General features: G+C 38.1%; 4 protein-coding genes and 1 long non-coding RNA gene across 28 annotated transcripts in view; 1 reads left to right on the forward strand and 4 right to left on the reverse strand.

Annotated features, from left to right (window-relative positions):
* The window catches only part of top1mt (DNA topoisomerase I mitochondrial), a 23,780-nt gene extending 10,489 nt beyond the window's left edge, over positions 1-13,291 (reverse strand). Inside the window, exons 1-18 of one of the 6 annotated variants that reach the window (XM_017489245.3) lie at positions 13,124-13,291; positions 12,421-12,561; positions 9,975-10,059; positions 9,838-9,890; positions 9,682-9,742; positions 9,501-9,526; positions 9,307-9,375; positions 8,926-8,959; positions 8,758-8,846; positions 6,770-6,824; positions 6,119-6,489; positions 3,037-3,152; positions 2,807-2,928; positions 2,566-2,688; positions 2,266-2,453; positions 1,811-1,955; positions 449-592; positions 110-292 (exon numbers count right to left, since the gene is read on the reverse strand). In XM_017489245.3, the coding sequence (XP_017344734.1) occupies positions 110-292; positions 449-592; positions 1,811-1,955; positions 2,266-2,453; positions 2,566-2,688; positions 2,807-2,928; positions 3,037-3,152; positions 6,119-6,489; positions 6,770-6,824; positions 8,758-8,846; positions 8,926-8,959; positions 9,307-9,375; positions 9,501-9,526; positions 9,682-9,742; positions 9,838-9,890; positions 9,975-10,059; positions 12,421-12,503 (1,947 nt within the window). In that variant the 5' untranslated portion in view covers positions 12,504-12,561; positions 13,124-13,291. Of the gene's footprint in view, positions 1-109; positions 293-448; positions 593-1,810; positions 1,956-2,265; positions 2,454-2,565; positions 2,689-2,806; positions 2,929-3,036; positions 3,153-4,498; positions 4,807-6,118; positions 6,490-6,769; positions 6,825-8,757; positions 8,847-8,925; positions 8,960-9,306; positions 9,376-9,500; positions 9,527-9,681; positions 9,743-9,837; positions 9,891-9,974; positions 10,060-12,420; positions 12,562-12,984 lie in introns of those variants that run through there. The other 5 variants (XM_017489161.3, XM_017489330.3, XM_017489078.3 and 2 more) reach the window with 5 other exon arrangements.
* A 1,712-nt stretch (positions 13,292-15,003) lies between these two features.
* On the reverse strand, positions 15,004-18,034 carry zbtb14 (zinc finger and BTB domain containing 14). 2 transcript variants are annotated; one of them, XM_017480526.3, is made up of 2 exons: positions 17,876-18,034; positions 15,004-16,856 (listed from the first exon to the last, which is right to left on the reverse strand). In XM_017480526.3, exon 2 carries the CDS (start codon positions 16,840-16,842, stop codon positions 15,508-15,510), a length of 1,335 nt encoding a protein of 444 aa, XP_017336015.1. In that variant the 5' UTR covers positions 16,843-16,856; positions 17,876-18,034; the 3' UTR covers positions 15,004-15,507. The 2 variants fall into 2 exon arrangements, with proteins under 2 accessions (XP_017336015.1, XP_017336029.1); XM_017480540.3 differs by lacking the exon at positions 17,876-18,034 and adding an exon at positions 17,362-17,758.
* Positions 18,035-20,136: 2,102 nt separating this feature from the next.
* LOC108263264 (calphotin-like) lies at positions 20,137-24,844 on the reverse strand. Its single transcript, XM_017463902.3, has 7 exons — positions 24,691-24,844; positions 24,221-24,402; positions 23,675-23,868; positions 23,430-23,545; positions 23,050-23,200; positions 22,713-22,803; positions 20,137-22,555 (listed from the first exon to the last, which is right to left on the reverse strand). The coding sequence occupies exons 2-7, from the start codon at positions 24,399-24,401 to the stop codon at positions 21,180-21,182; spliced, it is 2,109 nt and encodes a 702-aa protein (XP_017319391.2). The 5' UTR covers position 24,402; positions 24,691-24,844; the 3' UTR covers positions 20,137-21,179.
* Positions 24,845-29,676: 4,832 nt separating this feature from the next.
* On the reverse strand, positions 29,677-110,725 carry epb41l3a (erythrocyte membrane protein band 4.1-like 3a). 18 transcript variants are annotated; one of them, XM_053683440.1, is made up of 26 exons: positions 110,543-110,725; positions 71,884-72,035; positions 71,119-71,310; positions 67,043-67,147; positions 66,916-66,958; positions 66,163-66,238; positions 65,753-65,971; positions 65,486-65,573; positions 62,150-62,302; positions 61,959-62,056; positions 60,482-60,657; positions 57,756-57,839; positions 53,673-53,890; positions 51,091-51,138; positions 49,421-49,456; positions 48,972-49,037; positions 45,388-45,576; positions 42,208-42,300; positions 41,267-41,929; positions 40,024-40,152; positions 38,841-38,969; positions 36,974-37,105; positions 34,573-34,671; positions 33,304-33,405; positions 32,838-32,953; positions 29,677-30,791 (listed from the first exon to the last, which is right to left on the reverse strand). In XM_053683440.1, the coding sequence occupies exons 2-25, from the start codon at positions 72,022-72,024 to the stop codon at positions 32,843-32,845; spliced, it is 3,390 nt and encodes a 1,129-aa protein (XP_053539415.1). In that variant the 5' UTR covers positions 72,025-72,035; positions 110,543-110,725; the 3' UTR covers positions 29,677-30,791; positions 32,838-32,842. The 18 variants fall into 18 exon arrangements, with proteins under 18 accessions (XP_053539415.1, XP_053539413.1, XP_053539411.1 ...); XM_053683438.1 differs by lacking the exon at positions 110,543-110,725 and adding an exon at positions 109,507-110,534; XM_053683436.1 differs by lacking the exon at positions 110,543-110,725 and adding an exon at positions 93,625-93,855.
* Positions 83,154-84,995, forward strand: LOC124628552 (uncharacterized). The gene is made up of 3 exons (XR_006983127.2): positions 83,154-83,286; positions 83,458-83,656; positions 83,744-84,995. It is a non-coding gene; the product is annotated as an uncharacterized LOC124628552 (long non-coding RNA).
* Positions 110,726-121,896: the final 11,171 nt, after the last annotated feature.

Here is a 121,896-nt window from a genome sequence, read left to right on the forward strand (position 1 = left end):
GTAAAGCATAAACTTGTTAATTCACACATTTACAGTGGAACACTACACACTACAAAGTGTGTAAGCCCTGTAAGCCATTTGCAAAGACAAAGGATGAAGCAGTGCTCACTTGTTTTTCCACAGGCACTTTGTTGTAGTACCGGATGGAGTCCTTGCCCAGGAAGTCAAACTCCACTACGTAGTCCTGACCATCCTGGTGCTTGTGGAGAGTAATGTGCTCTACACGCAGAGAACAGCAGCCCACCGTGTCTGCGGTATCATCATCTTTCTCATTACCAGCCCTCAGAGCTAGCTACACACACAGAATATTCAAGACAATATATGATAATTTGTACGAATGTACAATAGTGTGCATGTGTTTATTATTTTCAACACTACATTACACCTGTAACAGCATTTTTTTGACTGACTCTTTTTTATCATCACGCTCAGCAATGATGAAACCTACCTTGTCGATGAAGTATAAAGCGACTCCTCGTTGTCTTTGTTTCATCTCTCTAGCAGTCCAGGCCTTTCGGTACTCACGTCTGATAGCATCCACTCTCAGTTTCAGCTTACGTGCAGTTTCATACTTCTGCCAGTCCTTCTCACCCTGCACAGGACAGAGAAACACAATACAGGACTAAAAGTTGAACATTAAACATTCAAATCATTACAATTATACCTTTCTTTTGCATTCTTCTGAAGGATAGTCCACAAACATATAAACCAATATTAATACTCGTCCTCTGACTACACGTCACTACACAAACATTTTCTAGCATGCAGGTTTGACAGACATATAAAGTGCTGACTGTCTGTAACGAGTAAACAAACTAACAGAGAATGCTTTTTGTGCAACCAAAGGCGTCTTCACACTTGGTTGGAATCCGTAACTCCAAACCCAGGATCAATAACGCAGCTTTGTTTTCACACAGACAAATTCCTTCAAAACCACAATGTGCAACTGCTCTCGTCAGTTGAATTTTATATGTATAGCGCTTTTAACAACAGACCCTGTCACAAAGCAGTGTTACTGAAATCCAGATGTAGATTTCGCTCCCTATGAACAAAACAGTGCAGCGGTGGCAAGGAAACAACCCCAGAGGAAGAAACTTTGAAAGGAATGAGGCTCGAAAGGGAATCAATCCATCCTCTTCTGGGTGACACCGGATAATGAGATTATAAAATATTGCAGTGGACAGTTGTAGAATAGTTTTAGTAAAGTCAGCCATACAAAGTGCATTGTAAAGGTGTTATAGCAGTTATTACAAAAGGTATTAGAGGTACAAAAAGTTACAACTGTAAATTTAATTTCTGCAAAAATGTTTTGCATATTAGGATATAATAGATTACTGCTCTGAGTTTTCTTTATTATTAACTATATTATTTATTGATCAACAGTTCTAATGTAGTCACTTGGGTTTGAATGCATCCTTCACTCCACATATCGAGACGGCACTCCGTCTCTGCCCTAGACCACAACATGCCTTTCCCACCAAGTATCGTGACAAATTCAACCAACCCTTTTATTCGACACCCAGTCCAGGGAGGTGATTGCTTTTTTCATATGGTACAGTCAACACTTGAGTTCACTTGCAGCAAAAACCCACACGACTACTTCAGAAACAAGATTTCCGGACCACATCTGAGTCTAAAAATAGCTTTCATATTCAGCCAAACATACTGAATTCTTGGTGCAAACGCCTTCGCGGTCCAGAAAAATAGCGCAAGCGTGAAACCACTTGGAAAATAAACACACAGGAAACCATTAGGTAAAGATGAGTGGAGGACAATGAGTAGCTCCTTTAGGCTATGTAGAAGCCTTTACCTTGAGTTTGGAGCTGGGATTGAGCATGATGTACTTAATGTGTCCATGGATGTTCTCCACCCATGATGCCAGCCACGTGACTGTGTTTTCATGCTGCACTCTCTTCCACTGATGGCCTGCAGGTGGCTCTGGGACCTTCGCATCTCTGACCAAGACAAAGATCATCAAGTAAAAAATCCCTCAGTGAAATGTATTTGACAGGATCAACACAGGTGTTTGCTCACGTCTCAGCTATTCACACACTTAAATGACTTGAAGCACCACAATGGGCCATTATTTCATGTTGGTTATATGATTAACCATATGAAGATATGATTAACCATATAGAAGAACTACAAACTGACTGGCACTGTATAACTGTGGCGCAATGTAATATTACCTAAAATTATACATGAAAATAATTAAGTAGCAATCAACCACTTAGCTAATGTCCATCCATTTGAGCTTTTACTTACTGACTGCAGTTAATAATTACATCCTCAGGCTGGACGCGTTTCTTCAGCTTGCCCATTTTGGGGTGTTCCCCTCGACCTCTAAACAGCCCTGGAGGCTCCAGACGAAAATTGCCTATTTTCTCCTTATGTCCATCCAGCAGACAGAATCCATACTCCTCGGTTAGTTTATTAGCTTCCTCCTTTAAAACCTAAGTGACAGGATTACGAAGTTATAAATAACATTTATTCAGATACATGCATAACAGTGCTCTAACAAAATTAACCACCCAATGCACCAGAACTAAAATAACTCAAACACACCTGTTTTTCTTCTTTGGTCATGTTCTTCTTTACTTCTGACTTTTCCACAAAGTATTTATGGATTTTGCTGAAGTCACACTTGGACAGCTTCTTGATTAATTTCCTCTCATCTTCTGTCATTACCTAGAGACAGAGCAGGACATACAAACCTAATGAAGAACAAGCTGTTCCTGACGGCAAAACCAGACAAAGTGAGGCATCGTGGACAGCAGATAAATTGCTGGCATTCACAAGAGCTTACCTCCCTCCAGTCAGTGAAGAAATTATTTTGAAAATTCTCCTTGGTGGTGTACTCATGATCCAGCATCTTGGCATAGAAAGTTGCTACTTCTTCAGCAGCCAGGCTAAGTTGCACAGGTTTTCCTATAATAATAATAATAATAATAATAATAATAATAATAATAATGAAGAATGCAGTCATGCAGCTTTGGACGAAAGTCTGGTATACAGTATGTAGTAGAAAACACTCACCATCATACAAAAATGGCACATTGCTTGGTAAAGGTTCATATTCTGGTGGGAAGAGAGGCCCTTTATGCTCAAGACTTTTCCACTTCTGACCATCGGCGTGCTTCCCTTCCTCCCACCTACAGAACAGTCATGATTAAAATAACTCAAAAACATTCTAAAAGTTATTTTTAAGTTGCTGAGAAAAGGTCAAAAAAATTATAGCAAGCAAATAGCAGTGACAAAACCTGTCTGTGCAGTTCCGAGGTGCAAGAAAAAGAAAGTATGTATAAATTACACAGCGTTACCAGTTGATCAGGTACAGGCATCATATCTTACAGCCACTGGAAATTTTATCACAAACTTACCCTATATCTATATATGCACCGTGTGGGTATACAATTACTGACCGTTATTCCACTATAGGAGCATTAGTGACTAGATATTTTTTATTTGTGTGTTGGAATATTGCCAGCACAGTAGAGACACTAGTATAGTGCGGTACTGCAGCGCACCTTCGGTAAGGGTAAGACTTAAATAATTTTTTTAAAAAATATTTATAGTTTACACCTTTTGGAGTTATTCTCGGCTCAAATGAGTGATCAGAAAACAGGAGGAGAGAGAAAGAGAAAGAAATGCATTGCAAGAAGCTCAAAATGAGGAAGAGAAGAGAAACAGAACATCTTGGACAAAGGTCCTTCATTGTCTTTGCAATATATACAGATACATACTGACATGTAGAAACCTACAGACACGTATATGATCACAAAGTATTTTCATGTAGTCATTTTAATACTGTGTACACTCGGTCAATTCTAGACCTACCTACCCTATTGGGAAACACTTTAAATGTACGTTAAATTTCAATTACAGACAGGTAGGTGTATTAATCATCCTGTAGCCTTCATAATTGGAAGGTTTTTGATTTTAAAACTACTGTTAAGCTGGTGAACTGTTCTCAGCCCTGCAATGAGGTGGTGGAGGTGTTTCAAACTGCCCGGTCTGGTTCTTAGCTATACTGAGAATAGTCACATCTCTTCGGTGTACAGTGGGCCAGACCTGGTAGAAAAGGCCTGACAAAATGGCCAGTGAGAATAGGTACAAGGTAAGTGCACTTAAACTGGCAGCTCAGTGCATGATGTTAAGGCAGCCCTTTAGTGGCATGAAAGGAGTAACAAAGATTTGCACTAATGTTTCCATTAACAATAGCACAAATAAAAGATGAACAAAAAGCACACTGTTGTTTGAGAACCAGTGACACACCATCATATAATAATATATATATATATATATATATATATATATATATATATATATATATATATATATATATATATATATATATATATATATATATTCCCCCCTCCTAGCAATACAATAATGTTAGAGCAGGAATAATGTGGAGCTAACAGAAACAAACAAACAAACAAAAACCCCAACAATAAACAAACAAACAAAAAATCATCCCACTTGAGAATCAGAGCACCTTGTTGAGACACTGTAACCATGGCAACAACTGATCTGTTGGTTCTATGCACCACTGTATGCATCTGGCTAACCGACCTTGGCACGCGCACCCTTGCAGCGGTACGAACATATTTTCTGACGGAGTGACACGCAAACGCAGTTCTATCAAACTTCACAGAAAAGCGAATCAGCAGAGTCAAAGCACCATAACACGTTTTCATTACAATAAGAAAAGAAGAATACAGGGCAGCAACGTGAAGCCTGAAATTAACGCGCTCATGTCACCCAAATACACGCGGGTATGAGTGACTGTGTCACATCTGCTATGGTCCTGCCGGAAACGAGTGATGGTGTTGAGTTCCGCACAAAACAACGAGGGGAAAACACATTTACCCATAAATGTAATTACACAGACCCCCTCAATACCCATTTATTTCACGAACACAGGTTAAATGAGTACAATTTTTTTTTCTATTTATTAGAGCTTTCAAGACCCGGATTTTCCACCAACGGAACACATAAAGTCCGGGATGACATAACTATAACTACAACAATCATTTTGAACATAATGCTTTGATTTACACAGATCAGCCATCACATTAAAACCACCTGTTTAATATTGTGTAGGTGCCACCAAAGCAGCTCTGACCCGTAGAGGTATGGACTCCACAAAACCTCTGAAGGTGTGCTGTGGTATCTGGCACCAAGATGTAGCAGATCCTTTAAGCCCTGTAAGTTGTGAGGTGGGTCTTCAATGGATCGGATTTGTTTGTTCAGCACATCCCACAGATGCTTGATTGGATTGAGATCTGGGGAATTTGGAGGCAAAGTCAACACCTTGAACGCTTTGTCATGTTACTCAAACCATTCCTGAACAATTTTTGCAGTGTGATGGCGCATTATACTGCTGAAAGAGGACATTCCCATTAGGGAATACCGTTGGCATGAAGGGGTGTAGTTGGTCTGTAACAATGCTTAGGTAGGTGGTACGTGTCAAAGTAACCTCCACATGAATACCAGGACCCATGGTTTGGCAGCAAAACATTTCACAGAGCATCACCCAGCTTGCCTTCTCCCCATAGTGCATCCTGGTGCCATCTCATCCCCAGATAAGCACCACACACGCACCTGGGCGCAACAGAGCATGCAAAAAACAAAACAAAAACGTGATTCATCAGACCAAGCCACCTTCTTCCATTGCTCCATGGTCCAGCTCTGATGCTCATGTGCCCAATGTATACACTTTCAGTAGTAGACAGGGGTCAGCATGGGCACTCTGAACGGACTGCAGCTACGCAGCCTCATACCCGGCAAGCTGTGTTCTGACTCCTTTCTACTTTTTCCATCAATTTTTTCTACAGTAGCTCGTCTGTGGGATTGGACCAGACAGGCTAGCCTTCCCTCCCCACGCGCATCAATGAGCCTTGGGTGCCTATGACCCAGTTGCTTTCTTGGACCACTTTTGGTATTAACCACTGCAAACCAGTCATCTAGCCATCAAAATCTGGCCCTTGACAAAGTCGCTCAGATACTATTTTTTCAAACTCCAATAAATTTTTATACACATAAGAAATAAAAATTTATTATATCCTAAAATAATTGCATCATTCTGTATTACTAAAGTAGTTAAAACTCTTACCATTTCCATTTCCCAGCTTCATCATCAGCTTTTTTTGCTTGTCCTTTTTCTTTCTGTTTTTCCTTGTCCTCGTCCTCTTCCCTCTTGGCCTTCTTATTTTTCGTTGGTTCATTATGTTCTGTGCTGCGAGAGCTCCTTTTTTTCTTCTGGCCTTGTGTTTTCTCTTTTGTAATATTGACAGAGCACTCTTTGTCCCTCTTCCTTTCAGCACTGGATTTCTCTTTTCTCACCTCTAGATCATTCTCAACAGACCGGCAAGCTTGTGTGCAGTCAGAGATGGGATCAAAGATTTGATCAACATCTTCAACATCTTCCTCTTTTAAAGCTGGCAGAGATGTGTGGCTATTATCAGTCTGCTTCACTTTTGCCTGCTCAAAACAGTATCATATGAACAGCATCAAGAACGATGAATAATGAAAGTTAACTAATGAAGGTTATATTATAATCTGATGCAATAACTTTATTCAAACTCTTTACCCAACAGCAAGTTAATAAATCATATTAATCACATACAACCTTAATCACATGTATTAAAGCACAGAAAAACTAAAATGTGCAGGGCTCTCAGAAGACAATACCAACTTTTCTCATTCTTATGGAGTTATGGCAGACTTGAAATGATTCTGTGAAATACTTCAATTTTACACTTACTTGAATTTGATCAGATGAACATTTAGTGTTTTTATTTTTCCAATCATTTTCAGATCTGCAAAGCAGGAAAGAGTTTTATTCAGACACACAATACTTACAATTTCACACCATTTAGGATTATTTAGCTATTTAATATTCCTTGTTTCTTCACTGAATGGATGGATTTCCCCTCAGTCCTTCACATGACTGCATCCAATCTGTGATGGATGAAGGCTACACGATATGGCCAAAAGTATGTGGACGCCTGACCGATCACCTCCATATGTGCTTGTTGAACATCCCATTATAGATTTAGTCCCCCTTTGGTGTTATAATAACCTCCACTCTTTTGGGTTGAGGTTAGGGTGCAGGCCACTCAAGTTCTTCCACACCAAACTTGGAAAACAATGCACTCAGGTAGCTCGCTTTGTGCACAAGAGCACTGTCATGTGTCATGCTGGAACAGGTTTGGGCCCCTTAGATCAAGTTAGGCTTGCTGTGATAGTTGGTGTTCGGCAAAACACCGAGTACATCACTTGCCCACTGCGGCACCACCATTTTACTTTTTTACAGTAATAAAAATCATTTAGTTCAGTTAGAGAACACGCTACAATTAAAAACTGAACGTGTCTGCACGATTCCGCATGTGCTGAATGAGCCAGAGTCGCAGCACAGATCACATTTAAGGAGAGTGAGGCGAGCTGACTGACAAGACGATGGCAGAAGATTTGGTTTCAAAAGTTCTATGTTTAATATAAGCGAGTTTGTTATTGTAGTGTTTTGTTGTGGTTTTCATTAAGAAGAATAATGAACCCATCATTCAAGCAATTGCTGCCACTGAATTGCAGGTAATTCGAAAGCGAAAGTGAAATGCGGAGGGCCATTCATAAGTGATTTAAAAGTAAGGGGGAAAAGAGGGGAAAGAGCGAAACGCCCCCCCATCCCCTGGTGATACCAGTATTGACACATTTCGATTAACCGTTGGGAAAATTTCCTCATTGTCAGATCCCTAGTTCAATTGAAGCGAAAGTGTAATGCTACAGCATACATTCCACACAACTGTGTGCTTCCAACTTTGTGGCAACAGCTTGGGCAATTACCATACAGTATATGGGTGTGATGGTCATGTGTTCACAATCTTTTGACCCTATGATGTATCTTCTAGATAAAAGGTATATACAAGTTCACTTACTTTCTAATTCATATAGGTAGTTTTCACACTGTCAAACCCCGGTGCATTTGCGTTCATCTTACGTCATCGCAAACACTCATGGTGAACACAACACGATTCACCATATATTTTATTTTATTATTTTGGTGCATTTTATGCACAGCAGATATTATCTGCAGCAGATATGTGCAACAACCGACCTCTTCTGTATCCCACAGTGTTCCCCTGCCACTCATGGTACACGTGTGTTGTGGAAACTAATGATGTCGTCATCGGCTAACACACATGCACAGGTTACTTTACTTCCTGAACAAGTGCGGACCCGAGTTCGAGTTGCGTTCTCATTCGTGGGAATCGTGGCTCAGTTCCAGCTGAACTGAACTCAGACCAGCTCCTACTGCACGACAGCTTTCAAATGACCAATTTTTCATGCAAACCCTGCTCTGTTTCGGACAAAACTGCCAGTGTGTAAGCCTCCTAAGTGTTCCGGTATTTGTATGCAAATAAAATTACATCAAGTGCAAAGATGTCAGTCCCTCATGTCAACTGGATTCAATGTAATCTACAAGTAACTGCATTTGTGAAACTCTTGAAATACACAATTGTAAATTCAAAGAGGAGCTAAATATCAAGCCCCCCTGCCTCTCTCATGCTGTATTTCTCAAATTTTACAGACCGTTGAGCTGATAACTACATGCACATGTGACATATTAAGGATTATTTAAAAAAGAAAAAAAAAATGGTTCAGGGAAACAAAGTTAAACTTTTTGCATCACTATATGAAACTACCATGAATAATAGTTCACATGAAATGACATCAAAATGTACATTATTGTACCTGCTTCCTGTGAGTATAGGACCCTTGTCATCTGTAGTCTTGTGTCGATGCTTGTGACTGTGGCTGCTTTTATGGCTGAGAGTTCTCGACTAAAAATGAATAATGAACTGTTATTAACAATTATTCTAAGACTATCCAAATCACAACTGTAAGAAAAAAGCAACACACCTTGCAGTTCTTAGTTTTCCCAGATAAAATCGCTCTTAAAAGATAAAAACACAAATCAATAACTAGCATAATATTTAGTCTCGCTAACGAAATGCCAGCAAAACAGTAGTGTTGCATTTGAATTTAATGAGATGTCTAAAAAAAAAGAAATAATTTAACACTGAAGTTACATTATTTTATACATTTAAAGATCCATAACAAAATGAACATCTAATCGACTGCTTTCAATTATATTTCGCTATAAGAATATACTGACAATGCCCATTCTAGCTCAATGTGCATTGTGACATAATTTATCACAATATCCATATTATACTGTCATATTACCAAGCTCCAACCATAACAATATAAATGTTTATGAAAGGTTTTACAGCCACTGACAATTCATTTCCTTCATGTTCCATTTTCACTTGTGGTCGCATTACTTCCAAGTTATTGTTCCCATCCGCTCTATAATACAAGAACAGATCATTCACATTCATGAATTCATATTCGTGTTATGCTATAAATTTTCTAGCATTAGTATTATACAACTATTGGGAATCGTTTAATCAAACAGCTAATAAATAACTTGCCTCTTTCCCAAGTCTTCATAGGACTCCTAACAGAAACAAGCATATTACTTACATAAATCACAGCTCATAGAGAATATTGCAAATGTCCAGTAGAATGGTAACAGTGCCATCACATGGTCAACATTTCACAAAAAAAAACCCAAACCCAAAAATGTAACAAAAACAAAAAGAGAGATCATACCAACTTCATGCCCTCGGCTTCAGATCCACTGTTCCCAGCATCAGACTTCAATTTTTCAGAGCTATGTGAAGCATATATAGTATATATTACGAGGTATAGCTAACAATATGGTTTCATTTATCTGGACAAAAGATATTGAAGACCTTAAAAGCACACCTTGTGATCTTAGATTCCTGCAGAGGTTTGTGTGAAGATCCTGAGTGTGAGTTCTTAAAAAAAAATTATTTTTTTTTTTTACAAAACACCCTTGTACATGTGTGTTAAAAATGTATGACCTTTCATGTCTAGCATACCTTTGCGGACGATCCGTGGGAGTTTCCATTTACTTCAGAACCTTTAAGGTTTTTCTTGGATCCTGATTTCGCCTTCTTCCTAATTCTGGCATGAAAAATGATTCATGACAAATTTGGCAGAGGAAAAGGTCATAATTATGGCTTTTCAATAACATTTTGCAACATATGCTAACCAATGGCTCAAATGCCATATCCAGTTAGGCAAAATTTAAATTATGGTATGATCACGACCCAAGTCTGCTAAAGTGTATGTGGCAAGCCAAAATGAAATTCATTGCCATCATTGTGCAGTGGTACACTATATGGCCAAATGTTTGTGGACACCTGACCATCACACCCATATCTGGTCCTTCTCCAAACTTTTTCCACAAAGTTGAAAACACACAACTGTCTAGAATTCTAGAATGAATTTCCCTTCACTGAAACTAAGGGACCCAAACATGACAGTGCTCCTGTGCACGATGCAAAATCCATGAAGACATGGTTTGCCAAGTTTGGTGTGGAAGAACTCAACAAAGCCCTGACCTCATCCCCACTGAAGACATTGGAATGAACTGGAATGTTGACTAGACATCAGTGCCTGACCTCACTAATGCTCTTATAGCTGAATGAGCACAAATCCCCACAGCCATGCTCCAAAATGTAGTGGAAAGCCTTCCTAGAAGAGAGGAGGTTATATTATAACAGCAAAGGGGGACTACATTTGAAATGGGATGTTCAAAAAGTACATATGGGTGCAAGTGGTTAGGTGCCCACATACTTTTGACAATATAGAGTATGTGGGCCAGGTGGAAGTGGTAAAAGCAGGCTGGCACCTTCTGTAGTTGAACCGACTGCACTGTACAGTTTATGCAACACAATACGGAGTACTTTCTCACATGCTGCTATGTCTTTCTTGTATGCGGTTTGGGATTTGGACATTTTGCATCATTAAATCAATGTATTGAAAGATGTACAAGCAGACATTTAGGGTAATCACCTCTCATACGAATGTGTCTTGATCCCAAACTGAACCTTAGCTGTGTGTAATTATAAATGTGTGGTGTTCATCAATGAATTCTCATAGCTATTCTTTATTCTGACTTTATTCAGAAAATTGCAGGACCTTGGTTAAAAAAAAAACTATTTAGAGAAGCAGCATGTTCATTTAACCAGTTCTTTCAATATGAAGTGCATGACATGACTTCTAAATTCTCCTATTCTAAATACACTCAGCAAACACTTTAATAGGAACACCCGCACGCTGAAACATTCATGCAAATATCTAATAAGCCAATCATGTGTCAGCAGTGCAATGTATACAATCATGTGGATACGGACAGCAGCTTCAGGTAATGTTCACAACAACCATCAGAATGGTTTGAATATTTCTCTAATTGCTGATATCCTGGGATTTTCATGTGCAACAGTCAGAATGGTGCAATAAGGAAAAAAACATCCAGTGAGCAGCAGTTCTGCAGCCTTGCTGATGAGAGAGGTCTACAGAGAATGGTCCAGACTGGTTCATGCTGACAGAACGGCTATAGTGACTCACATAATTACTCTGTACAATTGTGGTGAGCAGAAAAGGATCACAGAATGCACAACACGTTGAACCTTGAGGCGGATGGGCTACAACAGCAGAAGACAACGTCAGGTTCCACGTCTGTCAGCCAAGAACAGAAATCTGAGGCTGCAGTGGGCACAGACAAATCAAAACTGGCCAGTTGAAGACTGGAAAAATGTAACCTGGTCTGATGAATCTTGATTTCTGCTGAGACATACAGATGGTAGGGTCAGAATTTGGCACCAACAGCATGAATCCATGGACCCAACCTGCCTTGTGTCAACAGTCCAGGCTGGAGGAGATGGTGTAATGGTGTGAGGAATGTTTTCTTGGCACACTTTGGGTCTGTTAATACAAATCAATCATCGCTCAATTTACCATCTTCTAATCGCTTCTTCCAGCACCATGTCACAAAGCAAAAGTCATCTCAAACTGGTTTCATGAACATGACAATGAGTTCAGTGGCCTTCACAGTCACCAGAACTGAATCCAGTAGATCACCTTTGCCATGTGGTAGAACGTATCATGAAAGTGCACCTGAAAAATCTGCAGTAATTGCGTGATGAAATCATCTCAACATGGACCAGAACCTCAAAGTAATGTTTCCAAGATCTCGTGGAATCCATGTCATGAAGAACTGAGGCCGTTTTTCAGAGCAAAGCAAAGAGAAGCTGTACCCAGTATTAGTATAGTGTTCCTAATAAAGTGTTCAGTGGGTGTATTTTGTAAAGTTAGTTATGATGTTTGTAAAAGCAGTGTAAAGGGTTTGAATGGCCACTGGGCTACATTTGTCACTCAGACATGGCAACCTTGCCCATAAGTCACTTTGGAAAATCTGCTTCTAAACTTGATAAATGCACACAGTTTGATGGAGACTAAAACTAAAAGGTTTTCCTCTACCTGTGGTCGTCTGTCTCGGCTGGTCTCTTCTTGCTGTGTGAATGGCCTTTGCTGGCTCTCTCACCTTCTTCTTCCACCTTCATGATTCCTCACCGAGTTTGAGAAGTAGGTGACAGTGATAAGACGTTTTCAGTCCTAACTCTAAAATAAATAAATAAATAAATAAATAAATAAATAAATAAATAAAACGAGATGAACCCTTCAGACAAAAACGTAATTTTCACAAGCATGACTGAAGGAAAACTGACAAAGTTTCTAAACATCATGCACTCCTGAGAATGAAGGCTAGCCTAGCTTATATCCTCCGCGGCAGAAGTTAAGGGTTGTCTAATGCTGCACTTTAACGTTAAATTATTGTGAAATAAAAACAAGATTTCCAGGTTGTCTGTAACAAAGACCATAGTGAACCCGTTGCTGTTTTTTTGTGTGTTGTTGTTGTTGTTTTTTAAAAATAATAATAATAATTATATCTTTTTATAATGAGCAGCCGACAAAGCGTGGCCAATGTGCGAAGAAAAAAACCCTGCCACTTCAATTTGTACAGCTTGAGAAAATAACACTTACATCATGTATAATGCACTGAAATATTTCTCTTAAAACCCAATGCAAAAGCGTGAAAAGAGAACAACGGGGTAGCTAAATTGGGTGAATGAAACTCGTATTTTGGGAACGAAGTGATGATGTTAGATCACCTTATTCACACCTGAAATTTTTGAAGTGCTCCTTGTCGCTAATTGCGCATGCGCACTAGCCGACTCGATTCCTAGGGTATCCGTGTGTGTTTAACGCCTCCTGACGTTCACACGACGCAAAACTGCTAATTTATTCATTCTGACATCTCAAAGCGAGGACTTGAGACATGACGAGAACAAGAAATATTTTCAGGAAATACGTGAAATTATCAAATGTGTCCAGGGTTGTTCTGTAAAAAGAAAAACAACCTAATAATAAGCAGTTAGTAGCGACACGTTTTTAAACCACACACATTTAATTTTATATCACAGTGACAGTTTATCATAAGGGCCAACAAAACACGCCTTCTCTTTACTGACAGTTTTGTAAGCTTTTTCTGAGTTTTGTAGTTTTTCTCTGCTCGAGCGAATATTTTCCTTTTAGTCAGCCGTAGGCGGGCTCAGCTGTAGCCTCAAATATCATTGGCTAACTAGTTTTTCCGGAAGTCAGTTCTGATTGGATGCCTGCCACTGTGGCGGACAATTAGCGAAGTTACCTGTTTTTTCATAAGAGGCAGGACTTCCTCCAAGGACTCTCATCATGTGTCATTTATTTATTCATTTGTTGATAGTTTTCGATTGATACCTTTGCGACATACTACATTGTGTAATATATGTAAATAAGGGTATCGTTACCAGTTGTTTATAGACAGAAAGTATTCTACCAGTTTACATTTTTGGGATGTTAATAGTTAACGATCCAGTCAGGTGATATCATCATCATATTAATAATTATGTAGCAAGTAGTAATGTAATGTAGTAAGAGTCTTCATAATTAATTGTGAGCCCCCAGATAATAAATCTTTGGCTTAGTAACAGAGGGTTGTGACTTCAATGACTATGTTTACATGGACATCAGTAATGTAATTATTGACCTTATTCTGAATAAGACAATATTCTGATTAAGGTGTTTACACGAGTTGATTTTAGGATGTTTTACATATTATAGAACACAGATCGATTAACGTCACACGTCATTACATTCCCTCCAGAATTTCACGTATCAACATATAGTTCCTCTTCGTTATGGTACCGTATACAGTTTTGGGTGTGTCATTTTTAATTTTATGAAAGTTTCAAGTGCAGTTAATTATTTGTCATGCTATACGTGCTAATAGACAACTGATTGAAACCGTGGGCTGCATCCGAAACTGCATACTTACATATTATATAGTGTATAGAAATACATGTATTGTACCTACTATATACTGTAGCAGGTAAGTATGTGGTTTAGGACGCAGACGCGCTCTTTTTTGCTGTCAAACGGTTGAGCACTGCCATGTGTGTCCTGTCATAAAATACGGTGAAATCTCCCACATGATGTTAATAGTGTAATTAAAGTATGCACATGTCTATTACACACTTCGATAATGTGACTACAACAGGAATACTCCACGTCTTAATTTGATTTGTGTTTACCTCGAGTATCACTTTAGTCGGATTAAAGTAATCGGAAATCACTGTTTACATGCTGGTTTCTTAATCAGACTATTGTCTTAATTGGATTAATATTGGATTGATGTCCATGTAAACATACTTTCTTGTAAAGAAGGGTAACTCATGCCATAGATATTAATTAAGCCCTGCCAATCCACCTATGTTTGGGAGCTGTGAAAAAAAAAACCCTAGCGCAGATATCAACCCAAAGCTCAGGATTAAACTGGGGACTCCGGATCTACCCACTGCACTGCGCTGCCCGGTTTCACACAAAATTTCATCAGATAAATAAGCTGCAAAGATTGCTTACTAGGAATGACTTACTGTTCAACAGGTTTGGTTGAAATTCTTTACAAGCTATAGATTTTTATGCGCCACACACAAAATATAAAGATGCAACCGATGCACAAAAGTCTGCACTTTTGGAAATGCCTTCTTTTTATTACAGCAAAAATATCAATAAGCTAAATCTTCTTTTCATCTTGTAAGATAGTTGATGGAAAGACTGACCATCAAAGACATGATTTTTCATCAGCATTTTGATAAGTCTGTTTTCTTAGCAAAACTGGCACTGTGCATGTGTACTGTATCAACACGTGTAAGTCAGTACAATTCACTGTCCATTGCACTGCCACAAATACTCAAATACATTTGGTATGAAGTTTACAGTGAGAAAAAAAAAACATCTTGCACCATTTACATCTGGAAGAAAATAATAAAAAAAATTCGTCCAACAGTGTTAATCAACGTATCTTTCTAAAATTAATAAACTATCTGATATTCTAATCGTTCAAAAAAAATGAACTTAAAACAAGACCAAACCAATAAGACTGCATCTGTTTACCATATTGAAATAGGTAAGAAAAGATTGTTCTACAGTGCATCAGTGTGAGTGTATTGAACACACACACACGTTATGTTATGAGCATGCTATGGATTCCAGTTGCTGCTCTGCCTCTGCTGCCATCGCGGCCGCTTGCAGCTGTTCAGTCTCACTCTGCAAGCTGTTCGCAGACAGCTGCTTCCTCTCACTGTGCATGTTGTTCTCATGTCTCTTCAAATCGGACGCTTTAGCAAAAGCCTTGGTGCAGGAGCTACACCTGAAAGGCTTTTCGCCCCGGTGTCGCCGTTCGTGGTCCTTCAGGTGGGACTTGTGTTTAAAAGCTTTCTCGCACATGTGGCAGTTGAAGGGCCGCTCGTTGCTGTGTACCCTCTCGTGTTTCTTCAGATCTGGGGCGCGGATGAAAGACTTGCCACAGTCTTCGCATCTGTAGGGTTTGAAGCCAGTGTGGATTTTTAAATGCTCTTTCAAGTGGGCCTGCGTGGTGAAGGCTTTGGTGCATATCTCGCATATGAACGGTCTCTCGGCAGAATGCAGCTTTTCATGTTTCCTCAGCCGGTTCTCGTCCACAAAGGTCTTCCCGCAAACCTGGCAGGCGAACTGGTCCCTGTGGCCGTACAGAAGGTATTCAAGCTTCATGTCTGCAGTAGCCGTGCTCCATCCAGGAGCTTGCTCATCCTTAACGTCCCCCATGCTGTCAGCAAACGCAAGGGTCTGGGTGTGAGCGGCAAGCTCTTTGGGCTCAGCGTCCAGAGCTTCCACATCCTGATCATAACACGCAACCTTGTGTACTTCCTCCTGGGTTAGTTCTTTCAAAAGTGAAGTTGCCTCCTCCACTCGCAGGGCACTGTTGGGTGATTTGTCTAGATCGTGATTGCCTTGAGGCTCCTCTACAATATCGTCAGATGGAGCGTCGTCTTGGTCGCCAATGACCTGGACATCACTGTCTTGATTTAACTGGGGCTCATCCGGTTGAAGTCCGATTTTCACAAGGTCGTAGGGATATTTGGCGGTTTTATGGTCGTTTTTCTCCTCAGAGGACATGTCGCGTTTCTGAGAGCACAGCTTGTCCAAAAATCGTATTCCGAGTATTTGTCCGGACGACATCATTAAATTGACATCTTTTTTCTTAACAGAAATCTTAGCCGTGTACATGTAGTTCAGCACCTCTTCGAAGATGTCAGAGCGGATGAAGTCGATCTCAATGACCGATGAGCTGTCCACCTCGTGCTTTTTAAAAAGCTTTTTGAAGTAATTGCTGCAAGCTGCTAACACACACCGATGTGCCCTGAACTTCACGTCTTCGACCACCACGGCTATGTCACAGTGTTCGCCTTCTAGTCTCTGCTCGTTCAAAATCTTCAGGAAAATTGTTTTGTGTTCATCGTCCACATATTTCAAAGTTTCTGACATGCTGGAACAGGGTTCTGGAGGGAAGGAAGAAGAGAACACGAGATGTTCAGTGTTCTTGGTTTAAGAAAACTCAAAGTAATTATGCTAGAAATAATTATCGAAGCACTTTATTCACGGCTTATAAATGAGATCAGGATATAAACATGTTTTCATTGATTTGAACAGTTTAATTAAACTAGGCAGGTGGCTATATTCCTGTACAGCACGTTTATACACACAAACATGTTCCTTTCTTGTTTGTTCTTGTTGTTGAAAGGATTCATTATCCAGCACTGTAAGCTGTATTTGAGGAGTGATAAGAGAGATAAGCAAAGTTTACAATCTCATAGCTCCTAAGCCAAATGAGGTTGCTAGCTAGCAAGCTATTGACTTTCCGAGGCCGGAGAAAAAGTAGGTGTGAAATGATGTTTGATTATTACAGGATACCACAAACCACGGCTGTGTTTTCTACTCTTACAAACATGCACTGCGCTAGTTGTGTTTTGTTTGGGCTAAAAATGCTCTCTCGGTATTGTTTACCTGCCGCATTAGCCACCCCTGTTAGCAACCATCTTGTTATGCTAACATCTAAAGGCAGAGGCTATTATGTACGGTTAGCATTTAGCAGGACGGCTAGCTAACCAGCTAGCTTTATAAATTCACCGGCCAGCTAGCTAGCTAGCAGTGTAGCTAACTAGCATGAGCAAACCATTGTTATATCACACGATTCAGCAACTAAAATCCTTGTCAAGCTGAATAAAAATGTTCATTCATTAAATGAAGTCTCGTTATAACCAGGCTACATGGCGGCAGTCTTTATGAACACGGGATGGACTCCCTGTGTGTGCACGAGAGAGAGAGTGTGTGTGTGCGTGTGCGTGTGAGAGTGTGTGTATGAGCGCTAGTAATATGGACGCCGTTCACGACGGACACAAGCACGAGCAGCCATGAACACTCCTGACATGACGAAGCCGAGAGCGCGCAGCATCCTGCTCAAACACTGTGCAATTATTTTAAAAACTGCTCCAATTAGCGAAAAAAGCGCGTTTCTCACCCTCTAGTGGTGTTTTGGTCCCCTGGAGAAGTCTAGGTTGAATGTCAGGCAGCCACTGGTGAATAATGCACTTTGTGTTTTGTTGGCCTGAGGACGAGCACACACACGCGGGAGGACGCGCTTGCGCCAGCTCGGAACTGCAGACAGAGCGAGGGCGTGCGCAGTCGTGCCGCCAAACAGCGCACGTACGCAAACAGCGCACAGGCAGCCTGCGCCGAGCGCAAGCGGCAGCACTGCTTTACGCACACTTGCGTAAGTTAGTGAATCGGAATATTTGGAGCGCGGGTACGGAGCTGCTGGCGGCGCGAAAGTGACTGTCACGAGCGGGAAATGAGAGTGCACGCAGTTCGCGCGCCACTGTAACCCAGAGAGCTTAACTATAATTGGTTAATCAAAAGGTGAATAACAATAACATCAAAGTCTTGTCATTGTTGAACAAGACTTTGATGTTATTGTTATTCACCTTTTTTTGTTTGTTTTGTTGTTTACATTTTAGACGCGTTGTCATTAAAATAATTTTCATGTGCAGATTTTAACCACAAAATGGATATCAGAGGTTTCCTGTATGTTTACGCCTGAGGCTAGCTAAACTACATTTCCTTATACTGAACACTCCTGTAAAAGTAACGTCTTTGATCTATCTTTTGACTTGATTATTTTCATTATTTAGAAGCAGGGCCATTGGAGTGGGGGACTGACCATGACTGACTGACTGACCATTTCCCCCCACTTGGGCCCTGGGTACTGACTACCCAGGGCTCCAGTAGTGGGGTTGGGGGGACGACGACGACGACTGACCACCCAGGGCCCCAGTGGGGGGAGGGGGAACTGACTACCCAGGGCCCCATTAGTGGGGGGAGGACTATCAAGGGCCCCAGTGGGGGGGGGGTTTGATTACCCAGGGCCCCAGTGGGGGGAGGGTGTTATTGACAACCCAGGGCCCCAGTGGGGGGAGGGGGACTGGCTACCCAGGGCCCCAGTCGGGGGCCTCGAACAGCTTGGAATGAAAATTAGTTTTTGTTTGCAATTTTTTCTTCTTCTAAGTAATTATTGTCATAACTACATTTAAATTGGCTGAATAAATCGGTTGAGTGACTGAACTTTGTATCCCGAAAAAATAGTGGAGGCTCTCTGAGACCCCTCTGACCCCTTACAAAAGGTACAAATTTAGGAATTTAGTCAACCCCTGCACTAGGATTCATCTCTAATCGAGCTGAGTGATTGCTACTATAATAGAGTAATGTCTTTCCCCAAGAAAGGGAAATCGCAGTACCAAAAAAAAGAAAAGAAAGAAAACAAATGGAGGGAAAACAACTGCTAACTGTTTTATTTGAAAATAAAAGTGAGCACAACTGACAGTTTAAGAATGGTTTAAGATAATATCGGCAGTTGTTTTAGACTGGCATAAAGTTGGCTTGAGGTTGGACGTTTGATATTCGCAAATTAAGGGACTGTCTCTAAAGTTACTATGACACATATACACATTTCTAACTTCAACAGCATTTGAAGAGAATGATTTACAGTCACAAATTGGGGGGCAAATTGCAATCTCTTCATGGGGCCCAAAATTCTTAGCAGTGACCTGGTCTAGAAGTCCATGCATTTCATCAGGCAAGACAATTTTGAGCAATGATTTTTCCAGATTTCTGTATAACTTGCATCTATAATACGTCCTCCTAAATTGTACTTGTATAAATATCATAACTCAGCAGATTCCTTTATAAACCTTATGAACCTCACTAAATGTGGAAAAGTCCAATTGTATTTTTAAACCGTTTTTCTCAAATTTGTTTTTACAGAGGTACATACAGAACCTAACAGTATGACAAGAAAACCAAGGAGTTGATCACAGACTTCAGGAAATCCAGGAGCCACACATACATTGGGGGAAATAAGTATTGGATGCGTCAACATTTTATTCAGTAAATATATTCCCAAAGAGGCTATTCACATGAAATTTTCACCAGACATCAGTAATAACCGAAGAAATCTGGAAATGTAAAGAATTCACAACATTATAGTCACTGTGAATGTTTAATTGGATTTGTTCAATAAAGACATGGAAGATTATAATTGTTTGTGTGTTGTTCGCTGAAGCACATTGTGTTTGTCTATACTTGTGACTTTTAATGAAGATGCAGCAAACCAACTAATTCCAAAGGGTTCACATACTTTTTATTGCCACTGTAAAGTTTGTACAGTACAGAATATATTATGGAGAGTCCTCATAAACCACAATACCAATATGTGTATGTGTTAGGGCCTGGTAATATTGCTTAAATATTATATTTAGTACTTTTCATTTACAGGCACTAATACAATTGTGTGGAAATAACAGAGTATGCTAAAAATATAGGATTATATACTTTTGATACATGTAACATATTTCTGTCATATTTACTTCACCTTCAATGTTCCTGTGGGTGGGATTTGGGGGCACCAATTCTGATCTTGCATATCCCTCGGCAAATGTGCAGTTGCACCCCTGACTCCTGGTCTTAACTGGAAATACTCCCAGATCATTACAAGAGGTAATGTGCAACACAAGGGATCGCACCAAACCGTATCAATCATTCGATTACACATTGTGTCATGTATACTCGGACAGACAAATAAGACTGTAGCTCGACTACACAGTAGCTCGATTATAACTGCCCATGTAAGTGTAGTTAATGTAATTAACAAAGACATTACATTATGTGCAGTAATGTAATGTTGATTGCTGTCTCACTCGCTCACTCACTCAATTTCTGTCTCACTCACTCACTTTCTCTCTAAATAAAATCCCAAACGCAGTTTGGCTACATAATACAGCCATTTTCCCCTTTTGTTGGTGTTGGAAGGATGGGGACAAAGTGGACTTTAATTTCTTTATTTTGATATAATTTAAGTAAGTCATATCAGTCTCTAACACAAATTATATAGACAGGTATACCTTGACCAAAAATAACCTTATTTCTATAGATTTTACACCAATTTTTACTCTAAAATATACATGACTACAAAAAGTTCTAATGTTATATACATTCCTGATCTAATGTTATGTACATTCAGATTTAAGATAATTTCAGATTTCTGAGATAGCTAGGGTGTTCATGGTCTATTAGAGAACTTATTTTCAGATTTGACAAGACACTATTCGAAGAATATTCCCCCTTTTCTGACGAAGTCTCAGCAATCAGGTCAAATCTCTGTTCTTTATGTAACTCAGCCATTTACAAAATAATCTCTGTGAGTTCTCTGTGACTCTGTGATGTTAATTCGTCTCAGTTAATGCTTAAGATTTTAACACTCTGGAGCTAATTCATTTAGCTGGAATAGTGTCTACAGCTGGGACACTATCTACAGGTGGAATTGTCTCTACAACGGGGACACTTTCCAGAGACGGGAGAGTGTCTGCAGCTGGAAGAGTGTCTACAGCTGGAAGAGTGTCTACAGCTGGGACACTATCTATGGGTGGAACTGTCTCTACAACGGGGACACTTTCCAGAGATGGAAGAGTGTCTGCAGCTGGAAGAGTGTCTACAGCTGGAAGAGTGTCTACAGCTGGGACACTATCTATGGGTGGAACTGTCTCTACAACGGGGACCCTTTCCAGAGACGGAAGAGTGTCTGCAGCTGGAAGAGTGTCTACAGCTGGGACACTATCTACAGGTGGAACTGTCTCTACAACGGGGACCCTTTCCAGAGACGGAAGAGTGTCTGCAGCTGGAAGAGTGTCTACAGCTGGGACACTATCTACAGGTGGAACTGTCTCTACAACTGGGACACTTTCCAGAGACGGAAGAGTGTCTGCAGCTGGAAGAGTGTCTACAGCTGGGACACTATCTACAGGTGGAACTGTCTCTACAACTGGGACACTTTCCAGAGACGGAAGAGTGTCTGCAGCTGGAAGAGTGTCTACAGCTGGGACACTATCTACAGGTGGAACTGTCTCTACAACTGGGACACTTTCCAGAGACGGAAGAGTGTCTGCAGCTGGAAGAATGTCTACAGCTGGGACACTATCTATGGGTGGAACTGTCTCTACAACGGGGACCCTTTCCAGAGACGGAAGAGTGTCTGCAGCTGGAAGAGTGTCTACGGCTGGGACACTATCTACAGGTGGAACTGTCTCTACAACTGGGACACTTTCCAGAGACGGAAGAGTGTCTGCAGCTGGAAGAGTGTCTGCAGCTGGAAGAATGTCTACAACTGGGACACTATCTATGGGTGGAACTGTTTCTACAACGGGGACCCTTTCCAGAGACGGAAGAGTGTCTGCAGCTGGAACAGTGTCTGCAGCTGGAAGAGTGTCTACAGCTGGGACACTATCTATGGGTGGAACTGTCTCTACAACCGGGACACTTTCCAGAGACTGAAGAGTGTCTGCAGCTGGAAGAGTGTCTACAGCTGGGACACTATCTACAGGTGGAACTGTCTCTACAGCTGGGACACTTTCCAGAGACAGAAGAGTGTCTACAGCTGGTACGCTATCTACAGGTGGAACTTTCTCTACAATGGGGACACTTTCCAGAGACGGAAGAGTGTCTGCAGCTGGGGCAGTAAAATCAGGTGTTGGTGTAATGATGGTTATACATTCTTCATTCAAACATGGTGCCTGACTACTTGATGTGATGGTGCCACCAGTCTGCTGATGCACCGGTGCAGGTTGAACCACATCGGGTATATTCTGGACATCTGCATACAGAAAAAAGCATCAAAGACATATAGTTACAGGCTTCATCCTAAAGCATATCCTGCTATGCTAGTACTATTCAGTCACTATGCAGCCGTGGAGAGACTGGAACACACACTGTATAACAAATGTAACACTGATCAGACAGCTGTGACTCACATTGTGACTGGATGGTCTGGGCAGTCCAGAGCAGATCCGGGCGGGGCTCGATCTTCTGGCTAGGGGTGTAAGACACAGCCAGGTTCTGAGCCTATAACACACAGATACACACAGCCGTTAACACACTTTATTTCATCTTGTTTCTCACAGAACATCATCACAGCTAGCAGTTAGCCATATCCAGTTAGCAGTAGCCTCTTGAGGTAACTTGGGGTAGCTAGAAGGGGCTCTCATTCTTTTGCAGGTAGTGACCCCTTTAACTGCATTATTTAAATGCAATATTGAATCATTTTAATGTGTACACCATGGGTTGGTAGATGTTCTGTAAGTTATTAACCTCCATGCTTGCCATCCTCTGCCTGTTCTGATGGGCAGGGTAAGCCTGACATTCATCTTTCTGCTGGGCCACACCCACGTACACCGGCATCCTGCCCCAGCGGCCCGCCTGAGCCTTGCGCTCCTCACGGGACTTAAAGTGCTCAATGAAGCTGTAACACAACAGAGGCACTGCTCTTAGAAACTTTATTGAAACACTGCTGTTAGTCTTTATGCCTACGCCATAAATTATAAGCTGATGTTGAAATAGCCTCATGTGACCAAACAGAACTTTTATATCAACAATATAAGGATTTCAATAAATTAGTAAAGTAAAAAGTAAAAAGAACACTCACATTAGAACCCAGGCTGCTAAAATGTAGTAATTTACACATGGCTTACACTTTACGTTCGTTCAACAGTTTGCCGTTGAGCCTGTTCATCGCAAAATCCGCTGCCTCTGCAGACTCAAAATGGACGTAGCCGTACCCTTTCGACCCGTTCTTATAACCTACAACCTTCAGGAGAAACACGTCATGTCAACACGCAATTTATATTAAACAGAACTAATACAGGGCTTTAGTAAAAATGCATGCTAATCATGCTATACAGATGCTATTCAGATCCAAACAGTTCAAAGCCCAAACCTTGCAAGACAGGACCTTCCCAAAGGCCGAGAAGGTGTCAAAAAGGGCCAAGGTGTCAATCGACTTGTCCAGGTTCTTGATGAACAGGTTTCCAACGGTGGAGTTCCTCAGGGATGAATCCCTCTGAGACCACTGGACGCGCATAGGCCGTCCCATAAGGAGCTCAAAATGAAACATTTCCATTGCTCGCTCAGCTGAGGGAACAAAATGAATTACAGCTCATTCATTTCAATTAAAAAGGCTAGGTAAGGTCATATTCAGAATTATTGGCACCTTTGGTAAAGATGGGTAAGAAAGGTTATGAAAAATGCTTTGGTTAATTAACTTAATTGCAGTTTTAACTGCAGTATTTATTCTAATAACTTGTAAAAATTTATAAAATTTTCAACAAAACCTCACGCCATTATAAGACACATAACTAAAATAGTAAACAGTCAAACAATGCATGAATTAGACATGTAGCCTTAAGTAGGCTATAAACTGGTATAAAATGCAGCAACAGTGTATGGAACAGTGTTCTCCAGTGTTCCGTGTGGTTTGTATTACCGTCGGCCCGCTGCTCAAAGTTGACAAAAGCATAGCCGAGTGAGGAGCGGGTCTTATAGTCCCTGCAGATCCGGATGGAGTGAATGCGGCCTGCAGGGCTGAACGTCCTCGCAAGCAAGGCTTCCGTCACCTTGGGGTGCAGATCACCCACATACAGTGAGGCCATCATTTCGTGGTTCATTCTACCCAAAAAATAAATAATCAAACACTCAGTGATGGAGGAAAGCAATAACACTAAACCTACAGTTTTAAACAGACAATCATTAAGTGTAGTACATGAAAACTACTTTTCTCCTCGGAAATCGAAAAATCTTAAAACATAAAGAACTAAAGGTTCTTACATTTCTCAGTACGATAATAAAATGACAGAAAAACAAATAAAAAAACAGTGTAAAATGTGTTCAGAATATCAATTACTGTTCAAATATAAGAAAAAAGATTAATCGATAAACTATTACAAGGCTACTTACTACAGATGGTAATGTCCAGGAGTACAAGAGAAATACTGATCGCTGCTAAGTGCTGTTAACTGCTGCTAGACACTGTGTTGGTTATCGAAAGTCTGAATAGATTTCTCTTGTATAGGAACAGCTTTTGAGTCGGACTGTGCTGCAGTTTCGTTCACTGTTTCGAATTCTGTATTCTGAGTTCTGTATCCATGGTGCTGGTGAACCTGACCAGGTGAGTCTCAAGGAACATAGTAAATTAAGTTCAAACTCACTCCAAAACATTCATTTAAATTCAAAATAGCTTTAAATTTCTTTATAGAAAAGCTGCATTGAATCCTGTCGGTACACAAAACTGGCCAAGCTACAATTAATCCCAATTAAAATGCTTTCAGTGACTTGCACAATCTGGGGATATAAAGTGTTTTGACAGATATAATAATAATAATGATGATAATAATAATAATAATACATTTTATTTTTAAAAAGCACCTTTCACCACACCCAAGTTCACTTCACAAATACAACATGCAAATACAATCAACAAAACACTAAAACACAATACTACATATCTATCTATCTATCTATCTATCTATCTATCTATCTATCTCTATATATATATATATATATATATATATATATACACACATTATACAATATTTATACATAAAACACTAAAACACACATTATAGTTACGTATTATGTAACTATGTCAGAGAATATGCAAGCCTGAAGAGATGAGTTTTTAAAGAACTTTTGAATCTTGAAATGGGTTCACAGTTATGGATGTGATGGGGAAGTGAAATCCGGAGTAGGGGCAATGTGACTAAAGACTCTTCCACCCATGGTGGTAAAGTTCATGTCTGGTATTGCTAGTAGACCTGCTGAGGAGGATCGCAGGAATCGGGGAGGGGTGTAGTTCCCCAAGAGGTTAGTGAGGTAAGTGGGAGCATGATTATGTAGGTCTTTAAACGTGAGAAGCAGAATTTTGAATGGAATATAATGAAATATAAAGTTTCGAATAAATATTTTCCTGTATTTATTCATTCTGACCTTTTGAATTTGAATTTAGTATTTAATGCACAGTCTAAAGAGGATTAGGCCAGGTTTTCATTTCACTGAAGGTTATATACTGTATATAATTGTGTACGCGACAAATAAAAATCTTGAATCTGGTTATATAGTGTTTATTCATTTGTTATTTAGACAGTTAACAACTGTCCATAGGTCATTTGTGGCCCTGAGGCTAGACTTTGGAGAGGACGCCCCTGTTTTAACTGTAAGTTTATGCCCCCTAATATGCCCCTTTATGTATAGTATGTTTGAGTTCTTTTCATGGTATGTATAACTCAGATCTGTACTTGTTATCTAAATGTAATTATAAAAAACAGAAAATAGTAAGTGTCGAAACATCTGGAACTTTCCTTCACACTGAATACTATGAAAACTGGTTTTAATTTCCCAGATAAAGTGGGATGAAGTATACTGTTGTTTTTTTAAATTAAATTTTTAAAATTTAAGTCTTAACAATTTTTTTTTATCATGGAAACCTTATCATTAATGAACAACGAAAAATTATGTTTAATATATTCGGACGAGGGGGGCAGGGTGAATTAGAGGTTTGCCTCGCACCTCCGGGTGGGTTTTTTTTTTATCCCGCATCTGCCCTGTGTATGTGGAGTTTATATGTTCTCCCCGTGCTTTGGGGGTTTCCTCCCCCAGTCCAAGGACATGCAGTGTTGGCTGATTGTCCATAGTGTATGTGTGTGTGTGTGTGTAGTCAGAATTATCTAACCCAAAAAGAGGAAAATGCCTCTAGTCTCTCCTCTCGCTCTTTCTTTCTGTACACAGAGAACACATGGTTTGTGCTTGGTGCAAAACTTCCAACTGTCTCAGGAAAATATATATTACTGTATTATAGTGTACTGTAAAATCGTGTAGTGTGAAAATCGTCTAGGCTTTAGTCTGTCACAGACACACTCACATGACCAAAATGGATCGAAGAGGGAAGTGTTCTGGGGCACAGAACAGAAAAAGAAAAAGGGAAAATGAAAAACTAAAATGAGGACAGCAATGTCCAAGTGGATAAACAAAGATTTGTGAACTGGGCCAGATTATCCAATGGGCATTATAGGCACGGGTCCAGGGGCCCATGCGCACTTGGGGCTCAAGCGAAGGGAAGAATTTTTTTCTTTTCTTTTCTTTTCTTTTCTTATTTTTACATTGCTGAAAATGGAGTGCGATGTCTGGTTGGGCCACACAAGATTAAAAAATAGGCCCACAACTTAAATTCTACAGTGGCATAGGTCGTAGGGAGTGTAGCTCCTGAAAGTAGCTTTTGAAGTAGCCCCTGAAGAGCCGAGGAGAAAAGGTATACAGTGTGTGTGTGTGTGTGTGTGTGTGTGTGTGTGTGTGTGTGTGTGTGTGTGTGTGTGTGTGTGTGTGTGTGTGAGTGTGAGAGAGAGAGAGAGAGAGAGAGAGAGACAGAGACAGAGACAGAGAGAGTGGACAACCTACAGTACATGGAACATAGTATTATCATCATTATAAAAAAAAGAAAAAAAACTAGTAGCTTCATTTTCCATTTGATATCAGATACTTTCAGGTTTTTAGTCAAGTTGGCCTATGCTGAGGAGAGGAGAGGAGGAGAGTAGAGAAATATTGGGAAAGGAGGAGAGAGACAGACAAAGAGAGGTAGCCCCTGGAGAGCCGAGGAGAAGAGGACCAAAAGAGCATCTGGAGAGAGGAGAGGAGGAGAAAGAAAGACAGATAGAGAGCCCCTGAGAGACAGAGCTGAGGAGGACAGAGACAGACAGGAAAGAAACATTAACAGGTATGTGTATGTGTGTTTGTGTGTGAGTTACACTACACAGGGAAATGTCTTGATATTGTTGCTGCTAGTCCAGGAAAGCATTGTTGCAATCATGTGGTGTAAATCTTGTATGATTGAGGGGTGGGGGTTTGGAGGGTACAAGGTACAAGACTTTGTGCCCAGGGGCCTCTGAATTCTTAATCCGGACCTGATATTACCTGAGAGATCTGAAAAGGTGCCTACCCCGTCAGTTGCTGGTCAACTTCTACTCCTGCACCATTGAAAGCATCATTACTTACTGCTGTACAGTGCGGTATGCTACATTATAAGTCCAAAAGTTTGTGGACACCTGACCATCACATCCATATGTGCTTGTTGAACATCTCATTACTGATGTAGTCCCCCTTTATTGTTATATCGTGATATATTTAATTATCCGAAGCCTCATTTGAAAAATGTTATTTTGGAAAAAGTTCCAATACAAAAAAATACTTTAAATAAAAATATCAGTAGTCAACTGGTAATGAACCCTATTCACGTGTAGTGTATTGCCTTTATTAAGCTGTCAAAGTTGACATAAACCTAATGTTTATTTATTTTAATTTTTACATTAAAAAGACTACGCCAGGTTTTTACCTGAGGTTAAATATGATCCATTTATATCATTGCTGTCCAAGCCATTAAAAAAAGGCTAAAAGAGTTACTGAAATATTACCATTTTTTAAGTTTACTGTTTGAAACATACACTCAGTTGCCAGTTCATTAGCTACACCTATTTTATATCTACACTCATTGGCTCTTATATCAGGTACACCTACCATATGAGGGTGGTTTATATGTATTCAGTTACTGACTGTGGCTCATGAATTGCTGTGCACAATTTCTCAGCCAACCCCTACCCCATATGTGAATGGAAAGAGCTCATCATGAAACTCTGACTGCCCACGTGTTATTTTGGTGGTGAATCATTTTCAGTAGAGCAGTGACACTCATGTGTACAACATATAACACACAGCAGTTAAACATAGTTGTAAAAGTATGTATACATACTGGTTACTTTATTTCACACATGTACTTTTACAACTTAAGTGTGAGCAGTTGGGGATTAACAGTCCTACTCAAGGACATGAGAAGATTTATCTCAACCTTCCAGTTAGTATCCCAGAGCTGTAACTGCTGTGCCACCCCAACCTTACTGCTGTTGACGGCATATGTTTTCTTAGAGGATTAATCTCAACCGAGCGCTGACAATAAAGTGTTTAAAAACTTAAGCAACACCAGTGGACACCACTTCTGGAACAAAACTCACTGAGATTAAGCAACAGAAGACCAAAGTAAATAAATAAATAAAACTTGTGTTCGGGTGTCTGTTTGCAAAGAACATAACTGTGATATCAAATTCATGGACTAAGAGTGAATCAGACACAGAAACACACACAAACTGAAAAGTTCAATTCTTCAAATTTGCTCTTATTCAGTAAGTGGTGTAACTAACTAACAAGCTGGAATATGCGAAAAAAAATTTTTTCACTGTGCTGTAATGTATACGTGACAAATAAAGACTTCTTCTTCTACTATGTTTAACATAATAACACAATAACACACTTTAGTCATTTCTTCAAAAGTTCAATTCTTCAAATTTGATTTTATTCGGTGAGTGGTGTATTGCATTAGTTACTTGAAGAAATAACTAAAGTTGTTTTTGTGTTAAACATAATAGAAGAAGAGGCCTTTAGCAATTATTGTCTTTGCATATCCCAGCTTGTTAGGAAGTTGGGGTCAGACATTTATACAGTGCCCCTTGAGGGGAGAGGGTTAAGGGCCCAACAGTGGCAGCTTGGCGGTGCTGGGGCTTGAACTCCCAACCTTCTGATCAGTAAGCCAGAGCCTTAACCGTTGAGCCAAAGTGAAAAGTGGCTTAGTAGTTAGCATGCTTGCCTCGAACCTCCAGGGTTGGGGGTTCAATTCATACCTCGGCCCTATGTGCTCCCTATGAAACCATTTTAACCCTGTTGGAGCAAATATTACAATATATTGTAAATGTATTTTATGAAAATACATACCTGTCATACAATCACTTCTGACAACACTGTATATTCAGTGAAAAATGTTGTTATAAAGAATGTAATGTTCATACAGTATTTTGGGACAGTAGTCTATTCTTTTGGTAGACAATGAAACCCAATAAATCTCGCAAATACATTTTTAAATATTTTTTTTATTGAGCTTATGTGGTAAACACATTCAACATGGAGTGCAGCATATGGCATCATGATGGTTTAAAAACACACAGGCTAACAACAGCAACAACAGCAACAGCAACAACAACAACAACAAATCTAATAATAATAGTAATAATGAGAAAAAAATGAAGAAAAAGAGGGACCATAAAAAGAAAGAGAAAAAAACATAATGTGTGAAGTTTCTGATTCTCTGTCCAGTTTGTACACTTTAAGGCTCAGTTATGCCACTTAGGACATAGAGATTTATTTTGGGAAAATGACATAAAATTGCAAGATTGGGGCAGAAGTCGCCTTGCAATGACATCACTTTTAGCAAGGACCTGGAGTCAGTGACAAATATGGTCACAGTGCATTCATTCTTTGAAAAAGGTAGACATTTCAGTGAGAAAAATTAAGGAAAAACATAAAAATTGACATATATCTTGTAAAAACAATTTTCTTACTAATATGCATGATCTACAAAGCAACGTGTACATCATTCATGTTCTCAGCCACACATACATTCAGCAGGAACACGTCAAAGGCAGGGTAGGGGTGGCTGGAACAGGACATGGTGACTGGCCTCAATGACACACCTATTGCATGGTTAAATACTGAGTGCTCATACAGATGCAGTCTATTATTATAATTATTATTAGCAATATTTTCTTGTATTGAGAAGTATTCTAATAAATAAAATGTAGATCATAATATCAGTACTATTTTCAAAATTCTTGTCACATACTTACTTTTCCCCTTTCAGAGGGAGTGTGCAAGGGAGACTGAAATTTACACTGTGGTCATTGAGCATTTCCTACATTTGTATATAGTGTTTGTTCTCTTTACAGAAAAGGTGTTGTTCCCTTGTCATGCAGTGTCATTGACCAGTGCTGGACCAGGCTAGCCAGGAGATCTGTAAGCAGGTGTAGCAGGAGAGAGTGAGCATGTGTTTGTTAGAAGGGCGACTCCAGATGAAGTTATATCCACTGATGTATCAATGCTGCTGTTTCCTTAGGCAGCATCTCCAAAATGTCCTTTATTCCACATGGTGTAGGTGAGACTGCTCCAGAAAATATGAAGACACACTAATCCTACAAATATATGGGCAAAAACATAATTTATATATGGGCAAAAGCACAATATTACATTAAAGAAAGACTATCGAGGCATGAAGTAAAATTAGAGCAGCATGAAGTAGGACAGGAGCAATGTCAATGATGAATACACCATTTTATCACTTTATCAACATCAAAGCATGATATACAACAGCATGTGTCTGAGTGTGCGGAAGTTTAAACATGTTGAGAACATAAGCATACAACAATACCGTAGACTGGAAATGCCATGCAAATGTATTGCATTTATTAGTTTCTAAAACATGCTTGCACAATATTTGACAATAAGAAATTGAGCAAGTTAGTCCTATTAATGGTACCAGTTTGTATCGATTAATAATGACATCAAATAACAAAAACAAACAGTAAACATATGAGGCCAAATAAAAAAAATCAGTAAATCCATCAATAGATCTGAAAACACATAAGTACATAAATAAAAAGCAAGCAACACACAAACAAACAAACAAAGCTTTCAATATATCCATTAATGAATCCATCATCATTATTTAAATGTTTGAACAAATTATTCAATAAAGTATCAACATAATTATAGAGCTGCAACAACTAATCGATAAACTCGATAATAATCGATTATGAAGATCGTTGTCAACGAATCTCATTATCGATTAGTTGGTCTGTGCACGGCACAGGGTGCGTTTACTTGCTACGTTACTTCTATTCCGAAAACACGCTTCGGAGAGTACATACTAAAATTGTGTCCCAAATGAAGTACTATACACTTACACTATGTACTACGTACTCTACTGTCTAGTGTATGAAGTTTAGAAAGGTAATATTTTCTCAAAAGGAACTCGTGTTTTTTTTACTAACCGGAAGTATAAGCCGCTTCCTACTCGACGGTGCATGATGTCATACGCACGTATATAAACTTATATATTAGTTCATTTTATAAATACATAGTTATTCATTATTTTTTATGGATTCTGGTGTGACCTCCAGGGTCGGGCGTTCGATTCCCACCGTGGCCCTGTGTGTGTGGAGTTTGCATGTTCTCCCCGTGCTGCGGGGGTTTCCTCTGGGTACTCTGGTTTCTTCCCCCAGTCCAAAGACATGCATGGTAGGCCGATTGGCATGTCCAAAGCGTCCGTAGTGTATGAATGGGTGTGTGAATTTGTATGTGAGTGTGCCCTGCGATGGATTAGCACCCTGTCCAGGGTGTACCCCGCCTTGTGCCCGATGCTCCCTGGGATAGGCTCCAGCCTTCTCCGTGACCCTGAAGGAAGGATAAGTGGTATAGAAGATGGATGGATGGATTCTGGTGTGTGTCTGTGTGTACTGGGTTCTTTTCAGGCTTATATAATTGGACAAACAGTTGTGTAAAGTTTTAGTCTTAAGTTTATATTTGTAACACTCAGCTTGTGAATTTTATTTTAAATAAATGGAAAAATGTCACTGAAAGTTCCCTGCCATCAGATTAATCGGAAAAATAATAGGCCAACTAATCGATTATGAAAATAATCACTAGTTGTAGCCCTACACAATTATCAACTAATTTATTGATGGATTTATTTGAATATCTATTAAAGGATATTTTAAAAGAAATATTATTGATGTATATATATTTACATGTAATGATATTTTTCATTTGGCACTCTCAATCCTCCACATGAACATGGCCATAATTACCTGCAGTATACTGTACTACTACTTATGTCCACCAGAGGCCATCCTACTTCTTGTTTGATAAAAAAGGAATGGCTCTGAGAAGGTTTGCTTCAGCAGCAGCCCCAAAACAACACTTCAATTTTCCTTTCATTGCTTATTGTCAAAGCAACATGAAGCAAAACCAAACAAAACAAATTATATGTTGTTTCAAAATGTCCAGCATGAACATTATGAGGGACACGCAAGATTTGTCTTCAGAGCATCTCTGAATGGGATTTAGATGCAGACAAAATTGACAGGGGTTAGAACGGCAGCTCCTAGGGCATTAGCAAAGCGGTACATTAGTTCGCAGTCGGCCAAGTCAAACAGAGTCGTGATTGGCTCTTCCCTTACCTGCATCATTCCTCGCCATCTTCTGGTGTGATTTCAGTCTCTTTGTGGACCACTACTTTGGTCACTGACATGTCGGGGTGCTGCTCTTTGGCTTCTTTAATGGCCTGAGCCAGGGCCTGGCCCCCAGTGGCACCCCATAACAGCAACACAAAGAGGTGTAGGAATGCAAGTAATAAGAATTATGTCTTTAACAAATGATAAAGTGGAAGTAGTTTATACTGTGTGTTTGTGGAGAACATTAACAGCTGGAGATTGAATTGTAATTTCTCTTACTTTTAAGGAAGAGCATTGTTGAAGGTCACCAAATAATACAGAGAAGTGATGAAGGTATATACTTTCATCACTTCTCGGTTAGATCAGAGGACATAATCCTCAGAATCCTGTCACGTGTTAAAACTGCAGAAGCACTGTATCAACAGTATAGCTAAATCAACTGCTCAGTGTGAATGAATGGTGTGATTCTCACCTCATCGTGGTCAATGTCTGCATCCCCTGAGATGACGATACGTTTCTCAATCCTGGTTTCGGAAACACCCCCCTTTACAGTCTGACAGCAAAACAGATGACACTTAAAAACAATACATTTACAATAAAACAAACACACACATGTACACGTACACATACAAATGAACATACACACACACACATACACACACACACATACACATGTTAACACACATGTACAAATACACGTACACACACACGTACACACCGATAATATTATTAGATGGTCCCACATGGATACCCTATAGGTTTGCACGTCCCAAAACTAGTTTATCACCTGGACACATTTTATTTAGACTTTTCCCCATTTTCTCCCACCCATTAGCCAGCTCTCCTCATCATACGACAGATACCGACTCGGCAGGGTGAAGACTAACATGTTTCCGCTGAGACATGTGAAGCCAACCAACTGCGTTTTTTCAAACAGCTGCTTATGCTTAACACACTTGGAGGCAAACACTATATACACTCTTGTGCATACGTGAAGCTCACAGACACCCACAGTTGGCTAGTGTCGCTGTGTTGCCAGGGGAGAAAGAGTATATTATCCCTCCCATCTGGAAAGCACAACCAATGTTTGCTCCCTTGGCCCCTGGCCATGGTATTGCTGTATATCTTCTGAACTGCTGCTGTAATCATAAAGACTGTCCTGTGTTTAGTCTAGGACTCAAAAGAACTATCATTTACAATATACTCATACTGAACATCCTTTCAACACACTTATTACTGCAGTATACAACTGTAGAAGAGGAATCATTTATAAACCACTATCACGTGTCAGTTAGAAAAGGATTGTTTCTGTTTTGAGGCTGGTTCCACTTAAGTTTTCTTCTTCATGCCATCTCAGGGAGTTTTTCCTCTTCACTGTCACCTCTGGTTTGTTCATTAGGGATCTAGAGCTACATCCAGATTTCTGCAGCTTTGTGACAAGGTTTATTGTTAAAAGCGCTACAGAACGGAAACTGAATTAAACTGGATAATATTTCACCACTGAGATGAGCAAGGATTATTGGTTTCATGCACCATAATACATCAAAAAGACACATCATTTGGAAGGGTGGCATCACTACATGTCCAAATCTAATGATACAGCCAATGTTTTTAAAAAAAAAATACATTCTACTTATTGACTTTATTTTTATTTCCATATGGTACACCTGGTACAATAAATGATTTAATATTAACATTAGAAGGTGGAAGCAGAAAATAAGGCAGAATTAGCAGGCTGTACCTTAGTGATATGTGTAGTGGTGGTTGTACTGGTGGTTTCGGAGGTGATGGTCTGTGCACTCATCAGAATCCCCGGATCTGTGTCACTGTCCTTATCACCCTGTCACCAAGAGAAATGCAGTGGTGTATTAGACTGCATGAGACAGGTGGAGAAAATGCCATTCACACGTTCACATTCCAGGCTATCCCCGCTCCTGACTGTTTCTTCCGCCAGCATTCTGCCTCCCCAATCACCCCAACCTCCTTTGTTTCACCTAACACATGACTGCTGTCTACACAGTCACTGACTGTAGTCTGTCTATTACTGTGCACAATTTGCTACCCATGCAGTTCCCTACAGTTAATAAAAAGAGACCACAGCAGGACCAGATATTAATTGGGTGGTGTATCATTCTCAGCACAGCAGTGGCACTGAAGCTTTAGCAGAATGATAGTGTATGTATGGTGCTGAATAAATGTCTGATGTTTAGCATCCGAGGAGCGCCGTAACAGTGGGGGGTGGGGTTGGTGGGATTTAGGACGATTCTAAGGGCCCTGGTCAGACAGGGGGCCCAGCAGAACCCCATACTTTCCTGTATGATATTTTGGTATTTAAATGGCCTCTTTGCACAAGAATCTATAAAGAAGCACACTATAATGAAAGCCCTCAGACTGTGCCATGTGCATGTGTGTGTCCCCTTAAGACGTTCGCGGGTTATTCAGAAACGCGGAACTTCACAGTTGTGAGTCTTTACATGCATCAGGTAGATGGCAAGAGATGGCGCAGACAAAATCAGGATAGCAAAAAAGGAAAGAAAAACATAGAAAATAGGAGAGAGCAAGACGGGGAAGACAATTAGTCACCCAGTTTTTAAAAAAATAGGGTGATTTGTGTTCCCTATTTTGTGCTAAGATTCTTAAGCTAGCCTGTATCAAGCTGTTATAATTAACATCAAATAGAAATTCTGTCAGTTACTCATCCCGATGAATACAGTATTTCCAAGAACGTATGTTTTTCCACGCAATCGAGCAATAGTAATGAATCATTGAGCTTCAAAAAGGACGGAAAAGCACCAAGCGACAATAAAACTAGTGCAGTGTTGTATATATTCAAGATTTCCGAAGCCTTGCAACAGCTTTCTGTGAGGAAATTTAATGTGATCATATAAATCTGCTTTAATTGTCCTGAGGGAGTTTATGAGAGAAATGTGTTGCAATGATGTCCGAATCGTGAGTGAATCTTTGTTTGAGTTGGTTCATTTCAACGAATTGGAGAATCCAGTTGATAAAAACCAGTCTGAATGATTCATTCACGAATAGAACCGATTTGATTCTCGAGTTCAACTAACTGATTCAATTATCCTGTCACTGTTTTAGCTCATTTCCACATTTCTTTCTGGAGCTGCTCATGTGTGAAACTTATTATCCACTCAATGAATAATAATAATAATAATAATAATAATAATAATAATAATAATAATACAGTTCATTGTTCTTGGAATAAGAAATTACAGGTCGACAGCTTATAAAGACATCCAGACAGAGTTTCTATAGTGTCTGTGTATGGGAAAGAGAGAGAGAGAGAACAATGGTGTTAATTATTTGTACTGTATATATAGTCTGCATATATATTTGTATATACTTATAAATGCATAATTTCAGTGAATTTAATAAACTGTTCAAACTGAGTTCTTTATAGTCTCGTATTGAATATGCAGTAATTGTTATGCTTATTGATAATAATTGTTTTTACACGTGGCAATAAGATAAGATCATTGGGAGGTGGGGGCTTGGGGCCCGGACTACAAATTAGCCAGGGGCCCAGAAACCCTAGCAGCACCCCTGCCAGCAGCATTGTGGGAGTTTTACACACTGTGTACACTTGCTGGCCACTTTATTAAACATGCCTAACCTGTTGGTTCACATTGTAGGTGTACAGTAGGAGACTATAGCTAATTTTCCCAGGTACAGTTTGAGTTGATCAGCTTTGAACTCTTCCTACTTAGTGACAATTTCTGATCACAGGACTGCTGTTGATCGTATATTTTTGATCGGCGGATTATGTTCAGTCCAGCACTGAGACTAGTGTTTAAAAACAGTGTTTATATTAAATTAGTATTCACACATCATCACAGTCACACAGTCCAATCAGGGAAAGAACAAAATCTGATTTCAGCATTAAAGCCAGCACACGGGGCCTTAAACTGGCTTTAATGCTGAAATCAGATTTTGTTCTTTCCCTGATTGGACTGTGTGCTGGCTTTGTTGTTTTTCACTTTTTCCGGTACTATTTTTAAATTGAATATTTTTTTTTACAATCTGTATGCATGGAGAGTCTTTGTAACAGCTTCACTATTCCAGCTTGTGTGCATGCTAAAAGATGCTGTGATGTGTTTTCTTATTTCTGCAGAGTAGCAGTGTACCTGCAGGGCCTCGTATGTTATGGTCTTCATTTCCGTGTGGATCACTGGCATTTCCTCTGCCGCCAGTCTCTCCGTCTCACCTGACAATGCACTGCTAAAGGTTATGACCTCTGTCTGGAGCAGTGACGAAACCTTAAAAAAAAGTGCAGATAATATAGTGTCTGAATGTTCTCGTCTCCTTTCTCTCTCTCTCTCTTACACACACACACACACACACACACACACACACACACACACACACACACTCACGCACATGCACGTGCACGCACACACACACACGCACACACAAAGCTCTCATAGGACGCATCCTATGTCAATTTTAGTTGTGGCATGGATGAAACAAATGGCAATAATGATTTGGTCCTGTTAAAGGCATTACTATGGAAATATGGTAGAACACAGACACCAATACATCAAACCTATTTACCAAAAAAACACTTGTGTAAACATGTTATATTGGGAAAGGTGGTATAGATTCTAGCTACATTAAAAAAACAGGTATGCATTGCACTTGAAGGTCACTCACCTCTTTCAAACCGTTCGTACAATATAGAAAACAGTGTAGTTAAAATTACACCCACACAAGTTATTAGAATAATGTTAGTGTGTATTTCCATTGCTGCTCTTGTTAGAGATGTCATTTCATTTTATGTTCCAGACTAGTATGAATGAAAATACAACTGAAAAGTGATACTACATGAAGTTCACCTCAGTTCTCCAAGACAAATAAAACAAATAATGCTTTAACAAGATGTTATTCGCATTTTTACCACAGTGCTTCAGTATCAGAAGAATAAAATATGACGGAATGTGCAGTTATAGAAATGAATCTAACTTGACGTCACACCACTCTTTTGTTGATTCGTTTTCTATAACAGCATGCTTTCATTCTTTATTTATCAACATATATTAAATATATGTTAATTTAATAATTAATATTTATATATTTTGAGAGACGCTGACCTTGACGTTTTTGACTAACATTTGAGTGCCAGTGATTAAGAAGAAATATTTTCTGTAAGATTTAAAAATGAAGCTGGAACTCAATGTACCATCTCATATATCAGCAGATAAACATTCGAAGGAAATGAGGAAGAGTCTAAGAACAAGTACCAGTTTGTGGGAAGTTGTGAGAGTGTTTGCATCAGTGTGCTCATACACACAGAGCTACTTTTCCAAATCCGAATTTGACAAGTTCATTTTGCAGCCTAGCTCATGTAATGTGTGGCTCATTTCCAAGGTCCTCAATATTGTTCTGCATAAAAATTTGTGTATTAAAAAAAAAAAAAAAAAAAAAAAAATCAATTAGAGACCTCAGTGCAGCTCACTGATGCACACACGGATACCGTGGCACACTGGAATTACTGGCTCAAATGACAATGCATGAACAGTGTTGGGGGATTCAGGGGAGGAACTGAAGCAGAAGCCTGGGTACTGGTTTGTGGATTATAGGGCCAAAGGAGGGGACACCACGAAAATGGAGTTCTACCTCCTCACTGTGACCCTCAGCATCTCCCCTCTGCTCTGACAGGATGATGGGGGGGCAGAGGGCCATATTGGGAGAGTGGTCTCCTGAGGCTGGCTCATCATCATCGGTAGACAGAGAAAAACTCTCATCACCAGACTCGCTGTCACTGGGCGACAGGGGCCGAGTGGTCGGGGCAATGAGGGCATTACTCATACAGGACATGGACATGTTGAATTCAGCAGATGCCACGCTGTCTGAATCACCGCTGGCCTCGTCGGACTCTGTGCCACTGTCTGATGTGGATTGGTCTGAGACATGCACGGAGCTACTAGGCTCATCATAGCTAATTTTAGAGACACTGGGCTCCAACGGTTGATCTGGAGAAATGACTGCCTCTACCTGTGACTTTTCCGATACGGTATACTGCTGTAGATCAACTGCCTGTTCCTGTTCTCTTGGCTGGTCTTTTTCTGGAAGTTTCTGTGTATCTGCTGGCTGTTGAAAAGTCCTCTCAGGACCAGTAGATGTCTACAACAAAACATAAAACAATGGAGATCAGAGATCACAGTTATAAAGAAGCACATGACGCTTTAACAAATAATTACACAATATTAGCTTTAACGAAAATACACAATTCTAGGATCATTTTGGTGCTCAAGAAAATATACTATCATATAACCACAACTCCAAAAAAGTTGGGACGCTGTGTAAAATGTAAATAAAAACAGAATGCAATGATTTGAAAATCTCATAAACCCATATGTTACTTTTCCAGCCTTCTGTTGCCCCCGTCCCAACTTTTCTGAGACGTGTTGCAGCCTTCATATTCAAAATTACCTTTTCTTTTTCCTTACAATGGTACATTTCCTCAGTTTAAACATTTGATATGGTTTCTATGTTCTATCATGAATAACATATGGGGTTATGAGATTTGCAAATCATTGCATTCTGTTTTTATTTACATTTTACACAGTGTCCCAACTTTTTTGGAATTGGGGTTGTACAAAAGTGCTAAGTAATAATTGGACATTTTGGTAAATTATTGCAGACTGAAGAAATTGTATTAAAAAAGTAAACAGTATTATACGAGTAACTGAAATAAACATTTTAAATGTTTATTGATAGAACTCAACAGCTGCGCTTGGAGTTTCTGAACAGGTTTGTATGTTTATTGCTCAAATGTAACAGCTTCAGTAGATTAATATATTACGTTTGAAAAGGCACCAGGATTACATATGGCTAATGCTGTGACTTTGAATACAAAATCCTCTACTGCCTCTGCTGGTACTCCAAGCAATAAATCTGTCAATAGGTAATGGATTGACAAGAGATGGCTTATAGACAAAACATACCAAGGACAAGGGGACACAGTGGTCTATAAAAGCATGCAGTACACTAGGCTGCAATAGCTCTGTGAATATAAAAATACCATATTGAATCATAGCTATGTTTCATATAGCATTGAATATTATAATAATGTAAACAGCCATAGCAATTCTATCCTATTCTTTAGAAAAGACTGCTTGCTATGGTTGTTGTACCAAGATGTAAACATTAGAATGGTGTCTCTAGTGTAGTCCACCTTAAATATGGCCCGAGTTTGCCCAGTAGTTGCTGAGGAGGAGGACCAGGTGTAAGTGCTGCTCTGTTCATGAGCAGACTTTAACAGAGCTGTGAGCTCCGGAGACATCCCATCGATTTGAGGCTTAGGCTGAGCACATAACCACAAAAGCCAGACACACACATACACGCAGGTATGGGGTTAAAATGAACACACAGGCACAAACACGCACACACACATACACACACGCGCACGCGCACACACACACACACACACACACACAACATTTGTCAGAACATAGAGACTGGAAACTTGGGAAACAAGGACATCAGACTGGGATATTGTGCCGAGTGAAGCTCTGAGTCAGTTCGCAAAGTTTAGCATCTTAGTTTGGGTTATTCATAAGAGAGCCAATTAATTCCTTATTTTTCACAGCGTCAACATACAGCAGCAATCTAACTGTCTGCTTCGATAAATTTTAAATGACAGATATCTAGAACACTCAAAGAGGTTCGACGACAAATCAATCATCCTAGATTTTCACTGTAAATTTAAAAAAAAAGAAAAAAAAAAGTGAGCATTAAGTGAGAACTGACATTTCAGAGTTAAGACCTAACACCACTGAACCCCACAGAGACCACTCTAATTGAGATACTGTTGCTTTCCTTTTCGTTCCCGATGAATTTCAGATCACAACAGCCCTAAAAAGAGTGGAGTTACATCAGTTTCCACCGGGATTCAGTACCCTCTTATGAATAGAGCCCTCATCATTCCACATCAAGCAGCATAAACATCAGAGTGAAAATAAAAGGAAAAGAAATCTCTTCAATCTGTGACTGAAGCCAAAGACATTCCATGTGTGACTGGCACCAGGAAGCCTGGTAAAAAAAAAAAAAAAAAAATCAAAAATACAAAAGAGGAAGTGAAATAAAATAAACAAACAAACAAAAAAATAAGCTGCTCATTTGTGTGCAAAATGAAGCGGGTAAAAGCTAGCGTCATAAAGCAGCAGGCTCGGGTTTAGAAGCAGGCGCGACATCAAATTCCACGGTCAGGTATTTGAGTCGGAAAATAAAAAGAAACACAAAAGACAAAGGAACTCAATATACTTTGAGAACATTCACAATAATGTAATAAGACTGCAAAGCGCTGGCTTTTAAGTAATTTGTTCATTTGAATTATTTTGGAAAGCCAGGCCTGGGAAGCTGGAGGGTGCTGTGTGGGGAGCACAGTGCTGGCATTATCAGTGTTGGTGTTATACTACCACTCTGGCGGTTGGAGAAGTTTTGGTTAGATAAGAGCCTGGGCTGGGGCTCACACCCAATTCCACTGACTTCGATGGAGATCTGAGTGGAGATTTAAGCGGGGACCTGAGAGGGGATCTCGGCGTAGGGGAGATTGCCTCCTTCATTGAGGAATCTGTAAGCAGCTTCAGCTCAGCTTTTTTCGCCTTTTCAATTTCCTCACTGGAGCGGATAGCCACCACCATTTTCACAATGCCTGTAGGCTCAGAGGGAGAAGGGGTCCTTGCTTCATTAACTGTGATCACTGGTGCTGTTATGGCTTCTGTGCCTGTCAGGATTGCAGGCTCGTACTTCTCAGTGGAGACTGGTATGATCTTCACAGCTGTGGTGCTAGTTTGATCCGAGAGCTTCTTCTTCTCTACTGTGATAGTCGGGGAAGGAAAGTCGTCGTCTTTGGTGGTTGTCACGATCTTCCCTGTCGTGGTGTCATAGGACTTGCCGAGTGCGTATGTCTTATCACGCACTTCCTCCTGTATGGCTGATGGCTTTTTGAGAGCTACGTCTCCCAAAGCCTCGTCAGCAGTAACAGTGTTAGTAATGCCCGCTACTTTGTAGCTGACTATGTTTTTCTTTTCAGGTACCTTAGGTGGAACCTTGTTTATAATTACCCAACCATCAGACTCCTACATATGAGATACAGAAAGGCATGTTAGGCACCGCTGTGGGAGAAGTGGAAGACACACTTAAAGCCAACATACATGTCAGTAGCTACCAACACATTCTGATAGATCTTTAAAACATCTCTTTAAATGTATTTAATAAAACTGAACTCAGATATTTTGTCTGCTTACAAAGACGAGACACAATAAATCAGACATTAATGCACACTCAGGGCTATTTAGTTGGTCAGGTGAGATTTCAAAGGCATTCAAATGACAAAAAAAAAGGTAAATTCACCCACCACATCATCTTTCATGTCCTCCAGGATGTCCTGTTGGTCTGTACCTCTAGCAACCTCGTCCTCCTCAGCCGCTGCTTCTGGATCCTCTTTGGTCTGCATGAAGTCCAGAAAGAGAGTGATATCAGACGCTCCATAATAAAGGCACATTGTGGAACATGATTCATTGAGATCTACAGTGTAAGAGCAACCTGAGCGTTATTTTAAACTACATACTGTATAACTTTGTCCTTACATGACTATGGTCTGACACAGCAATGGCACAGTCTTTGGTGTATTAGCTTCAGGTATTAATTATACGTAATTATACCATAGCGCTGTTGAATTCTCGATTCTGATAACGTGTTGCTATTCTACTTGAAAATTGGCTCATATTCTACTTGGTCATTTTTTGAAATGTAGTGCCATTATTTTAAATCACTGGAGTTTTTCATTGTCACTAGTGTCATAAGCACAGACCATTACACCAGTGACAGTTCGACCAGCGACAGTTCCACCAAATTTCTATTTGTCTATTTATTTTCCAGGATGGCACACATCATTAATCACACTAGCTTCAATAATTTATTCTATTAAATTCTTGTTGACATGACCATACATTGTTCTGAACTCTGACCCTGACAGAACAAATTTTGGGATTTCAAAACACATATTTTTCAAAATAGCATATAATAGCATTTAATATAAAAAATAAATAAGAAATATTCTTAAATGTCTGCGAAAGCCTCTAAAGCACTACAACTGGCTTGAGAGACAAGGTCTTTTTCCAGCACTCAGCAGTTTCAAAGAAAAATTGAAAAAGTAATAAAGATGATAAACATGATAATAAATAATCAAACCATTTTCATTGCTTAGGAACCTTCAAAGTTATAAAATGATGTCTGTTATGTTGGGCTTCTTGAAAAGTTTTAAACTATGTCATGCCCACTGATTTAAGAGACCAAATTTTTTTCACCTTGTTCTGAGAATCATTCATATAATGTTTATGGAAGATTGCAACATACAGTAGCAGAAGCTGCCACTTTCATGGCTGCATGTCTCTCAGTCATACTGAGAATCTAATTTGTCTACAATCTGGTGATTCTTGCATGCTGTGACAATTGTACTTTTGATAACAAGCGTGATTAATATGTTATTTTATTTTCATACGGTCATGTGAAAAAAATAAGTACACCCCATGGAATTATTATTATTATTATTTTTTTTACATATTTGGAAAGCAAACATTTGATCCTCTTTGAAACAGTGGCTATTAATCAAGTTGATGCACAATATCAAATGACACATAACACTGACATTTTGTGGTAATTTTCACAATTTAAATGAACAAAAAACAAAAACAAATCAGTCACATGGAAAAAGTAAGTACATCCCTACATTTATCACACCCTCAAATCCATAAAATTAGCATAAGGAGTTGCAAGATTGGGTTCCAGTGATTAGAACCTGCTTAGGGAGTGCAGGTGGAACCTGTCTTATTTATACCAGTCTCATATCCAGTGTTCCTTCTGTTATTGAGATGTGTGATGTCATCATGCCAAGATCTAAAGAGTTCTATAAGGTCTGCAGAAAATTTCAAAAGAAAAATTCAGCCCAAGAGCAGACCGTTTCATGCAAAAATAAATCTCCAAGAACCACAAAATTGCATCACAGGATCTGCTAGCAAGTCTTGCATCTGTTGGTGTCAAAGTGCATATGTCAATAATCAGAAATAGATTGCACAAATTTGACCTGCATGAGAGGCGTGCCAGGAAAAAACCTTTGCAAGACTACAGTTTGCCAACGATCATATAGGCAAAGACCAGGCCTTTTGGAATAATGTGCTCTGTACAGAAGAATCAAAGATAGAGTTGTTTAGCCATAGTAACTCTTTGGTGCTGACCAAAGACAGCTTTTCAGGAGAAACACCTCATACCAACTGTGAAGCACGGTGGTGGAAATGTTATGGTTTGGGGTTGCTTCGCTGCCTCAGTGACTGGACAGCTTGCATTCATTGATTCAACTATGAATTCTGCATCATATCAAACAGTGCTTGAATATAATGTGAGGTCATATGTCCGAAAGCTGAAGTTGAACCGAAAGTGGCCCTTTCAAAAGAATAATGATCCTAAGCACACTAGCAAATCCACTAATGAATGGCTCAAAAAGAAGAAATAGAGGGTTTTGGAATGGCCTAGTCAAAGCCCAGATATGAATCCCCAGATATTGAAATGTTGTGGGGGATTTGAAATGGGCAGTACATGTAAGAAAATCCTCAAACATCTTGCACCTGAAAGAATATTGCATGGAAGAGCGGTCAAAAATTCCAGTGAGCCAATGTCAGAGACTGGTGGACAATTATGCAAAACGCCTACAAGAAGTTATTTCTGCTAAAGGGGGCAATACTAGCTTCTGAGACCAAGGGTGTACTTACATTTTCCACAGATGATAATCACAATCTATTGACATTCCTGTTGAATAAATGATTGAAAAATCTAATTTTCCTTGTGGTTTTGTTACAAGTATGTCAACTTTATTAATAGGCACTGTTTCAAAGAGGATCAAATGTTTTGCTTGTCCAACTGTTGGTGTACTTATTTTTTCGGATGACTGTACACCGTTTTTACATCATATTTTTTTTTTACATTTATGCATTAAAAAAAAATAAGCAAACCAAACCAGTAATTCTGCTATGGTGTAAAGAGAACATATCTTGGAATCTTTGTGTAGCTGAAAATTATTCCTCCTCTGAAATGGGTATGTGAAGCTGCTTGAGATTATCTTTACTTCCAATCTCATTGTCTTTATGTGAACCATTTGATGAAACATTATTTACAACCCTGTAGCAAAAATGTATGTCTTCAGGAAAATCAGTAAATCATTCTTCGCATTTATCTAATGCATTCATCCAGATCCAATCTAAAGACCTTTTTTTTTTTTTTTTTTTTTTTTTTAAACAAGCCCCAATCATTTTCCCAGCACCTGTCAGCTGTGGCGGTCACAGCACTAACGTCTCAAGGTTAAGAGCGCTGGGAATAATTCAGCCTTTACTAGGTACATTCAGTAACCTACATATCATCCTCCAAATGTTTCTGAAGAAGGTAATTTGTGTGCGAGACACAGCATCAGAATGGCCTATCACAAAAGGAATATACTACATCTGTCTGAATACTAGCTGAGTGACTGGGTCAGTACTTTGCTTACATCTTCAGGCACGAGGGGTTCAATCATAGGAGCCTCGTCCAGCCGGGGAGAACGCAGTGGGGATGAGGAGAGACGCTTCTCCCACTCTGTTAAACCTGATTTATTAGTGCCTCCCTCCAGGAAAGTTCTCTTCAGCTCACTAATATTGGTCTGGTGTTTGACCAGCTCATCAGGTGTTTTATCCGCCTCCTGAAAAAACAGGAAAATTATTATTATTACAAGGGATAATAATAATAATAATAATAATAATAATAATAATAATAATACTGTAAATGTCAATGCAAAGGTCAAAGATTGGTGTCTGTTTCTTCCTGCACTCAGTACTAGCTCCTTCTCCTAACAATTAAAATACTGAATGTACTGAATGCCATCCATATTTAATATTGCCCTTTTATTTGCAGATTGATCACTAAAAGGGTTAGATTATACTGTACACCATTCCACATTATCTCTGTTACCATGATTATTTGAGAAGAAGAAGAAGAAGAAGAAGAAGAAGAAGTAGGTACTAAGGGAAGAAGACTATAATGAGGAGGAGGAGCTGGTGAAGAAGAAGAATCATAAAAATTACTATAAGAACATTTTAATTGATAAACACAGCACAGAGGAAAGCCAGAGACCTACATATCTATATTAAAGTGTAAAGCTATAAACAAAAGAATACAATATATTGTAGAGAAGCATATGAATAGATTTCTAAAATGAAGAACATTAAAACGGTTTTAGCTACACTGCCAACTGAAAGTTTTTCAATACCTTGCATTATATTTGGTTAGACTTCAAGAAATGGATCAAAGCTAAAAAAATAAATAAAAAAGATTTAAAAAAAAAACATAAGTGGACTCATCAGACCACATGACCCTTTTCCATTGCTCCACAGTCCAATCTTTATGCTGCCTAGCAAACTGAAATCACTTTTATTTGATTAGCCTCACACTGATTAGGCCACACAGATGTTTAGTCCCAATCCTGTAAGTTCTCGTCGCAGTGTGCCTGAGGAAATGCTCTTACTTTCACTAGTAAACATATCCATAAGTTCTACTGTTGGTTTTTTTTATAATGTGACTGCACCAAGAGTTTTAAAGATCTCCGATCACGATCATTCAAGATGTTGAACATTTATTGTCACCACATTTCTTCCTCAAAGTTGACAGTTCACCACTCTCCTTCCAGGTTTTAATAATGTGTTGGACAGTTCTTAACCAAATTCGAGTGATTTCAGCAATCTTCATAGTTGTTTTCTTTGCTTTATGCAGGCCAATAATTTGCCCCTTCTGATACACAGTGACATCTTTTCCACGACCATGGGATACGTCTTTTGACATGGTTGTTTAAGAAATGAGAAGCTACATTCTGCATCAGTTAGGGTTAAAAGAATTGTTGCCAGCTGAAACACATTAATCACTGCAATAATGAACCAATCATAGGCTCTCAAGTATTTGCTTATTTAAATCCAAACAGCAACCTATTTTTTTGGCCAGGCTGTGTAATAACAGGGATTCCCAAACTAGGGGTCGCAATCCCACGGTGGTGTCACCTGATTTACAAAACGGGAAAGAAACTCAGAATCTCCACAATTGTTTCATTCATTTATTTTACAAATTAGTATTGGAAACATTGACGATGGGCTTTGTATGCTAAAATGGTGAAATTTTACTGGGAGTCATATTCAGACAAGTCACATTTAAATGAATAGGGTACGTTATTTTAGTCTTTTTCACTATCTTGACAATAGAGGAGCAATAAAAATCTACTATTGTTACAGTCCATCTATTTCTGATGAACAAACTAATGTTGTGTCTCAAATGGCAATACTTATGTGCTATTATAGACCATTAGTGAGTATGAACACTAACAGGTTTTCCTATTATGATTTAAAAACCTACAGTATCGTGTATCCTTCAAAACTACCGAAAGGTCTGTTTTGCGTACCAGTCTTTTGGGTTTAGTAAATCTCCGTCAATTTCGATGAAGACCGAAATTTCCATTTCCGCCTCCATTATGGAGAACACAAACTGCGACTTGACATGCGCGTGAATTGGATTATAGTGAGGAAGACTTGCGCAGCATCGGCCTCACTCTCACTTCCCAGTGACCACCATGATCCAGTGGCAAGACTGTGTCAAGACAACTGAAGATGGCTCAGTGAGTCATACACTCATTCATGCACTTCAAACACTTTGGAAACGCCAATCTGCCTACCATGCATGTCTTTGGACTGGGGGAGGAAACCGGAGTACCCGGAGGAAACCTCCGCAGCACGGGGAGAACATGCAAGCTCTGCACACACAGGGCCACAGTGGGAATCGAACCCCCAACCCTGGAGGTGTGAGGTGAACGTGCTATCCACTAAGCAACTGTGTGCCCATGACTCTAAATGCACATTATAAATTTTCTGTGACCCCAAGCCTTGACCACCCTACATTCCAGATTTATAATACAGGACTGCTGTAACATTAGATTAGTAAATACTTTTTAGTACAAGGTCAGAGTTTTCGAGCCCATTACAACAATCATGAAAAAAGAACTCATCAGTGTGTTTAACATAACTGTGCATGAAATCGCTAAACACTTTACAGTTTGACCTGGAAACCTGAGAGACAGGGATGCTTTGGCTCTGATGTGCTGTCTAATGAATGCCGCTTTTTAAATCTTACAAATGTACGTAAGATATGCAATGAGTGTGGTAATAATGTGCCATGTGCTACTGCTGCTTCTGCACATGCATGCAAAAGACAGTTAAGTAAGCTTGAGGAATATTCCTTTTATAGTGGCTTATGTTACACAGATGTACGTTACTCGCATAATAAAAAGTTCTAATGTTACAGCAGTCCTATATTATAAATCTGGAATGCAGAGTGGTCAAGGCTTGGGGTCACAGAAAATTTATAATGTGCATTTAGGGTCATTTGCTACAAAAAAGTTTGGGAACCCCTGATATAAAATCTACTGTAAGACAAATCCAGATGTACAGTAACTTATAGTTATATACAAACAGTGCAGCAAACAAGCACTCATTTAAAGTCTCATTACAATCTGATAGTGAACAATGAAGACGTCCTTAAAATACAAAGTATTCAATGGAACACGTGCTTAAATCTTTTTCCTTGTTTAATTGCCAGTGGGTAAACTGTAAAAAAAAAACACCCAAACAAAACACAAAAACAAACAAACAAAACAACTCCATCTGTTCAAAAACTTTGATTGGCAGTGTATGCAATATCCACAAACACAAATAAGCCTCTCTCTACTATTAGTGTGGCTGCTATGTGGTCGCTATATTACAATTGCTATTCTCAGTTGTTAGGGAAGAAAGCAAGCCGAGCTTCCAATTTCATCCTTAATGCTGAACCACAATCACAACACTTGACATTGAAACAGCAAGACACAATCAACACCTTGCAGTGCTTTAAACTAGGCTTGAGACTGCAAATGTTAAGATAATGTCACAGCTATTGCGTGTTTTCTAACTGTTCTGTTGGACAAATTCAACATAAGTCCGAAGCTGCTACATGCTACACACACACTTGAATTTTAGTGTTTTGTTTTCACTCCATGCGCTACATCTCCCATTCCTTACCAACCTCCAGCATCAGTCTACTATGTCTGATAAACACATTTTCTCCTTTAATTCTCCTCTTAAAACTGGGCTGCAGAGTAAAAGAGACATCAATTTATCAACTGAGAGCTTCCTACTGTCACAAATGATGAATTTTGTGAAGCAGCTTCTTTTTATCAACATTCTGGTAATATCATGCTGCTGGAAGCATAGATGTTGCATACACTTCATGTGGATCTCTCATATGTTACATCCCATATTGACACATACATGCAGAGGAACATTTTTTGTTATTTTAGACTAAGCTGTAAACTGAATCAAATGTCGTTTTTTTATTTTTATTTATTTTATTTTTTTTTGAGTTTCTCAAACTGACTATGATATTACAGCTGTAACTATATATCTTTTTGCAATGATATCTTTATTACTGATATCTATTTGCAATGAAACCCATAGTATTCAGAGTCTTCTCACCTGGTTCCTGATTTCAGACTCGTCTTCCTGGTCCGACTGCCAACAAGAGACACAAAATTGGACATTATCATATCAGTGAAACAATAAAAGAGAGATAATGCTGCAAATTTGTCAGTGAAAAAAAAATGATTATGATAAATGGAAAAGGCATACAGAACAAATTGTTCTTAGATGATCCAACAGGTTAAAAAAAATAGTGGCTGACTATATTACTAAACCAGTTATTTTAATATTAATATCTGCTTCCCTGCTAAGTGTAAATCAATGGTTTAAAAGGATCGTTACTGATCATTACTGAAATGTTCAATTAAGTGTATAAATAGATATAGATATATGGATAGATAAGCATGAAGGTTTTTCACTATATTGCTGTAAAACTGGGTGATCTGGAGACAAATTAATAAATATACTTAAAAGGGACCCATTGTGCAAAATTCACTTTTACATGCTGTTTGAACATAAATGTGTGTCGGCAGTGTTTGTACATAACCACCCTATATTGGTAAAAATCCATCCACTGTTATTTTTTAATTTCCCCATAAATCATAAAGAGTGTCTCAAAATGTGACATCAGAACATCACATTAGAACAGGCCCCGCCCACAACTGGTGATGGCCTCTGCCCTATTAGCATAGATCCTCCCCTGAGTGAGCTGTACACAGTCCGCCATGTTCTCCATGCTGGAGCAGCTATAGTGATAAGAAGAATGCTTCAGCTTCGTAAGCACTGTAAGTAGAGCTGCAACAACGAATCGTTAAAATCGATAATAATCGATTATGAAAATCTCATTATCGATTAGTTGGTCTGCACGCGGCACGGGGTGCGTTTACCATGACTTTCTTCAGTTTACTGTTTATCAGTCTTACCTTTTATAAAAAGTAATGCATAAATACTATTATATAATATAAACTTACATATTAGTTTATCTTATATATAAATTTTATGCATTATTGTTATGGATGCAAAAAACGCATTTAATTAAACTATAGTCCTAAATGAATAATGTATATTCTGGTGTGTGTCTGTATGTATTCAGTTCTTTTCAGTCTTATTTAACTGGACAAATAGTTGGACAAAACACAGTGGAGTAGTTTTATTTTTGAAGGAAATGTGCCCCAAAAAATAGCTAAATTCATATATGTTTTTTCGAATCATTTTACACCAGACTGCTTTCTGAACGAGGGTCAGTACAATGCAGGATTTGCTGAAAAGTTGATTCTCAAGCATGGATCAGTACCAACTGTTCATGATCCAGCTTCATATCCAGAAGACATAAGTATTGCATTTTATATGTTGTGAATTTTTGCAAATCACTTTTCCGAATGTGACTGTTAGCAAATTTCATGCCTAATGTGCCTAGAACGAGCTGTAAAGTTTCCCTCTTCTGGAAAGTGGGCGGGGAGCAGCAGCTCATTTGCATTTAAAGAGACAGTGTGTGTTTACTTCCACCCCAAAAGGGGCATTTACAGCATGGTGTAATAAATGATCTACAGGGTTTTTTGAGCTGAACCTCCACAGACATATTCTGGGAACACCTGAGACTTATATTACATCTTGTAAAAAGGGGCATAATAGGTCCCCTTTAATGAAAACAAACAAACAAACAAACAAATAAATAAATGTGCTGATATGTGTGAAATGGTCAGGGTACAGGGAACTATATTACAAACCTCAGTAGCTGTCAATTCACCATCAATAGCAGTGTCTGTAAAATCAGTCTGTCATGTGCAAACAAGCACACATCCATTTGAAAGCATGCAATGAAAGAAATCAATCTATTATTTTATTATTTCTCGTATATTTAATGCTCAAGTTGCACAGTATTATTTCACACACACATACATATATGTATATACACAGTATCTCACAAAAGTGAGTACACCCCTCACATTTTTGTAAATATTTGATTATATCTTTTCATGTGACAACACTGAAGAAATGACACTTTGCTACAATGTAAAGTAGTGAGTGTACAGCTTGTGTAACAGTGTAAATTTGCTGTTCCCTCAAAATAACAACACACAGCCATTAATGTCTAAACCGCCGGCAACAAAAGTGAGTACACCCCTAAGTGAAAATGTCCAAGTTGGGCTCAATTAGCCATTTTCCCTCCCCGGTGTCATGTGACTTGTTAGTGTTACAAGGTCTCAGGTGTGAATGGGGAGCAGGTGTGTTAAATTTGGTGTCATCACTCTCACACTCCCTCATACTGGTCACTGGAAGTTCAGTATGGCACCTCATAGCAAATAACTCTCTGAGGATCTGAAAAAAAGAATTGTTGCTCTACATAAAGATGCCCTAGGCTATAAGAAGACTGCCAAAACCCTGACACTGAGCTGCAGCACGGTGGCCAATTACCATACAGCGGTTTAACATGACAGGTTCCACTCAGAACAGGCCTCGCCATGGTCGACCAAAGAAGTTGAGTGCACATGCTCAGCGTCATATCCAGAGGTTGTCTTTGGGAAATAGACGTATGAGTGCTGCCAGCAATGCTGCAGAGGTTGAAGGGGTGGGGGATCAGCCTGTCAGTGCTCAGACCATATGCCGCACACTGCATCAAATTGGTCTGCATGGCTGTCGTCCCAGAAAGAAGCCTCTTCTAAAGATGATGAACAAGAAAGCCCGCAAACAATTTGCTGAAGACAAGCAGACTAAGGACATGGATTACTGGAACCATGTCCTGTGGTCTGATGAGACCAAGATAAACTTATTTGGTTCAGATGGTGTCAAGCGTGTGTGGTGGCAACCAGGTGAGGAGTACAAAGACAAGTGTGTCTTGCCTACAGTCAAGCATGGTGGTGGGAGTGTCATGGTCTGGGGCTGCATGAGTGCTGCCGGCACTGGGGAGCTACAGTTCATTGAGGGAACCATGAATGCCAACATGTACTGTGACATACTGAAGCAGAGCATGTTCCCCTCCCTTCGGAGACTGGGCTGCAGGGCAGTATTCCAGCATTATAACGACCCCAAACACAACTCTAAGACGACCACTGCCTTGCTAAAGAAGCTGAGGGTGAAGGTGATGGACTGGCCAAGCATGTCTCCAGACCTAAACCCTATTGAGCATCTGTGGGGCATCCTCAAACGGAAGGTGGAGGAACACGAGGTCTCTAACATCCACTAGCTCCGTGATGAGGACTCCAGTGGCAACCTGTGAAGCTCTGGTGAACTCCATGCCCGAGAGGGTTAAGGCAGTGCTGGAAAATAATGGTGGCCACACAAAATATTGACAGTTTGGGGCCAATATGGACATTTTCACTTATGGGTGTACTCACTTTTGTTGCCAGCGGTTTAGACATTAATGGCTGTGTGTTGAGTTATTTTGAGGGTACAGCAAATTTACACTGTTACACAAGCTGTACACTCACTACTTTACATTGTAGCAAAGTATCATTTCTTCAGTGTTGTCACATTAAAAGATATAATCAAATATTTAAAAAAATGTGAGGGTGTACTCACTTTTGTGAGATACTGTACATATACATACATACAAAGAGACCTCCACTAATATTGGCACTCTTGGTAAATATGAGCAAAGAAGGCTTAAAAAACTGTCTTTATTGTTTGACCTTTTTATCTTTTGTTAAAAAAATTCACAAAAATTCTCTGCTCTCATGGATATCAATCAGTAACAACAAGAAATCATGGCACACCAATGATATTTGCAGTTCATCTTCAGTGCATGACTGCAATTATCCCGTGGCCTAGTAGTGAACAGCTGTGTAAATTTTGATCACCAACAGTAATTCATTACTTAGATGAGGTGACTGATAACTCCAAAATCAGTGAAATAATCCTGCAATTAACATCAGGCAGTCTGAAAGCATGTTGTCATTAAATATATCAAACATATGAATTGGCAGCAGACGTCTGGGATTGTTTGGGGATTTGCATCTGGATTTGTTTGTGATGATTTAGGATTCCTCTGGATCTGCTTTTAGCACTATACTTTATGAATTACTGTTGGGACAGAAAAAAGTCTTAATATTAGGATTAGGATTTTCTTCTAAATCGGCTAGTTAGGAGCTAGCCTTTTAACCTTAAGGGTCTTTATAGCCTCAGATACTGAATGGAGAATTCATTACAGATATTAAAACCTACAAAAATAAACCTTGTGTCAATGTTCAATCACTCATGAACTGCAAAGTATATAACATTAATAATAAACAACACACAAATTAGTACTTCATTTTGCAAGTGTTTAGCTGTAGCAAGTTTTTCAGGAAAATGTTAATAAAAGGCATCATACCCTTGTGTCTTGTCGGACAGGAGTTGGTGGACTTGGCTGTGACAGTTCTGTAGCTTTAGTCGTCTCGTCCTCCTCCTCCACAAAAACATTTTCTACCATCACCACTTCCTCCTCCTCCTCCGATCTCTTCTCCTCGGCCTTCTTTTCTGGTGTAATTGTAGTGATGAGGTCACTCATGGCGATGCCCTTTGCAGCACCGTACAAGGCTGTGCCCATCTCTACAACACACACATGCACACACACACACACACACACACACACACACACACACACACACACACACACACACACACACACAGCTTTTCATTCATTGCATAATAATTCAAATATGTATTGTAGTATGCAGTATGCTCAAAGCTTGGATGCTGATGTCATGACATTGCAATCAATAATAGCAAAGCCATCCTGCATTCATTTTCAAACCTACAGGGATTACGAGAACAGCATCAAAGAAACAGCAAAATGAACATACCAGAAACACAAAAATGCAGCCCTCGTTTCCAGATATTAGCCTTGATCCATGACAAGAATCAAAAGCAATATCCAAGTAGCACAATAATGATTCTGTTGTTTATATGTTCACATACAAAGTCACAGTCAAAGCCCAGTAAACTTTTCATTCTGGTATCTATAGAATATTGTTATATTTTATACCATTCTAAAAATCTTTATTTCATTAGGTGTTTTACTGCTTTTGAACCCCTTCTGCCATAACACCATATATTGTCATGTAATTCTGCCAAATCAAATAGTTTACATCTTTATAGATGCAATTCCCTACTGGCATTTTCCAAAGAGCAAATATACAATAAGTGTTCATTAATTGAAATAGTTTTTTTACAATCCCAATTCCGAGAAAGTTGGGCCAGTATGGAAAATGCAAAAAAAACAAACAAACCCCAAAGTGTCATTTGAAAATTAAATTCACCCTGTACTATATTGAAAACACATTATTAACACATTATTTGATGTTTTACTTTGTGAATTTAACTTATTTTTGAAAATATACATTCATTTCAAATCTGATGAATGCAACACACTCCAAAAATAGCTGGGACAGTCGACTGGTTACCACTGTGTAACATCACCTTTTCTTTTAATAACACTTATTAAGCATTTGGGCGCTGAAGACACTAGTTGGTTAAGCAAGCGGAATTTTCTCCTATTCATCCATTATGCATTTCTTCAGTTGCTGTACATGGCCTTCGTTGCCTTATTTTGCGCTTCATAATGTGCCACACATTCTCAATCGGAGACAGGTCAGGACTGCAGGCAGCTAGCACCCGCACTCTCTGCTTACACAACCATGCGCTTGAAATCCAGGCAGAATATGGTTTGGTGTTGTCCTGCTCTGGTGGCAGCATATGTTGCTCTAAAATGTGTACATATCTTTCTGCATTAATGATGCCCTCAAAGATGTGCAAATTACCCAGGCCATGGGCACTGACACACTCCCATACCATGACAGACACTGGCCTTTGGACCTGACGCTGATAACAGCTTGGGTGGTCCTTTTCCTCTTTGGAAAGGGATGACGGCTGTTTAGTCCAAAAACTACTTGAAATGTTGACTCGTCGGACCACTAAACATGATTCCACTGTGTTACTGTCCATCTCAGATGAGACCGAGCCCAGAGAAGTTGATGGCGCTTCTGGTTGATGTATGGCTTCTGGTTTGCATAGTAAAGCCTTAACTTGCACCTGTGGATGCATCGGCGAATGGTGTTGATTGACACAAAGGTTTACCATAGTATTCCTGAGCCCATGTCAGGATATCCATTACAGACGAATGAAGGTTTTTAATACAGTGATGTCTGAGGGATCGGAGATCACACGCGTTCAGAAGTGGTTTTCAGCCTTGACCTTTATGCACAGAGATTTCACTGGATTGACAAATCCTACTGCTTTGTCTTTGAGGAATGTTGTTCTCAAAGTCTTGGATTACTCGCTGACCCATCTGTTGGCAGAGTGCCGAGCCTCGACCTGTCCTTGCTCTTGAAGGACTAGACCTTTTTTGAAAGCTCCTTATATACTATGATTAAACGATTGCCTCACCTGTTTCACATAACCTTCTTATTTCAACTTGTCACATCGCTATTAGTACTAAATTCCCGTTTCAACTTTTTTTTTGGAACGTGTTGCATGCATCAATTTCAAAATAAACTTTATATTCAAAAAACTATGCAGTTGATTAGGTAAAACATCAAATACCTTGTCTTTATGTTTTATGTTTAAATACAAGTCAAAGTACATTTACAAATCACTCCTCTTTGTTTTTATTATCATTTTCCCTACTGTCCCAACTTTTTTGGAATAGGGGTTGTAATAAACTACCATTGAGTTAATACTTCTAGACTTCAGGTTTCTCTGTTTTCAACTCACCCTAGTTTAGGATGTTCACGTTAATTACAATAGACATACAGGGCAGTTTATTTCAGTTTACTGAAATTTTGTCATTTGTAAAACAATGTTCAAAATAATTTCTCTGGCTGTAATGATTTAAAAACAACCATTACTTCTGTAGCTCTTTGCTTCTTCCCTAAATCATTATATTTATAGACTAATTTTAAACATTCTTTCCTTGAGGTAATTCATCTGTATTGCTACTGCTTTTGTTTTTATTGTGGGTTATGTGCATAACTACATTAACTGTATGAGGTGGAGGTTTGCATGTATAGAGAATGTTTAATAAAAGGTGAAGAAAACAGGCTGGTTAAATACAATATATTGTAGCAGCTACTCATTAGTGTTTCTCAATGCTTACTTCTGTAGTAGATAGCTATGGCAAAACAGAATTGTACAAGGGATGTTAGCCACCTCATTTAAGCTTTTACATGACAACTGGAACTTCCTGTGGTTATGTCACAAGCCACACAGTACCATACTACAAATAGTGTACATATGATAGCTATTTCAGCATATTAGTTTCAGGACATTAGCTTTAAAACACTAGCAGTTTTTGAAAAATTACTTAAAAGTTACATTAGGATGAAACCCATGCCTAAGGATTAATTTACTTTGAAAACCCTTATTGCAGAGTTATTATTGCAAACTATGGGGCAAAAGAACTGCAGTGAGTGACCTGCCAGCCATTACAGAAATTGCCTGGGAGCTTCACATTTTAATGTGAGAGTATGCAAGAACAAAGTATCACTAAATAATATGCCAAAAGATCAGTCTACTTTTTCATAATAAAAACAGCGGATGAGCTAATCAACAAATAAATATTAAATGAGGCGGTCCTGTCTCCTTCCCCCATCTCACTTCAGTATAGTTTCGGCCAGTGGTCTCATCTCCACTGAGTTTCCTGTTTGAAAGATGCACCGACGGAGTGCCCTCGCTTTCTGTCACAGTAAACGGAGAATGTTTTGAGTTCATTAATGTGAAACAAAACCTATCAAATCTACCACTTAGCTAACAGCAGACACATATAGTTAACATCAGTTAAATATATGTATTCAGGATATGCCAAATATGGTCTCAAAAAACCTGAAAGTGGGCCTCATGAGAAAAAAGTAACAAATATGAAAAGTTGAATATGTCTGCTTTATCATATAAAAACATAAGTAAACAATCCAATCAGGCTGAGCCAGCAAGCTGGATCACAAATTACACAAATGAAATAATGTGGTGGTGTACACAATAGCATCTTGACATTCTCATGCTTCGTCTATAAATATCATACACTATGTATGTTTTAAAAAAAAAAAAAAAAGTAACTCTTCTGACTAGAAATTTGATTTATCCTAAATTTCTGTATGACCCAATAGCTCAATGTCCTCAATTTACCTGGGGAATGTTCTGAGATTTAGTCAACGAGATTACTTAAAGAAATTAGCAGTCAGTGGTATGAGCCATGCTGACAAATATTCCCAGAAGACAAAATATTAGAAATCTAAGAAGGGGAGACTGTAGCTAGCAGTGAGCTTGCACATGCTAGGCTAGCAGCTTAAACAGTCAAAAGCATGCAAAGCTGGCCAGAGGATTGCAGCAGACAGATAATGAGTAGTCCATCGCACCTATAACCGTCCAAACTAGCAAGCTTTTATGGTCTAGGCTGGGGATTGGAGATGCACGTATCTACCTGCTGGTTTAGTGCCATTCATAGTGATAAGTGGTTTAGATCCTGGGACTACAGTCGCTGTGATTTCGGGGATGCTCCGCTGAGCTGAGGAGAAAGTCAACACCACAAGAAAACTTGCTGACTGGTCAACTGGAAAGACACCATATGTGTCAACAATCTGAGGCACATCTTTTCTACATAGGAATATTTAACGTATTTATTAGTATCTCTAAATGTGCCTGATGTACAGTCTGTAGCGCTTCTAGACTTATAATAAAGAAATTTCATAGGCACCATTGCTCCAAGCAACCACTTTTTTTTTAACTGTTACTCGTACCATGTCACAAGGCTGCTGAATGCGCTCGGAGGAAAGCACTGACTGCCCTCTTCGATATACATTTACTCATAAACACCCACGATTAACTAGTCAGGAGAAGGTAACGTCATCCATCCCATCCAGAGAGCACTCCTGGCTATGGAAGGCTGTGGCAGTTTGTGATCACAAGTTTGAAGTCTGACAAAAACTGCCACAGCCTTCCATAGCCAGGAGTGCTCTCTGGGTGGGATGGATGATGTTACTTTTTCATGCGATCCTGAAAATCTTTTCTGTTGCACCACTTGGAAGCAATCAATGCATAATATTGCACTAGATGCTAGCTGCTTTGTTTGAGGCTGTTGTTTATAATTTATGAGCCTGAAATTCGCTTCATAAAGCTCTGCTCTGTTTTTTTCCTAAAAGGCGTACATGTTAAACCACTAGCTGCATGTGTTCATTTTGTGATGGCAAACTGAGGAGAATGCACTGCAGAGGACACAAGACTGTTAAATGAAGTTAATTCAGTGTTGATCTAAAAATCTGTATGATGCAGCAATAAGCAATTAGCATAGGTATTGTAGTTAAACAAAGCCCTAAAAAAGGCAGGCATCGAGTAGGCAAAAAAAAACAACAAAAAAAAACAACCCTCCTATATCTACAGTATATATATCTATTTTTATTTTGTTTAAACATAAACATATTTGCCAAGACATTGCATGAAAAGTTATACCTAACCAGCAACTACTAGCTATTATTAGAGGTGCTAGTGCAATTTGCTTTGTTAATGTCTCTCTTGCATGTTAAACTTATACCTTTTACATTACATTCATGCTAATCAAGATCAACACAGAAGTTGATTTGGTCTTTATCAGTTCTCACTTACATATATGCATTGTTTATATTCATTATATATGAGCCAGGATATCATCCATATTTTTTAACAGAGTGAGTTCTTAAACCAAGTTATTAATATTATATTTCTTTGTTTGATATTGAAGCATTTTTCCTAGCTGAATGGTCAATATATTGGGAGTGATACGCAGTTGCACAGGAAAGGAAGTTTAGCCACAGCCCTCTCATTTAGAAAGTCTCATTACAGAGGACTTAGATAATGGGAACTCACACAGGTAAAGTAGGCTTACACTGTTCAAATTAATAGTTTCATTTCTGTATCATTTCATATGTGAATTACTGTCCACATCAAGGGAATGTTTCTTCATTAAATCTAGCAGAATAACAACATTAGTAGTCAAAACCACAGTGTTCAAAACAAGAGTCAAAATCAAAAGTCTGCCAGCTTCCATGAGCTCTCAGGGAGCAATAAAACTGTAATTTATTCCATTAATTAGAAACAAGGAGGAAAGAGAAAAAGTGTAAGTGTGCATTTGGAAGTAGAAATTATCAAAACAATGCTAAGAAGAAAATCCCTGGCCTGTCTTTCTGTCTTGCTCTCAGCAATGTGTTTCAGGAAAAGAAGTACAAAATAATGCTGGAGTTCATCAGAGGAGCCGCACCAGCACAGCAACAAGCGCTTCTCAGCAGAGATACTACAAAGCAACTTGGAAGACATTAATGGAGGTCTGGAACCAGCTGATAAAAACAGTGGGTAGAGAGGGAGTGAAGGCCATGCTGGATGAAAAAGGCAATGTGAACACAAAGGATAACAAACTCCAGTGAGGCTGACTGACATGCTGCCATTAGCAGAGGCACAAAAACATGTTGGCATCATTGTGAGGAACAGCCTGAGCTCATAAAGTGTGCGAGCTCCTGGCCAAGATACGATTTAGAGAAAAACACCACTGTTAAACAGATTATGGTAATTGAGTGTATAAATGCCAATAAAGCAAATTGTTTCTATTGGTACATCTGAAGATATTACAGTTACAATTTTATTACAATTACATCAGTCAGTTACTTTTCTCACGACAGTGCCCTATAGTAACTGAATACAGTGACTGGAACGGGTGGCAGGCGGTGCTCAAAGACTGCCTTATTAGAAGGGATAATGTTATAATAATGTCACTGAATAGTATATCAGCTTTGTCCTCATTAAACTTGACTAAAGGTAGAACTGATTAAAAGTCTGTTCTTCAAATCAGATACAACATTTATTTGCACTTTAATTAATTTTGCAGTTTGGGCTTGCTGAATAATTTATCTATAAAAGATCAATTTAAATAATGATCCATTTAGGCTCAGGTTTTCAGTGCATTTTAAAAATCAATGCCATAATGAGAAACAGCAACTTTTGTACAGTTCTGCTAATCACTTTATAACGACTTATATGCTAGTGAATTATAGTCCTTATGTAAATGTAGAGATTTCATTTGCATAACATCACAATTTAATATGCATATTAAATGAATATAGCTGTAGCAATTAAACAATCAACCACAGGTTACAGACATATTGAATGAAAGACTGAACCAACCTCCATCTAGACTGCGAGACATGATGTAGCGTTTGCTGGTGGAGCGCTCAAAGAAGGGAGCTGGGCGAACTATTTGTGAACTAGCCCGTCTCGTTTGGACTTGGGTTCGGCCACTGTAGCGGAACTTGGAACCAAGAGTCAGGAACTTCTTGGGTGGGGTTTCAGGAGATAACAACCTGATAAATAATGTTCATATGCTTTGGTTACATACTGGTATAAAGTGCCCATAAGTTAGTGCAATGCTTCTGGATTCTCATATTACCGAATAGATGCCTAAATGTGACTTCTTTACCAAAGTCAGGAAGCCTTTATCAACTGCACCTAAAATCCATAAATTCTCTCTCTCTCTCTCTCTTATATATATATATATATATATGCTTCTTTCTTGTTTAGGCTTTAATACCTGCTAAAAAAAAAAAAAAAGAAGCATGGGAGTTTAAGCATCAAGGCTAATGCAAATGACATTTAATAGTGACACCCTTTAAAAATGAATTATTTAATAATTTTTCCCTTAAATGATAGGTTGTCTCTGACAATATTGTATCTGTGAAAAAGAACAAAATTTAGTTTTTTTTAAAAGAAATAACAGACTGCTTTTCTGGCAACGATTTTTCCACATCAATAAAAAGCTGTGTGTGATTTTACCCACAGATAAAAACTATTGCTCAAAACTGTAAGTTACTTTCCTTTATAGCACATCACTAATTGGATTAATTTTCTGACATTATGGCTTGTAGTGCTGTAATAGTGCTGACTGCAAGGCAAATCACAAATTTATATTAATGTTCCTTTTCTAATACGTTATGGTTTCTTCAGTAACAGCTAATTCACAGGGACTTGTATGGTGGCTGTGCCACTTAACTAAGTCTAATAACAAATGGATTAAAATACATGTTATTTATCTTATAATTGTTGATATGGTGAAGCTTTTTGTAGACATCAATTAACATTTATGAAGGAGTCTCCAGTGTCCGCACTGGGTAACAGTTAGAGGTAAGGCAGGAAAGTCTAAGGCCAGAGGACTTAAGAGTTTTACGCTTCCTCTGTAACATGACAAACTGCATTTTATTAATTTCAGGAGAATGACTGTTTATAGCTTCTATAATTTAAGTGATACCAGTAACGTTCAACAAAACATTCCACGAAAAGAAGTAAGTATAAACTGATGTGACATATAGACTCTTTAAAAACATTTTTTACTCTTTGGCAAAATGCTATGGTATAAGAGGAATAAAAACTTCAGGAAATGTTATTATAGGAAAATGATCATTTTAAGGGTGGTACTGTCATTCAAAATCACACTACCCACTCACTGATTATTTTCCTATAGCAGCGTGCCCTGCAATTTTTATTCTTTATGTAACACCTATATCTAAATCATGTAAATCTAAGAACTAACTAAAAGTTAGTCATAATCATTGCAAAATTACTAGAACTACTCAAGTTTTAATGCATCTCCCACTTTCATAATTCTCACCTGAAAAAGGTGTGGTGCTCCACGCAAACCTTCCAGAGTCTCTTAGCTGCTCTATGGTTGGGGAGTTTAAAGCCAATCGTGCTTTCGAACTGCTCAAACTAGACATTAATAACATATACAAAACACATTTTATATATCTGTCAGCATGTTGCATTAAAAGGGCCATCCAAGTACTGAAACGCCGAATTCACCTCTCCAGGTCGGATTTTGATGTAGAAGTTATTCCTCTTGTACGAGATCTTGAGGACTTTGGGCCAAGCAAACCTGTTGATGCGCAGTCGGTCTCGGTAGATGAGGAGGCCAGATGAACACACTCCTAGCATTATCTCCACCCCCTCTGAATCCTGAGGAATGTTTAGGTAGATAAATTTGGGACAGTGCCTCATAAACAAAGAGACAACAATCACAGGACAAACAGCTGAAGTTTTCTGAGTGGCTCCAAAGTAATATGTCAAATTTTATTTAAAAAAAACAAAACAAAACTTTCAGCAGAGAACTGCTGGTAGCCATAAAATCTCTGGCAATATATCCAGCCTGTCAGAAAAGTTTTTTTTTTTTTTTTTTTAACCAATGGTGGATCAAAATGTAAAATGACTTGGAAACAGTGTTGCACTGCAGTAACGTCACGTTGAGTGTACAGATGCGGAACCAATGTTGAGCAGCACATGAGGTAAGACCCCTGAGAGAGAAGAAAATGCACTAGACATTCAGCAGGCAATGTGGAGCCTAATCTGGCTCTTTTTTTGGGCTGTGTAAATGTCATTGGTCAGCCCCACATGTCCTTATGCTTCAATTGTGTGCTGTACTAGCACAGAATATGATTCTCTGACAGGTCCGTTTCAAATGATCGCACACAAATGAATGCAATTGTGTTTCTCATCCGTGTGATGGGTGGGCTACTGAAATTTTTTCGGGCATTCAGAACATGACATCAGAAAAATAAAAAGCCTTTCAAAGATGGGCACGCATTTCACAGATGACAGATGCTGAACAAAACATTGGTGCTATCTACTCAATGCAACATCTACTGTAAACAATCACAGCTGTTGAGGCTTTGAACCCATTAATTATTAGGAATATTGAAACCACTAGGCAGACACACAAAAAAAATAAATATTAGAACAATCTTTCAGGAAGTTTTCTGGGGAAGATAATGGATGTCATAAATACAAGTGGGTGTTTGACACATCTTGATGTGACTAAAGCTATTTGTTAACGTGGTGTTTATTCATAATAATGGAGCCCTTTTAAAATGTTTCCCATCTAATGAATGGTTTAAAGAGCTGATGGAAATGATAGCTTATATATTATTATCCTGGGACTGAACAATGTGTTTCTACAGTAACATGTGAAACATGTGGCACTATGAGGAGATCTTTCTCTGGGGAATGTAACCTCCGCATACAGGCATTCTGAGAATAGGCAGTGAGCCACAATAGCGCACGTATTGTGGCCAAATCAGCTGCAGCTCAGACAATGGGAATCTTCACTCCATGGTCATGCACGAAGACTAGGGTCAGACGGAAGAAGCATACACACACATATACATGGACACACAGATGCATGAATGCAGCCTTACCTCTCCTTTAGCTGGAGACAAGCACTCAAAGAAGCTTCCTACCAACTAGGCCATTGAGTAAGAAAAGGAAAAAAGAAGAGGGCTGATCTGACCAAATTTAGGGACATTTTCCATGCTCATCATTGCTTGGTCTCTTCTTATTTCAGATGAGACCGCTCCAATGACCATTTATGAAAATCACTGAGGTTAGCAGTGTTATGAATGTTGATCAAGATTTTTTTCAACTGTCTGGCCACTTGTTTTGAAATGAGCCTGTAATGAAACAATGATTTAATGCTTCAATTCTCTATAATATGTAAACGAAACAGATGGGTTATTTTTTTTTATAAGCAAATGTGATTAAATATATTGATAAAAGTAATATGCAGTATGAAAGATGACGCAATGTGCTTCAAACTGACAGACTATATTTAAAGCCACTCACTATGAAATTAGTTTGAGAGATTGAGAATGTTTACATCATAATTGCCTACTCAGCCCGAAGGGGAGCGTTATTATAACAAACTGCACACCTAAACTACCTTTTTCTTTCCAATAGGAATTACATTAGTTTTAATGACTGCTGTCTACTGAAAGTTGTATTGCTTGACCATTCTGAAGTATTAGAAAAGTAGATAAAACGGTAGGTTACTTGATGTTGTCTACAAATCTACTTTGGAAAAGGCTACGGAGGTAAATGTATTACCTTCTGTCTCCATAGTATAACATTGGCTTAAGGCATGGAGCATTTATACATAATTTCATGATTTTCTGTTAACTCTTTGACCCTGTCATGTACTAAAAACACCTCAGCTTTGCTCCTTAACCAGCAGCAGAGAGCAAATGAATTTGTTATATACTGTATGTTTGCTTTATTGTGCTTTTATTGTGCTAGAGGTGCTCACTTTTAACACTGTACTACTGCACTTTGGATATAAAATGCATCAAAAACACACATAAAACAAAAGAGCAACACTTAACATAAAAATTATGGCACTTAAAAGTGGATGTAGTTTAAGAAACATAAATGGTTAACAGTGTGATGGGGAAACATATACATTTTGCAGGCATTAATAAACGATATATAATTTACGAGACATGAAGTGTTAAGAGAGTTTTTCCTTGCCACTGGCTTGCTTATTAGATTTTAAATTCGTAAATTTCAAATCTATATCCTGAATTTAGATACTTATGTAAAGCTGTTTGAGAGAATTGTTAAAAGTGCGACACAAATAAAACTGAATTGAAACTGAGCTAAATGTGTGCAGCCTGGGAAAACTCTTCACATGGTGAAATTTTCTACTGCATATCGTTCAGAAAACTCCTACAGGCTGCATGTACTGTATCTTAACTAGAAGTTCTATCATTTCAAAATCTGGGAGGAGAAAAGGAGCAAGCAGAACTCAGAGTACAACCCAAGTGCACCACAGACATTTTCACATTCTTATCCGACTACTGTACACACTGAATTAATTAGGCTTATATCCAGTTCACAATAGCAAGTAGCTATCCGACAAAAAGCCTGACATTCACCGTGTGAGGAAAGCACGGCTTCATTATCTTTAGGCAGACTTACTGTTTTTACCACTGTGTTAGTAAAACTGACTCCTTAGCCAAGATAACCTTTGCCAGAAGACCACCTAAAACATTTCCATATCATTCTGGTGAAGTATATTTTATACATTCTTAAAGTTGAGAATTCAACATTTTTGCCTATTTGTTGCCACAGTGACATTCAACACGTTTTCCCAAGCCACCACATGTATAAACAGAAATTAGGATGATCTCAAGGTGATCTTTTTCTGTGCCCTGATATATTCCCAAATGTACTGCTGGAAAAAAAAAAGAAATGCAGAATTTCTTTGAAACAACATGGAAAAAGAGGAGTGAATGCTGCAAGCTACGAAATGACTCCTGCTTTCTTATGGTGGTGTAACAATGCAAAAAGATTACTTTACGAGTACTTTACCTTGGCATGATGGAGGTCCACTCCATACATAGACAGCTTTTTGACATTCTCTAGGAAGTGCATTTCAGCTTCAGCTGGCATCATCCCTCTGATGGAAGATGGACAATGTTACATCATTTCCCAAATGCCATACCGACTGGATTATCGCCATGAAATTTCTTAAAGCTGAAACTAAAATGCTAAACATTTAGTTAAGATAAATCACACATAATTATATATATATTCAATTATATCAATATATCTTTGAAGAGAGTATGTGAAGCGCACTTGTAGGTCTTGTGGAGCTCCATGACCTTCTCTTCGAGTTCCTTGGTTTGGTTTGGAGCAAAGCGGAAATCGCTGACGTACTCGGTGCTGTACTCATCTGGATCGTAATCTCCCAGTTCTGACTGGACTGTATATGAACCGAGCACTGTATGCGTGGCAAAGGAGCAGGGAAGACGGCCAGACACTACATCATCTCTCAACTGCAGACATAGGTAATACCTGTGATAAACAAACAGACAGCAATAAAGAGGCGTACTTCACTGGGTACAGATGCATTTAATGGAACTGTCCAACGAAATAAACAGTACCACTCAAAATGTTCACGATGGATTACAATAGATAGTTCTCTGAATAATTTTGTATGTCAGTTTGAGTGTTTAAGCGATTACAATGCAATGAATTGCTCTGACCTTGTGATGTCCTCAGAGAGCTGAGCAGGGTCTGGAGGATAAAATTTCACATTGAAGGAAAAATTCCAGGCAACTCCTAAAAGAAAAATAACAGAAAATATACAACCCAGAACAACATGAAGGCTAAGACTGCCTCAATGACACTTTCAAAGCTGAATGATATTATGAATCATTTCATTTGCCTGGCCTTTGTTAAACCAGATAGGGCAATTGAAAGGAAGAGATTAAGATTTAAAAGAATATTTTAATATGAATCTATAATAGTGTATATAATAGTATAATAGTGAATAAATGTAGTCAAGCAGTGCCACAAACATAGTTACTAGATATTTAGTAACTATGGCGTGTTCTTGTGCCTTGTGTTATTTTCTACTTATTTTCTAAGGTTTCTATATTTTTCCTGTAAATTTGGATTACAAACAACTATTTAAATGAACTGCTCCATTCAGGCTGATCATAAATCTATTAATTATGTAATAAGCTCCCTAGTTTGTTTACAACAAGCTGATTGACATGTATGTGTATAATTTCTGACTAGACTGTCAAAAGCATATCAAGACTCAAGATTACATGTGGTCTAGCTTTCGCCTGATGCTTATTAAAGATGTGCAGTCCCTCAAAATCACTTGTAAATACTCAAAAGTCATTAGTTGATAATTTATAAATCTCAGCTATAGGTGACAAATATATTTTCGATGAGAAACCCGACTCAATATAATGTATGCTGTTTATCTAAACATTATAAGCACTCACCCCTGATTTGCTTCTTCATGTCTTTGGCTGGGTCCAACCAGTTCTGTGAACATAACAACTCTCAGAACATTCTGTTTGTTTAAGGGAGTTATTCGTTTTCCAATCTTAAAATAAAGCGAACGCCTACCTTTTGATTTTCTACATCACGGAATGTGATACCAAAGTAGTCCTTCTCCAGAAGGTTAAGATGCTCACAGACTTTGTCAAAAAGCACTTGGCCTTTGTCTCTTTTCTGTGGACAGAGGAATCCTGTGTCAGCTCCATCCTCATACGATCCCATTACATTATGCACAAGTCACAATACATGCATGAACTGGTTTTGACTAGGGAGATGCTGACACAATGCAGATAACAACACAGTAACTTCGCCATCAACAAATGTTGAATCACTAATTGTTTTAGGCCACACTAAAGCACACAGACTTCAGTTAAACACATCATCATCATGCTCTTTGAGTTGGATGGCTTCATCTCTCAGCCAGCGGTCGGCTGGAAGCCTTCACTACATCGTTGCTAGCTGTCGTATGATAGGGAAGACCTAACTGGTAGGTGGGACTTGACCAAGACTAAAATTAGAGAGAAAACTGGGGAAAGTCCAAAAAAATAATCCCCCGGCCCCCCATCATCGTCGTCCATACCATGTCCATTGTGTATATAACATATAGTGTCCAACTCTGAGAGATTAATACATTTTGCATGTTCACAGAATTCAAAATCAAGCTGTGCCAATACCAAATTCTCACATTATATGATAAGATAATACTATATTAATCCCCAGATAGAGAAATTTACTGTATAATTTGCAGAAATTATACTGTTTTCTGCAGATACCACAATTATCAAGGTGCGCCAGTAGAATAAATGAATGTAATCCAATAACCTTCATGTAAAAACACAACCGACCCTGAGAAACTCTATAGTTACTAAGCCCAAAAAGTCTACAAATAAGATCTCGAGCACTATGGAGTATGTTATTTGGTGTAAACATGACGCAAGCGCTAAATACACTGCTCAAAGAAACAGAGACATGTAATTATCAACTGAGATTTATCACAAAGGTCCTTGTGTGGAAAGTATCTGCAGACGTATATAAAGATTACATATTTGCAGAATAATACATATTTGTTTTTATGAAGCAATACCTTAAACTGGATTGAATACATCGTCACAATACAATTTCATTACAGTACAATGATAAAGTCTTCTTTTCATCATATTTCACTTAATTGGATTTGACACTGCCTTGGCTTATTTAGGCATTACATTCCAGTTTCACACTGACCACTCTCTCTAAAGCTGTAGTTAGTGGGAGAGCCAGTTTCCAGCCTTTTTGTGTCATGTGAGGCCCAATGCGTTACTATCTGGCACAGGGGAAAGCATTTCAGTGAAAGTACTCCTCACCCCCAGAGACAGTCTGATGCACATAAAGGGCAGTAAATGGGGGACAGGCTGCTACTCTTCTCCCTTATGCTGCTCCTTTTATCCTTGCTTTCCAGCCAACATAATAATGGCATCAGTTGCTCAGTGTGTGCTAAAAGGCCAGCAGCCACAAATAAGCCCTAGTATAAACTGTTATTGCTCATAGCCATTAGCACCTAGTAAAAATGGCACATAATAAGCAGTGGGATTCCAAACCCCAGAATTATTAAAGCGTTGTGTTGTTCATATTTTTTTATTTCACACATGCTAAAGGTTTCTACATGTCTGTACAAGTTATGTTATGACAAGGTCTTGAACCCAAGTCAAATAAACTCTGATCAAATTTACCATCAAAAGCTCTTGGGTAGGGTTGAAAAAGGTCAATTTTTTCATCAATATTGATATCAGAGCTCTGAATATAACCCGATACTGAAATACAGAAAGTAAGAAATGCAAGCTTCTGTTGCCAGGTTAAGTTAAACAACAGATTTGTGTCATGTATCCATGTGCATGATCTCTGCACCATGTCTGTCAATGTCTGGGGCATTCGTGGTATAAAACAAGTAAGTGGACTGAATTAAAAAATATGTCAAATCTAAACTGATACCAAAGTAGTTATATAGACAGATATCAGCCACAGTACTGATAGTCAGTAGCGGACTGATGCATCTCCACTCTTTCATATGATAATACATTGGTAAGCAAGTACTCAGCAAGTACATAAAACCCACTGATTCATCCTGATTCCCTGAGTCAAGGGATCAAAGTGGATTTGTGAGACTAATCCACATTTTTGTGAGATTTGTGAGAAATCTAATCTTTTACCTTGTGTTTACAACTTATTTTCACTTATATATATATATATATATATATATATATATATATATATATATACACACACACACACACGTAGAATATATATTGATATGAGTAGAGATACCATCATTTTAGCTTCACAGTTCTGTCGTTACAATGAACTAACACCACATGTAGCTTTTTTCTGCTGTAACAATACTCATTTCTTCAAGTGTTTTGATGTTCATCACGAGAGCTGTAGAGCACTTCCTGTGCTGCGTACTGCAGGCACTTGGAACAAACACCTCATTAAGATACAAGCTAATGGGTTCACGACTGTGTGTAATGGCAGATGAGTCTAGAAAAAAATAGAACACGGGCAGAGAAAGAGAGGGAGGATAATACAGAGAGGAGAGGGATGAGAAAGACAAGAGTCGTATGAAAAATTCATGATTCCATGGAAAGGACAGGCTCTCTTGTGCATCCGCAATGCTTCTGTTTCTAAATCACCAGACCCTTTCAAATAATGTTTTACAAAATGTAAATACATACACAAGCGCTGACTTAAAAATCTTAAATGGGTGCTATTTCTTAAAGCTTGATCTGTCACACCCAGTGTCCATGAGTCAGGAGATTTGTAGCCTTCTGATATTTTAGATAAATAGTAAAGAACCACTGAGGCAAAGCAGCAAATTTTTTATTTCTTATTTTGTAACTTGACTAATCATTACTGTTGCTAGAGTAGGTTATATAATCACCAAACACAGACACAGACAGACACACACAGTTCATTAATTCAGATTCAGAGCAAGATTTATTTTTGCACTGACCGGAATATAAGGCAAATTTATTTGCGCATGCACCAGAAGGTGCATTTTGGTTTTTCATTAAAAACCAAAGAAATGAATCTTTTGATATTGATTAACACAATTAGACAGCTGCTTGATTATAGTTCATTTCTCTCTTGCCAGTCGTGGCTCACATGAGCAAACTGTTGGTGTATGCGCAAATAAATTTTGCACAGAAGTTAATTTGGTAGAAATTAACACAAATTGTTCTCTGAAATGCTTTTGTAATGTAATGTTACCTGCATAAGGGAGAGTGATCTTTTGTTTAGTTATTTAATTAAAACAAATGCAAACACTGAAGATGTTTTTAACCTCTAAAATAAGCCCTAAATGAAAGTATTTTAGATCGTATTGCTTTTCTCTTGACTTTGTTTACATATGTGATCCAAAACTAATCAGATTACATTACTTTCATATTGCGATACTTGGATTACATTTTTTATGAAGTCATTTGTAACTGTAATGGAATAAATTTTTACAGTAACCCTCCCTAATTATAGTTATATTTTATGAAAGTGATGCTTTATTGTATGTCTGGGTTTTAAAAAAAAATTTTTTTTGCTTGGTAGGTTTCGGCATAATTTGTTATCCGAACACTTGTTTATATGGATTCAATGACTGCACACACCAGCACTTTGTGGTTCATACAGGATCTCACATAAGATCTCAGCTGTCTAAGAGTGACACCGGCATAAAAATGCTTTGCAGCAGATGGCAGGCCATAAAAGCTATGAATGCCTTGTTTCCTTGTGCAAGTAAATTGTAGATTGACTCAAAAACCCTACAAAAGTGACAAAAGTGATGCCTTAGGTCAGGGGTGTCCAATCGTATCCGGAAAGGGCCGGTGTGAGTGCAGGTTTTCATTCCAACCAAGCTGAAACCACAACTGATTCTACTGAAAGCCAAGATCAACTGATTTGAACAGGTGGAATGGGGTGTATCGTGCTTGGTTGGAATGAAAATCTGCACCCACAACTGGCACTTTGCGGATAAGATTGGACACCCCTGCCTTAGGTCAACGGGACAAATAGTGAATGTAAGAACAGGATTAAACATAAGGTTAGCTTACTTTGAATCATAAAATCATAATGACTAGTTCTTATGAAAGGAAAAAGGCTTATAATTGGGAAACTTCACTCACTTCCACCACACAGGTGTAGTCCGAGCCATCCAGAAGTGTGACTTTGCACTGCATGTTTTTGGGCTTCTTTGTCACCTTGATGGGAGACCTGGAGAGCTTGCTGGAAGTGGACTTGTAGGGGGTGGACTCGTCTTCAGTCGATTGCTGATCGGTTTTCCCCTGTGCAACACCCCCTGCCTCTCTCGCGCCGTTCTGCTCAGCAGGGAACAGATAAAGAAAATGGTTCAGTCTCCTAAACCTCATGAACACATATAGACTAAATAGACTTTAGACTGGTACTGGTAAGGGGTCACAGGCATTTCTCTACTTCAATAACAGTATTTGTACGTGTGTGTCTGGAGATGCTGAAGTTCTCAACCAAGGGCTGACATTAAATAAGCTAATTTCATATTGCTTCTTATTTTATCAACCTAACTGTTTAATGAAACTGGCAGTAATTAGGTTTGGGTGTGCACGAGTTAATAGAAGAGCTAAATTAAAAAATGTATGAAATACGTATGTTTGTTAGATTCCAAGCATTAAAATTTAGGTTTGTAATAGTGAACATGGGCTTTCCTAAGGTTCTTATTTCCCTCCCTCAAATCTAATTCCAAACTGATGTACATGTGAAATAGTCCAGAACATTTTAGAACATGTACATTACTAACATACCTGAGTTTCCCAATTTACCCCTCAGTCTCCAAAGGATTAAAGTTATCAATTAAGAACTACACTGAAAACAATACAAAATACCCTTATGCCTTGGATTTAGAAACCAGATGCTACCTGCTCTTTTTTAACTGGCGTGCTATGGGCAGCTGCAGGTGGAAGCTGGTCGTCGAAGGGTGGGGCTGTGTGGGGCGGCGGCGCACCTGCCCCCTGCTGCTCCGGCTTGCCTTCTAACTCTGAATTTGGCTCTGTCGTCATGGTAATTCACACTGTACCAAGAAAAAAAATAACAATATGATTAACAGACTTATTGTAAATGCAAGTAAATTGTTTGTAGAACATGCTGTACAAGAATGCATAAAAATGAGAACACTAAATGCCAACAGTGCTGCTAAGGCGGTGCAGATCCAGATACTACAACACTCAACATTCAGGATATGTATGATTAGAGTATGTAAGGCCTCTGGAACGGCTTTGAAATTGCAACTGCTTCATGTTCTAAATTTATGGCTGTTACAAACAGCTGCAAATCCGCACAGAACTGACAGACAGTACTAGGGACATTGACACTCTACGTACACAGACTGGCAATACTGACGCAATCAGAGTTACGGCTGGAGACGGGAGCTTTTATAACTAAAATGCCCAAAGCTGATAAACAGCTACTATATTAAATACGGAATGTTGAATGACTGACAGCACATTTTGTAAACAAAAATAATATGCTTCGGGATGGTTTTCGCAACGTACCTAACTGCTCAGTGACAAAAGGTAGTATTTATTGAAAATGATCATAGAGGATAAAGCTGACATATTTCCACAAACGTTAGAGCGTTCTCACATCTTGTGATTGTAAATGAAAATGCTGGCAATAAAATGAAAAACAACTCATGTATAGGTACTAAAAGTTTCAATTAATTGTATTTTCAGTTGGATTGATTTACTTTGCAAGCACAACTATTATTTCCCAGTGGAGTCCCAGCCAGCGCACACAGAATCTAAAATCCCTTCCTACAATGTTATTAAGTAAAGATATGGATTTGAGACATAAGGCAACTCCTTCACAAAACATACAAACAAAATTACTTGAGAACAAGGTCTATAATTCATTTGGTAATGTCATGCTTTGATTTATGCGTTACACACGTTGTCCACTAACTACCAATTACCTTCAGAATCATCACAACAACTTGCTAATCCTTTCAAGGAATTTTAGACAATTATACACACACTTTGTACTTCCTTTTCAATGCATCTCAATGTGGCGCAGTTTTGTGGACAGTGTAGTGTAGCATGAGAGGAAGGATCACTCTGCAAAATGATAGGTGGGTATGTTCCAGCCCTCCGTGCTCTATTTTAAGGGATTAGACTTATGGTGGCTGCTGGGTGTGCGACATACAAACTAACGTAGCCCTAAGTGACCCTACAACACTTTACACTGCAGGAAATATAACAGTATGGCCCAGCGACAGGTGCCAGTTACAAATAAGTGCATTTGAATAAATACTACTGAATAAAATGACCAAGAAAAACCAAACAATAAATGGTCAAAATACCAATCAGGACTCAGGTGGCTAGTTGCTGTAGCCTGGCTGTAAATTCCACACATACCTCCTGAAATATGCACAAAGCTGAAAAAAACAAGAGCGAGCTAAAAATAGTACTCAAGCAGTGAGTAGAATCAAAGGCAGTAGAGAGAGATATTCATGGCATGTGCAAAATCATTTCATAATTTACCGTTACTGTGTGTAGGGTGTTTAACCCCTATTACAATTATTTTGCATTGCTAATTGCAAAGCAGTGAATACGGTGTCAAAAGATTCATGAGTAAAATGGTTTAAAATTGTCTCTTTTTTTGTAAGAAAGCTCCCCTGCCTAATTTTAAGGTCAAAAGTGAAACCTCACATTTATATTGTCCTTAACATGTAACTTCATGTTGAATATGCAGAAAAAGTGCAAAAACCAAAACAAACAAAAATGCAAGCAATTTTCTTTTTAGCAAATCACTCCTACAGGGACTGAACATTACTTCATTATTATAGATTATAAAATAAAGAGCACATTTTAATTGAAAAATAATAATATTAACTGGCACAGACTGTTATTATAAAGGTTATGATATACACTCACCATCCACTTTAATACACTGTATTGCTGCAGGTTGCCTTTGTTTTATCTTAAGATTTTGTTTTAATTTCTGAAACAATTTAGTATGAGATTATACACAAAAACAGAAGCAATCGTGTTTGTACAGTGCTGTGAAAATACTTTTTCACAGAACTGTACATATTTGCTTAAGTGGAAATTCTGCCTTTAATTTAAATACACCAGTACTACTGTCATGTTCCATTAAAATGACACAAAGTATTCTCTTCGGCCATTATACCTGACCCGCCTTGAGTCTTGGAACTCACGGCTATGTTAAATTTCTTTTGGTTAAACTGTCAGAGCTGATCACTGTAACACAATATGTGAAGCTCAAATCACGAAGCCATCAGGGTTGCCATCTTTTACATTTTCATCTTCCATTTCTCTGATGACAGATTTACTGAACCACTGAGATGAGGTCGATAGAAGTGACAGTACTGAGTGAGCACAAACAATGCTCCTATATTTTTTCTCATATTGTATATTTAGTGTACCGTTATCTATGATTGCACAAATGGGCCTAACTGTATGCATAAAAAGAAATCTCAGCTGAATTCTGGGTTTAGCCATATTCATTAAAAACTATGCACATTATAACGTGTGAAGAACTTTCTTTTTAAGCAAATATTTAACATACCAAATGAGTGACAGTTCATTGCAAATGAATGTTATTTTGTAGTCTTTTTCTCTCACATGCTGAGCTCAACTATGTTTTATGTGCACCGTCCATTTTCTATACCGCTTATCATTCAGGGTCAAGGGGAAGCTAGAGCCTATTCCAGGAGGCATCGGGCACAAGGCGGGGTACACCGTGGACAGGGTGCAAATCCATCGATGGACACAATCACATACACATTCACAGACCCATTCATACACTACGGACACTTTGGACATGCAGCCTACCATGCATGTCTTTGTACTGGGGGAGGAAACCCGGAGTACCCATAGGAAACCCCCGCAGCGAACATGCAGGGGAGAACATGCAAACTGCGCACACACATGGCAGCCGTGAGAATCGAAACCCCCAACCCTGGAGGCGTGACGCAAACGTGCTAACCACTAAGCCGCCATGCACCCTGCTCCATTCATGTCATGTTCATACTGTAAATTATCTTCATTCTATTATACATTAATTCAAAGTGTTTGAATTTATATATTATGTATAAATAATATATTAGTATATTGTCTGTAGTGTGTGAGTGTGATTGCACCCTGTCCAGGGTGTCCCCCACGTTGCGCTCTGCACTCGCTTTGATATGCTCCAGGCTTCCCTGTACACTAAGTGGTACAGAAAATGGATGGATGAATGGATGTCTGGTTTAAGTGCTATAGTTTTTAGACTACAGACTGATTAAAAACTATTGGCTGCTGTTCACATGCCCTCTCACCCCTTTTTTCTCTCAGGTGCTTATGAGTGAGATACTGTAGATCTGCTGGGCGATTTCCATTAATCTAATGATAGATTTCCAAGTTTGTGAAAACACAATAAACGGACGCTGATTCTGTTCTGGTCTCATCTGATTTAACAAAAAAAATGCAACATGTCGGGCTGCAACAGAGCTCTGGTAACACTTATGTCACGTAATGGAGGCTGAGACGGAAGCAAGTGCAGGTTAGGGAGTTTAATACAATAGTCTAGTGGAACAGGCAGAAATCAATAAACAAAGTCAGGCAGAGGTCAGGCGATCAGGCAAACAGTCCAAACAAGGCAAGGCAAGGCAAAGACATAAGGTTGTAAATGTGAACAAGGTAAAAACACTGTATCAAGGCTATGACGGCCATGTTTGTAAGCCGCAGTGCACGATGGGAAATGTAGTCATTGGTTTGCTGTGATATGACAACTTATAACAAAACCCTATATACTTAAATAATTCGTACCGTATTTCAGGATTAATTCTCCAAAGCACTCAAGCAATAATATTTACACATATTTAATACAGTATTTCAACAACAAAACTATTAAATATCAATCTATAAGACTGTAAGCCTGAAAATGTTAAAAATGTATATCTGAATGTTTATAGGGGAAAAAAAACCCATACTAACTGTAAATATGGTGCATTCCACAACATTGTTCTGAAAGAAATCTTGTGATTGGTCTATATATATAGGCATACAAAATAACTACATATAGTAACTAAATATGCTTGAAGACCCTTCAGCAGATACACTAGTGCATATCTAAATGGAATATTTTTTGCACTTTCTGAGTTCGGCTTTTATTGTTGCATTGCGCAATTAATTCATTGCAAATCTGTGGAGTTATTTTTGATTGATGGGTGATTAACTATGCAGCCTGGTGTTAAAGCTCTCCGGCAATCCTCATCTAAATCCAGTCTGCTGTCAATAAGCATCTTGTTCTGCTTCAATAATGGCATACTTTTCTTACCTGCATAAGTATGCATAAAACCTGCATAAGTCAGCCCCAGACAATGCACATTCTCACACTTTAGTAACTCTCACTTCACTTCTGTGCCTGTGTGTGCGTGTTTGTGTGTGTGTATATACAGTATCTCACAAAAGTGAGTACACCCCTCACATTTTTGTAAATATTTGATTATATCTTTTCATGTAACAACACTGAAGAAATGACACTTTGCTACAATTTAAAGTAGTGAGTGTACAGCTTGTGTAACAGTGTAAATTTGCTGTCCCCTCAAAATAACTCAACACACTCAACACAAATTGTTCTTAGATGATCCAACAGGTTAGAAAAAATAGTGGCTGATTATATTACTAAACCAATTATTTTAATATTAATATCTGCTTCCCTGCTACGTGTAAATCAATGGTTTAAAAGGATCGTTACTGATCATTACTGAAATGTTCAATTAAGTGTATAAATAGATATAGATATATGGATAGATAAGCATGAAGGTTTTTCACTATATTGCTGTAAAACTGGGTGATCTGGAGACAAATTAATAAATATACTTAAAAGGGACCCATTGTGCAAAATTCACTTTTACATGCTGTTTGAACATAAATGTGTGTCGGCAGTGTTTGTACATAACCACCCTATATTGGTAAAAATCCATCCACTCCTTTTTCATATTCCCCATAAATCATAAAGAGTGTCTCAAAATGTGACATCAGAACGTCACATTAGAACAGGCCCCGCCCACAACTGGTGATGGCCTCTGCCCTATTAGCATAAATCCTCCCCTGAGTGAGCTGTACACAGTCCGCCATGTTCTCCATGCTGGAGCAGCTATAGTGATAAGAAGAATGCTTCAGCTTCGTAAGCACTGTAAGTAGAGCTGCAACAACGAATCGTTAAAATCGATAATAATCGATTATGAAAATCTCATTATCGATTAGTTGGTCTGCGCGCGGCACGGGGTGCGTTTACCATGACTTTCTTCAGTTTACTGTTTATCAGTCTTACCTTTTATAAAAAGTAATGCATAAATACTATTATATAATATAAACTTACATATTAGTTTATCTTATATATAAATTTTATGCATTATTGTTATGGATGCAAAAAACGCATTTAATTAAACTATAGTCCTAAATGAATAATGTATATTCTGGTGTGTGTCTGTATGTATTCAGTTCTTTTCAGTCTTATTTAACTGGACAAATAGTTGGACAAAACACAGTGGAGTAGTTTTATTTTTGAAGGAAATGTGCCCCAAAAAATAGCTAAATTCATATATGTTTGTTTGAATCATTTTACACCAGACTGCTTTCTGAACGAGGGTCAGTACAATGCAGGATTTGCTGAAAAGTTGATTCTCAAGCATGGATCAGTACCAACTGTTCATGATCCAGCTTCATATCCAGAAGACGTAAGTATTGCATTTTATATGTTGTGAATTTTTGCAAATCACTTTTCCGAATGTGACTGTTAGCAAATTTCATGCCTAATGTGCCTAGAACTAGTTGTAAAGTTTCCCTCTTCTGGAAAGTGGGCGGGGAGCAGCAGCTCATTTGCATTTAAAGAGACAGTGTGTGTTTACTTCCACCCCAAAAGGGAATTTACAGCATGGTGTAATAAATGATCTGCAGGGTTTTTTGAGCTGAACCTCCACAGACATATTCTGGGAACACCTGAGACTTATATTACATCTTGTAAAAAGGGGCATAATAGGTCCCCTTTAATGAAAACAAACAAACAAACAAACAAATAAATAAATGTGCTGATATGTGTGAAATGGTCAGGGTACAGGGAACTATATTACAAACCTCAGTAGCTGTCAATTCACCATCAATAGCAGTGTCTGTAAAATCAGTCTGTCATGTGCAAACAAGCACACATCCATTTGAAAGCATGCAATGAAAGAAATCAATCTATTATTTTATTATTTCTCGTATATTTAATGCTCAAGTTGCACAGTATTATTTCACACACACATACATATATGTATACATACAGTATCTCACAAAAGTGAGTACACCCCTCACATTTTTGTAAATATTTGATTATATCTTTTCATGTGACAACACTGAAGAAATGACACTTTGCTACAATGTAAAGTAGTGAGTGTACAGCTTGTGTAACAGTGTAAATTTGCTGTCCCCTCAAAATAACAACACACAGCCATTAATGTCTTAACCGCCGGCAACAAAAGTGAGTAAAAGTACACCCCTAAGTGAAAATGTCCAAGTTGGGCTCAATTAGCCATTTTCCCTCCCCGGTGTCATGTGACTTGTTAGTGTTACAAGGTCTCATCTGTGAATGGGGAGCAGGTGTGTTAAATTTGGTGTCATCGCTCTCACAGTCCCTCATACTGGTCACTGGAAGTTCAGCATGGCACCTCATGTGCCATATGTGTTGGGTGTACTCACTTTTGTGAGATACTGTATATATATATATATATATATATATATATATATATATATATATATATATATATATATATATATATATATGTGTGTGTGTGTGTGTGTGTGTGTGTGTGTGTGTGTGTGTGTGTGTGTGTCCAGTCTAAAGTAGGTCACACACTGTGGCATAGCCAGCAGCAGTGCCATGATAAGCTCCCCACGTCATCACTACTACAGATGTGAATGGGAGCAGCTTAATAGACTTGATTTCCATAGTAACCACACATGGACAGACGTCACTATGCATCAACAAAATTGCTTTCATCCACTCCAGAGGTTTCAGTCCAGAGCACAGCAGTAAAAGTATTGAGGTTCAAAAGGAGAAGTCTAATAGCACAACAGATTTTTGACAATCATAATAGGCTAAGCACTTTTCGAAATGCACATAAAATAGGAAGTGCATGTTCTAGTTAGAAGAAATATTGCATTTAGTGCCTAAACAAACATGACTCTCTCAAGACCTCTAACTCATCCAGTTCCTGTAATGGAAAACTCTGGAAACATCTCAACAGTTTACAACTTCAAGATAACACTGCCAATGGATAAAACAGAAAATTGGGAGAAAACAAAAATCCATAATATAGTAAATAGAATCTTTTTGAGCCAACATTTAAAGGTTATAGAATATTCATTAGCATATAGCTGTGTTCATATAAAACATTAAGACATCTTTTCCTAATCTTTATAAAACTCAAGCAGACGCTGTAATTGATCATTTTTAATTCCATCCATCTTCTGTACCTACACAGGGAGCCTATCTCAGGGGACTCAGGGTACAAGACAGGGGACATTTTGGACAGGATGCAAACCCATTGCATGGCACAATCTCACACACATTTACACACCTATTCACACACTACGGACATTTTAGAGATGCCAATCAGCCTACAATGCATGTCTTTGGACTGCCAGAGGAAACCCCTGAAGGATGGTGAGAACATACAAACTCTGATCATGCGGGACAGAAGCAGGAATCAAACCCACAACCCCAGAGGTGAGAGGTAAATGTGCTAACCACTAAGCCACCATTATTTTCTAATAACTCAATAGCCCGTCATAAATTATTCCTTACTTATTTCTGGAAAATCAAAATTTTCTGTAATTTTGTTTCTTGTTAAATGTGTGTGCTGTGGTGGACAGTAGGTTCCATTATTTCAGTTAACTTGGCAAAGTGATATGGAACTGTAACGTGGTGAAGACCTGACTGGAACTGCTTTAGCTGTGTATTTACTGAAATATAACTGCACACCTCAGAACGTCTGTCAGCCAATCAGAATCGAGAATTTAACAGCGCTGTGGTGTAATATATTGTAATGTAGGTGGACAAAAACAAATGAACTGTTAATCACTAACATTATGCATTGTTAGCTAACTAGCATTAATAACTTAAAGATTCCTGTCACCACGTCATTATTCATTTGAATAATTACTTAATAATTACTGTCAGTTGACAATAGGTCTAAAGCCCCAGGGCTTATTTTGTGATACTACATCAATTTGAGCTCATAGTTATCACTCTGAAATTAGTTATATAAGGAAGTAGTGACAGAATGTTTGTTTTCAATGGAAAAATGTTGTGCTGGTGCTGTGGTAAAAAAAAAGATGACTCAAACAACAATCCCTATCAATTAAATAAATAATTAAATAAATAAATAACACCCAAGGTGAGTTATCCATTAAAAAAAAACAACATTTTTTGTGCATGAGTCTTTAAAAGCCTACCAATGTAGATGTTAAAATCAGAGAGCATCATAGATATACAATTACAATCAAAATTATTCAACCCCCACTGGAAATCAGGTTTATGGTCAAAATGTACAAGACTTTTACCTGTTGGTAAATACAAAATTAGAACTACAGCAATAGCCTGTTGCGTGTAATACAGGTTATCACACATAGTTGAACTTTATGTAATATGCATGAAAGAGATAAACCCAGGAACAGAGAGAGAGCAAAGATCAAATAGAGTGTGTGTGATAGTGAAAGAGAGGTAAAGAAAGAAAGAAGTTGGATCCCAGGAGACTGATGGAGGAAGATTAAAGCACTAGCCTGCTGAAGACAGTCTCTTCATTACATTTTGACACAGCATCAAAGAAAGCAAACAGGAAGCCAACAGCTGTGTTTCCTCTTCCTCGACCAGAATTACTATTTTAATTCCTTGGAGAAGGATAAATATAACCCTGGGTGCCTCCCTGAGTACACAGAGGAGGCACTGGATCCAGAATCAGTAAGAGAATCTTAATGAGAATATTCAGGTGCCAATCCTTATGAAGAGCAGGCTATTTTATTTTATATGACATGACAGGTCATGTTGTTTTTATGTTGATTAAGATGTCATAGTATTACATCAACACATTATGTATGCTTTCATCACCTAGAATGTTATTTCTTCTTCTTCTTTCTGAGGATTCTATCACCTGTCTAGAAATAATAATAGAAATGTCACACAGCACAACACACTTCCCTGATACACACCTTGCAATCTAACTGTCATGCTAGAAAACATGGTTACTGCAGACATGTGACAGATGTTATCTTCAGTGCCTGAATTTAAATCTCATAGGTTGAATTTTAAAGCTTGAATTAATGATCCACAAATGATCCACACCTTATAAGTAGGGCCTCGCTTATCAAGTTGATCAAATACAACATGTATGAGATACAAAATACAGATCAGGTTGCCTACAAATTCATTTCCAATGTCTAAACCAACCTCCTAAATAAAATCAAGGAGGAGCTGGGTTGAACATTTTAACATTTTCTGCACACACATTTTATAATGGCGATGGGGGTGTGGGGAGGGTGTATATCAGGAAAAAGGACCAAATTTAAACGGAGCATGATATGACTGCAGAAAGAACCTATAAATATTGCAACAGGCCAGATACAAACTAAATTTCAATATCTATGTGATCCGTATAAGCAAAATAAAATGCCCGAACCTGTATGGGATGGAGTCATCATTAGCAAACCTTTCCACAGTGCAATTCTGCACCGTGTATGATCATATTTAAAGTTTTATTAAACCAGACTTATTTGATAAGTTGGAATTGAACAATTAATATGTATTATGGCGATTAATAAAGGAATAAGCCTGTTAAATGAAAATCACAGTAAAATTATGCATTCAAATGTGCACACTTGGATGAAACCGAATATGAATTTATGAATGAACAGATAATGTGTTATAAACCTACACAAATACAGATACAAATAGGAGGTACATTATTTTATTTATTTGTTTATTTTTTCTTTATTAGAAAGCTTGCCAGGAAGGCTAGCAGGGCATCTGGTTGGGACTAAAGGTGTGTATCGGAACCGGGATACCACAGGAAACAATAAAAAGATTTTTACTTTCATTTGGGCATGAGCAAACTTGAATCGTAAAGTTTGTACAGCAAAGAGCAAAGAACCTGTGGCACTGTGTGATACAGGGTCACATGGGTTTAAATTAGGTTACTAGTTTGTTTATACTTGGGGAAAAAAAACAACTAAATAAAGTTCATGAGAAAATATTGAGTGCAAAATATAAGACCTGCAAGAGCAATGTTAAAAAACAGTCCTAGCTCAGACAAATTACTATATTTCTACATCTTGGTTATACCCTCAGTGCTTTGCAGTTTTTCCAGAGGGCACAGTGATAGGTTTCATACTTAATAATAATAATAAAAAAAAGTCTTCCAAGCTAGACCACACCCACTTGAATACACAGTATACAGATATTTCGAGCACTAAACAGATGCAGAAACAGACACATTGGATTGCACCCCTATTGCATACAAAAGTATAGCACAGCAAAGTAAACACAGAAAAACAAACACTCTTCATGAACATTCAAACAAAGGCTTTAGTTAATCTTAGAACATGCATTTTTAGTAAAACTTTCAATAATTAAAGGGTGGTGAAGCAGCAAAATCACATCACTTGCTTGTTGACTCAGTGACATAGCCTGGAAAATTTGTTGGGTAGCAGTAACTCAGCTCTCAGCTGTGCTATTCTATGTGTCTCAAACCCAATCTCACAGTTTGAGACAATTTAAAGCTTTGGATTGAAAACTTCACAGCATAACAACAATCCTAATGGGCTGAACTAGTATCTTTACAGCCAGTGCACATTTCAATAACGCAACCACAGCGCAAACTCTGAAGAAAAACAACTCACTGAAATGGCATACATTTGGCAGTGGACCAAGTTCCCCCCATCAGTGATCTATGAGTGGCAATGCTCTGCAGTAAACACTGATGTACAGCAGGATCGCAGCTGCTATGGACTGCAGTTGAGAAGGTCTTGCTGAATGTGCTGTGCTTTCTACCACCCGTGCACAGAGAGCTATAATTAGAATATGTGATCTGATGCCAGTGTATAGGCTTATCATTCTGAGCCAGAACAGCTGGCAAGAGTGAGCAGCGGGGTGCGTGTTACACATTCATTTGTTCACACTCGGGCCATCGGTGTGTGACTGCTATCTCACAGATGAGAGCAGACATACATGCACCAAACTTCTGAAGACCAGTGTTGATGTGAACTTCAATCTCAAAACAGGTTTGAGACAAAAAATTGCAAGTAATGCAATGACTCTACATACCCTACCATATTTGAGCCATGATAGGTGCATGTCCTGGGCTGACATTTTGCAGTGTTCTTTCAATTCTAATCCATTCATGTAGTCTAAGACTGGGAAAACATTGCCTTGTTTATTTCCAATCTTCACAGCTTTGATGAACCTGTGCCCACTGTAACCTCGGATTCCTGTTCTTGGCTGATAGGAGTGGAACCCGATATGATCTTCTGCTGTTGTATCCAATCTGCCACAAAGTTTGTCTTTTTGTGTGTTCTGGGATGCTTCTCTGCTCACTACGATTGTAAAGAGTGGTGACTTGAGTTATAATAGCCATTCTGTCAGCTCAAACAGGTCTGGAGATTCTCTTATGATGTCTCTAATCAATAAAATGTTTCCACCTGCAGATTCAGTGCTCACCGGACGTTTTTTGTGTTTTAGGGCGTTTTCACACCTGGCTCATTTGGAACGTTTGTTTTGGAACCTGCTGCATTTGATCCCTTGGCTTGGTTCATTTAGAGATATATGAACATGCCAATTGTGCTCGGATCAGCATCAAAACAATCGGGCCGAGACCACCTCATTCATTGCAAACGAATTCAGAGAAAGCAATCCGACCCAACGGACCGACGAAACAACCTGTATAGTAATGCATGATGAAAACTGTGAAAGCGTGTTTGCTTCGCTAATGGCTCACAACATGAATCGCAGTTTAACACTGATCAAAGACGAGGTAAAATGCCTCATTTCAGTTTGGTCTGATGAACATGTTTTTGAACAACTTTCTATCCATCTTTATGGATGACTGCTATGAGCAGAACCTTGGAACATAAACAGGTGCACTCTGTCCTATGAGAGGACAGTTTACTCAAATGTGACTAGCACAAACACATTCTGGTACGCTTTGAAATGTTGTCTTGTGGATGCAACATTGTAACAATTTAATTCCCTTTTTCGGAACAAATCACAGATCTACAGGTCTGAAAATGTCCTTAGAGTAAACTCCAGAGACTGCTGTGTGTGAAAATCCCTGGAGATCAGCAGCTTCTGAAATACTCAAACCAGCACATCCGGCATCAAACAACCATGCTACAGTCAAAGTCAGCAAGATCATATTTTTTCTCCATTGTGATGTTTGATGTGGAATTGACCTTGACCTGTACCTTTACACACTGCATTGCTACCACATGATTGGATAATTGCACAAATATGCAGGTGTTCCTAATATAGTGGTCGTGAGTGTGTGTAAACTATAACTGAGAACTATACATTTTGGTGGATATTATTTTTTCCCCAACCACATCAAGTATACATTTTTCTACTTGACACAAGCAGCATGGTTTATAAAATAAAAAATTTCATACTATGTTATGGTCCTAGATGAATGTATTACCTGTCACTGAGCATAAGACTCAGATATATTGCTGGTCTAATATTGATCATATACAGTGGTACTGCATTTACAATAATCTAATTAAGCAGCACAGAGTGAATGCCCCATGTTTCTCCTATATGCAGTTTACATTTGAAGCCTTTATCCAGAACACCACATTGAAGTGCTTTGAAGTCTACATGGAAAACATATACCCATTCTAGTATAAATAGCTCAAGGTCTGTGAATATCACTAAGTCAAAACCCTGTGAATATAAATCTCACCCAGTGTGAATTGTGAACCTGGAAATAAAAGTTATGGTTCCATTTCTGGAAAGATTTATACATCTCTGTCATTTTATACTGGAGTTTAAATATTTAAAATGTATGTGATAAAGAATATAGAATGTTTATCAATGATCAATCGTTGCTAAGTACTCATGCCCAGACATATTACGTATGTGATACCTGTTACTGCCTATAATTTAGGTTAGCGTGGCTAGCACGTTTATGTGTTTGCTTTCATACTCTGAAACTCTTTAATCCTGTATCTGGTGGACTGAGCTTGGGTATGTAAATGGATGTGTCAGAACAGACAGATCCTTAAAGTAATTGTGTTGCTAATTTGAGCACCTCAATGACAAGCCCCAGCCGGCTTGTGACTGTGGTTCTGTACTACCAGTGATGAGGTGATAATTAATGTCAAATCCCAAACTACGATGGTCTGACAGTACATTCTACTTCAGTTACAGTTATAAATGTTTAAATGTTTATAGTAATCTAGCCACACAGGCTTATATTCTACCAATGTATTATTTTCAGATTTGATCAACTTTAGTATGCACTTAGAAATGGATTTTCTTCCCCATTAGCTTTCAATACTCCTTAAGTAAATAATTTATTTATTATTAACAACACATTACAGCCTAAAAGAAGAGACCCCTGGAACATACACCTACATGCTGCCAGTAATATCACATAATTGCTGTTTTGTGTTAATGCTGAGGTTAAATTCCTCCATGTGAACTGCAATTTCTTCTTCACAATCTCATCTTGTAACCTTGCTACCTGCTGTTTTACATGCAAATCTTCAACACACTGCACATATTTTATTTTCAAAAGCAGAAAAATATGTCCACAAACCGAACCCTGCTAATTAATTTTTGAAATAACATTACTTAGTCACCAGGCTGCTTAGCCCCAAAGCTCTTACTTCAACCGTCCCGCAAGCTTAAGCTTTTATTTAGAGAAAAAGCCCAGACCAGACTGAGCTCAGAAATGCTTCAACCAATTACCCACTAAACCATACTGCATCTGGTCCCTCATGTGCCCCTTCAGCTTAGAGGAAATGGAGAACACCTCCCGTGGAGACGAAACAGTCCACTCAAGTGAAGGTTGGAATATCTCTTACTTCAACAGGAGTTAAGGTAAAATACATATAACAGCATGATCTTTTTATCTTAAAGCAAAAAAAAAAAAAAGAAAAGAAAAGATGAACCTCTGTACTTTCTTTATCTGTAACACAATTGAGATTGATTCATTTGGATTTAAATTGTTAACCAATGAATGTATTGCTTTTCATAATTAGGAAGTATTTTTTTTCTTGTACTGTACTGTTATATATTATTCACTATATATATATTATATATATAGTGTATATATATAATATATATAGTGATATATTTTTATATCTATATATTATTCTATATACTATATATTATTCCACTATATATTATTCCGTATTATTTTTTCTAAGCATTAGCGTGAGAAAAAAAATACAACCTGATGTTGTATTAGCATACAGATTAAAAGGATTAGCTGAGAGAATATTTCTGATACAAACTAAAAATAGTACAAAATACATTGACGTTAAATTAAAGTTAAGCTTGCCTTCACGCATGTTTGGCATTTCCAGCTATTCAGTAGAAGTGTTTATAAAACATTCTTGAAAGCAGAATGGTAGGTGGACATTTTATAATAAGAGATCTGAACCAAAACATGTTTGAAACAAAAATACAACAGCTCATAAATAATTGCGTTCTATGTGAATGAACTCAAAGAGTGTTGTTAATTTCAACAGACAGCTAAACTCTTCTTGTCAAGTACTCCAAGGAACAGTAGGATGTGAATGTGAGCCTAGTCAGGTCATGATCTCGAGGCTATTCCTGTCTCATGCCCAGGGAATTCACCCAAGATGGGACACCAGTCCATAATGTGGCACTACACACATACACACAAACACACACACCCACACAGAGAATAGCCAATCTACCTACTACCATGTTTTTAGGAGGAGGTAGGAAACCTGAGAACCTGGAGGAAACCTACATAGACACTAGAAAAACATGCACAGAAACTCCACAGAGACAGTAACCCAAGCTCAGGATCACAGGTAACTTTAAAGTTTAACTATAACTGCTTAATCAAGCTATCCCACAAACCATAAAATGTAAAAGTTTTCTTAACCTGGGAATGTTATGTTAGCTAGAGACAACAATGTAGATATAGATATAAATAAGGAATAAGACCTGACAGACACATGTGCTGTTATATACTGAGTGTCTCTACCCACCCAATCCAAACCCTCCCCCACTCCTCCTCTCCCAAAATTGATTGTTTTCGTATAACAGCTCCCTGTGGAGTTTGGCAAGAGAGAGAGAGAGAGAGGGAGAGAGAGAGAGACTTCCCTAAATGCTTAAATAACTGTCTACTAACACAAAATTTCACCACATCAACAATTGTAGGTTTTACGTTGTTAAGCAACACGTTTTAAAAATCTGTTTATTATTAGTCTTAGATTATATGAACTGTATATCACCGGTTACTATAGAAACAATAACTTATTGGAATGAGTGCATGACTATTAACCTATCGTTCATGTTATAGCCGGAACTACTGTCTGAGCTGTGCTGTTATATGAAAATAACAATAAAACCTACTGACCAATTAGGTTCGAGCATTCAGCTGCACTGTGGTATAACTAATGTTATGAGTGATATATGTTCTTTTCTTAGCACTTAGAGAAAGTGCTCTGTTAAGGATTAAGATAGGAGAAGATGGAAAAGAACAGTTACTAAAACTATTGAAAAATGAACTGGTTCAGATGTAAATGATAATAGGACGCTTCCAGGTTGCTAGAACAACAGCTACCTGGCAAATTCTCAGTAAACTGTGCTAATGTAACAAATATAGTTACAGTTTCACAAGAGCTCCCCGTAAATAAAACCCATCATGATGGGCTGTTATGGGAAAATAATTAACAACGTGGTGGTGTGATGCAGCCGGACACAAAGCAGAGACTCGGTACCATTAGGAGTGGTGTATAAATGTTAAATAAACGTCCCCAAGCTTCACCATATCAATGATTATACATTACATTGTTACATAATAAATGGATTTATTTTGGCCAGTATTAAGCTTTGATTATGTAGAGAATCCACAAGTCCCTGTAAATGAGTTGTTACTATAGAAGCAATAACATTAGAAAGAGCACATTAAAATACACCTGTGATTTATATTACAGCTAGCACTAATGTCATAGATAATTCAACAGCTCTGTGGTTTAATTTACAAATAACTCGTTATTCTTCTTCAGCTTTTTTTCTTATATGTCTTATTTACTTTATAACATATGGATCAAGCTGAAATCTAGGCGTATTTTTTTGTATTGTTGGTGCATTGACATTTATTTTTTATCTATAAGAACATGAGTGAACATGAAGGTAGATTGTATTAACAATTTATGAATATAACCATCTTTAATTCATGTTATTAACATTGCATGGATTCTGACACATAATTATGCACAGTGGCAATTCCACTAAGTGGTTATAAATAAACGACTTCTCTATCTGTTCTTATCACCAGTATCTGCTACATAATGATTTTGTTATTCAGGAATACAAACTGAATTTGTTTACGGCTGCTACTGCTTTATAGACTAGTTTGGGATTATTTTTACTTTTGGGCTGTTACATTCCTCTTTATTACCTGTGCATTTCTCATCTCCTGTGTCAGATTTGGTTCAACAAGAACACGAAAGTGAGGTGTACATAATAGCATCTCTGAAGTTGCTTTTGAATTTGTTTTATTAATGACTAGTATTAATATTAAACGTGAACTGGTCAATCAAAATGCAACTGAAAACTAAAAAAACACGTCTGACTAGCGCTTTTAACAATACCCCTCCTCTAATAATAAATGTAAGTCAGTCTGGGGAAACATGCCAGATGTCAGTGTGGCTGAATTCTGGAAAACACCCAATAATAATAATAATAATAATAATAATCATCATCATCATCATCATCATCATCATCATCATCATCATTTCTGACCAAAATTTTGTTTAACTACAAATTGCATACTTTATATCGATTTCATATCTACTTTAAGAAAAACACAAATATGTTTTACTAAAACTACGGATTAAAAACAACAACAAACAAACAAAATAATTTAGGCTACTTTCTAAGCTTGCCTCAGTTTAATAAATGCAGCAGTAAAAGTAATCATTTTGCCTACAGATGTTTAAACCTTGTTAGCAAAGTGTGCTTGATTTGTTCAAATTGTTGGATAGTTACATGCCAAAGCAAAACAAGCTAAACATAAGCCTAATCAATCAGTGTGTAATCAGATATCAGCTGTCGAAATGTCTGCGAAGCTTCTGCACCATCACATCACCATCAAAACAGAGAAGAGTGTTTACACACTCCATACAGATGGAGACAGACATTTCAAAATGTTTAAAAGACCTAATAAAAATACATTAATAATCAGTAGAACAGAACTCACTGAATTAATCAATGAGTTGTATACTTACAGAATTATTTCATATTATTATGTGATAAGTAACAAATATAAGGCTTGGGTCTAAATACCACAAATAACTTTTAGCTTACATGATGAGACAGGGCCTGGTGGATGTTGCTGGTAAAGTGCCAAACTAAATACTTACTTCTCTTGTAATTTTTTAAAAATCATTTGGCAGTAATGTAATTTTTCCATAAGTAGAAGTAGAAGTATACATAGATTATAGCTATAGTGGTATGTGGGGCGCCTTTTTCACTTTTTGGGTAACCAGGCTTAGAATTAAAGCTTTACCTGTGGTTGAGATATATGTAAAAGGGAAACAGATTTCAGTTTAGGAAAGCCTGTAGCTATATTTAACAACATACAGCAGAAAATGTCAAAATCTGACCATGTGAAGGATTTTCCCAGGCTGCCACACATATATAAATATCATAAAACAAACCTTAAAATGTGCAATGTCTTTACTAAAAAAAAAAACAGGTGCTATGAAGAAAGCTGGAACAAGCTGCATCAGCTGCTAAATGAAAATTTATTTGTAAGGTGTAAGTCCTTAGAGATGCTCAGGTTGAGCTCTCCATTCTAACCATCATCAGCCACTGAACTGATCAAATGAGCGAGATGAGATTCAGGAGAAATTTTCATGTAAGTGAATGTTAATTTTCGGATGTTGCAGCTGATTAAGTTATCCTGTAGGCAGGGCACATATCTGGTGCAGCTGCCTTTCAGAAATGTCAAGGACAGGCTTTATGAAACAACGCGCTTTTATGTTGTGAAGTAAGAGTCTTCTTTAAAAATTAGCACCATTTTTTTTTTGGTATATCAATGTGTACATATGGGTATACTCTTCATGAAAAGTTGAGTGTCTTGCTAGCACTCAGTATGATTGTCCTAATGCATCTGTTCTTTTCTTTTTCCTTTTTTGAACTTTATGTATCAACTGGAACCCAAATATATATGCACTAATTCATGACTAGAGATGTAACACACATCACACATAACAAGCAGGAGCTGTTCTATCTACCACATGGTAATATATGAAGTGTTTGCCTTTTCTAAGGCCTGATGTCATCATACACACATTTCTGAACAATATTATCTAGCCCTTGTTTCATCAGATCTATTCTACACTTGCCATTATATTTAGAACATATTGCTCACACATGGTCTTACTAACGCTTGATGCTAACTAAATATTTGGCCTGTAAAATAGAAGAGTCATATTCAGCACAGTGACAAGGCAGTTTTCCAAGGATATGGTGAAACACAGACATTTAAAGTATAGAAATCTTATTGTGGAGATCTATCTGTCTGTCTGTTTTTCACCAGTTGCCAGTGAGATTTTGATTTTGATCAGCCACAAAGTGTATAGTGCCTTTAATTTGGGTATTTATGAAGGGTTAACTTTGAGCCAAAAATGTCATTTTAATCCTGCTGAATACTAAAAGAATGCTTTTTGTTAGAGTCATCATTCTTGCATACAGAAATTGAATCGTACAGCTGTAGCCCATTTCCTTACACTAAACTGCATCTGAACACCAAATATGTACAATTTGCATTTTATTCTAAAGCATTATAAAATATAACTCTATTGACTTATTTAGGTCTTTAGCTGTATGTTTACATGATTATAACAAGTGATTACATGATTTTAGCAAGTGCATAAAATGTATTAAAGCTGCAGTACAGATCTTTGTTTTGGTTCAAAATGAACAAAAATAAATTTTTGAGCAAGTACATAAAAAATATCAGTGTTCAAAACTGTTTTATTACTTTACCCTGATTCACAACGGTAAGCTTGTAATAATGATTTATAATTTGAGCTGTTGGGTGAGATTTTGCAGGAAATGTTAATGATATCATTCGTCTTTGCTTGGTTACGTCAAGTCCGTAAACAGAAAGAAGAATAACTGGCTAATGGCGGAGTGTTTGTAGATTGTTCTTACAACAGTTGCTTAGAATTGAAACTTGTCATCTAGATGGTCAGAGTGATTAGTGAGACATGTGACATACAGGGGGTGATGGGTAGTGTAGTGACATTTACATTAACATATTCATTTAGCAGACTCTTTTATCTAAAGCGACTTAAAAATAAGTTCTGCGCCCCTTAGGCGCTACAATGACAAAAGGTATACCAGCAAATTATGTTGTGCTCCAAGCAAATTCTGATTACAAACTGTTTTTTTTGGTGTTAAAATGATAAACTTATTAAAATATAAAACAGGCTATTAATAATTAGTTTGTAGAGCTATGCTGGCTACCTAATTAAACACAAAAAATTTTTGTGTTTAATTTTATCTTGTAGGGTTAAACACCTGTCTCTATGAGCATTATATTTTCATGACAGGGATAACAAACATTTTAACAGTTTAAAAGCTTGTAAAACCTATGTCTAGTATTAATAATATCACACCATACTAATGTGATTTTGCTGCCTCTAAGATTATGTGGCATTCCATTGCACTTTTCAAATAGGAAGGTACATGTTCTGATTTTGTGAGTTTGAAATAAAACATTAGTTATTATATATATATATATATATATATATATATATATATATATATATATATATATATATATATATATATATATATATATATATAAAGCTGTGTTTATATGCCAATGGCCAGCCAAAAGTGAAATCAGCTGTCTACTTGTCCAGTGGTTAGATACTGATAATGATACAGAACAATAGTTCCCAGACTGGCATACATTTCACACAGATTTATCATATCATTTAAGCATAGCTCTTAATCTTATGCCTACTGAGAAGATTCAATATAGACACAAGGCAGACTTCAATCTTCAACCGTAGATCAAATATACACCAGTCTATTTGCTTATGACACTATTAAGTTGTAACTGAGCAGCCTAATTACAACTACAGTGAGCATGGAGTAAGAAACACTAGCTCTCCTGCACTCACATGGCTGAATTAGTCTTCACTACAGTTAGGCTAATGCTAATACTGGTGATTGCTCTGAGTCATGCAGTAGGGCGTGTCTTTGTTCACAGCTGACAATATTCAAGGTAAAAAATAACAATAAAACAGACTGATCTTTGCTACCAATATAGTGAATCTGAATGCACTATTCATGGGTATATACACGTACATAAACATACCACATAAAGACATTTAAATAAAAGCACTTATTCTGTATTCAGTCCGAATAAGTCTCCCATGTGATGCCAGCTAACATTTCTTTGAAACAAAATGACCAGATAATACTGTTGACCGGAATGATGATACAGGAAAGAAAATTGTCTGTATAAGGGTACATTTCCACGGCACTGATTACAAACTAGCTGCATTCTCCTAAACGTAAAGGGATTTAAAAAACAAAACAAAACAAAACAAAGTAGTGGAGTATGGACAGGAGGGTAAAGGAAATGGAAAGTGCTGAATGGGCAGTGTTTTTTAGCTCTGTCTTGAACACACCAGCATAAAGAGAAGCAGCTTTAGGCCTTTTGTAAGCCTAATAATCCAGACCTGGCTGTGCTCAGTGGCACTGCAGAGCTCCAGGGTGGCATTACAGCATCTAAAAGACTTACATGGAGAGAGTAGGGGCGGATTTACAGCTAGCATCAGTCGGGGTAACTGAGGGCAGATGTACAGTGTGAGCACAGAGCTGTAAAACCCAACCACACCCGCCGCATTGCAGAAGCAAAGCAGGAAGAAGGCCGGCAACTTAACGCAAGTCATCAGCTGTCCCAGCATCACCCAGCCCCGCACAGGGACGCGCACTACAGCCTGTTTAACTCTCCTGAAGCGCTAACCGCGCATTGTGTCGGCTCACTGTCCATCTACCATGAGACTGAAATCTCCATCAGTGTTGCTGAATACGGACATGCCTAATTTTAACCTTCCCGGTGTGTGCACGTCGCCTCGTCCGGAAATCGAAACGATGCGCTGCTCTGTATGATATGCGCATGTTTACTATTTCCCTGGCTACTGTAACACAATAATCTACTTTACTGTTGGCTTTCCCTACCCAACACACACAAGGTTATCGGTTATACAGCCTATATACTCTGGGCTGGGATGCTAAGCTCTCACTTTGCGCTCAACACGCATTTTTAAAGCGTTTTTTTCCCGCATTTAAAGCCCGCAGTATGAATAAAACAGCGGAATCCTCATATTTACCGGTTATTCAGTGAACGGTGATGTGATGCGGTTTCCCGGTGCTCAGCCTCCTCGTGTCCTCCCTGCTCTCAGCAGCAGCAACTCACCGGACATACACACTCACACACTCACACTCACACACACACACACACACACACACGACAAGGACAGCGCAGCATGCTGGGAAAGGAGAGCCCTTACTGATCCCTTGATTCTTGTCTTTATATTTTTTTGTTTTTGCCCAACTAACTAAACAACTCCACAAACCTAGTCCATTCTTTTATTTTATTTATTTAAAAATAAAAAGGTATTGAATGGGACTATTTGGCAATCATAGGGTTAAACCAATCAGCTGAGTCATCATAACAAGAGACTGATGTGTTCTCTTGTTACCAAAGTATAATTTCAGTGAACTAAAATAGTTCAAAATAAGTTCATTTTAAAAGAAACAAATAATCAAAGCAGTAATCAATTAGGTAATATCCTAAGTGTTTAATGTAATAAAAAATAATGGCCTAATGGACAGCGTACTTTAAGCACACTGAATTTCACCCACTATTTGTTCACATAGAGGTGTGAGGCAATGCAATCTGTATCTGTTCAGTTGTGATGTGTCGTTCATGAAATGAGTCATTCATTTTGAACGAATCTTTAATATGACCTGGGAACAACCAGTTGTCTCAGAGAGTGATTCGTTTATTGTTGAGCGCGCATGCGCTGCAACATCTCCATAGGTTCTGTACTGATAACAGAAACGATTAGTTCACGTCTCGAGTCTTCGGGTTTGAATCGTTCGTTCATCATGTTACAGCCCCACTGCATTCAGCCTATGGGGCGGTCATAGGATGAACAAACGACTCGAACCCGAAGACTTGAGAGGCGAACTAATCGTTTCTGTTTCCGGTACAGAACCTATGAGGATGTTGCAGCGCATGCGTGGTCAAAAATGAACGAATCACTCTCTGAGACAAATTGTTGTTCCCGAGTCATATTAAAGATTCGTTCAAAATGAACAAATCGTTCATGAACGACACATCACTACTCAGGACAGTCTTTTCAGCTTCCTAGATGACAAACATCTGGCAATGTCACTATGTCACAATAGAAAAAAAGAAATGGCTTTGCACCAGACATAAATAGACAAGGCCATGCAAGACTATTACAAGCAGACTCATTTAGTCATCACTGACAGTCACTTTGCAGTCAGTCTAAAAAGACAGTAGTCCAGCAACAAGGGTAGTTTCACTGATATTAGATAAAAGTAACCTGAACTTGATGCATTAATTCTTTCAAATGATCAAGATTACGTACTTTAGAAATGCTACTAAACTGTTATCGTGCGCATTTAAACGTAACTGAAAATGTTATATGCCGCCAACAGAGGCTGCCATTCCACAGTCCCATAAACTATGGCTTAGTCTCAGCTGCAGTAATAAAGCTATGCTGCTTAGTAATTACAAGTGTTGCAGTATTCAGCTGTACACTGCGCCCAGACATCTCTCTGTTCCACTGACATTCTTAATCCTGCACTATTCCGCCTGTTCTCTCTCTCTGTCCCAATAGCTCTCATCCTGTCTATCTTATAAGTCTCTCTCCCCTGCTCTGTTGCTCTCAGAATGTCGCATTTTCTCCTCAATTTCTCTTTCAATAACCCTCAAGTTCCTCGAGCCTTACCTCATTCTCTATTTTTTTCTGTCTCTTTTGTTCACATACTCCTTTCTCACCTTCTCTTTCTCCCCTAATTTCTCCCCTTCTCCTTAACCTGAGTCTCCCCTGTCATCTCTGCATACTCGTTGCTGTGCATGCTGATGAGTGTGCGTCTCTTTAATATTGTGTTAGCTAAGTTATGTCTAATCACACTACTGAAGGAGACTGACTAGGAGCCTTACAGGTGGCAGAACATAACCACTACAAGAAAGGACGAGGAAATAAACAATCAGGACAAGAGGTGTACAGATGTCAATCAGAGCAGTATTCACAAAGAATAATAAGGCTATCCTAGAATCATAAGGTGGTCCTAATTTCATCTGTTCATCCATTGTCCATACCACTTATCCTACACAGGTTGGTGGGGGAGCCTATAGTCTATCACAGGGAACTTGGGGCACAAGGTAGGGGACACCATAGACGAGGTGCTAACCCATTGCATGGCACAATGGCACACATTTACACACACTACGGAAAATTTGGAAATAGCAATCAGCCTACAACACATCTTTGGACTAGGGGAGGAAACCAGAGTACCCAGCTGAAACCCCCAAGCATGGGGAGAACATGCAAACTCTGCACATACAGGGCAGAGGTGAGATTCGAACCCCAGAGGTGAGAGGCAAGCGTGCTAACCACTAACCCCACCATCCCTTCTTCATGTGTTCATATGTTTGATATATTCAATGATATTGAAGTGTAAGTACTGTATAGTCTGCTACATACGGACTGTGCAAATCAAAACTCTAATTAACCATACCTACATTAAGAATGATGAAACTGATGATTTGCTAAAAAAAATATAGCCTATTTGACATGACTCTCAATGCAGGTTTCCTCCAGATTCTTGGGTTTCCTCCCACCTTCCAAAAACATGCCAGTAGTTGGATTGGCTACATTAAGGAGAAACTCTTACTTCCAGAGCCACCTAGGAGATCTCTAGGTGGTAAGATAAGATTCTTTATAAACACAGCCCTAGACCTCTATCAGTTATCCAAGCTTCATTTTGACAGGCTTTTATAGTGTGCTCCATGCTCATTAACACGGGCAACACAATTATATAATAAAATAAAAAGAGGCTGGAGTGACTAAATTAATTTGCTGCTTGGCTGATTTTGACATGCGAGGTAGGTCAATCAAGTCAGTAAGCAGAAACCTAGTTCCAAGTGCTCTTCAGTGAACTCTGAAAACAGAGCAGGTTGCAGCACAAACACGAAGAAGACAGAGTGCAAGTGTGTGAAATGCCTTCGTAGAGCTTGCTACCTGTTACAAAGCTTTAAAGAATGATCTGTAATCTCAATTATTACAGCTATGATTAATTACAAATTTATCTCAAGGTTTGAGGCACAACACCTATAAAGGATTCATCTTTTCATGAAAAACATTTCTGGTAATTTCTGACCTGGAAGACTACACTGTATTACCTATCTGATGTGAGATCATTTGTGTTTGCCATTTTATCAGTCACAATATATGGTCCAAAGTATGTGGACACCTGACCATCACACACATTAGGTCTATTAGGTCTACCATTGTACTGTTATAATAAATTCAACTCTTCTGGGAAGGCCTTCCACTAGGTTTTGGAATATGGGGATTTGTGTCCATTCAACCACAAGAGCATTACATTGGTGTTTATTTTATTTTTTTACATTTATGGCATTTGGTAGACTTGAGAAATGTAATTTGGAAACTCCTTATCCAGAGCATTTATCTCATGTTTATACAACTGAGTAGTTGAGGGATAAGGGACTTGCTCAATGAGTGACAGTTGCAGCTTAGCAGTGCTGGGATTTGAACTCACAACCTTCTGATCAGTAGTCTAATGTCTTAATCACTGAGCTACCACTGCATTACTGATGTCAGGCGCTGATGTTGGATGAGGAGGCCTGGTAAGCAGTTGGCATTCAAGTTCATCCCAAAGGTGTTCAGTGCAGCTGAGGTCAGGGCTTCTTTAAGAATTCTTTAAGATCAGCCTAGTTTTAACAACTTATACTTACAAGACCTACCCATTGGACATTGCGTTTTATCTGGAATTTACCATGAATGCCACTGTGTCTTAAAGCTTTGTCTCTCTTCACGTTTCATCAAAGTTTGTCACTTACACATGCATTTGTGTTATATATCATATGATATACAAGATTTAACATGATTGATCTTGGTTTCATTTTTGTACATCACAAAAACCTACAATTTAAACAGGGGTGTGTAGACTTTATATATCCACTCTAAAAAAGGAAACATAAAACATTTAAACACTGTTGTAGATCATCTTTTCAATCAGTCTGTGTTTAAGCATGAATAGTGTCTAATGAGTCCTGTAACATGTATGATCAGGCTACCAGACCCATTCCAGACAATTAAAAGTCTGAAATCTCCTTTATTTATGTAGGTATTCCTGTAAGCATTGACATTTTGCATGAACATGTTTAATGTTCAAATTTTCCGTTAAAAATCCCATTAGCTTCGCATCTAACACTAAATGTGTCAAACTTATCATTTCTGTTAACAGTGTCTATACTGCAATTATAGAAGAATTTGCTGCTGAGTAGTTTGCTATATTGAATGAAATGTCACAGTTCACTGAGTGGGTGTACTCAGGGGTCAGATGACATGACACTCCAAATTCCAGCTGGCAAACACACATTTAGGGTGTGTGCCTTTTTAAAACCCTCACGCCCAAACAGTAAGTGATAAGGTAAAAAATGTTTAAAAACATTTTGCACCAAATGAACTCCATACCATATTCTTGTCTCGTTTTGTGTGTGTCTTTGTGGATACACAGAGATTAAAATGCTTTAATATCTTATTAGACATTCTCACATAAAATGTTACTGTAGTGAAGCATGGAAAGTAAGTATTGGGGTCAAACTACCATCAGGCAAATTGTTTCTACATTTTAAAACCCCTTTTTTTTTCTCTAGAGGGTCATGTAATGTGTTTGCAGTGGATGGATTTAATGCAAAAAAAAAAGAAAGGAAATATCAGCCTAATATATTGGCCAGCCGATGTACTTGTACTTGCCAACACTACTCATGCATAATGCATAATGATGCATAACATGCATAATGATGGTACCAAGTTGTACGACTGAACGAAGAGTAACATCAAAAACATTTAAAGCACATACAGTGGTGCTTGAAAGTTTGTGAACCCTTTAGAATTTTCTATATATCTGCATAATATGACCTCAAACATCATCAGATTTTCACACAAGTTCTAAAAGTAGATCAATAGAACCCAATTAAACAAATGAGACAAAAATGTTATACTTGGTCATTTATATATTTAGGAAAATGATCCAACTTTACATATCTGTGAGTGGCAAAAGTATGTGAACCTCTAGGATTAGCAGTTAATTTGAAGGTGAAATTAGAGTCAGGTGACTTCAATCAATGAGATGACAATAAGGTGTGAGTGAGTGTTCTGTTTTATTTAAAGAACAGGGATATATCAAAGTCTGATCTTCACAACACATGTTTGTGGAAGTGTATCATGGCATGAACAAAGGAGATTTCTGAGGACCTCAGAAAAAGAGTTGTTGATGTTCATCAGGCTGGAAAAGGTTACAAAACTATCAATAAAGAGTTTGGACTCCACCAAACCATAGTCAGATAGACTGTGTAGAAATGGAGGAAATTTAAGACCATTGTTACCCTCCTCAGGAGTGGTCGACCAACAAAGATCACTCCAAGAGCAAGACGTGTAATAGTCCATGAGGTCACAAAGGAACCCAGGGTAACTTCTAAGAAACTTCTAAGGCCTCTCTCACATTGGCTAATGTTAATGTTCATGAGTCCACCATCAGGAGATCACTGAACAACAATGGTGTGCATGGCAGAGTTGCAAGGAGAAAGCCACTGCTCTCCAAAAAGAACATTGCTGCCCATCTGAAGTTTGTTAAAGATCACATGGACAAGCCAGAAGGCTATTGGAAAATGTTTTGTGGATGGATGAGACCAAAACAGAATTTGTGGTTTAAATGAAGAGCGTTATGTCTGGAGAATGAAAAACACTGCATTCCAGCATAAGAACCTTATCCCATCTGTGAAACATGGTGGTGGTTGTATCATGGATGGGCCTGTTTTGCTGCATCCGAGTTGGGACGGCTTGCCATCATTGATGGTACAATGAATTCTGAATTATTCCAGTCAATTCTACAGGAAAATATCAGGACATCTGTCCATGAACTGAACCTCAGGAGAAAGTGGGTCATGCAGCAAGACAACGACCCTAAGCATGCAAGTCGTTCTACCAAAGAATGTTTAAAGAAGAATAAAGTTAATGTTTTGGAATGGCCAAGTCAAAGTCCTGAGCTTAATCCAATAGAAATGTTGTAGAAGGACCTGAAGCAAGCAGTTCATGTGAGGAAACCCACCAACATACCAGAGTTGAAGCTGTTCTGTACTGAGGAATGGGCTAAAATTCCCCCAAGCTGATGTGCAGGACTGATCAACAGTTACCGGAAACGTTCATCTGCAGTTATTGCTACACAAGGGGGTCACACCAGATATTGAAAGCAAAGGTTCACATACTTTTCCCACTCACAGGAATGAAATATTGGATAATTTTCCTCAATAAATAAGTGACCAAGTATAATATTTTTGTCTCATTTGTTTAACTGGGTTCTCTTCATCCAATTTTTTTACTCTGGACTTGTATGAAAATATGATGATGTTTTAGGTCATATTTATGCAGATGTAGAAAATTCTAAAGATTTTACAAACTTTTAAGCACCACCGTGCATGTCATTAAAGGAATGAACAAATAATCCATGGGCAAACCTTGAGCCTGGCAACCCTAACTCTGGGTCTGTCATGTTTTATTCATGCTACTGTAAATGTTCCATTAACTTTCATGAATGCTAAATTACCTCAGAGGCTCTTTACTGGAATGCATACAAAGCAGATAGAAGGAGACCATCAATATTCTTTTGTGGAAAAAGGTGCTTTCAAGGTTCCAAAAACATTATGTACGTTACTCTGTCACATGATTTTCCAAGAGAACACTGGACCTAGGACTTTAGGAAAGGTTTTGTGTAAGCAATACAGTTTTATGATAAGTCATAACTGTTTCTAGGCTGGAGAGAACTGAAGTTCACTATGACTGTATTCATAGATAGGTTGGATAAAATGTAATTTCTCTTCTTTTTTTTTTTTTTTTACTACTACTGGTTATGACAATGGCCATGCTAATTGATTTTTCAGTAATGATGTCAGTTTGTAGGCTTGGGAGCTGCTCTAGTTTAAGCAGTTCTAGTTTCCTGAGAAAAGGAGCTCTAAATGCTCACCTCTGTAATGTGTATATGCATAAGGTAAAGAGAAAATGAATCTATAGGCCTTGGGTTTACAGATTATCCGTGAAGGTTTGTATCCATCATTCACTGCAGTCAACACACAAACAGTCGTCTGGCTTTAATTAATGTGTCAGGGCTGGTGTAAGGTCTGCATCAGAATTTTTGTGAAAGAATTATATGATTTAATCAACACTTCTAAAATGCTGAGGGAATGTTTCATAGAACAAGAGATTAAGACCAATTATACAGATTGATGAAAATAACCAGTGGTGTCATACTATAGAATTCACTGCAACAAGTGGCTGTTGGACCATTATGTCATTTCATTTTATATTTATTACAGTCCTATTTACTCATTTTTACCAGGTGATTTATGTTTTTATAAGCTTTTTTGTCACCCTTTTGTTTTGCTGCTGCTGTTTGCTACCCAACATAATTCATTCATCTGCAGTAACCACTTGGTCATGGTATTTCTGAAGCCTATCCCGGGAAGACATCATCATCAAACTATTGTATTTTATTGTCATGTTGTATATAATATTTTCGATTCACAATAATAATAATAATAATAATAATAATAATAATAATAATAATAATAATAAAGCCATGAATTTCAAACACTTTCAAAAGGTTTCACAGTTGTGGTTGTATGTGTGGTTGCACATTATATGAATGATAAGGTTTGGAGGTCTTGCCAAATGAGTGCAACTGGCATTTATAGATAACAAACAAGCTTGAATAGTAGCTGAAATAATGCATTATGGATAAAATATTATTCCATATGGAATTTGTCAATATTATCAATTAAACAATAATTTAAAGAGAAGTTTACATTTTTTATAAATCCAATAAAATCTTCTAAAATGATTATTTTCATTCAAGCAGCTGTAAGTAAAACACACAAACAAACACACAAACAAGGAACAACAACACAAGTGAGTATCTTGACATGCCAGACATGCTTATGGTCAGACATGCAAATATATTCTACAGACTTAATAGTCAAGTTAAGTGAGTATGATGGTTTAACAGAACTGATGGTTCACAACAGGCTCTTACTGTACAATCATGTGAAAAAATAAGTACACCCCATGGAAATTGTTGGCTTTTTTGACTTATTTGGACAAGCAAATGTTTGATCATCTTTGAAACAGTGCCTACTAATACAGCTGATATACTTGAACAAAACCACAAGGAAAATCATCTTTTTCAATCATGTATTCAACAGAAATATCAATAGATGTGATATTCTTCTGTAGAAAAAGAAAGTACACCCTTGGCCCCAGAAGCTAGTATTGCCCCCTTTACCAGAAATAGCTTCTTATAGGCATTTTGCATAATTTTCTACTAGTCTCTGACATCAGCCTGCTGGAATTTTTGACCACTCTTCCATGAAATACTAGTTCAGTTGCAAGATGTTTGAGGGTTTTCATGCATGTACATGAATTTGCTGGGACAGCCAGTCCTGGACAAATTGGCAGTCATTTGAAATCTGTGCCACTTGCAGATGATTTTCCTTACAGTGGAATGATGTATTTCAAATAATTTGGGGGTCTTTTTAAATCCCTTGCCAGACTCATTGGCATCCACAACCGTTTGTCTGAAGGCTTTACAGAACTCTTTAGATCTTGTAATGAAGACACCACACACCTCAATAGCAAAGGGAACACCAGACACTAGATGTGAGAGTTTTAAATAAGACAGGTTCCACCTGCACTCCCTAAACAGGTTCAAATCACTAGTATCTTGAACACCTGATTCTAATTTTATGGACTTGAAGGTGTGATTAATTTTGTTAATTTAAATTGTGAAAATTACTACAAAATGTCAGTTTTGTTTCAGCAAAGGCAATTTCACTAAATCAGGGATGTGGGCTGATGCTGGTGATTCATTTCCTGACACTCCTAAGAAAAGCCCAGATGGGCAGCACGAAGACACATGAATTCACAGACAATACTCAAACACACACACACACACACACACACAAAGTACTTAAGTCCAGATAATAAATGAAAACAGAATACCACAGAGAGAAAAGTCTGAGTGATGTGTGTGTATGAGTGAGTGAGAGAGAGAGAGAGAGAGAGAGAAATAAAAATGAGGTGTTATTTTGGGAATATGGTTCTTCCTACAATGTTACTGATGACTGCAGACAGATCGATGTACCTTGGTAGAAATGAGTGAAAACAATCCATGGGTAAAACACAGGACACAGGAAAACAGATGTTACTCACTGTGCTGTCAGAGACTGACGCATAAGCATAACACATTTCTTCTTCATCAGTGTAAATCAAATGCACCATGTAATTTCTATACACCAGCCCACCCTCTATTCACTCAAACAATGAGCTCCTAATTAGAGAGAAGGAAAAGTACTGAAAATGAATGCCCAAGAACTCAAAGCTTACAATGTGTTGCAAAAAGCTTATTCTGACATAAAGCTCATGACTATATATAAATGATCTGATATCAGTGAGTGTTAGAATATCTGTCAGGTACATATACCAAAAGTGAACCAGGAACACCCCACAAGGCCTGACATTTTGGAGATGCTCTGACCCAGTCGTCTAGCCATGACAATTTGGCCCTTGTCAAAGTTGCTCAGATCCTTAGGCTTGCCAATGTTTCGTGCTTTCAAGGCATCAACTTTGAGAACTGACTGTTCACTTGCTGCCTAATATATCCAAGCCCTTGACAAGTCCCACTGCAACAACATAAATCAGTGTTATATATCAATGTGTCCACCTACAGACACTGGAATAACTAATAGTTCAGTGATATGACAAGTTTCAAGAATTAGTGTTCTTAGCTTCCTAAAGGGACTGCTCAGAAATCTCTCTGATTTTTGAAACAGACAGTTCTCAGTTCTGCATAGATCTTTTTAATGGAATGAAGGATGACAATATTTGCATTTATTTCTAATAACTCTGTTACTGCTGAAAACAGGTAACGGGAGACACCTAAACGTCTCTTTATGCTTATGCCTTGCTCTAATAAGAGTAACTCAACACTATTAGTGCGCAGTCTTAGTGGTGATACCATGTGATCAATACCACATGACTTCATGGATGTGATGTCACACAATGAGCAGGACAAACATGATTATTCATCTTTACATTGTAAATACATTTATTACTGAATACTATGACACCAAATGAATACTTATATACATTACTCCCCATTTAATTATTTGAGTAAATATATTAAAATATAGTGAATTGTGTGTGTTTGTATTGGATGTCAAGAAGACAGGAAATAGATCTAACAAGAGAACAAATAGGATTCATTAAAAGTGGAAAAAAACATGGCCTAAAAAGCAGGAGCTTCAAAATTGTGTCCTGGAGGGTTACAACACAGATTTGTGTGTTCCATCTTCTGACAAGCACATTCGGCTTGTCGGACATGCCTTGACACATTCAGACAAGGGGCGGCTGTGGCTCAGGTGGTAGAGCGGGTTGTCCACTAATCGTAGGGTTGGCGGTTCAATCCCACATGACTCCACATGCCAAAATGTCCTTGGGCAAGACACTGAACCCCAATGGCAACTGCTCCCAATGGCAAGTTAGCTCTGCTACCTGTGTATCTGTGTATGAATGGGTGAATGAGACACGGTGTAAAGAGCTTTGGATAAAAGCGCTATATAAGTGCGCAATTTACCATTTACATTCATGAATACATTGGTAATAAGGTGATGAGCTGAATATGGAGTGTTAAATGAGGTAGAATGCTAAACACAGCTGTGATATGGAGAACATTAAAACACTGAGATCAAAAGACAGGTATTAAACATAATTCATACACTCACTGACCACTTTAATAAGAACACCTGCAATTCTCCAATCAGCCAATCATGTGGCAGCAGCTCAATACATAGAATCATGCAGAAACAGGTCAATAGCTTCAGACTCTGTGTAGTCAGTATAAATCAATCAAAAAAAAATATATTATTATTATTTTTTAAATAGTAGTGGTATAACCCCGGTGTCCTGGTGAAATTCCCCCATTGGACCTTCTCTAGCATGGCCCCCTAATAATCTCCATCTCTGAATTGGCTACATCACTCTCCTCTCCACTAATATCTGGTGTGTGGTGGGCGTTCTGGCACACTAAGGCTGCCATTGCATCATCCAGGTGGATGCTACACACTAGTAGTGGTTGAGGAGATATCCACCCATACAATGTAGAGCACTTTGAGTGTCTAGAAAAGCGTTATATAAATCTAATGACTGGAATCTGAGGCTATAGTGGGGAGAGGTTTGTATAAAAGACCTTTTAAAAGATCTTCAACGGTCCAGTTTTCGTACATCAGTGCCTACTGTAGCCTCAGATTACTGTTCTTGGCTAAAATCAGGCACTTGATCAGCAGTTTCTGAAATACTCAAACCAACTCATCTGGCACCAACAGCAAACATGCCACGGTCAAAGTCACCGTGGTCACATTTTCCCCCATTTTCATGTTTGATGTGACCATTAATTGATGCTCCTGACCTGTATCTGCATGATTTTATGCACTGCGCTGCTGCTACATAACTGGGTGATTGGATAATTGCATGAAGTGTGCAAGTGTTCCTAATACAGTGAATGGTGAGTGTACAGTAAAGTATTTGCAAGTTTCAGGAATGAATCTTTGCCCTTTATAACTTAAGTAGAAATAAGATTTTCTACACCTAATACAAGAGTCTGCCAGATTAACAGATTTGGACAAGAAAAAATATTTGGTAACAATAAGGGGTTTGTCAAGTTTCCAGTGAATATTAAATCTACATTTTTAATTTTCTTATTTCTAAGTTTACATTTTTTCCCTAGGTTCTACAACCTCTACGACCACTATGGAGTTCAGAAATCCATAGTGTGTGGATCCATAACAGAAATATTACAGAAAAAAGATCAATATGGCAACAACAAAAAAAAAAACATCTTAGAGGCATAACTGAGATTATCCTACATTTTTTCACATTCCTAATTTTTTCCCCCCACATACGTGTTCAGTAACTTGGGTTACTACCAAGCAGTGAGAATACTCAGTGCCTATAAAAATAAGTTGTCTCTTGCCATGTCTCATACAGCAATCTGTCTCACTGATTCTGTTTGAAGATCAGCAGCAAACATCAGAAAGCTGAGTTTGATTGAAAAATTGATGCTCAAGGTCATGATGCCTCCAGGTAAAGCACAACTGCTCTCTCCATGGGAAAACAATGGCTTCCTGATTACAAGTAAAGGTGCTCCTTAACAAGCTGATAAGTTTCTTTTTGAACACCCTGATTACATTCGAGAGCCCGATCTGCTCTACACACCACAGCACACACAAATATAAAATACTGGTCTAATTGCAAGATACACTAGGTGGCTACTTGTGATTTTCTTTAAATACCTCAGCACACACACATGTATAAAATCAGAAATGTAGAGTATAGTAGTATCACTACAGTACAATTAAGAGATATTGGCCACAGGCACTGTGCACAAATACGGTGTATTATCATATTATAGATTAAAGAGCTTGAGGTCTTCTACAGGACATAGATTACAAAAATGATAATTACTTGGTTAATTGCAACGTACGTCTCAGTGATACTTTGTTGAATACCCAACAAAGATTCAAATACCGACATGGAGTGACCATTTTTGGGGAAAAAGCAATCAAATTATTATTCACTGTAATAACCAACAGCAGCGCAAATAGCCTCTTGCCAGATGAAAAGAGCATTAAGAAAATGTCCTAACACTTTAAGTTCTGCAAGTGAAGTGATCATTTTACACTGTAAATAAATGGAACAAGCACTTTCTCTGCTATTATCCCTTCTGGAAAAATGAATCAATCAACTGTACATTCCAGTATCTACAGTGTATGTAGGCTGCTCAGCTTGGAATTAGTTAGATCAGTAACTGGTCATTCAAAAACCAGCAAATAAGAGGGATTAAAAAAAAAATTCTCTGTGTTCAAGAAATGTATTCTCCACATGAACTTCTACATATTTCTGGTTTTTACAATTCACTATGCTGTGTCATGACTGAAGCCCACCGCCATTATTGAGGGTTCTTGTAACTCATCAGTAACAGACACATAAGGGAACATGAGTGCTCCAACTGTTCATTATTTTCAAGCCTCTAATCGAGTCTGAGTATCTAAGAGACAAATCTCAACTGAGGCATCTGGCACTTGAGTCAGCTTTCAATTGACAAATGCATTTGCTTCAATAATATAAAAGTATGGCATGTGAAATTCCTGTAATAGCTTTAGTGAGTCAGTTCGCAGATTTTTACAGCTTGTAAATACTGGCTCGTTCATGGTTCTCAAGCCTGAGTCACACAGTGATACTGTGCTGCACATTTGACCTTTTTATCAAATTCTTCATATAACATTAGTAGGATATGCTCTTTGACCAGTACTGAGGACTCATTAAATAATTCTACTGATGTAGGATCAGTTGATGACTGTTTGTCTTTGATGACTATTTGATAACTTTATGAATATATGCCCAAAACCTTTCAAATCTCCCATTAAATGCATACCATATTAATACATGGCAAACAAAAGCCTCTTCGGTCAGAAACAGCACTTGTTTAATCATTAATGACATCCAGTCACAGTATGCTACAAGAGTGTGCTTTAGAAGAACAGAGGCACTTAAATCTCTTCAATTGTAAATGATGAATATTAGTACACGAAAAGTCAGTGCTGTCCCCATGGAGTCACTCTGCATTGATCACATAAAGCAATTGCTGTGTACAGCTGGAAGCCATATAAACCCCTGATGGCTACTGTGTAATTATAATCATTACTAGTTATATAATTCAGTTCAATGCTTCAGAAGAAATGGTGACCACAAAAGAACTGCTCTTGACACACTGTGACTGTAAGATTACAGTAAATAAATTTACCTTTTTAAATAGCTTATAGAATATAGTATAGAATATAGTATAGAATATAGTATAGTATAGAATATCTGGAGGTGGAGGTTGTATGGTCATGCTTGTCGGTACAAAAGTATCGATCTAAGAAGAGCTTCCTCTTGTCCATAAATCAGACAAAACCAGAGGCATCTGAAACAAGTAGAAGGCTTTGGTGTATCTATTTGTTTGTGTGTGTGTATGCATAAGAGATGTGGCAAAGTTGTAATTATAACTTAAGAATTAATATTTAGCCTTGTCTGAAACTAGACACTGAATCTTAACCAATCTGCATATACAGAATATGTATATTCTAAGATAATATATAATATTGTAGATTAGGCAGTTATAGCAAGCCATCAGGCATCCACACATCGTTTAAATGTGGGAGTGTAACAACATTAGCTCATGATACTCGACAATGTTTGCATAATACCATAATTAGTAACAGATCATTTAGGTTTGCTAGCAGCCGTGCTGAAATAAAATTTTTTTAAAAAGATTTCCGTGAAGCTGAGATCGGTTACACTTGTTTTTAACATAAATAATTCAACATGGAAAAAGAATAGAATAATACTTTTATCTGTTTACAGTTACATTTAATGTTGTGGATGATCTATGAAACAAGTTATTTCCTGTTCACTGGCATTACAGCTGCTATAAACAGTAGTTCCCTCATCAGCCTCTCCTGTTTCATCTTTTTCAAGTCCTCGGTCCTGAAGACTTTCAAGTGTTGGAAAACTCCTTCCAGAAATAAATAATCATCCTCAAGTTTCACCATATCTTCACCATCATCTGAAGTGAAATTATAATATACAGTCATTTTCCTGGATTGTCGTATGAATGTGAAAACACATATTAAAAAGTCAATATAAGTATACATAATACATAAAAGAATATACATATATCAAAAAAAAACAAATTCAAAAGCACAAGTTGTTTCTGTTCACCTGAAACTCACACACAACCAAAGCTCCATTAGCACATGGAGCCCTCAGAGACCAGCATCAAGAGACTGCAAGGTGTGGTACATTAGTCATGAAATATTTACTCCATCATATAAGCATTCCAGCATCCATAGCACTCCACAGAAACTCAAAATTCCTCATTAATTTATGCACTTAAGTAAAATAACAGCAAGGTGGAATGAGTCACTCTTGTAACTGAGCTCTTAAAGGCTTGGTGGTAAATGAGGGTAGTGTGATTTATAACAGTTGATCAATAGCAATCATTTGGCTTTTTGCAGAGCTCATGCTTCCAGGGCTTGGGGTAATAATGGAAATGTCGTCAATGGAAAAACACTGGAGGTTTCCCTTAATACTCCGCCCAACACCATTTTAAACTGAGCCATTTGATATTAATGTGGTAAAGCAAAATAAAACATTGACAGCACTGAAGACATGGACTAGATATAATACTGTGGGTGTTTTTTTAATCTCTGCATTTGTAAGGCTTCAGAATTTGCTGCATTTAATCCATCACGCTGGAGTTTAGCAGATTAAAAACCTAGCAAATAGCTAAAACCCATAGCAGGGCACTGTCCCAAAGACAAGCCCAGTGTAGTCCAACAGATTCTGTGCAAAGCCTGACACAAAATGAACTAAATCTGCACCATTCTCCTGACTGGTGTCGCTTTCTAAATGTTCCACTCATCATAGTTGAGTGAAAGGATATACTGCTTTGCAGAACGGGACGGGCGAAACTAATCCTAGTTATTACCTGTAGATTTAAAGACTGACCTGAAGAAAAGCAGTTTGACGTAGATGCTGTTTGATTTGGAAGTGAGCACACCTCTTGGTCACCTACATTTCCTTTGTGTACGTTTTCTTAATGAGTAAAAAATGTCAACTGGAATCTGGATACGCTGATGCTCACATGGGGCGGCAGTGTGTAATGCCTGTGTGTTGATTTATACCACCACATAAACTGTAGGCAATGAAAGTATGGAATGACAATTCAGATTTTATCCAACACACAGCACACCGTCAGTGATTTATGTGTGTACTCACAATTGTAGAGCATCCAGCACATCCAGGGTCGATCCAGCCGTCACGCCGAAGATCCGAGATTGTTCACAATAGAAAGATGGGAATGAAATCATAAAGCATTTTTATATTAAGTGTCATGTAACATTTATACAATAGCTTTAATTTCCTATTTTAAAAAAAGCCTTAGCTATCCCTACATAGCAATGGAACAAATCGAAGTCTGTGCAGATCTCGTATTGGAGAGACATTGATGTGGAGCTTCCAGACTGACTGGCTGGTTATGGATGGTTTTAAGCAGCTGCCATTCTTTCACTGGATTATGTAATGCAACATGTATTTCATTCATTCCAAAAAAAATATGTCACTGCATATTTAGGTGTACAGATTAGTTTTCATTTTGCACAAATGATACTGACGTGCAGATGAGAAATCATTACAGCTGCACTAGGAGAGAGAGGGAGGGGAATTTTCGTTGCTCGACAAAGGTAGGCTATAAAAGTTTCAGGCATTCACCACAATACTGGAAGAGAAAAACGGTGCTAACGTGTCAAATTAAAACACATTTAAGACACAGTGAAAGCCAGACATGTAAATAAACCAGCTATTCGAATAATACCGGACACAGACTCCTTCTTCTCTGGTACACTATGGAAGATTTCATTTCTGTAAGCGAGTCAATGAAAACGAAAAACCTTTTTTTTCACAATCCACTAGAAAAAAATCTTCAACAGTTCTATATTTTGTAAACCTAAAACCCTCAAATAAATTGTTGTCAAACCCTATATACCGAGAAACAGCTACAGCAGCGTGAGTCAATGCAGTGAAACAAGCTACCGACATCAAACACTGAACGGCAACAACAAACAAAAATTACAGTGTAGCAAACAAACAAAAACAAGTTCTAAACAAACTAAAACAAACTAATGGAATGTGACTGTGATTAAATATTGTGCTAGCATGTAGGCTACCTAGTAGTAGTGTAAGCGGCACAAACAGATGTTACACCGCAAAGCCGGTATGTGGGACGAGTCGCATTTCAAAGACTTCTATAGCATACCTGTTCAGAAATTCAGTTTGGTTACTCCAAAAAAAAAAAAAAAAAAAAAAAACAACCCAAAAATCACAAGTAAGCTAGTAAGTCCAACACGCGTAGAAAGGGTACACATGCAGCCTCACGCCCGCGCGCACACACACTCACACACACATGTTTCATGAGCGTGATGTAGGTGCAGATCCTGAAGCCTGCCTTCTAATGCACGCCCCTTTCTGAAACACCGGTTCACGCGCATAGCATTTCAAACCACGCCCACTTATGATAATATGGGATGCCATGGTGGAACGTTATTGGCCAACTCATTTTATTACAAATATTGCTCAGAAGTAATTAGTACATTAAGTAAACACATGGTAATAAAAATGGATTATAGCTATAGGCTACTACTCCTGTAACGTCACAAAGATATAAATATCTCTCCATCTATTTGTATGTATGTATGAATGTAGCCTATGTATGTGAGTATATATAAGTAAGATATTTTACTGATAAACCAGTGTTGTGTTTGCAATTGTTTGATATTCATGGGACCAGAGTATTTCTGTGATTTTTCTTTAACAAATGATCAAAAAGGTTGAACACTATATACAGATTTCCACAGCCTTGTTTGCTCATATTTACCAAGGTTGCCAATATTAGTGGAGGGCACTGTGTATATCAGATATATTAAATAAATGTTATCTGTAGAGAGTTACAGTATATGCGAAACACAAGTTAGCCTCTGCCTGACAGTTTAGTAAAAAAAAAAAAAAAAAAACCATTCACACAGCAAAGAATCGACGAGCTAAAATATTATGCACATATGAGCATGGTATTATTAAACATTAAACAGCATTTAAGCCTGACTGTATATCATACATGCTGTTGGCATACTATTCATTACTGGTCAGTATTCAGTAATTGCTTTATCCTGGTCAGAGTTGCAGTGCCACGGCACCCTATTCATAAACTATCGAAAGAGAATTATATTTCTATTGTACTTTTTCAAATTACATATCATCTCAAAGCAGATGCATAGACATCAGTACCTTAAGCTTCATTAAGTAAAGCTTCAAGACCCAGTCGAAGCAGCCTAACCTCCTCTAAGCTGAACTGGGAATAATGACTTTTCATTTCTAAAAACACCAGTTAATATGGTATTTGTGTTTGATTAACAGTAATGATGCTACTTATCACTGGAATCTTTATATTAAAGTAAAAGGGACAGTGAGCAGTCGATAAAAGAAGAATGAGCCACAGCATAAAGCAGCTCAAAATGGCAGGAGTAACAGCTTTTATGCCTCAGGGTAGGTAGCATGTGGCCAAGGTAGTGAGTGAGTAAGAATAGAGGAGACAAAACTGTTTAGTGTGGTGGAGAGATTTATTCATATTTTATTTAAAATTATCTGATCTGTGAGACTTACTAAAATAATGTAGGTCTAGTAAGATATCTTGAGAAAACTGATCAAGCTTGGTTGGAGGGACAACTTTGCTGCAGACAAATGGACTCCATGCTAGGGATGTCTTCTTTTGAAGCTATTGTATGACTGTATGGATTATTCAGAGTACATCTATCACCTGGAATGAAGATATATTCTTCCTCTCCCAGACTTTCAAAGCTAAACACTGAAAGCTGAGTGACCATGGGGGGGGGGGTCTGTCTAGTGGATCACAGCAAAGTCAGTACACGGTCTGTTTTTACTATACAGCAATACTTTGTTAACCCGTTACAGCATCACTTGAATCAGATATGATGTGGTAACCTGAGGCAAACTCCTGCTACACCCACAGCTTTTGCTGCGTTTAAGCTGCTGCAGTCAAAAATCCTTTTCAGTAGGGAACACATATCACAGACCCTCTTCTGATTGCAGTGCACGATAGTTTTATGATTATAATCTACTGGTTTTCTACATTGCCTACATCGTTCCAGAGAATATTAGGAACATTAACTGTATAGGTAATTGTAAAACCCAGGTTAAATTTACCTCTTTTACCTTGTTAAATATACAGTGGTTAGAAATGTCTATATTTCTGCATAAATATGACTTACAACATCATCAGATTTTCACACAAGTCCTAAAAGATGATAAAAGAGAATACAATTAAACAAATGAGACAAAAATATTATACTTGATTTATTGAGGAATATGATCCAATATTACATATCTGTGAGTGGCAAAAGTGTGCGTACCTCTAGTATTAGCAGTTAATCTGAAGGTGAAATTAGAGTCAGGTGTTTTCAATCAATGACAATTGATTGTGAGTTGATTGTGGGATGACAATAAGGTGTGAGTGAGTATTCTGTTTTATTTAATGAACAGGGACCTATCAAAGTCTGATCTTCACAACACATGTTTGTGGAAGTGTATCATGGCACGAACAAAGGAGATTTCTGAGGACCTCAGAAAGAGAGTTGTTGATGCTCATCAGGCTGGAAAAGGTTACAAAACTATCAATAAAGAGTTTGGACTCCACCAATCCACAGTCAGATAGATTGTGTAGAAATGGAGGAAATTCAAGACCACTGTTACCCTCCTCAGGAGTGGTCGACCAACAAAGATCACTCCAAGAGCAAGACGTGTAATAGTCCATGAGGTCACAAAGGAGCCCAGGGTAACTTCTAAGCAACTAAAGGCCTAAATAATGTTAATGTTCATGAGTGCACCATCAGGAGAACACTGAACAACAAGGTTGTGCATGGCAGGGTTACCATGCTTAAGGAGAAAAACGTTGCTCTCCAAAAAGAATACTGCTGCCTGTCTACAATTGCTAAAGGTCACATGAACAAGCTAGAAGGCTATTAGAAAATGCTTTGTGGATGGATGAGAAGCATTATTTTTGGAGAAAGGGAAACACTGCATTCCAGCATAAGAATAATAAGAATTCCATCTTTGAAACATGGTGGTAGTATGATGGTTTGGGGATGTTTTTCTGCATCTGGCCCTGGACGGCTTGCCATCATTGACGGAACAATGAACTCTGAAGTATACCAGCAAATTCTACAGGACAGTGTCAGAACGTCTGAATCTCAGGAGAAAGTGGGTCACGTAACAAGACAACGACCGTAAGCACACAAGTCGTTCTACCAAAGAATGGTTAAAGAAGAATAAAGTTAATGTTTTGGAATGGCCAAGTCAAAGTCTTGACCTTAATCCAATAGAAATGTTGTAGAAGGACCTGAAGCAAGCAGTTCATGTGAGGAAACCCACCAACATCCCAGAGTTGAAGCTGTTCTGTACTGAGGAACGGGCTAAAATTCCCCCAAGCCGATGTGCAGGACAGTTACCGGAAATGTTTAGTTGCAGTTATTGCTGCACAAGGGGGTCACACCACATACTGAAAGCAAAGATTCACATACTTTTGCAACTCACAGACATGTAATACTGGATCATTTTCCTCAATAAATAAGTGACCAAGTATAATATTGTCTCATTTGTTTAACTGGGTTCTCTTCATCTACTTTTAGGATCTGATATCATAAATGATCTGATATTCAAAAAGTAAAAGATATATGGTTATATTAATGCAGAAATATAGAAAAGTCTACAGGGTTCACAAACTTTCAAGCACCACTTTACTATGATTTATAACAATTCTCACAGACTTACATTTAATAAATTATTATGATTTTTCTTACATATACACTCAAAAACACTTTTAAACAAATTTTAAACAAACAAACAAACAAACACAAACAGACAAACAAATAAAGCGTTATTTCTGCTGCTGCTGTTATGGGCCTTTTTATTTATACATGTTCCACAGAACCCAAATTGGTTATTAGTAAGTTTAGAAATGAATAATTCTTTAAAAGAAATACACTAGTGCCTTAATTTGAATCTTCTTTAATACGAGTGACCATTCAATTTGACATATATTTATAATGACTAAATATTAACTATAACAATTAGTTCAAGTTCAAGAACATAATTGAAATTCTTAGTGTGCATGCAATTTCATTTGCAATTTAGAATAAAAACAAATGATGGTTTTCGAATAAAGACTTTAGTGTTAACATGTCAATAACAGTGGCTGCACTAAAAGTGTTCCTGGACATATTTCCTTGAAGCTAGGTATTATGCAACTTAAGGCAATGCCTATGTTGATGCAACCTTAGTATAGTCAAATACATTGTGCAAAGTGCACACTGCAGCATTTAATCAGTAAATCAGCATGTGTAAGAAGTTGTTTACATGTCTGACAGCCTGCAGGTACATGCTATGATGGAGTCTGGATGTTCTGGCTGTGTTGCCCTGCTACTGTTTACTAGACTTGATTAGTGTGAATAACTATAACAACTTTGATTTACATTTAATTGATAGTAATCCCCATCATTACATATTCTTGTCATTACAATAATATTAATAATAATAATAATCATCATCATAATAAAACTGAACACAATCTGCATACATAGCATGGACCCCTGGGGGTCACAAGGCCCCATTTTGAGAAACACTTTTTAAATCTGTATATATGACTGATTTGCCTATTACACATGGAACACGTTGAAAAGTAATTTCAGTTTGATTTTCCCACTACCAGCTTCAGATAATCACTAACTCCAGGCTGCCAGCCAAGCTGTGAATGGAGCAGAGCAGGATCAATAGGAACACCATGGAAAGCAGACAGATAGAAGTGCATCTGTTGATTATATGCTGATTATATGCTTATTTTTAGATTTCCAACGTCATACCATCAGATGCAATTTCGTAGTCAGACTCTATTTTATCACAGGGTTTTTGCGACCCTCACAAACCTCAGTCCAGAGAGCAGGCGCACAGGCCTACCAAGCTGCCAGCTTGATCAAAAGGAGGAATAAAGGCATTAAAATGCAAAACCATCCTGTGAGAAAATGACAAATAGCTATAATAATGCACAGAGAGAGAGAGTTACGTACTTGGAGACACCCTACTGACTCTCTGCTCTGACTGAGCACTGAGGTCAAATCTTACCCTCTGCCCAACATGCATAATGCACCAATATTAATGTGCCTGCCTGCCTTCATTACTCCAAATGTGTCAATGAATAATGCTCTATAAATTGACAAGGGCAGTCATTTGCCTGTTGAGCTTGATGTGCTTTAGTTGTGCATAATTACAACTGCATTATTTTGTGTCACACTGGCATGATAATTATGCACTTATGGATGCCTAATGGACAATGGTTTGGTTAATATATACAAAAAGAACACAGAATCAGTCATAAAACATGTACTCTACTCCAGGATAATATTTAATTGATTACACTTAGATATTTTCACAGATGAAACACACATAAGCAATATTAGCATGACCTTCATTTCAACACGTGTTCAGGCGGGATATTGCACACAATTATTTTATCATCTTACCTTTGAATCATAGTGTTAATGTTCTTCTGAAAAGTCAAGCCAGAAGAAGGAAGGACATTTAGTAACTGGTGCTATTTTGGTTCACTCCATATTCTCCAGGTTATTTTTTATGATTTCTGCCTGATATTACATACCCACCCCATAGAGTTTATTATTCAGTAACTACATATAATTGCTCAATAAATGTAAGCTAGGATATAAGCATCCGTCTACATGTCCATGGAGTAAAACACTTCCACATACTTTAATACACTACCCTACATTTAATACTATTCTTTTAAAATCAAAATGCTCCCCCAATAAAAAAAAATGAAATAAAAAAATTAATCTACCCCATCAAATTGTATTAGCAAGTATCCTGTGTTTAAGTCTAAATCCTGATTTTAAAAAAAGAAAAAGAAAATTAATATTTGAAACTTTTTACAGTAAAGATTATCTCAGCTTATTTATATACAGCCCACCAGTGCTTTAACACTCCATAAGAAAAGCAAGGAGTACAGTCTGTGAGGAAGATCTGCAGGGAGGAGATGAGGAAGAAACATTGAGAGGACCTCATCCTTGTTTATCCTGCACTGTAAATCATATCAGTTAATAAAGAATTTTAGTTTACATGGAATCGAGGTTAATACAATTCTAGTATACTATAATATACACCAATATACAGTGCAAATATACAGCACAAATGTTCAATATGATGATCATTTCTCATGATGTTAATTTTTTTCCAACCTGTATTCATCATCTATAAGCAGTACAGTACGTATTGCAATTCTGCCACCTAGTGACCAAAGCTTAAAAACACTGGTTCATATATTCTGATGAACAGCACAGCGTAGCAGGACTTTATGCGTTAATTATTATGCTAATTCGGTTGTTTGTGTGTTATAATTTTCTCACTTGGGCACCGACTATTATTGATCCTTGAATACATTTAGCCATTCTGAGTTACTGAGTTAGTAAATGTGATGCTCAAATTTTAATACACATTTTTAATATAACCAAATCCTAATTTATCCATCCATCCATTTTCTATACCGCTTATCCTTCCTTCAGGGTCACAGGGAACCTGGAGCCTATCCCAGGGTGCATCGGGCAACAGGCCAATCCATCGCAGATCGCCAGTCCATCACAGGGCACACCCACACACGCATTCACACACCCATGCCAATCAGCCTACCATGCATGTCTTTGGACTGAAGGAGGAAACCGGAGTACCTGGAGGAAACCCCCACAGCACGGGGAGAACATGTGAACTCCACACACACAGAACCACGGTGGGAACTGAACCCCCGACGCTGGAGGTGTGAGGCGAACGTGCTAACCACTAAGCCACTGTGTGCCCCATCCTAATTTATATTTTTCCAAAATTCCCCAAAAGTCCTGGACTTCTTTTGATAGCTCATTGGTCTTAATGATGTTGACTGTTTAGTTATGTTCTCTAACAAACTTGGGGGTCTTCCAGGAGCAAGAGTATTGAGAACACATGACTCTTTCACTGCACACTAAAATAATTATGTGACTTCTGATTGTAGCTACTTAATCCAAAACTGATTCAGGGCTTTAACAGGTAGCAATATTTACAGATTTTGTAGTAAATAATTTTGCAAACTATATTTATTTTTTCCACTTATTTGTAGGCTATATGGACTATTTTTTGTATATCCATGACATATAACTTTAATGATGTTCAGTTCTGGGTTGTAACATTTGAAAAATATAGGGAAAAGTTCAAGGGAGTGAATTTTTATGCAAGAAATTGTATATTTTATGAGGAGGTTCAGAAGTCATCTGACATCTGACATCAATATCCACTGGTTGCATTTGTCCCATGCTAGAGCATGCTACCCAGCATGGCATGGAAATTTTATATGACCTCCGTCAGGCCAGATTAAGAGTGTCCAAACATGTGCATGCAAAATCATCCATGATATAAGCCCCCTAAAACTATTGCACTGCCTACACTCCAAAAGAGAGGAAATACACTGTGGTGTGAGATTGCTTTTAGTCTTCAAAGCTCTCCCTTCAGAGACTGACTACTACCCTCCATGACCCAAACATCTAGCTGGCAAATGAGGAATAATAATGAATAAATTACAGATCACCAAAGATAAGAGCAGATAGATACTGAAAGTCACCCATACTATTCCTAATGTTGTTTAAAATAAATAAATAAATAAATACATTTATTCCTTTTTTCCTACCTTCATAAATGCATAAGTAAATACATAGTAAACTATAAATAGTAAACGCTCACATAATTCAGCTTTGAATTTGAAAATCCAATCCAAAATATAATTTGGTGAAACAACATAAGATATTTTTGTATTTGGTTTAAAGGACCTTGAAATATTAAAGGATCGTGTTAAAAGACATTTAAAGAACCTTAAATTAAAAAAAATTACTGCTCTTGTGTATTGAATAACGACTGAATGAGAACATTGTTAACAGAAAAGATTAACAATCATTTTCTCACTCTTTATATTTAACAAAAAATTATATTCTTGGTGCAACATCTTCAAGTTGTTTAGTAGTTTTTCCAAACCTATAAAACATATGTTCATTTATAACACTTTTATTCATTAACTGTTGATTGTTGTGCAAATTGATATTAAAGATTTCTCAAATACATCTGTTATACATATACATCTGTGGTTTATATTAATTATATTACATCATATTCACTGAATTTTACATGGTCAGTGAGTTTGCCGTACTTAGAACATGGAAATGTGGACTGAAATATTTTTATACTTATGTATGCAGAAATAAAAGATTTAACAACACAATAGGTCCTGACTTGTCCTGGTTATGTCATGAGTGCCATTTCAGTAAAATCCAATAATGAAATATTGATCAGTATGTTTTATTATTTACTTTTGCTCTGAAAATGTGACATCAGCTAGTGCGGCTATAGGCCCTCCCAGGAAAATAAAAAATAATCAGTGTTTGTAAAGGTAGTGGTAGTAATTGTACATTCACTCTGATTGGGACAAATTCCTCCTCAGCTTTGGCCTGGGTGTAAACAAAACTTATTGCTGCTAACTGTTATGGAGCTCATTGAATACGTACAATAACAGATATTAGCATATGATTGAGGAGACCAGCCTATTATGTTTATATACTGTATATGAAAGGTACGGCTTATGTGAGTGAAATAATAAAGGATCTCATCTCTTGTTACAGCAGTGAAAAACATAACCTCATAGAGCACTTTATTTTTCATAGCACTCTTGTTTTTCTCTTATCACATGCAGTATATTGTGGAATATGAATGATTACATAAACATATATTGTACCATGAGTAATTGTATCCAGGCCATGAAGTGCATTTCAAAGCTGTGTATGATAAGAATTGAGATGTGACTCTCCAGTATATCCAGCTTAATGAATTCTTATAATCCATTCAAAGGCGTAGTGCTTTGGTTTCATAAAGATATCGTTTTTGTTGTTGTTGTTGACTGACAATACAGAAAAATACATATCACTAATACTCAGTGTTGTAACCCAAACTACGTCAGTGCTGAAAATCATGATGGATGTGGTGACAGTGTTGTATTGGATCACAGTGTAGCAGTCCACCTAAACCTGAAAGTCTGACCTGAAAGTATTTAGATTAGGGTTAGGGTTAGGGGTGTGTGTGTGTGGAGGGGGGTATAAATCAATGGTAAATCAACACTGCTGCTAAAGTAAGATGAAAACGAATAATTTGTAACCTCTTGGAGCATAGCGTCTGTACCTCCTGGAAAATATAATTTCAGTAAGAGCAAACTGAAGTAACACACATTAGTGTCATAGAAACCACTGGTAGAGAAGTAATATTGCATCATTATCTCCTCAGCTGCTAGGTTCTAACTTTTATTTGATTTATATTTCAACTTTTATTTGATAGATATTTTAGATTAGACAGCTACAGTTGGAGACTATATATATATATATATATATATATATATATATATATATATATATATATATATATATATATATATATATACAGTAATTCACAAAAGTGAGTACACCCCTCACATTTTTGTAAATATTTGATTATATCTTTTCATGTGACAACACTGAAGAAATGACACTTTGATACAATGTAAAGTAGTGAGTGTACAGCTTGTATAACAGTGTAAATTTGCTGTCCCCTCAAAATAACTCAACACACAGCCATTAATGTCTAAACCACCGGCAACAAAAGTGAGTACACCCCTAAGTGAAAATGTCCAATTTTTCCCCCAAAGTGTCAATATTTTGTGTGGCCACCATTATTTTCCAGCACTGCCTTAACCCTCTTGGGCATGGAGTTCACCAGAGCTTCACAGGTTGCCACTGGAGTCCTCTTCCACTTCCACATGACATCACGGAGCTGGTGGATGTTAGAGACCTCGTGTTCCTCCACCTTCCGTTTGAGGATGCCGCACAGATGCTCAATAGGGTTTAGGTCTGGAGACATGCCTGGCCAGTCCATCACCTTCACCCTCAGCTTCTTTAGCAAGGCAGTGGTCGTCTTAGAGTTGTGTTTGGGGTCGGTATCACGCTGGAATACTGCATACTGATCATGCTCTGTTTCAGTATGTCACAGTACATGTTGGCATTCATGGTTCCCTCAATAAACTGTAGCTCCAAAGTGCCGGCAACACTCATGCAGCCCCAGACCATGACACTCCCACCACCATGCTTGACTGTAGACAAGACACACTTGTCTTTGCATTCCTCACCTTTTTGCCACCACACACGCTTGACACCATCTGAACCAAATAAGTTTATCTTGGTCTCATCAGACCACAGGACATGGTTCCAGTAATCCATGTCCTTAGTCTGCTTGTCTTCAGCAAACTGTTTGCGGGTTTTCTTGTGCATCATCTTTAGAAGAGGCTTCCTTCTGGGAAGACAGCCATGCAGACCAATTTGATGCAGTGTGCAGTGTATGGTCTGAGCACTGACAGGCTGACCCCCCACCCCTTCAACATCTGCAGCAATGCTGGCAGCACTCATACGTCTATTTCCCAAACACAACCTCTGGACATGACGCTGAGCATGTGCACTCAACTTCTTTGGTCGACCATGGTGAGGCCTGTTCTGAGTGGAACCTTTCCTGTTAAACCGCTGTATGGTCTTGGCTACCGTGCCATTTATTTCTTGTTATCAGAGGCGATTCTAGCGTCTCTTGGGGCCCTAGGCAAAAGTTCTCAGGAGGCCCCTTCAACCAGCGTTCATCACTATTACGTTATAAATAACCTGACACCATCCAAAAATGTATACAATCTAAACTTTTGTATTTATTTCAAATGTTCACATTAGTACAATTTTCAAACTATAAATACAAAGAACTAAATAAATAACTAAATAACTCCAGGTCAACAGACCATTAAAAATTGTAAATGAAAATGTATATATATATATATATATATATATATATATATATATATATATATATATATATATATATATATAAATAGAACAAAATATAAATATGTAGAATGATAAAACATTGCAGAACACTTAAAATAAAAATGGTATAAACATAGTACAATCTATATATAGTACAAACTATATATCCAAAAACTTATATTTTTACCCACTTTATAAGGCCAGTGCTCATTAACACCCTTTAAGCATTGATTCTACAAATAATGCTTTTGGGCCTTAGTTAGTGCAAATGCTACCACTATGTTCTCCATATCTAAATAAATTTATTGTTATACTTAAACAAACAATCATCATTATCTGATCCACTTACCACTGTCTTGCTTTCTTTTTTCCTCATTCTCTTTTTTTCTTTCTTTTTTCAATGAAGTCCTCCTCGATGGGAATGACATGGCATTATCTCCAAATGGAAAAACTCGGCACAGTAGTGAACCTTCCCAGAAGTGGCCGACCTCCCAAAATTCCTCCAAGAGCACAGCAACGACTCATCCAGCAAGTCACAAAAAAGCCAAGGACAACATCAAAGGACCTACAAGCCTCTCTTCATCAATAAAGGTCACTGTTCATGACTCCACTATCAGAAAGACACTGGGCAAAATTGACA

This window comes from Ictalurus punctatus, chromosome 1 (assembly GCF_001660625.3).
Source record: "Ictalurus punctatus breed USDA103 chromosome 1, Coco_2.0, whole genome shotgun sequence".
Lineage (NCBI taxonomy): Eukaryota > Metazoa > Chordata > Actinopteri > Siluriformes > Ictaluridae > Ictalurus > Ictalurus punctatus.

What these genes read in the sequence shown, in the direction of transcription:
- zbtb14 (XM_017480526.3), bottom strand. Translation starts at nt 16,842, where the DNA reads ATGTCAGAAACTTTGAAATATGTGGACGATGAACACAAAACAATTTTC.
- LOC108263264 (XM_017463902.3), bottom strand. Translation starts at nt 24,401, where the DNA reads ATGAACCACGAAATGATGGCCTCACTGTATGTGGGTGATCTGCACCCC. An exon ending in CTTTGAGCAGCGGGCCGACG is followed by an intron (nt 23,869 to 24,220) that starts GTAATACAAACC and finishes TTGTTCCCTCAG; the next exon opens with CTGAGCGAGCAATGGAAATG. An exon ending in CTGTTGAACGAACGTAAAGT is followed by an intron (nt 23,201 to 23,429) that starts GTAAGCCATGTG and finishes GTTGTGTTACAG; the next exon opens with CTTCATTGAGCACTTTAAGT.
- epb41l3a (XM_053683440.1), bottom strand. Translation starts at nt 72,024, where the DNA reads ATGACGACAGAGCCAAATTCAGAGTTAGAAGGCAAGCCGGAGCAGCAG. An exon ending in GAGCTCCACAAGACCTACAA is followed by an intron (nt 65,574 to 65,752) that starts GTGCGCTTCACA and finishes ATCTTCCATCAG; the next exon opens with AGGGATGATGCCAGCTGAAG. An exon ending in GTGAATTGACAGCTACTGAG is followed by an intron (nt 49,457 to 51,090) that starts GTTTGTAATATA and finishes TCTTGTTGGCAG; the next exon opens with TCGGACCAGGAAGACGAGTC.